The sequence below is a fragment of the Trichosurus vulpecula genome, chromosome 5 (genome assembly GCF_011100635.1).
Source record: "Trichosurus vulpecula isolate mTriVul1 chromosome 5, mTriVul1.pri, whole genome shotgun sequence".
NCBI lineage: Eukaryota > Metazoa > Chordata > Mammalia > Diprotodontia > Phalangeridae > Trichosurus > Trichosurus vulpecula.
The window spans coordinates 275,887,212-276,016,239 of NC_050577.1; the positions used below are offsets into that span (position 1 = coordinate 275,887,212).

The following is a 129,028-nucleotide window of genomic DNA, read 5'->3' on the forward strand; positions in this document are numbered from 1 at the left end:
TGGGGTGGGGGTGAGGAGGAACCTCTGACTTTACTGAGAGTCACAAAAAGGTGACTGGAAAAACATTAGCAACTCCCCACAAGTAATATATGCCTACTCCCCTACCACCACCACACACACACACACACACACACACACACACACACACACAAACACACGTGAAATCTTTAAGTGAGACTATACAAAAATTAAAGATATCCTCAATGAATGCATTAGTGCAGAACAAGCAGGCTTTCATGAATGCTTTTCAACAATCTTTACCGTTTTACATTTGACTGAAAGATAGAAATAATATAAGATCTCATTGTGTTTACTATTTGTTAATTATGGGTTTTTTTTTGTTTTGGGGGGGGCAGAGCAATTTGGGTTAAGTGACTTGCCCAAGGTCACATAGCTAGTACGTGTCAAGTGTCTGAGGCCAGATTTGAACTCAGGTTCTCCTGACTCCAGGGCCGATGCTCTACTCACTTCGCCACCTAGCTGCCCCTATTTGTTAGTTATGACTAAGCATTCGATTCACTAAAGTAAATGACCTCCTCAAATGCTCATTTCCGAAAGGGTGTCTCCTATCCATAACTAATAATTTAAGATTCTTTGAAAAACAGACACAGAAATAACCCTTGTCCAATGACTTGGTCATCCTCTGATCACTGACACCAAGAGAGGGATAAAACGGGGACATGTGTGTTCCTACAAGATACCCTCTCTTTAAGGTCCTTTTCATAAGGAACAATTAATGATGAAAAAGGCAGAAAACATATTTTTGTGTAAATGATGAAATTTATACTAATTGTCAGAGGGTGTGGGATATTGCCATGGTTGTGGGTGAACATTTTGATGTGTAAGTGGTAAAAGAACTCTGTTTTAATATACACTGTTAAAATAGGCATATGAAGAAACAGCTTTCAGAAGGGATTTGGACAGTTTGAGAGAGAAAATCATCTGAATTTGTAGTCAACAAGGTGCCTCCCTTGCGTTGGAAGAAAATTAATGTCATAATGAGGCGGCGAATGATATTTTGTTGAAAATCTGAGAAATGTGCATGTAAAGAAACAGTTTCAGGGTCATCAGAGAGATGGATCACGCTGAGAACTTCAGAGAACTGTAATGTATGAGGATATGTGGGCTAATTTGCATATAGATGTTTTACCACTAACGAGGATAAAACTAAAAAACATCCTATAAAAATTTGAAGGCTGGGGTATAATTTTAAAAGGACTATTGACTTGATAGGAGAAAACTGGGGAGTTGTGACTCTTTAAGTAAAAAAAACTGTCACTTAGAGTCACGAGGCTCTCATTTAAGCCACTAAGCAGAAGGCAAGAGATTGCAGTAAAGGAAATAGAGAAACTCAAGGAGAGGTGAAAACACAACAGAGGGTGCTAAAAATCTATGCCACGCACTGTGGCTGTTTGCGACAGTCACCAGAGGATGAGCAATTCCTGATTGGTCGGAGAGAGGAGATATGATTCCCTAACCAAGAATTCCTTCCATTTCAGGAGTTCCACTGTTGGCTGTTGCCCTTTAGCACCACCCAGAGGCAGAAAAAGGTAAAGCTTTTCAGAAGAGCTTCTTGTCTGTCACCGGGGTTTGGAATTTCTGTGGCATCCAGGTGAGCCGGATTCAAAGGGCAACCTGAATTGTGTTGCTGTGAGTTCTACTCTCGTTAGGCAGCAGGTGAATGAGTGATTGGCCTGATCTGTACACCTCCAGAGACAGCCAGTTGGATGAGCTTGGCAGTTGTCTGGTTTAAAGAGAACTGCTATTCACATTAAGAGCTAACATTTTGTTCTGGAAGAGAAAAGGATTTCTTTAACCGTAGAGAGTGGTGAGGATCAAATCAATAAGCATTTCTGCGTCAGGCCAATGGATCAACGACCAAGTGGTGAGCAGAGAAGCACTTTTAGTGTGGTGCAGATGGTCATGGATGGACTGATAATGTTGACACATGTAATCTAGAATCTTGAGTTATTCTAATCACATGCATCTACCTCACCATAGCTAGTGTGCCTTAGTAAAACAGCACAATCTCGGTTTATGTGCACTGTGACGTATTTTATTGTTTATGCATTTGCTTTAATCTATCTTTTGGTTAACTAGGTAAATGGTTATGTTTAAGATCTAGGTCATTATTGTAGATGGTTGGTTATATAAATATCACACATTGAATGTATTGCCTTGTGAGCTGATTATATAGATCAAAACCACTGGACAGGCACTCAAGAGCTAGGGGAATTAATAAGGGAAATACATTTTTTCTTCAACAGAGGGTTTGAATGTAACATGGTGGTGGTAGTGCTGGTGGATTTTTGAGAATGTAGACCTGCTAGTGTGAGAGCACATTAAAGGAATGAGTTAAACCCAAAGAATGACTGAAGGTCTCTCACAGCCTATGTATGAGGTATGAAACACCAGGGGTATGAGAACCCAGGTATGTCATCGTGGAGGGTTTATACTCCACTTTTTCTGTAGGCCCCACTGTAACCTATTTATCTTGTTCCATTTTGGAGCACCAGAGATCATTCTATATGTCGCTTGGTACCCACTAAAATTGTTTACTGTTAGGATGAAGATCTGGAACAAATTCCAAGATGAAAAGAGCTTCTCTGTGGTTGGTGAGTTCCTGTAACCACCCAGGAAAGAATGTTACATGCATCTGAATAAAACCTACTGAACTTGCCCATCGGTATGTATGTCCATAACTGTACAGATGGACCATGAGTTGTTCCTATAGTTGGACATAATTCCAGGTGAAGAAGGGCAGGCGGGATTGCCTTTGGAAAATTACAAAACTCTCTTAATAAAAGACTCCAAGCTTCCTTTGGAAACAAAGGCCTTTCACATACCAATATTCTACAGGTGTTCCTCATTGGCGGGAAGACAAGCTGTAGAGATACTAAAGAATGATAGTGAGTATGCGATGTTCGAGCTGCAATACAGAACTAATGAGGAAGAACGGTGGTAAAAGATGTCATCAGGAAAATGTATACTTAGAAGAGATATACCGGTCATGTAGTAAGAGCAAGAAATGACCAGTGGACTGCCGGAAAGCTTCACTGGTATGCTAGAAATGTCAGGAAATATTAGAGAAGGTCTCCTGGGTGGACCCTCTGTGATGAACTTAGGGAAGGACACGTGGCAAGAGTTGTGGGGTAAGAGTGCTGTAATTAGAATAGCTCTGACTTTAACACTTTCTTACGATCTGTGTGACCCTGGTCAGCTCACTTAACCACTATCGATCTCAGATTCCTCCTCTGTAAAACGGAGGTAATAATTACACATACCTAATAGGGTTGTTTTGAGGCTCTGATGATATATGTAAAGCGTTTCGAGAATCTTAAAGCACTATATAAATCTTTGCTATTATGATTGCACGGGATCCTCGGGTATGGATAAGTTCTTGTCATTAAGTCATTTCAGTGCATCTGTCACCCCACCTGGGTCACCTCTCCGCGTATTTGCAACCCCATTTTCTCACGGAGATAGTAGTTTGCTAGTTCCTTGTCTGGAAATTGAGCAACAGGAAACTGAGGCAAACAGGATTAAGTGACCTAAGTCATACAGCTAGTAAGTGTGTAAGGCCAGATTTGAACTCAGGAAGATGAGTCTTCCTCATTCCAAGCAGGATGCTGGAATTCCCAAACTGAGGAGATTATAAATCCATTAGAGTACTTTAAGTGACCACAACCTTCCAAATAACTATGGTTCCCACCCTATTTTTTCCTACCAGAGCTCCTATGAGACTGAGGAACAGTGACTATAAACAAGCATGGCTGGAGCCTTTGTGAAATAAGTCAGGAGAGGAACACACCAAAATCATTCATTCATTCATTCATGCATTCATTCATTCATTCTATTCCTGTTAATCATATGTGAGGGAATAGATTGTGGGCGTGCGGAAAAGGTCACTAGCATCTGAATTAAGGATAAAAGCGGACCAGGATGAAACCACTTTACTTCCATTATGTAAGCCCTCTGGCTTTAGCCGGAAGGAGCGCATGCACGAGAATCATACGCCTGCGCGCTGCGCCGCCCGGAACTAAAAGTGCCCCGGTCCAAAAGTTCCATGCTTTCCGGTTTCCCCGGGATCCAACCGCAACGGACTAAAGCCAATGGCGGCGCCCATCTTGCCGGTGGCGGAGGCTGCCACCGACGAGGAAACGGTGACGGCCGAAGCAGGGTTCTTGGAGCCCGGGGCCGCCCCGTACGGAAACTTCCCCAGTTACTCCCGCTTCCACCCGCCCGAACAGCGGCTTCGCCTCCTGCCCCCGGCGCTGCTGCGGCGGCTGTTTCCCCCGGGAGGCCCCGATCCTCGGCCGCTGCTGGGGCTTGATGTGGGCTGTAACTCCGGGGTGAGTAACTGGAGAGCTCTGCGCATGCTCGGGCCCCTCCCCTGGGCTGGGGGGGAGGAAAAGCTGCCCGAAGGCGTTGCCGGGGCCACGTGTCGTGCTCTTTTAAGGGGCCCGCGCGTTCCCAAGATATTTTTTTTCCCTACGGATCCCCTGGAGACTAGTCAATTTCTTTCTTTTTTTTAAAAGGGTTTTTTTTAAAATTTATTTATTTAACATATTTAGTTTTCAGCATTGATTTTCACAAGAGTTTGAATTACAAATTTTCTCCCCATTTCTATCCTCCCCCCCACTCCAAGATGACGTATATTCTGGTTGCCCTGTTCCCCAGTCAGCCCTCCCTTCTGTCACCCCACTCCCCTCCTATCACCTTTTCCCTTCCTTTCTTGTAGGGCAAGATAAATTTCTATGCCCCATTGCCTCTGTATCTTATTTTCTAGTTGCATGCAAAAACTTTTGTTTTTGTTGTTTTAGAACATCTGTTTTTAAAACTTTGAGTTCCAAATTCTCTCCCCTCTTCCCTTCCCACCCACCCTCCCTAAGAAGTCAAGCAATTCAACATAGGCCACATGCGTATCATTATGCAAAACCCTTCCACAGTACTCGTGTTGTGAAAGACTCACTATATTTTGCTCCTTCCCAACCCATCCCCCTTTATTGAATTTTCTCCCTTGACCCTGTCCCCTTTCCAAAGTGTTTGTTTTTGATTACCTCCTCCCCCATCTGCCCTCCCCTTCTATCATCCCCCCCTTTTTTTTATCTTCTTCCCTCTTCTTTCCTGTGGGGTAAGATACCCAATTGAGTATGTATGGTATTCCCTCCTCAGGCCAAATTTGATGAGAGCAAGATTCACTCATTTCCCCCTCACCTGCCCTCTCCCCTCCTCCCACAGAACTGCTTCCTCTTGCCACCTTTATGCGAGATAATCCACCCCATTCTATCTCTTCCTCTCTCAACATATTCCTCTCTCATGCCTTAATTTGATTTTATTTCTTTTAGATATCTTCCCTTCATCTTCCACTCACCCTGTGTCTGCTCTCTCTCACGCTCTCTCTCTCTCTCTCTCCCTATATATATATATATATATATATATACACACACACATACATATATACATACATGCACATTCACTTATATATATATACATAAACATACATATATATATATATATGTATATGCATGTTCCTTTCAGCTACTATGATATTGAGGTCTCATGAATCGTACACATCATCTTTCCATGTAGGAATGTAAACAAAACAGTTCAACTTTAGTAAGTCCCTTATGATTTCTCTTTCTTGTTTACCTTATCATGCTTCTCTTGATTCTTGTGTTTGAAAGTCAAATGTTCTATTCAGCTCTGGTCTTTTCACTGAGAAAGCTTGAAAGTCCTCTATTTTATTGAAAATCCATATTTTGCCTTGGAGCATGATACTCAGTTTTGCTGGATAGGTGATTCTTGGTTTTAATCCTAGCTCCACTGACTTCCAGAATATCGTATTCCAAGCCCTTTGATCTCTTAATGTAGAAGCTGCCAGATAACCCAAGTGTTATTCTGATTGTATTTCCACAATACTCAAATTGTTTCTTTCTGGCTGCTTGCAGTATTTTCTCCTTGATCTGAGAGCTCTGGAATTTGGCGACAATATTCCTAGGAGATTTCTTTTTGGGATCTATTTGAGGAGGCGATCAGTGGATTCTTTCAATTTCTATTTTGCCCTGTGGTTCTAGAATATCAGGGCAGTTCTCCTTGCTAATTTCTTGAAAGATGATCTCTAGGCCCTTTTTTTGATCATGGCTTTCAGGTAGTCCAATAATTTTTAAATTATCTCTCCTGGATCTATTTTCCAGGTCAGTGATTTTTCCAATGAGATATTTTACATTGTCTTCCATTTTTTCATTCCTTTGATTCTGTTTTACAATATCTTGATTTCTCATAAAGTCACTAGCTTCCACTTGCTCCAATCTCATTTTTAAGGTAGTATTTTCTTCAGTGGTCTTTTGGACCTCCTTTTCCATTTGGGTAATTCTGCCTTTCAAGGCATTCTTCTCCTCATTGGCTTTTTGGAGCTCTTTTGCCATTTGAGTTAGTCTATTTTTTAAGATGTTGTTTTCTTCAGTGTATTTTTCAGTATTTTTTTGCGTCTCCTTTAGCAAGTCATTGACTTGTTTTTCATGTTTTTCTCGCATCCTTCTCATTTCTCTTCCCAATTTTTCCTCTACTTCTCTCACTTGCTTTTCCAAATCTTTTTTGAGCTCTTCCATGGCCTGGGACCAGTTCATGTTTTTCTTGGAGGCTTTTGGAGTAGGCTCTTGCACTTTGTTGACTTCTTTAGGCTGTACGTTTTGGTCTTCTTTGTCACCAAAGAAAGAATCCAAAGTCTGAGACTGAATCTGGGTGTGTTTTCGCTGCCTGGCCATATTCCCAGCCAACTAACTTGACCCTTGAGTTTTTCAGCGGGGTATGACTGCTTGTAGACTAAAGAGTTCTATGTTCCATGTTTTGGGGGGATGCTCCAGCTCTGCCACACCAGCACTCCTCCTTCCCCAAGAACCCCCAACCCAGACTGGGCTTAGATCTTCAGCAGGCTGTGCACTCCTGCTCTGATCAGCCACTTAATTCCTCCCACCAGGTGGACCTGGGGCCATAAGCAACAGCAGCTGTAGCTGCCCCACCTCTGCTGCCCCGGGGGCAGTGGCTGAACTGTGAACTCCTTCCTCTCTCACAGCTTTTCCCAGTAATCTTCTCTGTTGTCTTTGGTGTTTGTGGGTTGAGAAGTCTGGTAACTGCCACAGCTCACTGATTCAGGGCGCTAGGGCCCGCTCTACCTGGCTTCTGGTCTGGTTGGTCCGAGCCGCTCACACTGGGCTCTGCTCTGCTCCACTCCCAGCTCCCAGCTCTGTGTGGGATAGACCTCACCCAGAGACCATCCAGGCTGTTCTGGGCTGGAGCCCTGCTTCCCTCTGGTGTTTTGTGGGTTCTGCAGTTCTAGAATCGGTTCATAGCCATTTTTTATAGGTTTTTGGAGGGACTCGGCAGGGAGCTCATACAAGTCCCTGCTTTCCAGCCGGCATCTTGGCTCCACCCCCCTAAAGGCTAGTCAATTTCTTAAGAACATGCTGTGTGCTAGGCACCTACAAAGAAGTGACCATAGCGCAGCAGCCCAGAGATTGTGAGCTCTTTGAGAGCAGGGACTGTCTATTGCCACTTTGTGTATACTGCAACGTTTAGCGCAGTGCCTGGCACCCAGTAGGCGCTCATTAAATGCTTATTGATCGAGTGGGAGGTAGATGCAGTTATTATCCGCATTTTACAGTGGAGGCAACTGAGGCAGGCAGGTTAGGTGACTTGCCCAGGGTGACACAGCTAGTATGCATCTGAGGCTGGATTGGAACTGCGGTCTTTCCAGTGCCATCATTTTCAGGAGGAGGAGATGATAAGGGAGAGAGTCCCAGACCTGGGGACCACTACTGAAAATTAGAAGTGAGGAGTGTCTCCTGTATGAGGAACAGTAAGAAAGGCTTTGTCACTGGAACGGAGGAGGGGAGTAAGGTGTAAGAAGACTGGGAAGGGAGGAAGGGCTTTAAAAGTCAGAGGATTTTATGTTTGATCGTTAAGCCAATCGGGAGCCACCAATCGGGAGGATGGACTAGAGAGAGGAGAAACGTTCACCCTCCCTGCCCATCAAGAGGCAACTTAAGAGGTTTTTAGTGCCAGGATGGAATCCTGAGCAAAATGGATTTCTGCACAGTTCATGCACTTCAGCATGGCCTTTGCTGAAAACTGGGAAGCACAAGGCCTAGCTGCGATTTGCTGGTATGGTATTTTATTAGAATAGTACCAACCTAAGGTGGGGAGGAGTGAATCTGTGAGAAGTAGTAGAGAGGAGTACAGGTTGAGGCTTATCCAAATTTCACTTGTAAATTCCTCAGCAGCCTGAGACCCTGCTTCATGCAATGGACATAGCTACTCCCTCCAGCAGAGCCAGGAGATAACCTGCCCTTGCCTTCTGTTCCTGTTGGATTCTTGTGCCTTCCATTCAGTCCTCTATAGAAGAAGTCCTTACTCTGTGGCATGCTATAGATATCAGTGTAGCATTTCATCCCGCCGTCCGTGGCCCTTGCACTGTGACCGGCCCACATGCTTTTCTGGTCATACTTTTTGGGTTGATATCTTTTATATAACTTCTTGCTTGATAATATGCTGCAGCTTGCTTATGCCCACCTCCTGTGTTTTCACAGCCCTTTGGGTCACTTAAGTTTTGATTCTAAAGAGGCTGTGGTATTCCATGATTTACAGTTATTAGAATAGATGTTAACAAGATAATTTTGCTGTTTTTGTTCCAGGGAGCAGCCTAGGATCATCGCCATTGCTACAAAATTTCCCAAAAGCAGTCCAGCCTATTTACCTCTTTTCTTCCTCCTATTCAGTTGTGGGCCCAGTTAGTTGTCTTTCTGCAGTGTCTGTCCAAAATATATGAATTGATGAACTATTTTAATTTAATTATGAATTACGAGCTATGTAATTTAAGGGACTGATTGCCCATCCAACTGTATCATCCACTTGGATAAAGACTATTATGTTGTTAGGCCAAGCTCTTGAGTGGTTGTGAATTTTGCTAGGGAAGCCTTGAAGTGGGGACTTGTTGAGTCATTTCAGACATGTCCAACTCTCTGTGACCCCATTTGGAGGTTTTCTTGGCAAAAATACTGGAGTGGTTTGCTGTTTCCTGCCCCAGCTCATTTTACAGGTGAGAAAATTGAGACAGACAAGGTTAAGTGACTTGCCCGGAGTCACACGGCTAGTAAGTGCGAGGCCTGATTTGAACTCAGATGCTCCTGACTCAAGACCAGGAGCACTAGCCACTATCCGCTATGCTACTTAGCTGCCCTGAAGTGGGTATAATTTTATTCTAATCATACCCCTAATACATTTGTGACCCTTTTAAAAACCTATAGGAAAAATTGTAGTGGAACCAGTGCTGCGATATCACAGGCATACATTCCCAAAAAGTCATTTTCTCCTCCCACCTCCTTATCTCAACACATACCCCAAAATGCTTGACCTTGAAGAGGAAAACGAACCCTTCATTTGCCTTTTGAAAACCAGAGAAATATAACTTGTATGGGGTGGGGGGAGTGAATCGTATGTAGGAAGAATGATGTGTGTGAAAGCACAAAGGCAGTAATGAGCAAATTCTGTGAAACAGGCTGAACCCGCGTACAGCGAGATGGGAAGGCGCTGTTGGGAAGGTCTCGGGACAAGGGCTGAAGGGTTTGTGTTCGAGAAGCTCAAGGTTCAGAACAGAGTGTAGTATAAAATTCAACATTGGTGTCAAACTCAGACAGAAACGGGAGGCCGCTAATGTGTACGCAAGGATCCCTAAAGGCCACAGACTGACTGAGTATTACCGTATAATGTTATCAGCATTTCACTGTATTTTTATTTATTTTGTGAAATATTTCCCGAATCACACGTCAGTCTGGTTCTCAAGGGGCCCGAGACACTTGACGCCTGGACCGGCAGAATAACTGGAAATGAAGAGATTTGAGGACATGTTGTCATTAGCTTGGTTTTTAGGATGTAAGTTTCTGGAGGAGAAGGGGCTGGTTGTGAGGGTATGGAGTGGGGCGGTTAGAGACCCCCGGTAACCCCATCCATGTCCTAATCATCCAGGATGATAATCTTGTGGGGCATTATGGTTACAAAGCGTTTTTATGGACATTCTCCGGTTTCATCTAATAACTTGTGGAGGTAGGTAGTGCCGGTAGTGCACCTGCCTTACGGATGAGGAAACTGAGTCCCCCGGACCGTGTTCCCAAGGCTGGAGAGACACTAAGATGTCTCAGACCCACCAGTTGTTGGGTGATTTCACTAGGAAAGAGGTGAAAGCTAACTGAGTGAAATGATGGAATAAAGGAGAACGTAAAGGTATCTAACGTAGGCGATCATGGTGAAACGGTGGAAAGAACGTTGTATTTGTCCTCATTAGAGGACCTGGGTTTGAATCCTGGCTTTGCTGTTTGCCGTGACCTTTGGCGTATCATTCACCTCTCTGGATGTTAGCGCTTTCATCGATGAAACGAGAGGGTTGGATGAGGTCAGGTCCTTCTGGTTGTAGCGTTGCACGAGGGGCCATCGAGAGGTAGTAGAAAAGTCCCAGACGGCTTGTGCTATCTCTGTAACCCTGAGGAGCCATTTAATTTTTCTGAGCCTATTTCCTCATCAGTTAAGCCCTGGAGTCAGAAGGACCTGAGTTCAAATCCAGCCTCAGACACTTGACACATTTACTAGCCGTGTGACCTTGAGCAAGTCACTTAACCCCAATTGCCCTGCCTTCCCCCCCCAAAAAATAAACAAAAAACAAAAAGATGAGAGTGACAATATTTGTGGCAGGTAGTGGCTCAGCGGATGGGATGCTGGGCTTAGAGTCAAGAGGAGCCGAGTTCAAATCTGGAGTTACTGGCTGTGTGACCTTTGGCAAGTTACTTAACCCTGTCTGCCTCAGTTTCTTCACCTGCAAAATAAGCTGGAGCAGGAATTGGCAAACCACTCCAGTGTCTTTACCAAGAAAACCCCAAACGGGTCACCAGGAGCCAGACGTGACTGCACAACAACAATGACGTTGCACTGCCCACCTCCTCAGGTTGTGACATAGACACGGATTGCTGTTTTTAGTGTCCTGCTAGGATATGTCTCTCTCCGCTCCTTGGGTGGAGCTTGGTGGGGCCTCTTTCCCTCAAGAACCCAAACAGAAAATACAGACGGTTCGTGACACCCTGTGTCCACTGGAGGGTGCCGAGAGCCTAAACGAAAGCTCGCTCCTCTGGGCGGGATGCCTGTTCTAGATGTGGCTTAGGGCAGTGCGAACAGTAGGCCAGTAAGTCACTTCTCAAGTACCCCGTGCTTGCTGAACAAAGCCAGCTTCTCATTTGTAGGTGTGGAAGGCACTTCAAGATCAGATAAATCAGGTTAATGCTAGAATCATTTCACAGAATCTCAGCCCTGCAAGGGCCATCTAATGCAACCACTACTTAAGGCATGGTCCTCCAGCCTTCCCTAGAAGACCTCTAGTGAAAGAGAATACCTGACTTGTCGAGGCAGTTCTCTGTGCTTTGGGATAACTCTGCTTGTTAGGAATTCTTCCCTTACAGTTAGCCAACTTCTGCCCATCTGCAGCTTTCCTCTATTGCTCCTAATTCTGCCCAAATGACATATAATGGTGACACGGCGGATGTGCCCTAGGAAAGGGGGAGCTGTTTTCTTCTCCTCCCACTCCCTAGGGAGAGGTTGAAAAATGACGGTGCTCTTTTGAATTTCCACAGGAGCTGAGTATTGCTCTATACAGACATTTCCTCTCCCTTGAAGAGGGAGAGATCTGTCCAGTTTCCACTAGAGACCTCCGCTTCCTTTGCTGTGACATTGACCCTGTCCTGGTGGATCGAGCTGAGAAAGACTGCCCCTTCCCTGCAACTATATCCTTTGTTACCTTGGACATCATGGATCCCCAGACCCGGGAGCCCCTTTTGAGTTCTTTCCTGAACCAGTTTGGCCGCTCAGCCTTTGATATAGTCTTCTGTATGTCCATCACCATGTGGATCCATCTGAACCACGGGGACAATGGCCTACTTGAATTCCTGGCCCGTCTTGCTTCTCTCTGCCGCTACCTCCTGGTTGAACCACAGCCTTGGAAATGTTACCGGGCAGCTGCCAGGCGCCTTCGAAAGCTAGGCCGCCATAACTTTGACCACTTTCGTTCTCTTGCCATTCGTGGTGACATGGCTGACCGTATCATTCAGATTCTTACCAATGACCATGGCATGGAGCTGGTGTGCTGCTTTGGCAGCACTAGCTGGGACCGAAGTCTCTTGCTCTTCAGGGCAAACCAGTCATCAGCGCCTACGCCATACCTGTAATCAAGATGATACATAATGAATAGAGTAGATTGATCTCCTCAAAGCAGCAAGGTGGGGGGGGGGGGGTGGAGAAGCAGATTAAGAGAAATTGAAAGAATACTGACATAGCTGAGGAGATTTCTGGGTTCATCCTCTCCTTAACTGTTAACAAGGTAGCATCAAAACCCAATAGAAGTTATTGGATGAATGATCAAGGTAAATGGTACTTGTTCTCCATTGCTTGGGGGATAGATCATGAATAGGAGAAGCCCGAATCAGCAAAGTCCTGGGATTTCTGGTGTAGAGTACAGGGATGTCCTTTGTAAGTTTGGACGTGGTGCAGAGGCTGTCTGGGGGGCGTTTCTTCAAAGGAGGATGAGCTGGAACCTGGCCTGCTCTGAAGTGATTTGATCATATTTGGGTTTGGTCTGGTTTCTTGGGGGGGGACTTTGGACTAGAAAAAGACAAGCTGTTTTCACCTATGATATTCCTAGGCATCATGCTGAAACCATATAATCTGGAATGAGGACTTACTGAACTGTCTAAAGTAAAGGTTTATGGAAAAGCCATCTTATCTCTGTCAAAAAGGCCGGGTCTAAAATATTCAGAGACTTAGGGCGGGCCACACAAATGCAATCAGTTGGATGTGTATGCCCCGACAGAACCAATAAATACAAATTACAAAATCAACATGTAATTCAATAAAAATAATGTATTTTGCTTTGTTTTATAATGTGGATTTTTTTTAAATGGGTAAGAGTGAAGAGACATCCTGAGATATCCAAGGGAATCCTCAACTTTCTCAGCTGCAGAATATCAACATCAGTCTGGAACAGAGTGTCTGTGAGTTACAGAGAAGGGTTAGCTATGATCAGTTGTACTCTCTCGCTGGGGCTCTCCCAGTCTAATGGTCGCTTCTAAAACAGGTAAGCATGAGAGTCTAAAGGAAATGTAAAGGGAAGTATGTATGTAAATGCAGATTTAACAGTTAGACAGAAATACAGATGTAAAATAGCAAGGATTAGGTTGACCAGAGTCAGGGATTTTCAGATGAGAAAGCCTTCTTGGAAGAGCTGGGTCTCGAGGAGTTTGGGTGGTGGAAAGGATGGATAACCATGGTATGATGGCCTTTGAATAATCTGCTTCTGTCACTTATTACCCAGATTCCGGACATCTAGTTTCCTTATCTATTAAATGAGGGGGTTGAAATTCTTGCATTTGACCCAGAGATTCCACTGTTGGATACATATCCCAAGGAGGTCAAAGACAAAAAGAAAGACCTCATATTTACAAAGTATTCACAGTAGCATTTTTTTTTTGTAGTTGCTGAAACCTGTGGAAAAAAAAAAGTGGGTGTCCATCAGGGAATGGTCAAACAAATGTTATATGAATATAGTACAGAATTACTGTGCACTAAGAAATGATGACTGTAAAACATGAGGAACATGAGAGGACTGGTATGGATGTAGAGACTCAAGTAAATAAAACCCAGAAAACTTCATATCCAGTAATATAAAAGAAAAGACCACTAACTTGAAGCCATACACTGTGTATTTAGAATGACCATTCAACCCCGGAGAAGAAAGGAGGAAGTACACTTCCTTCCTTTTCTTGGAGAAGCAGGGAGACTGCGGAATGATGCATACATAAACTATCAGACTGGGTCACTTTTTGAGTTGGTTTTATTTAACTGTTTTTCTTTATAACTTGGAAAGGCTTCCCAAGTGGGATAGGGTGTGTATCCGGAAATGACTGTGATGTAAAAAAAGACATCAATGAAACTTTTTGTAAATAAATGAAGGAGTCATGCTAGCCCTTTAAGATTCCTTCCAGCTCTAAGTCTTAATTTCAGTCAACAAGCATTTATTAAGTGCTTACTTAATGCTAGGCACTGTGATAAGTGCTGGGGATACAAAGAAAGACAAATGCAAGGTCCTTGATCTCAGAGAGCTCACATTCCAATGAGGAGACAGTGTACAAACAATTATGTGTATTCAAGATGGAGAACAGATGAAAGGTGGTCCCTCCTGCAGTGAATAGTGAGAAGAGTGGGGAGTCCTATTATCGGAACAAGAATCCCACTTGGAAAAATTGGCAGAAATTGAGAACATAGAGGCAGGAAGAGTGAGGCACATATTGAGGGAGAAGAAGGGAGACATTTGAAAGGAGAGATTGAACCAAGAGATTCATTTGTGGGGAAGGGAGAATATATGTTAAGGCCTTAATAGTAAGTTCTGGTAAGGAATTTGAAATTTATGCATGGAATATTAGAAAGCTATTGCAAATCTGTGAGTACCAGGGGAAAGTGACCAAAATAATGTTAGGAAATGATTCTTGCTGCTGTGTGTAGCATGGGTAGAGTAGGAAGAAACAGCAAAACCAGTAAGGAGATGCATGCAGAAGGTGGCCAAGACCTGGCCTTAAAATACTGAGAGGAAGAGTTATGTTAAATTTAAGCTATGATGTCAGAACTTAAAAGTCGATATATGTTATAAGAAGTGATGAATACAAAGAATTTAGAGAAACATGGAAAGACTGAGCTGATACTGAGGGAAAAAAAGCAGAATCAGGAAAACAATATGTGTAATGACCACAATATAAATGGAATAAACACTGTGTTCATTGACAGTTAGCCTCAGAGAAAGTTGAAAAAAATGCACCTCATCTTCATTAAAGAGATGGGGAACTATCAAAGTGGAAGCAAAGAACATTGGTCCTGGTGTTTGTTAATTTGCGGAACTGCTTTTTTCTCCTTTTAATTCTTTTTAAGAGGGTTGACTCATTGTGCAAGGGAGGGGGAGGAATACCTTTGGAAATGACTATGAACTAGAAACAGAAGGTACCCATAAAAATGAAGGAAATGCTCTGTAAAAGAGATGTCTCAGACAACAGGAAACACTTGACTGGAGGAAAAGTAGAAGGTCAGTATTAGATATGAAAATTACAAAGTCATTCACAGCTAGGTGGTAATTGAAATTTTAAGAGTGAAAGTAGATTAAGCAGAGTTTGACAGGACCAGGACAGAGAGATCCATAACATGGCAGCATTTTATTGAATGAGGATACGCTGTCTTCCAGCAGCAGGTGGAAGCCCCACTTAAGACTCCTGAAAAATGGTTGCCCCTAGGGGAACCTTGTGCAATCACTGGATTGATCCAGATGGAGGCTTCAAAGAGCCTAATTAGGGTAGTCCTTTTTATTCAGACCACTCCTAGGTATGCAGCCTAGAGAGTCACTGCATGTTGGATTGACAGATTCATGTTAGGACCCAGCGGAGCAGAAGGTATATGTAGTTCCAGTGATCAGAATTAGACAGTGGCCGCTACTATAGTTGGGACCAAAGAAAATCCTTTATATACCCTATCTGTATAAAGTCTTCCATAAATTCCCTGCCCCCCTCCAAGTAAATATGAATACAGAGAGGAACAGTAGCAGAATATATAATATATTTATATATAATATAATTAACATAAGTTATTTACATATATAATATGTTTCTATATTGTATCATAAAATTATATATTGTAATATATGATATAATTAATACATAATATATATTAGGGAGTATGAGAAGAGAGGTGTACTAATTGCACTATTGGTGGAGTTTTGATGATGGAAGCAAAGTTTCCTTATATACAAAAATATTTATAGCAGCACTTATCAGTCAATAGACAAGCTTTCATTGAGTGTTTAATCTGTGCCAGGCACTATGCTAAGCACTGGGGATATGAAGAAAAAGCAAACCTAGCCCCTGTTCCCAAGGAACTCACCTTCTAACAAGAGAGACAACCTGTATGTAAACAAGTATCTGTAAGATACAGACAAAGTAGCTAGAAGATACTCTTAAGAGGAGAAGCCTTGCTGCAGAAGGTGGCATTTGAACTGAATCCTGAAGGAATGCTTCAGAGAAATGGAAGAGGTGGAGATGAGCTGGTAGAGCATTGCAGGCATGGATAGCACAAGAATAGTACCAAAGCAAGGGTAGTGCGAGTTGTAATGTAGTGTAAGGAAGAATAGTGAATAGGCCATTTTAGCTGAATATAAAGTGTGTGTTTCAAGTCTAGAAAGGCAGGAGGCAAATTGCGAAGTGCTACAAATGCCTAACAGAGGGGTTTGTATCTTGTCCTAAAGGGAAGAGCTTTCTGAGCAGAGGAGTGGCATTACATATAGAGTGCTAGAGCACTTTGGCAGTTGTGTGGTGGATGCGCTGGAAATAAAAGGTTTGTGTGTGAGGAAAACCAAGGAGACCAGTATGGCTGCACCACAGAGTGCATAGAGGAGCTGTCTCTTTTGACAAAGCTTCCTGGTCACCTGATGACAAAAACAGCCAGAACTTGAGGGGTTGGGTCTCTTCCCTCAGTGTTTGGACTACAGACCAGAAACATGATCAGCAATGGCCCAGGAAAACTTCACCCAAGAAAATTACCCATATACTCATGGAACATCCCTTCCCTGACGTGAATGTCCTTCCCCTGCTATGGCCAAGTGAACCTTCTTTTAGATCAGAGGTTCCCAACCTATTTGATTGACCTTTGCAAAAAAAAAAAAATTTGCTCAGCACCCCCCTGGAAATCTGCTTTCTTTAACCCTTTATTGGGTTGTTGTTGTTTTTTTTAATTTGCATCATTTCAAAAAAAAATACAAAAAAAAGTTTTTTAATGACCCTTCTTAAATTTAGTAATTTATTGTAAATTTGTGGGGTTTTTTCCTGCATTGAAATTTGATGATGCAATATGTAACCATATAGTATCATATTGTAAATAAACACATATTCCTGCTGATTTCTCAACAATGCTCAACATACTCGCCTGCCAACACTTGCTTGTTAAGACCTAGCATATTTGACCACCAATGGGTTATAACTTGCATTTTGTGTGTTTATTCAGAAAATAATGTAATCGCTACAGCTTTAACTTCGTTACACAACAGATGAAACATGTATGAATGGTTTTTAAAATTTTTCTTCTCTTCTTTCCTTATGCTTCTACCACCCCCTTATTCTTATTCAACACCACCCCCAATTTCAGCCCAGGCTACTGCCACCCCCCGCCCCATCATTCCAGTGCCCTCCAGGGGATGGTATCCCACTGTCCCCAAGACTACGAGTATCTCATTCCATTCCAGTTACAAAACAGGTATGTCACCCTCCTGGTCAACCCTGGTCAGTGACACCAGTCCTTCCTTCTTTATTCCATCTCTTGTGGATAAAGTTGCCTACCCACTGACATTTTTGCCCACTCAGAAGGTTTTATACAAACCAAGAAAGAGGTTCAAGTTCCCTTTTAATTGGCAGGTTTCCTTTCCGTTGTGATGGTTCAGACAGTTCTTTCCTTAATAGGGTTTGGAATTATTGGGAGCTGCTTTGCTTTTTAATGCTATGAGGGATTTGAAATTGTCCTTGGGAATTCACTTGGAAGAAAGGCAATCCTTTGGATCAGTGGTGTCAAACTCAAATAGAAACATGAAAAAAAGGAGGATCCCTGTGGGCTTCTCATATTGAGTTAGAAAATTACATATTAATGTTACCTATATTCTAATATATTTTTATTTATTTTGTTAAATATATACCAATTACATTTAAATCTGGTTTGGGTAGCTTTCCCAGAGGTCTCTTTGTTTGGCACCTCTGCTTTAGCTGACTTAATGGTAATCCTGATTCCCTGGATGAAGGTAAGGGTGAGTTTTCATCCAATACCTTACCACCACCACCACCACCACCACCCCACCCCCCCCACACACACACAGGCGCACATGCAGAATAAGGGAATAATTCCTCATTAGAAGCCTCTAAAGGGACCACAATTTTATGTCATCCAGAGAAGCAGAAGTTTTGGCTACTGGGCCAGAGAACACTGAGTAGGTGACATTATGGGGCCCAGGACAGTTTTCAAGGAAAAGGTTTATGATCACTTAGCTACCTTGCTGAAGATGACCTGAACCCAAACCAGTGGTGGCATTGGAGGGATCAAGCATCTGTGCTATGGGCCTAATATTTCTGGTGGTCATCATTTTCATATCAGGAGACTTACTCTGAAGTGCCCCTAACATTACCCCCACTGTCTGAATGATTCTTTTTAGAAGATTGTTTGGTTTTTTATATTTTAATGGTGGTGTTAAGTTCCTCATCAAGTGCTATTTATTCTAGGCTTTTTCCTGAAGTCATAATTGTTTTAAGATTATTATAGTCGCAAAAAGTTCTCTAGAGGGGGGCAGAGCCCAAGATGGCAGCTGGAAAGCAGGGGCTTGTGTGAGCTCCCTGCCAGGTCCCTCCAAAAACCTATAAAAAATGGCTCTGAACAAATTCTAGAACTGCGGAACCCACAAAATAACAGAGGGAAGCAGGGATCCAGCCCAGGACAGCCTGGATGGTTGCTAGATGAGGTCTATCATGCATGGATCGGAGGGGAGTAGAGCCCAGCGTGGGTGGCAGCAGGACCAACCAGACCAGGAGCTGGGTGGAACAGGCCCTAGCTTCCTGAATCAGTGAGCTGTGGCAGTTACCAGACTTCTCAACCCACAAACACCAAAGACAACAGAGAAGGTTAGTGGGAAAAGCTGCGGGAGACAGAGTGAAAAGAGTTCGTGGTTTGGTCACTGCCCCAGGGACAGCGGGGGTGGTGCAGCTACAGAACTACAGCTGCAGTTGCTACCTGCTCCAGGCCCACCTGGTGGGAGGAATTAAGTGGCAGATCAGAGCAGGAGTGCACAGCCTGCTTAAGATTTGCATCAGGTCTGGGTTGGCGGTTCTTGGGGAAGGAGGAGTGCTGGTGTGGCAGAGTTGGCTGTATAGAAATAGCTCTGAAATCAATGGCGCATCCCCTCAAGCTTGGAACAAAGTACTCTTTACTCTACAAGCAGTCATACCCTGACAAAAAACTGAAGGGTCAAGTAAGTTGGCTGGGAACATGGCCAGGCAGCGAAAACACACTCAGATTCAGTCTCAGACTTTGGAATCTTTCTTTGGTGACAAAGAAGACCAAAACATATAACCAGAAGAACTCAACAAAGTCAAACAGCCTACATCAAAAGCTTCAAGAAAAACATGAACTGGTCTCAGTCCATGGAAGAACTCAAAAAGGATTTGGAAAAGCAAGTGAGAGAAGTAGAGGAAAAATTGGGAAGAGAAATGAGAAGGATGCAAGAAAGACATGAAAAACAAGTCAATGACTTGCTAAAGGAGACTCAAAAAAAATACTGAAAAAAATATTGAAGAAAACAACACCTTAAAAAATAGACTAACTCAAATGGCAAAAGAGCTCCAAAAAGCCAATGAGGAGAAGAATGCCTTGAAAGGCAGAATTACCCAAATGGAAAAGGAGGTCCAAAAGACCACTGAAGAAAATACTACCTTAAAAATGAGATTGGAGCAAGTAGAAGCTAGTGACTTTATGAGAAATCAAGATATTATAAAACAGAACCAAAGGAATGAAAAAGTGGAAGACAATGTGAAATATCTCATTGGAAAAACCACTGACCTGGAAAATAGATCCAGGAGAGATAATTTAAAAATTATTGGTCTACCTGAAAGCCATGATCAAAAAAAGAGTCTAGATATCATCTTTCAAGAAATTATCAAGAACTGCCCTTATATTCTAGAGCCCAAAGGTAAAATAGAAATTGAAAGAATCCACAGATTGCCTCCTCAAAAAGATCCCAAAAAGAAAACCCCTAGGAATATTCCAGAGCTCCCAGATCAAGGAGAAAATACTGCAAGCAGCCAGAAAGAAACAATTTGAGTATTGTAGAAAAATAATCAGGATGACACAGGATCTAGTAGCTTCCACATTAAGGGACCTAAGGGCTTGAAATGCGGTATTCCGGAGGTTAATGGAGTTAGGATTAAAACCTACCCAGAATTACCTACCTAGCAAAACTGAGTATCATGCTCCAAGGCAAAATATGGACTTTCAATAAAATAGAGGACTTTCAAGCTTTCTCAGTGAAAAGACTAGAGCTGAATAGAAAATTTGACTTTCAAACACAAGAATCAAGAGAAGCATGAAAAGGTAAACAAGAAAGAGAAATCATAAGGGACTTACTAAAGTAGAACTGTTTTGTTTACATTCCTACATGGAAAGATGATGTGTATGATTCATGAGACCTCAGTATCATAGTAGCTGAAAGGAATATGCATATATATATATATGTATATATGTGTGTGTGTATGTATATATATACATATGTGTGTGTCTGTATGTATATATGTAGGCTATATATGTATTGACAGAGGGCACAGGGTGAGTTGAAGATGAAGGGATGATATCTAAAAAAATAAAATCAAATTAAGGGATGAGAGGAATATATCAAGAGAGGGAGAAAGGGAGAGATAGAATGGGGTAAATTATCTTGCATAAAAGTGGCAAGAAAAAAAAGTTCTGTAGGAAGAGAAGAGAAGGCAGGTGAGGAGGAATGAGTAAATCTTGCTCTCATTGGATTTGACCTGAGGAGGGAATACCATACACACTCAATTGGGTATCTTATCCCACAGGAAAGAAGGAGGAAGAAGATAAAAAAGGGGGGACGATAGAAGGGAGGGCAGAGAGGGGGAGGAGGTAATCAAAAACAAACACTTTCGAAAAGGGACAGGGTCAAGGGAGAAAATTCAATAAAGGGGGATAGGTTAGGAAGGAGCAAAACATAGTTAATCTTTCACAACATGAGTGTTGTGGAAGGGTTTTACATAATGATACACATGTGGCCTATGTTGAATTGCTTGATTTCTTAGGGAGGGTGGGTGGGGAGGGAAGAGGGGAGAGAATTTGGAACTCAAAGTTTTAAAAACAGACGTTCAAAAACAAAAAAAAAGTTTTTGCATGCAACTAGGAAATAAGATACACAGGCAATGGGGCGTAGAAATTTATCTTGCCCTACAAGAGAAGAAGGGAAAGAGGATGGTAAGGGAATGGGGTGACAGAAGAGAGGGCTGACTGGGGAACGGGGCAACCAGAATATATGCCATCTTGGAGTGGGCGGGAGGGTAGAAATGGGGAGAAAATTTGTAATTCAAATTCTTGTGAAAATCAATGCTGAAAACTAAATATATTAAATAAATAAATAGAAGTTCTCTAGAAAATTATTGGGACTTTGTTACCAAGAGCTGCAGTATGGTAGGAGTGGCTTTTGTTTATTGGAAGCAGGACTGGTCTTCCTTTAGGGAACCTATTCTTGGGATTATCACTGGTTTAACTTCCTTGCCACCTATAAAGGCCCATCCTACAGGGAGTTGGTGGGAGTTAGTGCTAAGGTTTAGCAGAATTTTCACTGCCCTGCAAGGACACACTTTTCTGCCTGGATATTGCTGTGGTGAATGCAGATGCAGAGAAGTAACATTTCATCAGAATTGTATCCTTTTTAAACTTAAGTAATTTTGTTTCTGTCACACTTTATGGTCCACAGATATCTCATGGCATTCTAAGCCAGACCCTGAATCACTGTATGGCCTGGGCTAGGTCTGGCTCAGAGTATATATACCCTCGAGACAGGTTGAACAGCTTGGATTGAAGGATTACAAGTTCTTAAGTAGGTGATCGACATGAAAAAAGTAATGAACTAGAGTAGAAGAGAGGATGTAGACAGATGAATTAGAAGGCTAACACAGTCATCCGGGTGTGAAGGGATGAGCAATTGAGCTAAGGTGAAAACTGTGGGAAATCCAAAAGACATTAAGAAGGAAGAATCAGCAGAATCAGGTGACTCACTGACATAGTGAGCCGAGGAGACAGCAAAGGTAATAGGTAATAAATTGTGTCTGGAGATATAAATGTGGAAGTTAACCACAAAATCATAATAGCTAAAGTTCAGAAAGTAGGTGGACTCATAAAGGGCTGACTGTAGAGACAGAACAGCAGTAGACCAAGACCTGAAAATGAAGACCATCCATTAGGCAGGTACGCAGACAATAAGCATTTATTTAGTGTTTAGTGTGTGCTAGGCACTGTGCTAAGCCCTGGAGATACAAAGAAAAGCAAGAAGATAACCCCCACTTTCAAGGAACTTCCATTCTAATGGAGGAAGATAATACATAAAAGGAAGTTGACAAAGGAGATAGAAAAGGTACCTGTGAGAAACGTGGTTTTGGGGATCACTAGACTTCCTAGGCAGGGCCAAAGTCCTGAAGAAGAACCCTGTGATAATCCCTAGGGAAGGCTGTACAGACCACAGGACTCCCAGAGGAAGACCAAGTGGTAGCCATCCCTTAAATCTGTGGGGATCACAGGGCCTCCTAGGGGTCAGACCCTAAGGAAGACCCAAGTGATGGCCCCTTAGGATGGCAGTAAGATCACAAGGCTCCCGAGACAGGGCCGGAAGTCCCATGTGATGTCCCCTTAAGAAGGCCCTGCAGACCACAGGGCTCCCCAAGGGAATCCAGAGTGGTAGCCCTGTTAACACCGCAGTGGGGATCACAGGACACCCCAAGACAAGATCCAGGAGTAAGCCTGGTGAGCTTCCGCTGCCTGTTGCTTCCCTTCACTTGACCTTAGGAAAACCCATGTGATTTGCCCATTCGCACCCAAAGAACTCAGGACCAGAGTGGGCAGAGGAAGGCATTTTATTATGCTCCCCGGGAGAGCGGGTGCAGTGCTCGCGGGAACACTCACACAGATACAGCTGCAGGAGCAGGGGTAACCATTCCCTCCACTCCTGCTAGAGTCATGGTTAGTTTACAATCTTTGTTTTTTACATAGTTTTCCTAGGTTATATAGTTTATATAAATAGGGTAATAAGGATACAGAAGCAAAAGTGAAGTTAATTAGATTTTCCTTGTCTTAGTTTAGGATTAAACTATATTCTTTTACTTCCCCTACTTTCCCTCTTTAACATATGCAAATGATGCAAATCAGTAGGCCTGGATTCTTGACCAAGACCAGACCCTACATAAGCTTGAACTGGTTCAAGTGGGTTTGGCCTCTCTAATCCCCCAGACTGCCTTCTCAAAAAGTATGCACATGAGTACAAGCCTCTGACCTCTCACCTGACGGACCTTGAGGCCTGGTCTCTGCTAAAGCTGGGGTGGGAGAGGATAGGGAAGCACACCTTTAGTTCTGTGGAAACAAAACTCCTCCTCCCATTTCTTACAGTACCCATGTGGGGTGACAAAGTCCAGAGGATCAGAAACACAATTGGGAACAAAGCATGGCTGATCTGGGCCTGTCCCCAAAATGGAGGCCTTCAGAAGGAAATTCACCAATAGCAGAAGGGGGCTGGTGTGGCAGAGGAACATTCCAGAGTGAGAAAGCTCCTGAGTCAAGGTGGCAGAGTCCAAGAGCATCAGAAATACAATAGGGAGGGGAATTTTTAAAAGTTGAGAAATACTGGTCAGAGAGATGGGAATAGACTCATAAAATAATGTCATGGAAACCAGGGGAGAGAATTTCATGTAAAGTACCAAGCAAATGTAAGGTGGCGAGCTTGACTTGCAACTCTAGATTTCCTCTCCCCCTTTCTCCAGGATCAGATGTAGCAAAGCAAAGGTTTATGCAGAAAATATCTCAGCACTTCAGAGGAGTACCATGATATGCATCTTATTACTAAATCTGAAATCACTGCAGGCTGGTCCACAGGGTCAAATGTAGCAGGGAGAATGATAACTTCTTAAGAAAAGACCACTGTATGTAGGGAGAAAGAGGTCATTGGTCATCTTAGAGACTCCAATTTCAATTGGATGGGGGAGTAGAAGACATTGTAGGGACTTCAGGAAGGAGGGAATAATGAGGAAATAGAGGAAATATTTGAAGAATCTGGCTAAAAGGAAGGAAAAAATAAGATGAAACTCTAGAAGGAATGGGTCAAATGAAGGTTAGTTTTGTTTTTTAGACAGGAAAGGTATAGGACTACAAAAGGAATGTCAACAGTAGGAAAAAGGAGAAACAGGCTTATTGAAGACCAAGGATGTGTTGCCATTTCTGCTAGGGTTTGGAGAGGGAGCCCAGGTCCTATGCCAGGGTGGGCAACCTGCGGCTTTGAGGCCACATGTGGCCCTCTAGGTCCTCAAGTGCAGCCCTTTGACTGAATCTAAGCTTCACAGAACAAGTTTGGATTCAGTCAAAGGGCTGCACTTGAGGACCTAGAGGGCCACATGTGGCCTCAAGGCTGTAGGTTCCCCAACCCTGTGCTACGCCAATGGATCCCCACTCCCATTCATCACTGGGAACTCAGAGAGAGAGAGAGAGAGAGAGAGAGGAAAAAAGAGAGTCATATGCCACCTCTCCTGGAGTGAGAGTGGAAGCTGTCTGTCCTTTCCAACAAATGCAGTATAACCCTCAGCAAATCCACTGGGGTATGTTTGGTGCATCCATCCTTACCCCCAATTCCATTCAGCTCACTGAACGTGTGGAGGAGGCTTAAGCATTGTCCTTTTGAGTGTTTCCCACTGTGCTTTGCACTAAAGAGTCTCAACAAGGTCTATATGTCACAGTTCTTAATGGCCTCCTAAGTCCCACACAAAGAGCCCCTAAGCCATTCATTCAGCAGAGTTCTTAGATAATACCAAAATCAACATCCCCAGGGCTCCCCCTTTCTTTGGCATTGCCTTTTCCCCACTTTAGCCACAAGGTCATTTTAGTCCAGTCCTACCAACTATGTCATCTATATTGCACTGTGTTTTCCCCATGGGGCAGGTTGTGGTCTGTACAGCAAAATGCATTTCTTCCTCAAATATCTAGGGCATTCCACTTTGTGTCTCTAGGTACAGGACAAACAGCAACCTTTCATTTCAGAATTTGGCTTGGGATATTATGTCCCATCTAAAAACCTACCATAATTCTATAGTCACCATTGGATAAACAGTCTGTGAACTCCATAGCACTCCCAGGTCCTTAAATGACTCTGAAGCTTCCTGGAGATAGCCAGTATAACCTTTTTCCTAGCGTGATACATTACTGTTGTAAGTTTGTGAGTCTAATACTCATTGTCTTTCCACTTAGGCGATCGACTCTAATTCCAGGCAAAGCAACCAGAGAACATCTGGCATGCTAGACCTGCAGGGCTTGACATATGAAGTGACAGCAATACCATCACATATGACCTATGTCGTGGGCCTCTGAAGCAATGGCCATACCTCATTCAGTTACATGTACAACTGGAATAAATGATGTAGGATTACCTCAGAATTGCATTTCAAACTCCATGTATGTTTAGCACATACAGAAGAAGCTTAAACCTCAAAAAGGTTAATTTTAACGGTCTAAAGAAAAGAAAATATTGGTCAATAGCAGTGAATAGCATGTTTATTATCACTCTACCCTCCTTTTTACTGAAGGAGAAAGACATCAAGAATTCCCTCCTGTACTTAATTGGACTGAGATGAACCACTTCTATCATCATTTGGCAACAGACTCAGTTTACTCATTTACAAAATGGGATGATAATACTTACACTTCATACCTCATGCCCTCTCCTCACTTTTTTTTTTTGGAGAGGAAAGAGCTTTGTAAACTATTACAGGCTTTTTTTTTTTTTCAAATATGAGTTTTTGTTCAAGATCATATAGCGAGGTGGTGGTGACAGAGATAAGATTTAAGGCCAAGTCTCATGATTCTTAATCTCATGTTTTTCTGCTTCATAATGCTATCTCTCCACCTGAGATATTCCACAATCTCGTGAGCAATGCAAACAGTGTCAGATGGTGTCCATATTATCTGCATGGCCAAAATGTCAAGCTCCTAGACAGGAATCCTGATTCTTTTCTGTATTCTAGACCTTCTTTAATAGCCCCATGAAGCCTATGGACCCCTCACTCAGAATAATGTTGTTAAATGCGTAAAATAAAATAAAATAAAATACATATGATTACAAAGTTACTCATTCATATTGAAATACAGTTATGAAAAATATTTAGAAAACAAACAAAAACAACTTCACAGGCCCCAGGTTAAGAACTCTTGTCTAGACAATGAGGTTAGTTGCAAGTAGCTCTATCTGTACAATTTACAAAAGTTGAGTGGGTAGCTTCCTGCGATGCCATCTACCAAACAATCATCAACACAATGTCACCATTTAAATAATGCCACCAGACTTGTCTGTTATTAACATCTTTCAGCCCCTTATGAAGGTTCTCTGGATGGGAAAGGAAGGGAAACATTGGGAAATATAGGGATCCAAAACCAAAAACATATTTTAAGTTATTTAAAATTTTAAAAGAACTTCTATGGTAGAACCTAATGTCATAACTATTGAAATTTTTAAGGAAAAAGGGAGATATTGAATTTTAATAATAATAACTGATATTTATGTAGTTGCTTTAAATTTTGCAAAGGGCTTTGCCAGTTAGGTGGTGAAGTGGATAGAGTTCAGGCCTGGAGTCAGGAAGCTTCATTTTCCTGAGTTCAAATCTGGCCTCAGATACTTCCTTGCTGTGTGACTCTGGGCAAGTCACTTAATCCGGTTTGCCTCAGTTTCCCCATCTGTAAAATGAGCTGTTGAAGGAAATGGGAAAACACTCCAGTATCTTTGCCAAAAAAAACCCCAAAGAGTCCAGCATTACCTAAATGACTGAATAACAGCTTACATGTATTACCTGATTCAAATCTCACAATAGCCTTTTTTTATAGATGAGAAAAACTGAGTTTCAAAAAAATTAAGCAATTTGCCCATGACCATGAATCAGAATATCAGAGGCAGGATTTGAACTCGTCTTCCAGACTCTAATTCTAATATTCTATCAATTATAGTCCTTTGTGTATAAATAACAACAAACGCCTTTATACGAAGTAAAAATTCAGGTACAGAAATGTCAATGTGCTGTAAGCTTCCAGTTATTTGGAAACATTCAAATATTATGAAAAAATGCCTAACAAGTTTTCATTGTAGATGTACACAGCACCAAATAAAGGTCAAAGATTTCAAACCTGCCCCTGTTGTTCAGTCTTGAAGGAGAAATGTGAGAAAGTTGATGGAGATAGCATCTCATGGCCTCCAATTTATCCCTATACATAGCAGCTATAATAACAGCCCTTGAATGTTTTCATCGCTGTTTTCCTGCAGAGACTCCTTGTTACCCATCATTTAGACCCAAACTTCTCAGCCTTTCTTTTGTATTCTTAAACTTTACTACAAAAAAAAAAGAAATCATCCAAAAAACTATCAGATAATGGTTAAAAAAAATAGAAAAGTTGATCAGTGGAACAGACGAGGTTCACAAGAACCAGGGGCAGTTGAGTAGCATTGCGTTTGATAAACTCCCAAACTCCAAAACTAAGGTAAGGACTATTTAACAAAAACTGCTAGGAAAACTTGAATGCTGTCTGGAAGAAATTAGTTCAGGCCAACATTTTACATTATATACCCACAATAAACTCCCAGTGAATGCACAATTTAGATATAAAAGTAATATAAATTTGAAAAGCAGGGGAGGAAATAACCTTTCACAATTATGGGTAGAAGACAAGTTCTTGACCAAAGAGGAGCTAGAAAATAGCACATAATTAAATGAACAATTGTGATTATATGAAATTGAAAAGTCTGTGCAAACTAAATCAATGCAATTAAAATTAGGACTTAGCTGGGGAAAAAAAATCTGCAGAAAATTTATCTGATAAAAGTCTGGTATCTAAGACTTTGGGAGTTTATTCAAATATATCAGAAGCAAAGCTATTTCTCCATGGAGTATTGAATGAAATAGACGAGCTTGTATCTGAGCTCCTGACTATATTACATTAATGTTTATTTCAGACACTCTGAGTGGGCGTCTGAATATAGTGCTAAAGGTGGATGTGACTATGATTGTCCCTATCCTCCCCTTGTGAGTTTGAGTGAAACTGACTTTTGGCAAGAGGAGGTTTTTTTGTTTTTGTTTTCGTTTTTCAGAGAAGACGAACGTCAACAAGAGAATTGGCTCAAGCCTGGTCATTTTATCAGCGGTCCCAGAAGTGATTTAGACAATGCAGTACAAAGTGAAATGTAAAATTCCTAATTAGCAGTCTTGTAAACTGCAACAGATTGATGACAATTTGTCATTGTTCAGTCATGTTTGACTCTTCTCAGCAAAGGTACTGGAGTGGTTCGGCATTTACTTCTTCAGATGTCCCCATTTTACAAATGAAGAACTGAGGCAAATAGGGGTTAAGTGACTTGCCCAAGGTCACACAGCTAGTGTCAGAGACTGAATTTGAACTCAAATTTTCTAACTCCAAGCCAATGCTCTATCCACTGTGCTACCTAGCTGCCCTAAATAACAATAGTCTTGAACTAAGTTACTGAATACTGTTAAATTCTTATGTTTACCACTAATTGAACATGTAGGAATAAATTACCTATCCAATTCTGAGTGCCCCCCTTACTCTCTCCTTTTGATGAAACTCTAAGGTGTGAGCAATGGAGATGAATAAAATCATCTCTATTGCTTTGGGGCCAGAGTTTTAGTGAACTAAAGAGAGAAAACAGGAAACCTCGGCCCCTTTCAGTCATACTCCATAGGACTGAAACTGGTCAAAATCTCATGCCTGGTTACAGAACACAGGGTGGCTCAGTACCCTAGACCCTGTGGCCCAGTCAGCAGTTCCATAAAGTTTGATAAAGAAAAATTTTGAAAGATTTAAGAACTCTGACCTATGTTTATTTTTTTTATATAGAACAGAAGAAAGTTCAGAGGGAAACATGGACAAGCAGGACATTGAATTTAAATTAAAAAAAAAGTTCTTGATTCTCTTTACTTTTTTCCCCCGTTTTTTGGAATCACTGTCACTAGCCCCTTCTCTCCTCCCCAACTCTCCCACCACAAAAAAAAAAAAAAAAAAAAGAGAATCACAGAGCCTTTTGGGCAGGGGAGGGTGATGGGGTTGGGGATGGGTGGGTGTTGTGGAGCTAGGTGACTGAAGTAGATAGAGCTGGGCCTGGAGTCAAGACCTGCTTACAAAACAGGCCTCAGACACTTCCTAGCTATATGACCCTTAGGAAAATCATTTAACCCTGTTTGCCTCACTCTCCTCATGTGTAAAATGAGCTAGAGAAGAAAATGGCAAACCACTTCAGTATCTTGACCAAGAGTACTTCAAATGGGGTCACAGTCACAATATAATAAAGTTATGATAGAAATCCTCCTTTCTATTCTTAGTATATGGAAGTGTTGTTGTTATTTTAAGTTTAGAAACAAAAAATTAAAATTCTGGGGTGGGAAGTGGGGACAAATTAGGGCCAAAAGCAATTTTAGAGATCATTTAGTCCATTTCCTGTCTCCTTGACATATAAAATCCTCTTTTTTATATAAGTATATGGAAATGTTTGTAATGATCTATCGAGTACAGAATAACAAAAAATAAATAAATTAAAATCTTGGCAGAGGTGGGGTAGGGTAGTGAGAATCTTAATATGTTACAGCCAGAAAAATTTTTAGGAATCACCTAGCAATCCCTTTCCTGTTTCCTGGACCAATGTTTTATATAAGTATTTCCTTTAACCGTTCTTAGTATATGGAAATGTTTATTGATATTTGTCAGGTTCAAAATAACAGAAAAATTAAAATTAAAAAATTAAATTAAAAATAGTACGTTAGAACGAGAACCTCCAGACTCTCTGTTTCTTGAACCTCTAGGAGGGAAAAGAGGGTAAGGGCATACGAGGCCAAAGAGGCGCTCTCTTCCCCTGCATTTACATCACACCCATATTCCTACAAAGTCATGTTGCAGATACAAACACTTTCGCTGACAAAGACACGTGCACACAGGTATGCACACAGATGTGCACACCAGTCTCCTCGCGCGGAGCCTAGGTTGGGAGACTCCCCCCAGACCCCACCCGCCGCCCCGCCCCAAGGCTACCAAGCCCAGCACAGAAAAGGTGGATCAGGCCGGTAAGGATAGCGGGCAGTGTCTCAGTGACTGGGCGGAAGCGGCTCGCGCGGCTGGGGGTGGGGGGTGGGGGGAGAGCCGAACTCGGGCCGGGAACATCTGGCAGAGGCGAGGGGCGGGGCCCGAGTCCCAGGGGGGCGCGGATTGGCTGTGCGGGCGGACTGGGGCGGGGCCTGGAGGGGAGGGGGCGGGGCCAGAGGGCCCCTTTAAAGCTCTGACATCAGGCGGCGGCCCGAGCCCTGCCTTCCTCCGCCCCCCGTTCCCGGCCCGCTGCCGCAGCCGCAGCCGCAGCCGCAGCCGCAGCCGCCATGGACCCAGTGGATCCGGCCCGGCCCGGCCCCGGCCAGAGCCCTCGGTGAGTCTCGGCCGCGCACGGATCTTGCTGGGGAAGGCGGGCGGGAGCCCCGGCCCAGGAGGGTTAACGCTTTCGTGGCAGCCCGGCCTTCCGCCTTGACCCCCCCATCCCCACCCCACCCCAGCCTCCTCCTTCCTCCCTGGGGGCCATCCCGCCCGCGGCTGAGTCCATTCGCGGCCCCCCCCCCCCGGCCATCTCCGCGCACGCTCCGTGTCCCCGGAAGGAAAACTGGAGGGGCAGAGGGGTGTTCCGGGGCCAGCCCCCTCCCAGCTCCAGAGTCTCTGACCTTGTCCCGCTCGCCCAGCGCCCCCACCCTCAGCATCGCAGGCGTAGGGTCCTGCTCCCCACCCCATCCCCACTGTGAGGGGGCAGAACCCCACAGTGCTCAGAATCCCCGGCTGGTGGGGTGGAGTGAGGGGAGGATGGAGGATAAGAAAAGGCTGAATGGGGGTGGGCTGCGCAGGAAGTGGGGCCTAGGCAGCCCCTTCAGCGAAGTCGGCCCGGGCTCTTGGCTTCAGTGCCAGAAGAATGCGGGGAATGCGCCTGTGCCCGCCACTGCCCCCACCCTACTCGGAGTGCGGCTCTCCGGACAGACCCCCCCCCCCCACCTCCGGCCCCTTCCTTTACCTTCCAAGGTCCAGCTCCCCCCACTACCCTCCCCCTCACCCCCGTCCTTCCCGGAGACCCGCGCTGGCCCCATCTCTTGGTCACTCCCCGAGACCGGCGCTGGCTCCATCCCTGGGTCACTCCCCGAGACCCGCGCTGGCCCCATCTCTTGGTCACTCCCCGAGACCCGCCCTGGTTCCAACCCTGGGTCACTCCCCAAGACCCGCTCTGGCCCCATCCCTGGGTCCTCTACCTGCCCCCACGGCCCTGGGCTCACCCTGGGATCGAACCAAGGGTCAACTGAGTCAGTATTCTTCAGGCAGGGGCCAACTTAAGACATTTCTGTCCCTCTAGACTGAGACTGGGAGTTGAGGTTAATGGGTTTTGGAGGGAGACCTTATATGACAATTACTCTTCTCCCATTCTCCCCAAACAACAAAAAACACACGGCAGAAGCCTTCTGATTTGGGGAATGGCAATGGGGATGGTCTTCCTATAATCTGTAACCTTGAGGAAAATTAACTAGGGCCCACAGCCTGTGCTGCAGTCCCTCCTCTGCTCATGCTGTGCCAGCTGGTTGGAGATACCCCTAGCCCTTTGAGATATCTCAAGGAGGGAAGTAAAAAAATTCGCCTCTGATTAGGCTCCTCCTCACCCTGAGCTGATGGGTCTCCAGACCCAGAACTACATATCCTTGCCCCAGCAGATGTTTCTCTGCAGCTGGGCCTTGTCTTCAAAACAGATGGTCCAAGGGTGAGGTGACCTTGGTCCTTTAAGCATCTCTCATCTACTCCACGCACTTAAGGCAGCAGAGGGAGAGGACCAGGAAAAGCAACTGGACTTCAAGGGAAGACAGTTATTGTCCCTGAAAGGTAGCCAGCCCTAGAGTGTAGCAGGATGAAGCTGGTGGCAGTATGGAAAGGAAGAAATCCTGTGACTGAGACTTGAGAGGCATGGGGGACTTAAGCCAGTAGCTTGGTTTGGATGTCCAAATTTACTTGTGTGGCTTGGTTTTAAACAGCCTTAGGCTCAGAAACTAGACAGAGGAGGTCAAGATGAGGTGGCAACTGATATCTTCCTATTATCCTTCCTTTGCAACAGGACTGGTAAAGCTTGCAGGACCATGGCCCCTGCTGAGGTACCTTGGCTCCTCTAAAACTTGAGTTGGTCCTTTAAGTGGGGGTTAAAGAGGGAGGAGGAGGGCAGTGAGGCAGGCGGATTCCCAGGAGACAGTTTGTAGCTCAACTGTTTGGACTTGTTGTAGGATCTGGGCCAGGGAGAAAGCTCATCCATTCCCTCACAGGAAGAGGGTAAGGGGAGGGAGTGCCGTGCTGCCCTGCACTCATTTAGGAGCTCTGACAGAAGTTTCTTCCCCCCAATTCCCCCACCAGCTTCCTTTCTTCCCACCTAGCCTGCCTTACCATCCTGGCATCAGGATGAAGCAGCCCCTACCTCACTGTTCCTGAACTACCCCCCCCCCTTTTTTTCCCCTGGGTGCAGGGCTTTTTCTGGAGTCTGGCTCTCCAGGTTGGAACATGTTCTACCTTGGAGCTAGAGGCCCCTCTGTACCTCTTACTTCTTTTTATCCTTGGTTTCCCAGGTACTACAGGGAACATTGGAGGGAAGAATTCAGGTTCGAAGTACTAGGAACCATCAGGATTTGTGTGTACTGTCACTTTCTCTCTGTCCACTTTATTTGACACAGTGGAGACCTTGAGTTTCAGCACATCTGCCCACAGGGGTTAAATTTCTGGTAGGAGCTATTGTTGATGGTAGATATGAAGGAGAATGTCTTGATGGCAATGGGGATGTCTATCCTGAGCTTCTGGTGTGGATTGTGTCACTTCCCAAAATAAAAGCAGCTTGTCAGAAAGCATTTGCATTGATACACATGCTCTCCCCAAAGTTGAATTATCCACTGAAGGTTAGGCAGTAACAGCCTCTTCTCCAGGGTGGGTCCAGTTTCAGCATAAGCTTAGGGGTGACCTTGCCTGAGAGGTGGAAGAGGCATGAAATGATCTCCTAAACCAGGGGATCTTAACCTGGAGTCTTCAGACATGCCCCTCCCCTCACCAAGGGGGTCTATGAATAGATTTTAGTGGATCCAGGAACGTGGTTGGAAAAAAAATTACATCTTTACTTCCATGTAATTGGTTTCTTTTGTAGTCCTATACATTTTGTTTTGTTTTGTTTTATATGTTTAAAAACATCATTCCAAGGAAAGGACTCGTGGGGTCAGCCAAATTGCCAAAGAGGTCTATGATAAAAATAAAAAACCGCATCAAGAACCCTTGTTTTCAAGGAAGGAAGGCTACCTAATATCTTTGTGGTGGTCCTGTTGACCCCAGCTGTCCAGTGTTTCAGAATGTCCTCTTCCACAGCAGTTTACCTTCCCAACACCAAAATGAATTGACTGGATTAGATTTCTTACTTATTTAGGATTTGTTTTGAAGTAGTCACTTGCAGATTTACTCGAAAAACCCATACCACTGAATGCTAAATAACAGAATCATGGAATGTCAAAAACTAGAAGAGACCTCAAAGATCAGTCCACTTCTCCTTTTCACAAATGAGGAAACTGAGCCTCAGAGAAGCATCCTGGCATAGAGGAGTGCATTGGAGTGAAATCTGGTTCAAATCCCAATTCCTTCCTAGACCGTGACAATGCTGGGCAAATCATTTTACCTTATTGGGCCTCAGTTTCTTCGTCTGTAAAATGGGAGTATGAATGACTGCTACCTACCTCACAAAGTGCTTTGCAAACCTTAAAAACACTATATAAATGTGTATTTTTATTATTACTTGTTATTGCTTAAGATCACACAATTGGTTGGTAGTAGACCCAGTACTAGCTTTGAGTTTCCCGGTTCCCAGCCCAGTGTTTTTTCCACTATACCACACTGATTAGCTCACATGAAAGGGTCCAGCTAACTGGGAGATGGGATTGGGAGAGAGGTATGGGGAGGACATTACATAGCTGGTGATCTTGGATCTTGGGTTTCTGAAAGTTGGTGCTGGGGTCTCTGAGTGTTCCCTGAGAATGAGGAAGGACCGTCTTCTGGCGCCTCTAGTCAGATCTGTGATGTGTCTAGAAAAAGCACTCAAAAGCTTTAAAGTCGGGGGATCTTGAATCCAATCCTGTTCTTAGAGAACTGGTGAAAGCTGCTATTTGCAACTTATCCACGATCCTTTTGATTTCCTTGTTCCTGTCATTTCTGTGAGTCTTCATGGGCATTGCCTGTCTTTTCTATCTGTGGGGATGGATTGGATTGCCCTCATGTTTCCCTTGTCCACCACAGTAAGAAGAGGGACAAACACCAAGAAAATTCTGTTCTTTGGTGCCTTGATTTTTTCCTCCCTATCCTGGCATCTCTGGGATTGGCAGGGCAGTAGCAGGTCTTTGTCCATGTTGTATTCTGCAGCATTGAATGAACTGGTAGGCCCTGCCACTGTATATAACTCCTGTTTCAAAGATAGAAAATCAGAGGCCTGAGGCAGTGAGAAAAGAAGACTTCAAGATGAAGCTAGATCAATTAAGAGCCAGAACTTGGAAGAATCCTACCTTTTGATGAGCAAAAGGCATAAAGTAGCAAAATTTCTTAGTACATAGTAGTTGACATGGATAGAGTACTTCCCCTGAGTTATTTCAGGGATCTTACTCTCCAGTGGCTTTAGCTGATCAAAAGAGAAGTTCTTCTGAATTTTGAAGTCAAACCCTCATTTTACCATTTTACATAACACTGGCTCCTTAGCCAGGGCAGGGAAAAGGGCCTGATAGCTGCCATCCTCAAAAGTGAATGAGATAAGATGATGGTTTGTGCTTCCTTTATTTAACATCCCACCCCAGACTTCCAGCCTTATGCTTGAAGTCTCTGGAAGGGGGCTTCAGGGACCCCTATCCCTTCCTTATACTTAACGTTAGCCTGAAGCTTAGAGGGCAATTTGATCATTCTGCCTTCAGTCCTCAAGTGATGCGAGACTCAAAAGACGTTTTGGGGGTCCTGAGTTCAGTAAGGGAAGATGCTCTTTTCCTTGTGCCTCGGTTTCCCTGCATGTGCCGGTGAGTTAATAACATGCCATCACCAGGGTGTAACTCCATCCACTAATTACCATTTGCCCAGCCCTGGGAGCTGTACAGATGAAAGGATCTGCGGAGGCCAAGTTGTTATTAAAGGGAATTATCATTGATGTTATAACCATTTCTGAAAAACCATGCTGCAGCAATAGTGAAAAAAGCCATGCCAGGCCTGAATTCATACTCCCCCCCCCCCCACGCCGCCTGCACATTTAAAAGAAAGATCTTGTTGGTTGTCACTAGTCCTGCTCATGAGGTGTTTAATCAGTTACAGTTCTTACAGTTCTGCCTCTCATTCCAACTTCTCTCTCAGTTCCCACACCCCTTGATGCCCAATCTAGAATTGTTAAGTGGCTCACATTCTGGATCCTAGAATCAGGTGGAGGTGGGGAATGGGAAAAAGCACAATAGGACTTTTCTGGGGTTTGGTTGGGGGGCCCCCTCCAACCCTTAGGGTGTGGCTCTGGAGTTACTTAGTGGTGGAGGTTCCCAGGGCCTGATTCACCATAGCTCTAGGCTGGGCTTGATGTGGGGGATATAATTGGCCCTTTGGTATGGGGATCTGTTGAGACACCCTCCGGACCTGACTGCAGCAGCCCCAGGCACCTCTTGGAGCCGGTGCTCTTCCAACTCTTTTCCCCACCCCCACTCCCTAGTCAACACACCACCATTTTCAGCCTCTGTTGCCATATTTCCAGCTTTCTACCTCCATTCCAGAGTCTTTTCCCACGGACAAGACGTATCCAGCTCAAAGACAGAAGTTGTCTCGACCGCTTCCTAAACAGATTATTGGTTAGCCTAGCCTTCCAAAGATAATCTCATCTCTCTCCCTCTCTGTAGGATAACCTGCCCCCTTCACCCCCAACAGAGAGGGTCATCTCCAATTCTGAGGGAAGGAAATGCTTTAACCTCTACTGGGCTGACTCACCCGCATATCTTCTGCTACCTCTCCCTGCTGGATCTCATAGGCAACAGCTGCTCATATTCCCCTTTAAGTGCCCGCAATCCGGCTATTGAGCCACACACTGCCCACGTGGAATAGGAGAATCAGTGCAAGTCAGCCATGGACCTCCTGCCCAGCCACCTCCCTCAGACATCTGAACTGGGCTGGGTTCACCTGCGGATGTAGGGGCAGCCGTTTTCATCTGCAGAAATTGTAGTAGATCTGGACTGGCCTTAGGCACGTCTTTCCTGGGAGGACAGACAGGATTGGTTCGGAATCCCAGATCTAGTTTGAAAGGATGGGGTTATGTAGGAGGGAAAACTTAAAAGGACACGATTTTCTTTGGAAGCCTTTGTCACTTGATGGAAAGATTCTACAAGTACCTCTTGATTTGGAGAGTGATGTGTGTGCCAAGGACCAAAAGCTGGGACCTTGATGATGGGGAAGGAGAAGCTCAAGGAGGCCTGCTCTGTTGGGTGACCTTAACAGTAGGGTTCCCGGACCCCTCACATGGTTTAGGATACATCCCCACTTTTCCCATAACCTTGGAATAGAATACTGCACCAAGAGGAGTCTCGGGAGGCCATACACACTACTACCCATTGAACTGCCCTGGGCCCCAGGTGTGTTGATACTGTGCTAAACCCCTTGTTAACATTGCCTGAAGGATGTGGGAGCTGATGTCTATATTTGGGCAGAGGCAGCTTCTTCCTCCATTCAACCAATGAGTGTCTTCCGGGGCCCTTTATTCTGACTGCTAGTAACTGGGGAGCTTAACACTACCCTGGCCCCCAGTCTCTGGCCCTAGACCTATTTTCCCAAGCCTGAACTTTGCCTTCCATTGTGAACTGGATCTGTTCTTCATTTCCTTAGTAGAGGGCATCTCACTCCATGTCCCCTGGATAAGAAGTAATAAGGCTTTGCCTTGCTGGCTCTTACTCTCTTTTGTTCTTTGTTTGTTTTCTTGGGAAGGTTGTGGGACAAGTGGGGAAGGGGTGTGGAGAAGAGAGGATCTATCACATAATAGCTAACGTTTATTTATATGATGCCTTAAGGTTTGCGAAGTGCTCAATATTCATTCCCATTAGATCCTCATTAAGGATCACCCAGTGAGATTGGTGCGGTGATCATTCTGTTTTACTAATGAGGAGCCTGTCTGAGAAAGGTGATGTGTAATGTAGCATAATAGACAGAGTGCTGGACTTGGAGTCACGAAGACCTAGATTCAAATCCCACCTCATCCACTTAGTTACTAGATGTGTGACTGGGCAAATCACTTATGCTCTCTGAACTTAGTTTTCTCACCTGTGAAATGAGGGCATTGGCCTTGATGGTCTCTGAGACTCTAAATCTTTGATCCTTAGGCTTGATCAGGGCCATACAGCCAATAAGTGTCTGAGGTAGGACTTAAACTTGGGGCTTCCAGACTCCAACTCTCTGCTCTGCCATGCTGCCTCTAAGGCCCTGGACTACTTGACTGGATTGTCAATCTGTTCTTCAACCCCAGATACTTCCCAGTGGGGTGTCCTGTCTTTGTTGGAACTGCAAAGCCTTTCCAGATAATGATCTCTTCTCATCTTAATTGCATTGATTTTGTTTGTCCCTCACTTTTCAATGTTTATGTGATATAATCGAAACTGTCCATTTTGTGTTCTGTGATCTTCTCTATTCCATGCTTGGTCATGGACTCCTCTGTTTAGAGTTGGAGAAGGTCTTTCCTTCCTTGCTCCTACTCTGTTTATGATGTGACATTTTATATCTAAGTCTTGTCCATTTGGAGCTTAACTTGTTCGTTGTGATCCAGTTCAGTCATGTCCAATTCTCTGTGACCCCATGGACCATAGTACAGCAGGCCCCCATCCTCCCCTGTCTCTCAAAGTCTGTCTAGGTTCACGTTTGTTGTTTCCATGACACCATCTATCTGTCTCTTCCTCTGCCACCCCCTTTTCCTTTTGCTTTCAGTCTTACTCAACATCAGGATCTTTTCCAGTGAATCCCATTTTCTCATTCTGTGGGCAGAGTATTTAAGCTTCAGCTTTGGTATTTGACCTTCCAGTGAATTTTGTTGTTCAGCCATGTCAGACTCTTCATGACCCCTATGGACCAAACTGCCTGTGGTGTTTTCTTGGTAAAGATACTGAAGTAGTTTGCCATCTCCTTCACCAGTGAATTAAGGCAATCAGAGGTCGAGTGACTTGACCAGGATCACACAGCTAGGAAGTGTCCGAGGCTGGATTGGAGCTCGGATCTTCCTGACTCTTCTGAATTAATTTCATTAAGTATTAACTGATCTGATCTAAACCTAATTTCTGCCAAACTACTTTCTCGTTTTCCCAGTAGTTTTTGTTGAATAGTGAGTGAGTCCAGTAGTTGGGAATCTCTGAATTTATCAAATCCTTTACTTAACACTTTCATTTATTTTTGAATGTTATATGCCTTGTCTGTTCAGCCGATATCTTTTCTGTTTTTTTTTAACCAAGTAGTTTTCATGATTACTACTTTGTAATATGGTTTGAGATCTGATATGACCAGACTGCCTTCCTTTCTACTTGTTTCCATTATTTCCTTTGAGGTTTTTGACATTTTCTCCCAAATAAATTTTGTTATTTTTTTCCTAGTTCTATGAAGTAGTTTGATTGGTATAGCATTAAAAAAGCAAGTTAATTTAGGAATCATTATACTTTTTATTATATCAGCATGACCCAACCATGAAGATCTTTCCAGTTATTTAGGTTTCTATTTCATAGAGTTTTGTAGTTGTATTCATGTAATTCCTATGGGTGCCTTGGTAGGTGGACTCCCAACTATTTTGTAAATTATATATATATATATATATATATATATATATATATATATATATATATATATATATATATATATATATATATATATATGTATATAATTCTATATTCTGTTTTGAGTGGAATTCCTCAGACTCCTCCTGCTGGGTTTTGGTGGTCATATGCAGAAAGGCCGATGATTTGTATGGGTTTATCTTATATCCTGCTCCTTTGCTGCGGTTATTGTTTCAATCCAGACATGACCTCATTCATCTTCACCATAGCCTGATGGGGGAACTGTGACCCAGAGAGGTTAAGGTCTTGCCTAGGGTTATAGGCTTGATCCAGAAGAGGGATTTAAGGATCCTGGATCCAGGCTGGTGGGCAGAGCTGAGCCTGAAATGGGGCTTGAAGGAGTACCCTTCCCTTTCTCCCCTTCCTCTTCTGGGCAAAGCGGACCACATGGGCAGGTCCTCAGCATTCTCTTCCATGCCACACCCTGCCAGCTGGTCTCTGAGGAGTCAGCTAGGTCAGGGTTGGAGCTGCTCAGGCACAGATGGATGCCCTGCATGCCAGAGCCTGTTCCCTTGTTCCCTTGGCATCCATGGGTCACCCTGGGGCTCTGAATTTATGGAAGCTTGGGAGATGTATGGGAGTCAGGCAAGTAGGTGGCAGAGTACCTACCTGCCTATTGTGAGTCCCAGACTGACTACACCACATTTCTGGGGTTGATAGGAAGAAGCTGCTTTCCTTTTTTTGCTCTGTTTTTCTTGGTCCTTCAGATGCAGCCTGGTAACCCATAGTTTTTCTCTCCTGCATATCTTAGAGCAGTTAGAGACCAATCCACTCTACCACTGTCTTATATGCAGAGTTTGTTCCTGAAGGATATGTAGTGAATCTTGACTTATGCCCAGGAGGTCGAAAAGGTTTTGACTTCCTTGTTCTGCGGTTGGGGTAGCGTGGGGATAGGACAAAGGAAGGGGCTCAGGACAGGAAGATGGGTGGATGGGTAACTTTCATGGGCCAGGGAGGGGAGAGCATTCCAGGTAAATTTGGATTAGCTCCATTTATGAGAGGAGAACACGAAAGCCTGCAACAATTGAAAATCCCCTCAAGGCTGTGGCCACTGTCAGGGACAAGTCTGGAAAGAACTAATGGGATATGGCCTCTTCACCCTTCTGTACCCTAGTCAGTTTGAACATTAGAACTGGTAGAGTTGGGGGGAAGAGAGATTTAGTGGTAGGACTTCCAGCCTCTTCATCCTCACTGGCAGGACCTTTAAGAGACAGATGTTAACCCTCTATTCACCCAAGCCTATTTTATATTCTCACCCTTTCCCTCCAGTCCTTTTTTCAACAGCTGAAATTAAAAGAGGCTTCCAGCCCTTAAGGTAAAACTCAATTGTAGAAGTGAATGTACTGAGTCCCCTATTAGCCTGTGTTTACAGAGGACCTACTATGAACCTCTACAATGGGCATGGTGGTGGAATATACAAAAAAATACTGTTCCAGACCTATGAGGAGGAATCAAAACTAACCCCACCTGCCAACATAAAAGTTACATCTTATTATCCGTGCAGCAGGAACACAAAGAATAGAGAGGACCTTGAGGTTGGGTGCTGGATTGAGCAATGCAGAGGTGAAAGATGGCTTTCCATGGAGCAAGAATGGAAGTAACAGCAGGATGAGCATGGCCTAGGCAGGCCCCAGGGTGAAGTCCTGACCCATTCTTCCCCTTAGCCAGCCCCCTGAAGTCTGGATAAAAGGTGGCAAGAGCCCTGGACTGACAGGGATGGGGCCAAGCCTGCAGAACCCCTAGTGTGTGACCCTGTAAATAAACCCATTGTGTTGGTGTGCCATTCCCTCCCCCACTGCAGCTGCTATTCTTGTCGCTTGGGCTGTGCTGAAGCTGGGGAGCCCTGTATGTTTGGGGGAAGGAGGTACTCATCTGATATCCTGGAGCCTCAGAGAAGCATACACGATTGGTAGTGGGAAAAGTTCCTGCCCTTTATCATCTGTGTACACTGGATCCACCTCAGAGATCCAGGCGGGATCACCAGTGTACAAACTCCACAAGTTCCCAGGGAAGGTGGGATGTGTATGTGTGTGTGTGTGTGCACGCACATGTGCAGGCATGTGGAAAAGAGATCCAGAGGGGAGTGTAGCCAATCCTCCAGCCCTCCGGAGCAGATGTGTCTTCTCAGAGTCAGGAGAAAAGAGCTATTGTGTCTGGTGGTACCAGTTGTCAGGAAGGGGAAGGGGGAACTAAATTGTCTGGATCCCTCCTCCCCACTCCAGGGTTTGGATTTAGTGTGAAATTCCCAAGGTAACTGGCTCCAGACTAAGATACATCTTCAGGAATGAGGCCTTAGTAATACCTTTGGTCCCTAGAATCCTCAAGCTCCTCATTCCAAGCTTAGAAAGGAAGGCGGAGGAGCTCAGTGTGACTTCCCAAGCCATATTTACAGGTTCTAGCCCCTGGAGTGGGCAGAGAATGTGTGAGGAAAGCAGCTGTTTTTTTTCCCTTTGGTTCAGGGATATTTCTCTAATCGGAGGGATTGCCTTGCTCTTATCTAAAATCTTTTACCTTCTCCTGACTGCAGAGCTCCTAGCTTTATACCACCAGTAGCACTACCACTTCCTCTCACAGGTCTCCTGGTTCCTGGTCCCTAGTCTTGATCCCCAGGAGGCTCTAAGAGAAATAGCATGAAGTCCCAGGAGGCGCCTTCTCATTGGTTAATGTCTGGAACCAGTCACAGCCCTGGCTCCTTTCCGCTGGCTACATCCCCTGTGTACGTACTCCCAAGCTTTGGGTGCCAGCTGTTATGAGCTGGGGTAAGGGAAGGAGAAAAAGGGGGAGGAGGAAAGGCAATGTCCATTTATGTCCCTGGTCTGAAAGACCCGCTGGGCAAGGGGAGAATGGTGGTAGGGGTAGAGGGGTAGAGAAAAAATGGCACCTATTTCTACTCCATCGTGCGCAGTTTTAAAAGACACTAGATCACCCTGGATGGGGTGAGAGTTACATACCTAGGAATCTTGAATGTGTGAGGGAAGGGAAGGTGAGACTGGTTCCAGGTCACAGGAGGCAGGGTGCTAGAGTCTGAGAGACAGGACTCAGCTGCTTTCCTTTTGGAGTTGTTGCAGCATGACAGTAGAGAAAGTGGAATCAGGAAGTGTTGGGTTCATATCACATCTCAGAGACCAACTAGCTATATGGCCCTGTTCAGGTCCTTCAGCTCCAAGCCTCAGTTTCCTTATCTGTAACTGAGAGATAACAGCACCTCCCTCATACTGGGGTTGTTGTGAGGATCAGGTGACAATTTATATAAAGCACTCTGCAGACGTAAAGTGCTATAGAAATGTCAGCCGTCAGTATTATTTCCTCAGCTTTGCCACCTGATCTGTGGGTCTGTTAGGCTAACAGGCGTGGGGAACCTGCAGCCTCAAGGCCACATGTAGCCCTCTAGATCCTCAAGTGCAGCCCTTTAACCGAATCCAAACTTCACAGAATGAATCCTTTTATTAAGGAAGTTTGGATTCAGTCAGAGGGCCGCACTTGAGGACCTAAAGGGCCACATGTGGCCTCAGGATCCCAGGTTCCCCACCCCTGGGCTAGGACTAGTGGGATCCATGTGCCAGGAAAAAGGATATCCCCTGATTGTCCAGAGGGAAAATGTTTTCTCCTAAAAGAGAGGTGCATCCATTCATGCATTCATACAAACATCAAGCATCTCCTATGTGTTAGGCACTAGTACAAAGATGTAAAGGTCCTGGTCCTCAAGCTGTTTAAAAGGGAGTTGGGAGGTGTGACAGTGCGAGGTGCTGGTCCTTCTCCCTCTTTGCACACTAGGAGCTGTGTGGTCACCTGGACACATTGGGGCTGGGAATAGATTGGTTCTTGTAGGATCTTTGCCCATCAGGTTGGCTATATAGCAAGTTACCTGGAGTCAGATGAGGAGTGGTCTCATCCCTGCTTCCTTTTTAGTGTAGTTATTTCTGTGCCTTTTGGAGAGTAGGGCTTGGTTGTGTCTTACACATCTTTGTATGTCTTGCAAGACTTAAAGGAAAGTTGGTATGTAGTGAGCTTATGAATATTTATTGAGTGAGTGAATGAAAAGGCTTCAGACTCACTCTCCATGACTCCAAATTCAGTGTTGTTCACACCATACCATTACCATCTTGTAAACATGAAGACTTAGTAGTATAGAGAGAGGAGATGGGAAAATCTGGCAGGAAAACCCAGTTTACAAATCCAAAGATTCTATTGGTTTTTCCCCCCAACCAAATCAGGAGAAACAAACCCCCTTATTTTCCTAAAATTTTCGAAGATTCTATTTTGGGGGCCTTCACATTTCTAAATATATAATTTGATGATTTTATGAACAAACCAAGTTATACATAATACATTTTTTTGTTCCCAAAATAACAAACTGACTTTCTAAAGGGTGTTTTAAATTGTGTGCTTCCCTTTTACCCAAAATTTCCATTTTATTCCCCAAAAATGACCACTTGGGGAGATGTCCTAGGGGACCTTAGTGGTCATTTAGTCCAATTCCCTTAATTTGGAAATTAAAAATTGTCCCAGAGAGGTTAACTGACTTGCCTAAAGTCACATAAATAGTAAATGGCAAAGCTGCCTTTGAAGTGGATTCCTTGTTTTCAAGACAATATGGTCATATTTTCAAGATTTTTTACTATAATCCTATTTTTATTTTTTTTAATTTTTTTTTGCTTTTTGGCAGGGCAATTGGGGTTAAGTGACTTGCCCAAGGTCACACAGCTAGTACATGTGTCAAGTGTCTGAGGCCGGATTTGAACTCACGTCCTCCTGACTCCAGGGCCGGTGCTCTACTCACTGCGCCACCTAGCTGCCCCATATTTTTATTTTTTTAACAACTGCTCAGATATAAGTCATATTAGATGACCTTTAAGGTTCCCTACTACCCTGAGATTGTGTAATAAAACACTCGCCTGCTCCGTGGCTTCAGAAAACTTTTTTTTTTTTTAAATACTGTATTTTTGTAGGGGAAAGGGAAGCCATTAAGGCTCCAGAGATAAGCTGGAGATGGGTGAGTCAGGAGATAACTCTGGCCAGAAGTATAGCCTGTAGCATACTGGCTGGTCTGGGTTATTAGCAGTGTTGAGGTTGAGAGGTTAGTTGAGAAGAATGAAGGTAAAGTAAGGACCCTGGTAGAGAAATGAGGAAAAAGCAGGAATCTTGCTTTAGGGAATTTTGGAGGCTCTGGTGGAAAGTTGGCTCCTGGGATCCATTGACCATGTAGCTGACCTTTCTTAACTGATGAAGTGGAAACTCCTGGTGAAAAAACTAGTTAATCACCCCTGAGTAGATGGGGGGTGGGGGAGGTATAAGAATTAGAATCAGAATTGGAAGGAATAGCCACAGAATAATCAAAAGTGAATGTTCCAGAATTACAAAGAATCTTTCTCTCCCACCCCTTTGCAGAGGTGTGAGGTTTATAGGCATGGTGCCTTGCATATATTTTTAGACTTTTCCAGTGTTTCCATTGGTTTGCCTCGGAGAAGATGATATTTTATCTCTGTCTCCATGACTCTGTGCTTTCCCATTCCAGGCCTGGCTGACACAAGGTGACCATTGTAGCTGTTGTAGCTGTGATATCTCCAAATTGCTGAGCTGAGAGAGAGGTAAGGGCTTCAATCTCCCATGTGTATGGAGTTTGAGGGTAGGTTTGGAATGTTGGTTGGAGGGGGAAATTGTCCTGAAGAATTAAAAACATGGAAAGGGAAGGTAGTATAGTGAAGATGAAGTCCTTAATGTCTAAAACAGTATGATAATGAGAAGGTAATGCATAATCTTTATGCTTCCAGAGCCCCCATCCTTAGAGAGATGAGGTACCCAGTCTTTTTTCTACTCATCATGGAATGAATGGATGTTCCCACTTAGTAGGAAAAACTCCCTCCAAAACTACTATAGAAAAGATACAACTGACTGTTGCAGAGAATCTGATGTAGATGTAGAGACGAAAGAACAGTGAAATAAAGCCAGTTGTCCTTTGGGAGTGGAGTTCAGGTTCATAATTCAGATAAAAAGGAGGAAACACTTCCGTAACCCAGGACCATGAATTCGTAAAATGTCAGAACTGCAAAGGACCCAGGAGATCATCTCCTCCATCCTCATTGAATAAATAAAGGCCCAAGGATCATACACTTAGTAGCATAGCCAAGACTAAAACCCAAGTCAATCAAGAAGCATTGATGTGTCAGGTATTGCCATAAGCATTGAAGATTCAAAGAAAAGATAAAACAAGATCCCTGCCCTCAAGGAGCTCACACTCTGACTAGGAAGGACTTCATGCAAGCAACTGTGTAAATATAAGATATATACAGTGTAGAAGGAAGGTAATCTCAGAGGGAGGGGACTGGGAAAGGCCTCTTACTGAAGATGGGATTTGAGCTGGGTTGTTTTTTTAAATAATTATTTTTAGTTTTTAACATTCACTTTCATAAGCTTTTGAGTTTTCAGTTCCCCCCCACACTCTGTTCTTGTCCCTCCCCAAGATGGCATACGATCTGATAGAGGCTTTACCTTTACATTCATATTAAACATATTTTCACATTATGTATAGAAGAGTTAGAACTAATGAGAGGAACCACAAGAAAGAAGAAACAAAACCAAATAACAAAAGAAAAGGAGAGCAAATAATATGCTTCCATCTGCATTCAGACTCCAAAGCTCTTTCTCTAGATATGGATAGCATTTTCCATCGTTAATGTTTTGGAGTTGTCCTAGATCCTTTCATTGCTGAGAAGGGCAAAGTCTGTCAAGGTCAGTCATCGAACAATGTGGCTGTTACTGTCTGCAATGTTCTTCTGGTTCTGCTCATTTCACTCTGCATCGGTTCATATAAGTCTTTGCAGGTTTTTAAGTATGCCTGCTCATTTCTTATAGTGCGATAGTATTCTATTACATTCATATACCACAGCTTGTTCAGCCATTCCCCAATTGATGGACATCCCCTCAATTTCCAGTTCTTGGCCATCACAAAAAGAGCTACTATAAATATTTTTGTACATGTGGGTCCTTTTCCTGTTTTTATGATCTCTATGGGATACAGCCCTAGAAGCGGTATTGCTGAATCAAAGGGTATATCCAATTTTATAGCCCTTTGGCCATAGTTCTAAATTTGAGCTGACTTAAAGGAAGCCAGGAAAGACAGAAGTGAGGAGAAAAAGTTTTCCAGGCATGGGGGATAGCCAGTGAAAAGGCATGGAATCAGAGATTAAGTGTCTTGTATGAAGAACATAAAGTAGGCCAGTGTCACTGGATCATAGCATATATGAAGGGAGTAAGGTATAAGAACACTGGGAAGGTATGAAGGGACCAGGTTGTGAAGAGCTTTAAATGCCAAACAGGGAATTTTATATGTGATCCTAAAGGTAATAGGGAGCCACTGGAGTTTGAGTAGGGAGTGACATGGACAGATCTGCTGATGGATTGGAATAGGGAGAAACTTGAGGCAGGAAAAGCCGTCAAAGGCTATTATAATAACACAGGCCTGAAGTGGTAAAGCTTGCACCAAGGTGGTGGCTACAGGAGTGGAGAGAAAGGGATAGATCTGTCATGAAAGTTGGATGTGGGAGTGAGTTCAGGTGAGGAGTCAGAATTGACAACAAGGTTGTGAGCCTGGGTGACCAGGAGCATGGTGGTGCCCTTGACAATTACAGGGAAGTTAGAAAGAAGGAAGGGTTTGGGGAGTTGGGGATATGTCAAGTTTAAGTTTTGCCTATCCTGAGTTTGAGATGCCTATAGATATCCAGTTTGAGATGTCCAAGAGGCAAATGGTGATATGGGACTGGAGCCAAGGAGAGAGACTAAGGCTGTATATAGGTCTGGATCATCACACTAGTGGGAGCTGATGAGATTGCCAATTGAGATAATATAGAGGGAGAAAAGAAGGCTTAGGACAGATCCTGGGGGAGATACCCATGGTTAGTGATTGTGCCCTGGATGAAGATGCAGTGAAGGAGACTCAGAATGGTCAGACAGGTAGGAGGAGAACCAAGAGAGAACAGTTAAGAGAGAAGATGGTGATGGACAATATCAGCTGCTGCAGACAGGTCAAGAAGGAGTGAGGAAAGGCCATTAGGTTTGGCATTTGAGAGGTTACTGGTAACATTGGAGAAAGCAGTGTTAGCTAGGGAGAGGAGAGAGAAATGGAGGCACCCAGCATTAGATGGCTTTTTCGTGGACTTGAGGACCTGAATGATACCAGGATGATAGCGAGCAAGGCCCACGTGCGGGTTTTTTTGTTTTTAGGAGATGCAGACATATTTATAGGCAACAAGGAAGGAGCAAGTAGTTAGGGAGAAGTTAAATGTTAGAGAAAAATGAGGATAATAGAGGGAGCAGTCTGCTGAAAAACATTGGAGAGGTGGATATTGAGGAGTTTGCCTTGGGAAGGGTACCTCTGAGATGGGGAAAGGAGGAGATAGTGGGGGGTAATGTCTTGTGATATGAGATGGAGAAGGAGGTGAAGTAGGAGGAAAGTCCTTAGCTGAAAGAGTAGGGGAGGGGATGTTTTGGGGAGCTTGGAAAGAAATGAGCAAGTTTAGAACAATCGCTGTGGTTAGTGATGGAGAATAGTGAAGGTGATAGTGAAGGTGTAAGAGCATTTCCTTGCTGAGGAAATTATGTAACATACATTGTAGTGGACCAGTCAGCTTGATTTCATGACATCCTCAGGTTCCATTCATCTGCATGTGGATAGGTGTAAATGAGGTAGATGGTGGGAGTTTGGCAATGTGTGATTGGTGAGAGAACAAGGGAACAAAGGGTTTATGTATGGGAGCATAGAGCTGAATTGTTCACCAAACATCGAGATAGGGAAGGGAGGACAGCATAGCCATTGCAGTGTTAATAGCCTGGAAAGTAACTGAAGGGTTGAAGGATTAGTGGTGACAATGAGGATGAAAAACAGGGTGAGGGGTTGTTAAGCATAAGGAAAGATAAAAAGTTGAAAGATTATGAATCAGATAAAGGAATTTCCAAGCTCAGGAACATGGAAGTAGAACACTTGTGGGCAAGGGTAAGATCAAGGTTTTCGTCTCTGTGAAAATGAGATAGAGTGAAGGAAAAGATTGTAGGAAACAAGTAGATTGAAGAGTTGGGAGGGTAGTTTATTTGGAGCTACTTCAGTGTGGAAGACCCCAGCACAAGCTGTGGTGACCTAGAATTCAGTTTCCTGCCTCCCCGTCTGAGGTCCTCAATCAATGAGTCACTTTTTACTGGGTTTTGTTTTGCTTTGGGGAAATCCAGTGGTTAAACCAATTGTAAAAAATTTTGATTGTGGAAAAAAATAAAATGCTATTTAAAGCAAAAAACGTTTTAATTACATCATAGAGTGCTCCTCATCATCGGTATGTGCGAGGCCTGTGGAAAAGCATCATTACCTGCATTTGACAGGCCAAGAGCTGGAGCCTTTGCATGAGTTAGTAGCAATGTCAAGACTAGAGTCTAGGTCTGCTGACTGTTGGCCTGGTTTTGTAAGAAGATGTAACCTACAGTTAGAAAACTGAAAAATGGGGATTTATCCAGTGTTAGTATCGGTCCCCAAGGTGGGACTTCTCTTTCCCTGACACACAGCCCTAACCCTATCTCATCAGTGAGTTCATAAGCCCATTGGATTTAGAGTTGGAAAAGACGTTGGAGAGAGACCACTGGTCTAGATCTGGGGGAGGGCAAACTACCCCCGAGGACCAAATCTGTCAGCTCCCTTTGAGCTAATAATTTAGTAAAACTTCATTTTAGAATGTGAAAACCATTCTTAGCTCACATGCACAGGCAGGAGTTTGCCGACCCTAGTCTAGATGATCTCTAAAGTGGAGGCTGTGGCCTCACCCCAAGGGATGATTGATCAGTCAGTTGGAGAGTGGAAAGATAGGTTAAATACTACTCTAAGCAATAGCCAGTTTGGGAGAATGTTTCCAGGGCTATCTTTATCTCTCATTACTCCCCCACACTTCCCTCCACTGTACAAGCTCCCAGTCTCCCTTCTCAGCTGGGCATTTGCCTGTAAGGGCAGCTGTAACCAAACATTACCTGCATGCCCAACAACTGCGCAAGTTCCATTGGGAAAATTCCACATCCCCAGTCCTCCAAGCACATGTATCCCCAGACCACCTTGTGCCTGTTGCAGGTATCTCTCAGAGGTTGTCCACTGTATTCTGAGGCAGTGACTAGTGGAAAGTAAAAGATGAAGTAAAAACTTTATCTTCTCTCTTTCTGTTTACGATGGGACAGAGATCATTGCACAGGATAAATAGTCATGGATGGGTTCTGGTCCGCATAGCAGATGCATTACATTGTCTTTCCCCCCAAAATTACCCCTCTTTTGAACTTCTCCATTAACTATAATGTATGGTCCAGGGACCCCTGAGGGTCCCTCACATCCTTTCAGGTGGTCTGCTAGGTTAAAACTTTATAATAATAGCAAGATGTTTTGATTTCTAATGTGGTAAATATAACTCATATAAAAGAGCTCTTTGGGGTCCTGATTAATTTTTAAGAGTATAAAGGGGTCATAGGACAGCTAGGTGGTACAGTAGGTAGAACACCAGGCCTGGAGTCAGGAAGATCTGAGTTCAAATGTGGCCTCAGACACTTACTAGCTGTGTGACCTTGCACAAGTCGCTTAACCCCTGTTTATTTCAGTTCATCATCAGTAAAATAAAGACATACTGGAGACAGGAAATGACAAACCACTTCAGTGTCTTTGCCAAGAAAACACCTTGGACAAAGCACATGGGGTCACGTAGAGTCAGATGTGACTGAGGAACAACAGCAGCAGTGGGGTCAGGAGGCCAAAAAGTTAGAGACCGGCTACTCTACAGGGACACAACCATTCCTTTAGCCGTGAGGTCCCAGCCTTCGTGTCATCTCTGACCCCTTTATGTTGTCATTTCTGCCTCCATGATCTCTCCTTTCTGATCATGCTGCCACCCTCCTTTTTCAGCCCTCCTGCCCTCTTGCTTGAATCACTGCAGTCGACTCCTTGGGGATCTCTGCTTCAAGTCTCTCCCCTTCCCAGTCTGTCTTTCACATGGCTGCAGAAATTTTTTTTGTACATCATGGTTTTGACCACGTCACTCTCCTCCTCCTCATTAAGCTCTAATGGTTCTCTTCTAGAATCAAATACTATTTCATCTTTAAATTTCTATTTTTTGTGTAAGTTTGTAATGCACATAAGTGTAACAGTATAGCTATATAATTTATAAATAAATAATAGACATATTAGGGGCACATGCTCAAAAATGTTTTCTTCTAAAGGATATGATCAAAAAAGGTTAGAGACCATGTATCTACACCGGGATCAGCAAACTTGAGCCTAAGGCCTGCAAGCTAATAATGGCTTTTGCATTTTAAAATATAATAAAACTTTGTTTTTACATGTAAAAACCATTCTTAGCTCATTTGACCCATGGAAATAGTTTTCTGACCCCTCAACTGCACTTGACCACCTCGTTTTACAGATAAAGAAACTTGAGACTCCAAGAAGTGAACTGGTAGCCGAGCCCAGATTAGAACCTAGTCTTCTGACCACAGATCTGTGTTCCGTCATCTCCCATTCTGCCACTGTATTATCGTATACTTTGCATATAGGACTTGGTTATTATTATTATTACTATGTGAAGATTAAATTAATAAGAATAAGTAATATATAGACTATATGAGAAAAGTAATATAGAGAACTGTAATCTCTTCCCTTCCATAATTCCTGTTCAGGTTCTTCTGGTTTTTTGTTGTTGTTGTCCCCAGAGCTTGATGTCTCATGCGGTAGAGGAACCGGCTGGGGACCCTGGAGTCCCAAAGCCAGGAGGCAGCAGTAACATGGAGCTAGGGACCTGCCAAGAGCTTTTGCATCGACTTCGGGAACTGGAGGTAAGATGATGGGGGCGGGGGGGTGGGGTTCCTGGTCCATAGATTTTTAGGCAGCTGGCAGTGGGTAGGGCAAGAGAACTTTGGGGTTTCTCCTAAAGCTTAATCCCAAGAATCACATGTAGCATGTATCATGCTTTGTGAGTCAGTGAGCAGAGTGCTGGGCTTGGAATCAGGGAGACAACCTGAGTTCAAATCCAGCCTCAGATACTGACTGTGTGCCTTGGGCAGTCACTTCCGATTCCTCAGCTGTAAAATGTGAATGATAATAGCGCCTACCTTGCAAGGTTGTCATGGGGACCAGATGAGGTAATTGTTGTAAAAAGCTCCTAACACAGTGTCTGGCACATAGTAGGTGCTATATAAACGCTCCCTGGATAAATCAGGATGCCCAGGCTTTATATCTCTTGGGAGAGAGAACTAACTGGTACTAGGCTTGGAATTAGAGGATCTGAATTCAAATCCTTAATAACTATACCTGTGTGTGTATATCACTCTGCCTCAGCTTCTTCATCTGTAAAATGGGGGGGCTGGGCTAGATGGCCCCTAAGAACCTTTTATGTTTAAATCTATGACCCTGCAATCTTCTTTAACACTCTGTTTTAGACCCTTGGGTCCGAAGGGTGGGTCTCTCCCATCAGTCCTTCTGCTCACTCTCACTCTTAGTGATGTTGCAGCAAAGAAGTCATTTTGGTACTGTCCTTTCTTTTACTTTATTCCGTAGCCTGCATGGTTGGAATAAGGAGTGTCTGGGAGGAGCCCCTCCCTTCTCTCTGGGCTCTTTTTCTCCCATCACTCAAAGCCAGACCTAAGCTGAATGTCTCATTGTACCCCAGAAGCCCTACCCTCTCTCTTCTAAAGCTCCTTCCTGTCTTAATCTAAGGACTCCTTAAGAGAGTAATTTTTTTTTTCTTTTTCTGCATATCTCACCTTCCACCCTAAAGTCTTGAACACCTCCGGCTCCACCACTAAGCTTAGAATTTAGAAAGAAATAGATTTTCCTGGGGTCAGAGACAGAGTTCTATTACAGTAAACAAACTTTCCTAAAGTCACCTAGTTGTCTCAGAGACCTATGCTTGAACACTGGAGAGTGGAATAAGACACAGTTCCTTTCCTCATGGAATGGAGGATCATTATATGAAAAGAGCCTCTTTCCCTAAAGTCCCACCCCTAGGCCCTATAGCTTATTGGTGGTTTCCTATTAGGGGCCTATGTAAATCCATAAATTGTCCTTTCCTTTCTTCTGTTTAGGCAGAGAATTCAGCACTGGCCCAGGCCAATGAGAACCAGCGAGAAACCTATGAGCGCTGCCTGGATGAGGTCAGTGGCAGTAGGATTCACATCCACTGGGTGGGTGGGAAAATCAGGGAGCAGGTTTTAAAGAGTCAGTTCTGCCTCCTTGGTCTCAGCTTTGAAACAAGGTTAAGGGAACTATTTACCAAGACACAGGAACTATATGAATACAATTACAAAACACCTTTTATACAAATACAGGTCTAAATAATTGGAGAAATAGTCATTGTTAATGGGCAGGTTGAACCAATATAATAAAAGAGAAACACAGCCTAAATTAATTTGTGTATTCAGTGCCAATCAAAGGACTCCTTTATAAAGCTAGAAAAAAAGATTTATCTGGAGGAACCGAAGATCTAGGAACAAGTAAGCACAGTAACCTAATATTTAATAAACCCAATGATCCCAGCTATTGGGGCAAGAACTTACTGTTCAACAAAAACTCTTGGAGAAATTGGAAAATAGTCTGGCAGAAACTGGTATAGACCAACAGCTCATACCATATACTGAGATAAGCTGAAAATGTGGGTACATGATGTATACATAAAGGGTAATGTCAAGCAAATTAGAGGAGCAAGTAAATTCTTGACCAAACAGGAGGTAGAGGGGATAACAGGAGATGAAATGCATACTTTTGATTACATAAAATTATGACCTTTTTGTACAGATAAAACTAATGCAGTTAAAATGAGAAGAAAAGCAAGAATATGAGGAAAAAATCTTTGTAGCAAATTTCTCTCTGGCAAAGGTCTAATTTCTAAGCTATAAAGGGAACCGATTTAAATTAAGAATAAGATCTCTTCCTCAGTTGTTAAATGATTGAAGGATATGAATCGACCCTTTTGAGAGGAAAAAATCCAAGCTGTCCTTAAAATAGACATATGAAAAAATGCCCTACTAACTGGAGAAATGCAAATTAAAACAACCTTTTTTGTCTTTTGCACCCATCAGACTGGCAAAGTCCACAAGAAAAGAAAATGACAGTGCCAGGAAGGTGGTACATTAATTCACTGTTGGTTTCTATTCCAGAAAACAATTTGTAACTATATCCAAAAAGTTATCAAATCGTTCATACCTTTCAACCCAGTAGTGCCAATGTTAACTGGCCAATTGGGGGATGGCTAAACAAATTATGGTATATGAATATAATGGAATGCTCTTATACTGTAAAAAATGATGAAGGTGGAACAGTTTCAGAGAAACCAAGGAAGACTTGAATGAACTGATGGAAAGTAAAGTAAACAGAGTCAGGAGAACAGTTTACATAATAACAACAGTATGTTAAAGAGAACTTTGAAAGACTTTAAAATTCTGTGACCAGTGACTATGATAGTGACCAGCCACGATTCCAAAGGACTCTTATTGAAACAGGCTACTCACCTTCTGACAGAGAAGTGATAGACTTAGACTAAGGACTGAGACTCTTTTTTTCACATGGCCAGTGGTAGAATTTACTTTGTGTGACCATAAGTTTTTGTAACAGGCATTTTGTTTTCTTTCTTTTTCAGTTGGTGGGGAAAGGTAGAACAAGATAGGGAAAAGAAGGTGAACTTTTTTTAAAAAATTAAAATTTAATAGAAAGAAAGAAATAAGATCAAGGAACTTCTGTGTCCTAGGACCAACAGGATAGTAGATTAGATACTTTCTTCCCTTTTTTAAATGATATTTTTTCCCAATTATATGTAAAGATAGTTTTTAGCATCCCTTTTTTTTAAACATTTTGAATTCTACATTTTCTCCCTCCCTCACCTCCACCACCCCTAAGACAGTAAGCAATTTTATGTAGGTTATATATGTGCAGTCGCGTAAAACATATTTCCATGTTAGTCATGTTGTATCAGAAGAAACAGACCAAAAGAAATGGATACTTTCTCCAGACCGAGTTAATGCTCTGAAAAAAAAAAAACCAACTCAGAAGAGTAATTATGCACTTGATATGGAGCAATTACAGCTGAATCCGCAGCACATGAAAAAGAATCTCTACACAAGGTAAAATTCTTCTGAAATAACACTGGAAAACTTTCATCTCTAAAATGTTCACTTAGCACCCATTAATCTTCACACTCCTAACAGGGACACCCAAACTGACCTATGGGCTTGTGCCTAAGGCCCACATGTTTGGATCTCCCACTGATCTATTCATGCATTCTTCCCCCCCACCTCCACCTTCAACAGTTTATTCTGCACACTCAGGTGAGAAGGAGGAAGGTGGGGAACCTTCTTCCTGGCACTGCCCCACAGATAGTCATAGGATACAGACTCTGCCCAGAATACTTTCCCTTTACCCTACCAAGAGCAGCAGATTCTGATTTTGTCTCGCAAAGAAGGAAAAGTGGTGGAGAGACAAGAGAGGAGCTGGGGGCAGGGGCCCAGGATGTGTGGCTGCACTGGGTTTAAAGGAAATGGGACCAAAACCCATCTAGGGACAGTCCTGACCCCTTCGGAGGTTACTCGATAAGGGTCCAGGCCAGTGAAGCCTAAGTCCCCCAATGCAGGAGGAGGTTAAAGCAGCTTTGCAACCCAGGCTCGGAAATAGACACACACCAGTAAAGGGGGAGTAGTTGGGAAAAGAGGGAATATAAGGGGAAAAAGGTTGAAACACCAAAGATTTCAAGATGAAGAAAACTCAAAACCTAGAGTACAAAGCAAAGAAAAGCTTTTTAGAAAAAGGTGTAGAAAAAAAACTAACAAACATAAAAAGTTGAAGGGGAGATAGTGAGCTAACCACTTAGCTGAAAGAATAAGAAGAGGAACTGGGGGAAGAAATGAATAAAAGATATATTAAAAGATGTATAAAACAATAGATGAATAAAAGAAAGTAAATCTCTAAAATCTAGGGAAAGGAGTAAGAGTAAGAGATGTTGGGAGATAAGAAGAAGTGGAAATTAGAGCAGTTTAATCAAAACTGATAACTCTAAGGACAAAGTAAAAATAGAAACTAGACCTCTAATTTCATTGGTATAAGGAACTCCCAGATGAGGAAATGCCCTCTACCAATGTAGATCGTCACTTTCTCTGTAACTTCCACTCTTAGAGAGTTGTCTAGACCACAAGTCACTAAGTGACTTGTCCTGGGTCACATAACTGATATATGTCAAAAAGAGGACTTGAATGCCTTATAAAGCAAAAGGAGTTTTAAAAAATACTAAATAAATGAATGAAAACACAAACCTAACTCTTGTAACTTTAAACATGAATGGACTGAACAGTCCAACGGAAGTCAAGTCCTATATGGTCTCTTTACAAAAATAGACCATGTACACAGAGAAATTGCATCCAAGTATAAAAAATGCTAAGCATATCCTTTACAGACCATAATTTAATAGATCAACAAGACAGTGCAAGTAAAAGATGCAAATGTAAAGTAAATTTAAATTGCATCTTAAATGAGTGAATCAAAGAATAAAAATGGTAACTGTAAAAGACAGTATTAATGATGACGACAGCATACCAAAATTTGTGTAATGCAATTGTGCTAATGCAATTCTCAGAGAATTTTTCCCCCAAAATATGCATTAGCAAAATGGCAAAAGAGAATTAATTAGCTAAATATGCAATTTAAAGAATGAGAAAACCGGCAAATAAACAAAAGAGGAAATATTGCAAACTAGAAGAGAAATAGATGGGTTGAAAACAAAGACTGCAAAACTGATAAAACTAAAAGCTGAGTCTGAAAAAGCTAACAAATTTAATAGACCTGTATTAAAAGGAGAGACAATCAACCTTAACTGAAAAAAAAAATGAACTAAGTGAAGCACCAGAGAAGAAATAAAAAGAATTATCGGGATATACAATACACAGTTATATGCCAAAAGAATTTAGTTTGTTATCTTTAAAAACAATAGCCCCAAATAGAACGCTTAACCCAAGCTCAGAAAAGGAACTACAAAAGTAGGAGAAAACCCAGCCCTGTCCTAGATGGAATTACAGAAGAATTCTATCAAACTTTAAATAATTCAGACCTATAAAACACAAGCTATTCTCAGAAATTGAGAAAGTAGTCTACCATACTGATAAAACAAGTATAGCTTTCCCCTATAAACCAGGAAAGAATAAAGTAAAGAGGATTGTAAAGCAGTATCATTAATAAATATTGACTGACTGCAGCAATTTATTTAAAAAAACCCAACATCATTATGAACAAGTTGGTTTGATTCATACCACAGATGCAAGGATGAGGAAATCCACAAAAAATTAAAAACCTCCCAAGCCATTATGATTATTTCAATAGATACAGAAAAAGCCTTTGATTGAAGCACATCATTCTTTTATGCCACAAAACCCTGCTAACTATCAACATAGAAGGGTCCTTTTTTAATTTGATAAGAAGTATCCACCTAAAAGCAAAAGCAGTATATAATAGGACTTTCCCAATAAACAGAGTGAAGCAAGTATGCCCCCTTTTTACACTGTCCTTTGATAGTAATGTAAGACAAGAGAATTCAATCAAAGGCATAAAGAAAGAAAAACAAACTATCCCTTTTTACTGATGAAAATCCTAGAGATTCAGCAGAAAAACACATTGGAACAGTAACTTTAGCTGAGTGCAGGCTACAAAATAAACCCATACAAATCAATTGCATTTCTATATAATGATACACTCCTGGAGACAATAATAGGGAGGGAAGTCCCATCCAAAATAACTACAGAATGAATAAAATACTTGAGTCATTCTACCCAAGAACACTCAGTATCTGCATAGGTTCTGTTACAAAAGGATCCTGAAGGAAATCAACCAACTTAAGTAGCTGAAGAATATTCAATACTAATGGCTGGGCCATACTAATTTAATAAAAATTATGCTACTAAAACTAATTTATAGGTTTAATGCTGTACCACTTGAACTACCAAAGGGATGCTTTAGATAAAATAGTAACAGAATTCATTTGAAGGAACAGAAGGTTGACAGTATCCAGGAAAATTATTTAACAAGGTCGGAATAGAGGGGGACTAGCACTTGTAAGGAAAACAGTAGCCTTCCTGAACAGCAAGAGGAAGAAGCCTCCCCAGAGGCTTTTTCTAGCTTTTCTACCCTGTCAGAATAAGACCAATTATTCAGTGAATAGCCCAGCACCCCTTTTCCTACCTGCAGAGAGTTAATGTGAGTTAACCCTAGTCTTGACCCAAGCCCCAGGTGGGAGCTCCTCTGGTGCCTCTTCCCCTTCTTCCTGGTTCTAGTTAATTCAGAGAAGAACCATATAAAAACCCACCCCACTTCACCCACCTTGAGTACCTGACTCCATCCAGGAGCCCTACAGACTCCCTGTGTGTCAATTCTTCCTCACCCCCCCCCACCCCTGTACTATGTGAGAATCTCCCCTCCATAAAGCTTTCTTGCAAGGCTTTGCCCCCTTCTCACACTGCTTTGGTGGGGGTGGGGGTCGGGGTACTGCACTGCCAGCCATGCTGGTTCTTTTCTAAGAAGCATGAGCTGTCCCCCAAGGCAGTGACCATCATTTTGGTACCCATGCCTAATTTTCAAATATGATTTAGAGAATATACAGAGCAAGGGCTGAATTAGGAACAATATGCCTGCTTGGCAGGGCTCCCCTCTTCCTGGACATCAGTGCTGTGACTAAGGGCCCCTACCCATGGACCCATTGGATTTCCCCCGGCAACATAAGTGGCAGATTTTCCCTGTATGGGACTTCGTTATTCCAGACCTCCCTAAGTCAATGTTAAGACAGAGCTCAAGCTGTATTATAAAGCAGTAGTCTCAAAACCACTTGGTACTGGTTTAAAAAAATAGAAGAGTAGATCGATAGAACATACTAGACAAGAAAGAATCGGAAATGATTAAACTGAATAACCCTGTGTTTACAAACCTATAAACACAAATTACCTAGGAAAAAACTCCCAATTTGCTGGGAAAACTGTAAAGCAGTTTGGCAGAAGTAAGGCTTAGACCGACATAATAAACCACTTCATAAAAAAAAATTAGTAGGGAAGCAGACCATCTACCTTTCACAGCTATGAGTGAGGCAAGAATTAACCAAACAAGGGATTAAAGGCAGTTACAATAGATAAAAGAGATCATTCTGATTACATGAAATTAAAAAAGCTTTGTCATAAAAGTATACACTTAGGATAAGAAGGGAAGCAGTTAACTAGGGAAAAAGTTTTGTGTCACCTGTCACTTATGAGGGGTTTTTGTCCAAAATATACAGTCAGCTTACAAATAGATGAGTCCAAAATCCATTCCCCAACAGAGAAGTGGTCAGAGGGTATGGACAAAGTTCTCAAAAGAATTGTAAACAATTAACCGTGTGAAAGGATGCGCCAAATCACTAAAAATGAGACAAATGCAAATCAAAGCAACCCTGAGATTTCATCTCACACTCAACAGACTGGCAAAGATGACAAAAGATGGGAATAGTCATTGTTGGTGGCGCTATGAATTAGTATGCCTATTCTGGGAAACAGCTTGAAACTGTGCAGATAAATGACAAAAAATGTCCATACCTTTTGACTCAGATGTTCCACTGCTAGGCTTATACCCAAAAAGGTCCTTGACAAAGTAAAGGGCTCCACATGTACCAAAATATTTATAGCAGCACTTTTCATGTCAGCAAGAAACTGGAAACAAAATGGATGTTCATCGATTTGGCTGTACCACAAATTAGCTAAGCAAATTGTGGTGCACGAATGAAATGGAATATTATCGTGTTGTATGAAACAACGAACATGATAAATACGGAGAAGCCTGGAAAAACAAATGAACTGATGGAAAGTGAAGGAAACAGAACGAGGAAAACACAATAACTGCAGGAAGGTAAATGGAGAGGACCACCACAAAAACAATTGGAAATTGAGTGTTGCAAAAAATACAAAGAGGTAGCTAGATGGCCTGAGTTCAAATCTGTCGGCTGTGCGACCCTGGGCAAGTCATTTAACCTCTGTCTGCCTTAGTTTCCTCAACTGTAAAATGAGATGATAATGGCATCTAACTCCCAGGGTTGTTGTGAGGCTCAAATGAGATAATATTTGTAAAGCGCTTAGCACAGAGCCTGGCACATAGTGAGCACTTAATAAATGCTTCTCTTTCCTTTCTCTTCAAAGAACAAGTCTGGCCCCAAAGAAGAGACAAGAAAACACCTCCCCTGGTTCCCTTGCACATCTGGGATTCCATAGATGGGGAACATTGGATATAACATTAAACTTATTTTTTTTAATGTGTGGTTTTGATGGTTTTGTTTTCCTCTTCAAAAATGAGTTCTTTGGTGTAAGGAATGACTCTTTGGAAGGAGGTAAAGGGAGGGATGTAAGGAGAAATACAGGCAATATAAGAAGAACAGGGTAGCAATAAAAATATTTCTTAAGTTACAGAAAAATTTTTCTAAAACCAATAACTAGCTTTATATGCAATGAAGAAATACCAGAAGCTTTTCTAATAAGTACTCTATTATAATTCTAGAAATAATAAAATTAAGACGAGAAAAAAATTAAAAGTATAAAGTGAGACAGAGAGGAGACAAAATACACCTCTTGGCTCATGACATGATGGTTTATTTAAAAGTCCTAGGGAATCAGCAAATAGATAATAGTTTCAATAAAATTGATGGTTACAAAATAAGCCACACGCACCAATAGTATTTCTGTATACTAATAACAAAATCCAGAAGTTGATAATAGAAGAGCCCCATTCTAAATAACTAGCAGCTCGGCGGCACAGTGGATAGAGCACTGGGCCTTGAGTTAGGAAGACCTGAGTTCAAATCCTGCCTTAGACACTCATTAGCTCTGTGACCCCAGGCAAGTCGCTTCACCCTGCTTTGTGTCAGTTTCGTCATCTGTAAAATGAGCTGGAGAAAGAAATGGCAAATCACTCTAGTACCTTTGCCAAGGAAACCCCACATGGGGTCACAGAGAGTGGGACCAGCTGAATAACAAAAATAACTAAAATGTGCAAAGTATTTGAGAATCGGTCGATAAAAGCAGACTCAATATCTGTTTAGCTACAGTTACTAAAGGCTTCTTAAATAAAGACCAATGTAAATAATTGGAAGGCTATTCACTAATAAGTGAGTGCCAGTATAATAAAAATGACTACACTGTTGAAATTAATTTACAGATTGTTACACTATTCAGACTGCCAAAGGGATATTTTATGGGCAGGAGCGGGGGGTGGGGATAGAAAAGCATTTACTTGGTGACTACTATGTGCCAGGCACTGTGCTAAACACTTTACAAGTATTATATCTCGTTTAATCTAGACAACTAGACTAAATGTTAACAAAATTTATTTGGAGGAATGAAAGATCTAGGATATCAAGGCAAATAACAAAAAAACATTTTGGAATGAAGTAGTGGTGCTTCCAGACCTCAAACTGTTATTAAAAGCAGTAATCATATGGTACTGGTTGAAAAAGAGAAGAGTCAATCAGCCAGACCAGGAAAAATATGAAATAATTCAACTCAGTAACTCATGGTTTTGATGAATCAAAAAAAAAAAAAAACAAATTACCTCAGAGACAACTTCCTATTTAACAAGAATGGCTGGGAAGACTGGAAGGCAGTCTGACAGAAAATGAATTTAGACCAGCATTGGGCAGCATTGACCACAATAAATTCAAAAAGGATGGAGACCTGAATATTAAAGATTGCATCATAAGAAAAATGAAGAGAACTGTTCGATACCTTTCCTAGCTATGGTTAGGGGGTGAAGTCTGAACCAAACAAGGAACTAAAGAAGATAAAGCTCATCATTTCAGTTACATGGAATGGAAAATGTTTTGCATGAACAATATTAGTGCAACTAGAAAAAGAAGTGAAACAGTTGCCAAAGGGAAGATCCTTCTATCAAATCTTGCTGATCAGGGTCTGGTATCAGTCCAAAGTATCAGACAACCAAAATGTGTGAGACCCACTCTCTAATCTGTAGAGAACGGTCAAATAATGTGATTAAGTCTCAAAAGAATTGTAACCATTAATAATTACATGAAAGAATGAATGTTCCAAATAATTTTAAAACAGATTAAAACAACCCTCAGGACTTCTAGCTAAGATGGCAATAGGAAAGGTAGTACTAAAGGTTCCACCCAGAACCCCCCAAAATATCGGAACATGACCCCAGGAAATCTATGACACAGAAAAGAACCAGAAATCAACTCCATCCAGTCCAAAACTAGAAGAACCAGAAGAGTTCAACAGGAAAGCTAACTTTAATACAGATGAATATACTTGGAGCTTCTGGAGGCAGGGAAGGTACAGAGAAAGCACGGCAAACTCCGGTAAACTAAACAAAAGCTGGAAGAGGAGCCGAATCTGGGACACTGGTATCTTTAAGGACCAGTAAAGAGGCTGGCTAGGAATGGCCCAGGCCAGACACACCAGGGAGTCCCTGCAAATGGACCTGAAACCACATCTTTCATGTTTGTGTATGTGTCTTAGTTTCTAAATTGTCAAGGCTGTTGGGCCTTATTACAGAAATTTGCTAAAAAATTGTTTTTCTTAGTTCGTTATTTTCCTTCTGATTCTAACAGAATTGGTTTTGTTTGTGCAACAACTTTTCTATTTTGTGTGATCAAAATTGTCCATTTTATCTCTCATTTTGTCAAGAACTCTTCCCTCCTGTGTAGCTGTAGAAAAGTATCTATTTTCCTGTTCCTTTATTTTTGTCTAAAGTATGACCTTTCATGTCTAGGTCTTGTCTGCCTTTGGTATCTGTTGTGCAGTATGGTACAAGCTGTTAGTCTAAATCTATCCAGTCCATTTTCCAGATTTATCTGTTTTTATGAAATAGTTCTTACCCATTAGTCCTTGAATTTGCTGAACACTTTACTACTATGTTCATTTGTTTTGTCCGTTGTGTATGTAGTTATTCCGTTGAAACTTTTAATAATTAATACCAAATAGTTTTGATGGTTATTGTGTTATAATGTAGTTTGAGATCTGATATGGCTAGCCCCTCTTCCATTGCTTCCCCAATTATTTATCCTCCAGGTGAATTTTTTTCTAGTTCTGTAAAGTAATCCCTTAATGGTTTGACACCTGATATGTTGGCAAATCTGTAAATTAATTTAGGCAGTGTTGTCAGCCCAGACACAAAAAGTTAGCATTCTCTTCCTGCTGTGCTTTGGTGATAATATATAGAATATATGTTTTGAGTTTATTTTATGTCCTGCTACTTTACTAAATTATTAATCATTTCTATTCATTCTAAGTAAACCATCATCTGCAAAACTGACCTCTTCACTTAAGCTTATTCCCTCAATTTCTTTTCCTTATCTTATATACCAATATTTATTTAGAACTATATCAAAAGATAATGGTGACATTGTTCATCCAGGTCATGCCTACTAGAGGTGGATGTTCCCCAGGGCTGTGTCCTGAGCCCTCTTTTCTCTTCCTCCCATGCTGTTTCACTTAGTTATCTCATCAGCTTTCATTGATTCACTGATCATCTCTATGCTGATTTTCTGATCTACTTATCCAGCCCAAATCTCCCTCTTGACCTCCAGAGTCACATCTCCAACTGCCTGTTAGACACAATGATAGTAATCATGTAAATGGGAAGAAAACAACAATACGGACAAATCTGAACGTGGTTAAATTGTAAAGACCAAGCTTGGCCCAAAGTGATATTAGATGACACCCCATTTCTTAGCAGAGGTTCAGCACTGTGCGTGTGGAAACTTCAGATAGCATCATTTCAGTGTGTCGGGATTTGCTGAAGAGGGATGGGAATTGGGGAGAGATGTGTGGGAAATGTAGGTGATGTTAAAAAAATTTATCAATAAAAATGTATTTAAAAAAAAGGAGGTTATGATGTTTGACATTTCTTTCTTTCTGTCTTTTTGTTTTTTAGGTTGCCAACCATGTGGTACAGGCTCTTCTGAATCAGAAGGTAAGGGGTAGCCTTGGCCCTGGGCTTAGAGGCTGGTTCTTCCTCTTCCCCACATCACTTCCTTAGCCATGGAGCCCTATGAACAAAATCTGGAGAGAGGTGCTTGGAGAGGCTGGACGCCCTTAAACTAGCCTTGTCTACCCTCAGCCCTGAGCTCCTGTGGAACTTAGTGTCACAGAAGCTCCCTGACTCACTTGTATGATTTCACCCCACTAGACACTAGTCACTAGCTCCTTCCGCTACAAAGGGAGTAGGACCATAATAGCTTCTCAGGAACATGGAATAAATCGCCTTTCCACTGGCCCCTAAATAAGTCCATTCCCATTCTTAGATGTACGAACTCTAGCTTTGTGCTTTGTACCATAGCTTTTAGTGGAGCTATAGTAGATAATTTTTAGTACCTCGCAACACTAAGATTCTTCTGAATGGACCTTGGCTGTGTCCCTCTGCTTAATCCTACCTGATTTCTCCTTCCTTGCATTTAAACATGGGGTCCCAAGTGGCATTGATGAGACTCAGAGAACAAGCCTGATGGTTAATGTACAAGGTGATAAGTAGGAAAATACTAAAAAAGCTCGGTGATGACAGATGACTTATAGATTATAGCTTATAGGTGATTGAGATCCTTGGTTCTTTTTCTGTCCCGAATGGCTCTATCGCATAGAAGTGGAAAAGTCTTACAATTTTGCTGAGATTGAGCCCTTGGGTTACCAATCCAGGATCCAAAAACTTTAAAGAAGAATGGGAAGCTTTTGCAGGAGGAGGGGAAAGTTCCTGAAGTGAACTTGATTTCCTTCAACATATAGTAAACTTTGTGCAAATTAATACTCCCATGAGTTACTATTACTGAAAATAGACTTTAAAGGATGTTAGAGTAATTTTTGAATGATAGAAATCTGGGGATACCTTTAACCTGAGAGCAAAAGTGAGAGAGGGCAATCTGCCCCTCTTCTGCTAATCCTCTTTTCTCTTTCAGAGGCAATCTGGGGGCTGACCCAGCTAAGTGGGTTTATGCAGGAGTCCCTTCTGAGGTTCTAAAGAAGAAAAAAATGTGCTTCTGTGCTAATCATATCTCCTTTTCCCTCCCACTCTAACCTCTGCTCTTGGATACGGAAGGACTTACGGGAAGAATGCATCAAATTGAAGAGGAGGGTATTTGACTTGGAACGGCAGAACCAGACATTGAGCACTCTCTTTCAGCAGAAGTTACAGCTTTCAGCAGGTTCTCTTCCACAGGTAAGGTTGACTATCTTTCCTTTCCTTAAGAAAAAAAAAATCTGGCTTCCTGCCCACCCATACCCTCATAATGATCACCTTTTCCACGAACATCAGAGATGGGGACTGTCTCCGTCCATATTCCCAGGATCTTTGAGCCAACAAAGAATTTGCAAAGTTGGGGATTTGGAAGAACCCACCCAGCCCCAGTAGATTAGAGAATCTAAGACATGATGAAAGCTGCCTGGTCGATCCTCAGAACATTGGCCTTGTCTTCCCTCATCTAAAAAGGCTTGACTTATTATCAATAGGGAAAAAGTGCTCATTCCCTCCTGGAGCCCGGAAAAGCAGTTACCTCAGGCTTCTGGAAGAGGCCCTGCTGCTGCCAGTGATCTGGCCTCTTCACAGCATCTGAAAAGGAAGCATAATGCCTTCATGTGGCAGAGAGAATTGGAGAGAACTTTGGAACCCACCGCATGCCTCATTCAGTTGAACAAGCCTTTTATTAAGTATGTGCCATGTTCCAGGCCCTAGGGATGTGAAAAGACAGGCATTCTAGGATACTATGATGCTATGAATGAATTCAGCCCCTCTGCAAAGCAATTTGGATCTATGCTTAGTGAATGAAATATCTATACCCAGACATTCACTAGCTGTCCACCCCAAAGAGGTAAATGATAAAACAACACACCAACAGATTTAAAGCAGCAATTTTTGTAGTAATAAGGAACTAGAAACAAGTCAGATGCACATGGGTTTAGTCATGGCTAAGTGGTACATGATACAAAGAGTGTAATGGAAAATCATTGCTCTGTAAAAAACAACATAATGAATACAGAACAACTTTGGGAAGATTTGTAGGAAGCAATACAAAGTAAGTAGAACCAGAAAAACATAGACAATCATTACAACAGTGTTGATGGAAAGAACGACAAAACAATCAGAACTGAATGCCAGGCAGTTCAAAGAATAAGTCTAATATTACATAAATTGCTTGATTAAACAGTAAAACCAGGCTGGATTTTTAACAGGAATGCAGACTGGTTCAGCATTAGGAAAACTGTAAACATGGTAGATTATATCAGTTATAAAAACAATAAAAACCATGATCATATAAACAGGTGCAAAAAAGGCTTTTTACAAAGTACAGCACCTCTTTATGTTAAGAATGTTAAAGAGTAAAAAAAAAAAGGAAAAAAAAAAGAATGTTAAAGCGTATAAGAATAATATATTTTCTTAATATGGTAAGTGATGCATCTAAAATAATGAAGTACATTGTCTGTAATGCAGAAATATTACAGGCCTTTTCAGTAAGATTAGGGGTAAGGCAAGCATGTCCATTGTCAACACTTCCATTTGGCATCATGCTAGAAATACTATAGCATTCAGACTAGAAAAGGAAATTGAGGAAATGAGCATTTGCAAGTGGCATGTGTGTGTTGTTTTTGTCCTTCTTATTTCACTTTGTATCACTTCGTGGGAATACTCTAGACGTTTAGCAATGAAAGGGAGGAGAGTTTAGCTTGAGGACGAATCAGGATCAAAGAAAAGTTTTTCCTTTTTTTTTTTTTGGCTGTTCGGGGTTTTTTCTAGGATTAGTTAGAATTGGAAAGGACCTTAGATCTAATCTAGTCCATCCCCTATTATTTCATAGATGAAGAAATCGAGGCCTAGAGTGAGAGGAGACACCATGTCTCTTATTTAAAATGTGTATCTCTTTAGATGGAGCTAGATGACAGACCCAAGGATCAGATTTAGGCAGTGCTAAGCAATAAGGATTTATTAAGTGCTGACACTATACCAGGCACTATGTTAAGTATTGGGGATACAAGTACAAGTAAAAAGAAAGATGATTTCTGCCATCAAGGAACTTATATTCTATTGGGAAAAAACAACACACAGAAAGTAAAAATGGGAGGAGAGAGGGTAGTACCTGTGTGGGATCATGGTGTCAAAGTCCAAAAAGTCAGAAGCCAAGCCATGACCTTGGCCAGCCTAGGCCCCTCCCCAGGAGGAACTTGCTAACGGGAGAAAGGGTGCTGGCATGGCAGCAGGACGTTACAGGGTGAGAGCACCGCACGGGCTGATGAGATCTGAAGAAAATTCCAGAATGAGGCAGTAGCTGAGCCATAGTGGCAAGAAAGTCAGCAGGGGAGCCAGGAAGGGAATGTTCTCCCTTGTTAGCTCAACATGAAAAGGCTTATCACCATTTTGGTGCTGAATTCTTTGGCCATGGCAACCCATGAAACAAAGAAAAATATAAAATGGCCCTTGGTCCTTTGTGGGCTGCCTTTCCCTTCTGCAGTGATGGTGGTAGAGTGTCAAAACAAGTGGCAATCTTGATATCTTTGCTTTAAAAACAAAACCAGAAGAAAGAAGGGAACTGCAGCCAAATAGATGGAGGGATTGCAGGTGCTCCTGGAGAGGCAGAGAAAGGACTGGGAGGGATTGGTTTTATCCTATGTCTAAAGACTAACAAGAAATGTTATTTCGTGGGTTATTTGATCATCTGGTTTTGCTGTACTCATGAGTGTTTGCAAAAAGACCACCATGAAAATAACATGGAATATGAAAATTATACAAAAATAATTACAGTTTAAGCACCAACATTGTTTGCAGAGATGGAAAAGGTAGAGAAATTCTACAAAGAGCTATATAGAACCCTCTGATATCAAGTTAATTCATTAAATACTTTGATATTCCACAACTTCAAAAGTGGGAAAACTCAGGATGGCGAGAAATATCTTGGAAATGATGTGTCAGGAAAAAAGAATGAGACCCCACACTTAGAAACAACATAGGAGCCTCCTGCCCTTACATCCTGAGTGTTCTTTCAGAAAAGGTTTGATTAGCCTGGGCATTGCCAACACCAAATAACATCACCAAAAAGTGAAGGAGAGTCTTTTTAAACAGACTGGAAAATGCCAGTTATCAATGTAGAAGTTGTCTTTGAATCAGCTGTCTGCATACAGTCAGCTTATGTCTGACTTGTCATAGCAAAGACTAGAATTAGTAAATGATGAGAAGGAGAAATCAGAATGAGAAAAGGATGTGGCATATAATTGCAACAATTGAGTGCTGAACTATTTAAACTAGTAATTAAAAATGGAAAATGGACAACAGAAGCGACATCAACAAGTAGTTCAGTGGAGAGTGCTGGCCCTGGAGTTCAAGTCCTGCCCCAGACTCTTTGTGTCACTTTGTGACTCCGGGCACATAACTCTGGACCTGCCTCAGTTTCCTCAACTGTAAAATGGGGATGATAATTACAGCCAATAAAGCCACCCCTAGGACATTTAAGTACCAAAATGAAAGGAGCACAATAAATGGAGGAAAAATGGAAATCACTCAAAAGGGATTATAGGTAGAAACCCCCTTTCAACATCAAGGGCAAATGGAGTTTCCACTAACACCGTGTCCCAGCTTTGCCCTTGGGGAAGTAGAAATAGCACTAAAGAGAACAAAGACAGGAAAAGCAACTGGATCAGAGCCAAGGACATGTAAAAGAGATTGGAGATGGAGGAAATGCCATGGTGAGTGTGATGAGGAGTCTGTTTATGAAGTATCTGAAGGAAGGAAAGAAGCCAAAGGCAGGAAAAAACCCAATACCTTATAACTTAAAGTTTCTACTAATTAGAGGTATTCAAAAGTGGAATGGGCTATCCTAAGAGCTGACAGGTGGCCCTCCTTGAAGATCTTCAAACAGAGGTTGGACAACCACTTGTCAGGTTGGTATAATGGGAATTCCTTTCCTCTGTGGGTTACATTAATGGTTACTGAGGTCCCTCGGAGCTCTCAAATTCTGATTCTATAATGCCCAAAAAAGGCAGCTGAGAGAATGTCAACCACTACAACCTAAATACATACTTTCCCATCTTTACAAAATCTTTATGAGACTCATCTATACACAAATTGAAAGCAGCTTCTATAAGGTCAGAGAACAAGCTGGCTTTTGCAAGTGATATTCAGAAATGGGCCATATATTTATCATTTCACAGTTGAATGAAAGATGTAAAGAATACAAGGTCCAAAATGTCTATATTATTTTACTAGAAAAAAGCATTTGATTTGGGAAGTACCATAAAGTTTCTCTTCCAATAAGGTGGCTTTCATCCATACAATACATACATTGGCCGTTCAAGATGTCCAACTGTCATAAACATCAGTAGCAGTATAAACGGGGGAGATGTATCTTCATTGCTGTGATGGATTAGATCCAGCACAGAGTCCTAAGTTGAAGAGGGATCCCTAGTAGGAGGTAAGGTCCCTGCAGATGCTTTGGTTTGCACATGATACAGTGCTAGTTGTATCAAGCCCCAGAACTTTGGGAGCCTTTTGAAAGAAATCTGTAACCGCCCAAGTTTGGCCTGACCCTCTGCGCAGGAAGGACCACTTGGTAGATGGTAAATCTCTGTTGCCCAAAATATGACATACATTTGGACAGAAAACCTATAGATCTGGAATAGGCAGTATGAATGGACAGCAAGTTTAGGCCAGAGTTGAGGGAGAGATCGGGCTGATTTGCCTTCAGGAAATTACAAAGCTTTTAACAAGCCCAAGCTTCCTATGGAAAGGAGCTCATCTTTTTAATGCCACCATTCTACTCGTGTTTCTGTGTGGTGAGATGCCGACTAACACCATCTCTAAAGAATCAGAGCGAATATCATAAAACAGGTGATAGCAAGGCTCTTGGTAGCTCTGAGCTACCAAATAAAGAACATCAAAGAACAGGAGTAAAAGGTCATCAGGGAAACAAGTGCTAGGAAGAGAAAGTGGGCTGGTCACCTGGTGAAGACGTGATAGTAATCATCAGAGTAGTAACTAACATATGGCACCTACTGTGTGTCAGGCACTGTGCTAAGTCTTGTGCTAATATTATCTCATTGATCCTGAGAGTTAGGCGCTCATATCCCCATTTTACAGATACGGAAACTGAAACAAATAGATTAAGTGACTTGCCTAGGATCACACCGCTAGTAAGTGTCTGAACGGGGATTTGAACTCAGATTTGCCTAACTCCACATCCAGTACTCTGTCTACGATGCCACTTAGCTGTCTCTATGGTACCATCTCTGCCACCCTCTATGAGGAGCCAGGTAGACAGCCACAGATAAACTCCTGTCAAGAGAAAGTAAGGAGTGCCCCTAGTAAGTATGGACCCTCTATGGATAACTTTTGAGAGGACGTAGACAAGCGTTGCCCAGGATGGGTAGGCATAGATGGGCTGCAATCTGCATTCTCCTGGAGAGAATGTCAAAATTGATGAGATCACAGATCCATTTGGGGATTGAGTATCTCAATGGCACACAGCACCTGACACCTAGTGCAGTGTTCTGCACACAGTAAGTGTTTAATAAATGCAAATTAAATTGAGTTAGGTGACTTGCCTAGAGCACAGTATTCTAATCTCCACTATGTCTTCATTATTACAGTCAACTTTTCCTATTTGCTAATGAAAAGAGAACAGAATATTTTTTTAAAAATCATTTTTATTTGGGTTTAGAATGCAAATAGATACACAATATGTATATACATACAAACAGCAGGGGCTGTCATCTGTGACAAAAGGGCCATTCACCTTTTTGTTTTTAGCCAAAATTCCCTCCTGGCTTGTCCCCTAAACTGAGTGATAGTGAGGAAGCTACCATCTTATGGACAGGAAAGGATGAATTATCATAAAACAGTAGTGTTGTGATGAAAGTGATCTCACTAATGTGAATAACCCTCCTGGGATTACAGATCAAAACTTCTTCATGCACTCTTATGCTTTGCAGCTCTCAACCACTTTCTTCTTCTCTATGTACGGTGGGTAAGCCTCCCTTTAGATCTGTTGACATTACATGGTACTAGTAGAGCATATGAACTGTCCATCAGTTATCTCTCTCATTTTATTTTTTCCTCTTCTAGTCAGTGTTGGGTTTTTTTATATTTAAATTTATTTATTTAACATATTTGGTTTTCAGCATTGATTTTCACAACAGTTTGAATTACAAATTTTCTCCCCATTTCTACCCTCCCCCCCACTCGAAGATGGCATATATTCTGGTTGCCCTGTTCCCCAGTCAGCCCTCCCCTCTATCACCCACCTCCCCTCTCATCCTCTTTTCCCTTCCTTTCTTGTAGGGCAAGATAAATTTCTACGCCCCATTGCCTGTGTATCTTATTTTTTAGTTGCATGCAAAAACTTTTTTTTTTTGTTTTTGAACATCTGTTTTTAAAACTTTGAGTTCCAAATTCTCTCCCCTCTTCCCTTCCCACCCACCCTCCCTAAGAAGTCGAGCACTTCAACCTAGGCCGAGCATGTATCATTATGTATAACCCTTCCACAATACTCATGTTGTGAAAGGCTAACTACATTTTGCTCCTTCCCAACCCATCCCGCTTTATTGAATTTTCTCCCTTGACCCTGTCCGCTTTCCAAAGTGTTTGTTTTGATTACTTCCACCCCCATCTGCCCTCCCCTCCATCATCCCCCCCCTTTTATTTTTTTTTATCTTCCTCCCTCTTCTTTCCTGTGGGGTAAGATACCCAACTGAGTATGTGTGGTATTCCCCCTCAGGCCAAATCTGATGAGAGCAAGGTTCACTCATTCCCCCCTCACCTGCCCTCTCCCCTCCTCCCACAGAACTGCTTCCTCTTGCCACCTTTATGCGAGATAATCCACCCCATTCTATCTCTCCCTATCTCCCTCTCTCAGTATGTTGCTCTCTCATCCCTTAATTTCATTTTATTTCTTTTAGATATCTTCCCTTCATCTTCAACTCACCCTGTGTCTGCTCTCTCTCTTTTACATATATATATATATATATGTATATATATATATATAAACACACACATATATACATACATACACATGCATACATATACACATAGATACATACATACATACACATTCACTTATATATATACATAAACATATATATATGCATATTCCCTTCAACTACCCTAATACTGAGGTCTCATGAATCATACACATCATCTTTCCATGTAGGAATGTAAACAAAACAGTTCAACTTTAGTAAGTCCCTTGCAATTTCCGTTTCTTGATTACCTTTTCATGCTTCTCTTGATTCTTGTGTTTGAAAGTCAAATTTTCTATTCAGTTCTGGTCTTTTCACTGAGAAAGCTTGAAAGTCCTCTATTTTATTGAAACTCCATATTTTGCCTTGGAACATGATACTCAGTTTTGCTGGGTAGGTGATTCTAGGTTTTAATCCTAGCTCCATTGACCTCCGGAATATCGCATTCCAAGCCCTTCAATCTCTTAATGTAGAAGCTGCCAGATCTTGGGTTATTCTGATTGGGTTTCCACAATACTCAAATTGTTTCTTTCTGGCTGCTTGCAGTATTTTCTTCTTGATCTGGGAGCTCTGGAATTTGGCAACAATATTCCTAGGAGATTTCTTTTTGGGATCTATTTGAGGAGGTGATCGATGGATTCTTTCAATTTCTATTTTGCCCTGTGGCTCTAGAATATCAGGGCAGTTCTCCTTGATAATGTCTTGAAAGATGGTATCTAGGCTCTTTTTTTGATCATGGCTTTCAGGTAGTCCAATAATTTTTAAATTCTCTCTCCTGGATCTATTTTCCAGGTCAGTGGTTTTTCCAAGGAGATATTTCACATTGTCTTCCATTTTTTTCATTCCTTTGGTTCTGTTTTATAATATCCTGATTTCTCATAAAGTCACTAGCTTCCACTTGCTCCAATCTAATTTTTAAAGTAGTATTTTCTTCAGTGGTCTTTTGGACCTCCTTTTCCATTTGGCTAATTCTGCCTTTCAAGGCATTCTTCTCCTCATTGGCTTTTTCAAGCTCTTTTGCCATTTGAGTTAGTCTGTTTTTTAAGGTGTTGTTTTCTTCAGTGTATTTTTCAGTATTTTTTTGGGTCTCCTTTAGCAAGTCATTGACTTGTTTTTCATGGTTTTCTCGCATCCTTCTCATTTCTCTTCCCAATTTTTCCTCTACTTCTCTAACTTGCTTTTCCAAATCCTTTTTGAGCTCTTCCATGGCCTGGGACCAGTTCCTGTTTTTCTTGGAGGTTTCTGTTGTAGGCTCGTTGACTTTATTAATTTCTTCTGTCTGTATGTTTTGGTCTTCTTTGTCAACAAAGAAAGAATGCAAAGTCTGAGACTGAATCTCTGTGCGTTTTCGCTGCCTGGCCATATTCCCAGCCAACTAACTTGACCCTTGAGTTTTTCAGTGGGGTATGACTGCTTGTAGATTACAGAGTTCTATGTTCCACGTTTGGGGGGGAGGTGCCAGCTCTACCACACCAGCACTGCTCCTTCCCCAAGAACCCCCAGCCCGAACTGGGCTTAGATCTTCGGCAGGCTGTGCACCCCTGCTCTGATCAGCCACTTAATTCCTCCCACCAGGTGGGCCTGGAGCGGGAAGTAACAGCAGCTGTAGCTGCCCCCGGGGCTGGAAGCCGAACTGCGAACTCCTTCCACTCCTGCAGCTTTTCCCACTAACCTTCTCTGCAGTCTTTGGTGTTTGTGGGTTGAGAAGTCTGGTAACTGCCGCAGCTCACTGAATCAGGGCACTAGGGCCCCCTCCGCCTGGCTTCTGGTCTGGATGATCCATGCCGCTCAGGCTGGGCTCTGCTCCACTCCGTTCCTAGCTCCCAGCTTCGAGCCCCGTGTGGGATAGACCTCACCCGGAGACCATCCTGGCTGTCCTGGGCTGGAGTCCTGCTTCCCTCTGCTGTTTTGTGGGTTCTGCCGTTCTAGAATTGGTTCAGAGCCATTTTTTATAAGTTTTTGGAGGGTCTCGGTACAGAGCTCACACTATTCCCTGCTTACCAGCCGCCATCTTGGCTCCGCCCCAGTGTTGGGTTTTTTTAATAATATCTTTTACACCATTTCTCTTGTGTAATTTTTCATTTGCAACTTGCTGGCCCATGCCCATTGCTTTTTACATGAATTTAAATCTTTGGTGATTGGTATCACATGATTTACAGCCCTATAGCATCACTGGAAGAATATTGGCATTAAAACAAATGACCTCTGGCTCAAGAAGCAGCACTGAAATTTCCCAGGACAATCCAGCCTGCTCTCTGCCACTTCTTCAGTTATGGGACCAGTTCACTATTCCAAGGATACTGGGGGACCAGCTTTATGGGTTGTCTGCTAAAAAGCAGGCTGCAACCATCTGGAAAATGGTCATTCTTCGTGCATTTGTTTTATTTGTTTTTCCTACATTGGAGAGTTAAACCAACCTCTTGAGAGAGTAAAGTTCTCATTTAGGAGATGACATATTCTGCGGTGTTTCAGAGCTCAATGAAACAAACATAATGTCATTTACAAACAATTGCTTCTAGAGAACATTGCCGGCTATAAGAAGTTCCTCTTCCATTTGGACTCTGAACTGGACTTCTCTGACAGTGGCAAACACCTTTGCTAAGCTTTTATCTCCACCTTTTTTGCCCTGTATGATATTTATTTGTTATTGGTGCATTGTCAGAGGGTAGGCCAAGTTCTGTATGACTTTAACATACTCATGGGAGATACCTTGCTGGAGGAGAGCCTTTTTCACTCTGCCAAATGATTTTTTAATAATCAGTAAACAGTAAGCAAATTGTGTAACTGTAATCATGTGACCTTATGTATAACAACATTTTTCATAAGCTTACCTATTCCTTTCTCATGCCCTCAATATGTTTGTAGGCTGTTCTTCTAAAGATTTTGTGGTGATAAAGTAGGCCTAGTGGTCAACAATTGAAGTTTTCTTGATTCCTTTTTTTGGGGTAGTAATAACAATTGTGATTTTTTTCCCCAAACATTTGTTACCATCCCTCTTTTAAATAACCTTACCTTTGTGAATGGATCCCTTAATACTCTTAGATTTGACCAAGGTCACGCTGAATGGAGAGCTCTTCTGTGTATCCCCGGGCTAGCCACCTGCTCTTCCTATCTTTGTTTCTTTGGTACTGTTTCTACTTCCTTATATCACATCCTGGACTGTGATGTTAGAGTCCAAATATGGTGGCTTCATTGTCATTGACAGAGAGACTAGTTTGTTATGGTAATCTTGATGGATCTTTTAAAATATTTTCACTTGTGTATTACCTTTCTCATAGTTCCTTCTTTACCAGATCATGGGGTGATTTCACTTAATTGGCTCCAGTGCCAAGCTTTCTGTAAACTTGTCTTTCTTCCTGTTGCTTCACACTAGCATCAGTAGTTTGATTAGAAAGATTATAAATTTGGATCTAGAAGGACCTTACCGGCCATGCAGTCTAACCCACTCATGTTTTGGATGAGAAAATTGTGGCTCAGGAAGATGAAGACACTTCTCCATGTTTACGAAGCTAACAACCAAACTACAGACCTATGGCTTTTAAGAGAGCCAGGTCAAAGTTGTTTTAGCAGCAAGTCGCGCCTTCCCATTTATATTCTTTCATCTACTTTGATATTAGTTTTGACCTTTGCTCTTAATAAACCCTTGTTCTGCCTGCACCCATACCACTGACTCATAAATGAGTCCCATCACTATTTTTTATCTGTTAGAATATAGTTATTTTTACTTTGGGGGATGTTTTTCAGTGTATTTAGGTATCCAATAGCCCCCATCTCTTTTCTTTAAGAAGGTTTCTATGTTACATAGGTGTGAGGTCTCTACAGTTTATAAACTTTTGACTTCTTTCATTTCTTAGGCCTGAGCTATGTTTTTCAGGGTCTTCACCTGTGCCCATCTTTACACTAAAGTCACCAAATATTAGTGTTTAAAATGTTTATTTCATTTAGAAAGCCTTATCCTGCAAAATTTTTCTACCTCCCTTCCCCTTTGCTGCAGACATCGCTGCGTAAGTTGTACAGTTCTCTTCATGGCCGTCAGTTTACAAATGTATATATCTCAGACATTGTGCAGGGAAAAAATAATCTGTCATAAACAAATTTATTCTGCTATTTTATATTTACAAGCATTGTTGCTCACGGTGAAATGTCAAAATAACAGTTACCTTCCTATTAATTCAAAACCTCCCCTTCCCCCAAGGTCTTCCTGCATTATATAGTATTCGGAAACAAAGACAAAATTCCAGTCAGGATTAAATAAGGGTTCAGAGTTTAGTTAACAGGTTTTAACCGATTAAACAGAACAATAGTAACTTAAAATGTGCATCCTGGAGAGTCATGTTCTTGAAGTGTTCGGTCCAGTTGAGGGTGAAGATAGATAAACTATTCTGCTGTAAGTCTCCTTCCCATCGAACTCATTTTCTGGGAGCTTAGAGTGCCTTCTTAAACTTTGACCTGGTTTCCTCTCAGTGATTAAAGGGAGGAAAGGATTTTAGTATAGGGGCGCTATTTCTCCAGAAGTTTGACTAAGTGCTCTGGAAAGGTCTTCACTGGAGAAATAGTTATTTTTTATTATTTTTAATGTTTGTTAAGAGGAAAAAAGGGGAAGCCTTTCCTATAAACACTGTTGTCTCATACCCCATTAAAATGTGAACTTTGGGGGAGCAGGAACTATCTTATTTTTCTGTTTGTACCCACCAGTGCTTTGCACATAGTAAGCACTAAATAAACGTTATTCATTCCTGCAGTTCCCCATTTGTGAAAAGAAGTAACAAAGGATCTGGTGGAATATTTGTTTGTTGCCTTTTTTGCCTCCTGAGTACTTCATAAAACCAACTCCTTCTTTACTTGTACCTTTAGGGAGGACCTGTGAGTCATCCTTCAATTTAGCTGCAACTTCCTTTTGTCTTTGGTTTCATTTATAACAAGAATATAATATTGATATAATTGATATAATCCAGCAGTGTGTCTATTTATCTTTAATGGGATGAAGATCTCACCTATATAGCTCTCCATTAGATTGTATGCTGCTTGAGGGCAGAAACTGTCTTTTGCCTCTTTTTGTTAGCAGCAGCGCCTGGCACAGAGTAGGTACGCAATAAATGTTGAATGATTGGTTCCAGTGGAGTACCGACAGTTCAGTGAATTTTTAAGGAAAATCAAAAAACTAAGTCTTAGAGTCATGTGCCTCTTTTTCCACCGATCAGCCACTGCTGACTTGCAAGGACTGCTGACTCATAGGACTGAAGACCATTTTGAATTTCTTTTTTATGGGTTGCCATGGCCAAAGAATTCATCATCTGTTGACCAGCCTGGTAGTGAGGATCCTCTCCGTATTTAAGGGAAGGGAAGGAAATAAGTATTTATATGGCACCTACTTACTGTGTGCCAGGAACTGTGTTAAGCACCTTTCACAATTATCTCATTTCATCCTTACAACTCTGGGAGATATGTGCTATTATGATCCCTGTTTTGCAGTTGAAGAAACTGAGGCATACAGAAGTTAAGTGACTTAATCAGGATCATACAACTAGTGCCTGAAGCTGGATTTAAAACTCAGGTCTTCCTGACTCCACTGTGCCACCTAGTTCCTCAAAAGCCTAGGACTAATTTGGCATGGCTTATCAGATCTTGAGAATTGATTTAGCAACCCTTGATCCTCTTCCAGCCAGCTGCTAAAGTTCTTTCACAAATGCCTTCTTATTTTTGCTTTAAGTATTCCTGTGATGTCTATAATCTGAATTCTGAACAACAGACTCATAGCATTAGAAAGTACCTAAGATCATCTAGTCTAATGCTTTGATTTTATAAATGAAGAAATGGAGATCCAGGAGGTAAGAATATTTGTCCAAGAGGCAGGGCTGGGATTGGAACCCCGGTCTTCTGACTCATAATCCAGCGCTAAAGCACCATTTCTTTCCTTGGAATTGGTTGATCAATGACGTTTAATAGTTTTGGTCAGTGGGTTGATGTTAGCATGGAAAGAGGACTCTAATAGACCACTTTCAGATTCTTCTTGCTCCTGTTCTAACATCAGTGCTTTAGAGGAAGGCATGCACATCATACTAAGAACATCTGCAGATTACAACAAGCCAGGAAAAGTAGCCAGTAGACTGGACTATGGAATCAAGCTCTAAAATGATCTCAATAGGCTGAAGAAAACAAGGCTGAATTTTGTGCAGCATAGGGAGGCCCTGTTGGGGTGCAGGAGAACACTGAGCTTGGAATTAGGAAAAGGGGGTTCAGATCCCCGCTCTGATATTCATTAGCTGGTCAACCTTGGGCCAGTAAAAGCAAGAAGTTGCACTCCTTGACCAGGTCCCTTCTAACTCTAAATCTGTATTTTCCTATGGGAAATGGCTAAGAAGTAATTCATGTGAGGTAGATCTGATGATTTTAGGACTGAAAATTCATTGTGTCTAAAAGAACTCACGTGATATGTATCTAAAATAGAGTCTGCCCTTGTCAGGCTGTATCTGAAGTACTGGGTTGAGTTCTGGTGCCACATTTTAGAAGGGAGAAGCTAGATGGAGCATGTGGTCTCTGGAAACTGTGCTACTTAGGGACCAATTGAAAGGAACTAGCCTGGAGAAGAGAAGATACGTGATATAGAAGGAGTTGTTAAACTTCTGATTCTTAAAATGGGATTAAAATGAATGGCCTTCACATAGAAGGATGATTAGATATGTTCTATTTGACTCCAGAGAGCAGAACTAGGACTGATAGGAGGGAGATTTTGGCTTAACATAAGGAAAATTTCCTAACAATTAGAGCTATTACAAAATGGAATCGGTTGCTTTGGAGAGCACTGGGCCGCTGTATCCTTAAGTGTTTGGCACAGACTGAATGTTTATTTGTCAGTGATGTTGTAGTCAAGATTTATGATTTGGGCAGTTATTGGACCAAATGATTTTGAGTTCTTTTTACAACTCTTGAAATTCGGTCATTCTATGTCTTGTTTTTAGGTAGGGAAACTGAGGCCCAGACTGGTTAAGCAGTTTGTCCAAGATGAATTAGGCTTCAACTAGGGAGGGATGAGGACCTGGGCTTACTGGCACCAACAGCCAGTACTGCCACCTGGAGGTGCACCCTGCCCTGGGCCCTTCCTCCTGTACCAGGGCTCCCCATTGAATGGCATGCCCAATTTACCACTGGCCCCTGGGGACTTTAGAAGTCAAGGTTAATTATATTAGGGATAGAATAGGCTTCCTACTGCTTGGCGCCACTTGGAGGAGCCACTAGCTTCAGAACAAGTCCCTCAGAGGTACTTTGACCTTAAGGTTACATGGGAACAGGCCTTGGTGATGAGAGCCAAGCTTTCCTACCCAATACCTGAAGGCTGTATCAGACTTTGGGAATAGAAGAGGCCTTCTTGTTGTTTCTTGTTGAGGGCTGGGGAAGGTGAACATTTCCATGTATTTGGTGCACAGTACTTCCTGTAGGGGTTGCTACTCACCCTCCCTCTTCTTTTTCAGCTCCCATTACATCCACTTCAGTCAATGTCAGAGCCGCTAGCCACCACACTCCTGAGTGCTGAAGAGGGACCAGCAGTCTTACTGCCAGTGGGGCCCTGTACTGGACAAAAAGAGGTAATACAGGGAGAAGGATCAAGTAGGGAAAGAGGGCTGAGAAACCCAGGATGCAGAGGATGGGCCTAGAGACCTCTGACTCAGATTCTCTCCACTTGCTTATGACCAATGGCCCGGCTGCCTACCCACAGGTCCCCAACACAATAGCCTGGCCTCCTCAGAGGAGGCTGGGGAGCCAGGCAAGACACTAACACCAGCTGCCCTGCTGTGATAAGCCGCTGGGTTTTCCCTGCTATGTATGTGCTTTCAAAGCCCATGGTGCAGGATAATACCATGTGTGGAAGTGCTTCTCCATTGAGTGCATTCCTAACTTCAGCCCTTGGTTTTGCAAATGCCTTCCATTGGTTACAAAAAGTAGATAGGGTGGCTCAGCACTTGCTTTAGTAACAGCTGAAGTAAATACATGCTTTGCTGCTGACAGTGAATCAGAATTGTGATAAGAAAAACAGCATGTTTTTCAACAGCATCTGTGGCCTTACGGAAAGTACCTTCCCTCTCTTTGGGTCCTTACACTTTCATCACAAGGAAGGGGAGGGCTGACTTAGGTTTGCTAAAAGCTAAGCTGGGACTTGGCCACAGAGTCCCTGTTCTCTACCGCTTATGATTTCTGACATGCTGGAGAATGAGTGCCCACTTAGGAAAAGAGAGTGCAGAGTCAAATGCAACATGGGAAGGCCCCAGAGGCTGAAGTCATTGGGAAAGGGAAGTTGAGTCTGTTCCTAGCCTTACAAGTCTTTCTGTCCCATCTTGGTCCACCTGCCAGAGTAAGGAGAAAGGAGGCGGCCAGGGGCTTGTCATGGGATTTCTTAAGACTGCCCTAATAAGCAATATCCATTCACTTGGATCCATTTGTATTGCAGGGGTTCTGGTTCTAGTAATGACACTAAGAATAGGCACGGCTCCCATCCCCAAGCCTAAAATCTCTATTCCCTTTAGGTAGGCTGTGAGCAGCAGCAGCAGCAGCAGGCCTTGGGTAGCCTGGGCCCCCCATTGGATGCCCTTTCCCCGTTTCTGAAGAAAAAGGCTCAGATACTGGAGGTGTTGAGGAGCCTGGAAGAAACTGACCCCCTGTTACTGCACCCCACCACAGCCTCATGGAGGGCAGCCGGGCAGTGTCCCCAAGGGGAACCCAGCATCCACCCTGATTGTTCCTTGAAGGGCAAGGCAGGTGAAAAATGGAGCCCAGGTGAGAGGCTGGGCTCCCCTGAACCAGTCAATGGTGAAGTGTCTCCCCCACCCCTGCCAGAGCCTGCACCGTGGGCATCCTGCCTGCTCCTGGGCCCCAGTGGACTGGGGGGACTGCTCCGGTGGGAGCCCATCCTGGGGAGCCCGAGGGGTGAGGAGAAGCTGGGGAGGCTTTGGGGCATGGGCCGGGAGCCCCAGAGGTCCCCAGCACCACAGCCTGGCCTCCACAGTGGGCCAGGCAGCAGCAGCAGCTCCTCTTCAGATGAGGCTGGGGAACCAGGGGAGGCATTGACACCAGCTGCCCTACTCAATGCCTTGGCCCGGAAGCAACTGAATCTAGGCCAGCTGCTGGAGGACACAGAGTCTTACCTCCAGGCCTTCCTATCAGGGGCTGGAGGGCCCAACAGTGGAGACACCCCCCCCACCTATGGTCCTGGCTCAGGACAACCACCCTTGCCCAATGAAGGGCTTCCCCAGTCTCTAAGACCCAAAGGCCTCCCTAAAACAGCATGGGGTGGGGGAGGATCTGAATCCCTCAAGCCAGGCTTAAGCACTACCTCAGAGGGCAGTGGGGCCCTCCCCTTCCTCAGTGTGTTTGTGGATGGGGGAGACACCTCTCCAGTCCCCTGGCCCAGCTATCCCCATTCCTCATCTCAGGTGAAAAGCGAGCTCCAAATTAGCCCTTCTTCCCCCATTGAGAACCAGGAACTCACCTTCTCCTCCCCACCCAAGAGTCTCAATTTCTTGAAGTTATCTCTGGCCCCAGATAAGACCTCTAGCCCTAGTACCCCCCATCTTAGTCCCCAGTTGCCCCGAAGCTCCCGAATCCCTTGCTGGAATGGAGGTCCAGATGGGAGTCCTTCCCCCATGCTTACCCACCGAGGCCTTGGGGGTGAACTGTCCCCTGAGATAGTTGTCCAGCGCCAATCCACCAGCTCCCCACCTACCATCATTGTGGACTCCATCCAGCTTAGACCCACACACCCAACCCCATCCTCTGGTCTTTCACCTGAGCCCCAAGCTTGTTCAACCCCACACCGGTATGAAGATGTCCTGGACCTTTCAACCGGCTCCTTTGGGGGGCCATCTCCAGACCCACCCCTTACCTCCCTCCAGTCACCCAATTACCCACAACTGGTCCCAGAGACGCTGGAGCAGGCTCCTAGGGGCCCACCCAGCCCCTGCCCACCTCAGCTCTGCCCTTATGGTGGTACCCAGGGGAAGGGTAGTGAGAAGGCAGGACCAGAGTCTCCACAGGCTGGCTGGAAGGGAACAGGCGGCTCCTCTAAAAAGCCAAGCAATGGGGCAGGGAGACGGCCTGGGGAGCCAGGCTTCACACCTCTCCGAGACAGACTGACAGCGCTGGGCAAACTGAAGACAGGCTCCGAGGGAGCCCCGAGCACTGACAAGAATGGCAGCCCTGGAAAGCCAGGATTAGAGAGGGCCCGGCTGCCGGGGAGGCTAAGGGAAGGCACTGCGGACACAGCCCCCAGCTCCTTCAGGCCCCCTGAGCCCACTGAGGCAAAAGTGCCCCCGAGAGGGCCGGTGCCCTTGGGGACTAGCAGCCTGAAGCAACAGGACCACGGGTCTCCTGGGGAACCAGGTGCCCGCTGCTATTCTTCCCACTCCATGGGTGCACGTCTTGACCTGGACCCTATTTCACCTCGTGGCTGCCTCACCAAAGTGGAGCTGGCAAAAAGCCGGCTGGCAGGAGCGCTGTGCCCCCAGACCCCGCGGACCCCAGTCAAGCTGCCTACCACAGTGCCCAGCCCAGGCAAGCCCAACAAAAGCCCCCATGGCAGCCCCACCAAGCTGCCCTCAAAGTCGCCCACCAAGGTGGTGCCCCGGGGTGGATCTCCCCAAGTACCCAAGGACCTGGTAAAGCCTGAGAAGGGCAAGGGTCCCCCGTGGGCCGATTGTGGTGCTCCCTCCCAGCCAGTGCCCAAGGTAGTAGGCCCAGGGGGCCAAGGCCATGGTTCTGACGGGCCCGAGCTCCATTCAGCTATAGAAGAGAAGGTCATGAAGGGCATCGAGGAAAATGTGCTTCGGCTACAGGGCCAGGATCGGACACCTAGCGCAGAAGCCAAGCACCGAAACTCGAGCAGCATCGTTAGCTGGTTTGGACTAAAGAAAAGCAAGCTGCCGGCCCTGAGCCGCCGGGCTGACCCTGGAAAGAACAAGGAAAGTCTAGGGGGCAGCCCCCTTGGCAAAGGGGGCAAGCAGGAGGCCCGGAAGCTAGAGACGGAGAGTCTCAACATCTCCAAGCTCATGGCCAAGGCAGAGGACCTGCGGAAGGCCCTGGAAGAAGAAAAGGCCTACCTTAGCAGGCAGGGCCGAGGGCGATCGGGAGGCCCAGCACGGAGCACCAGTAGCAGCGAGGTCGTGCTGGGTCAGGCACAGAGCCAGCTCACCATCATGTACCAGGGTGCTGACACCTTCATGCAGCAGCTGCTCAACCGGTAAGTGGAGCCAGAAAGGGAGTGGGAGACCCTTCTCAGATAAGGAGCCCAGCGCCAACATCCCCAGCTGTCTGTCATAGGAGAGTTCTCCCTGACTTCCATACCCTTTCCCAGGTCAGGTTCCCTAGCACTGTTCCCAGAGAAGAAAACATACAGTATCTGGCAGTGGGTGGAGAGCACCAGGGCACCGCCCCTCTTGGGGGCCTCTTTGCCTCAGTGAGCTCTGGGAGCCTGGAGGAGCTGGGGGCTGTGTCCGCAGTTACTTCCCTTAGCCTCCTCGACGCCCGGGCCCTTTCTAATCCTGGCTTTCCAAGGCTTTCTTTCTTGGCAGTGCTTGGGCTCCTTTGGGGCCTGTCTTCAGTGTGCCCAGCTGCTTATGAACCCTTCTTCCCCCAACCAGATTTAGCACTCTCATACCTCCCCCTTCCCCCTCCTGCCCACAACGTTTCCTGAGCCACTTTTCCTAGGCTTCTCATCTGTGATAGCTCTCCTTGGGCTTTTCCCAAGAGCACCAGCCCCCCCTCACCTATAGAACAGATAAATCTCTAGGGAGGTGCAGATGGGTTGTTTCCCCTAGAATCCAGGAGAAGGGCAAGAGGAAGACACACACACACACACACACACACACACACACACACACACACCTCACAGACACATATTAACTTTTGTGATGTTCCTTCTTCACCCCCACCTAGGGTAGATGGGAAGGAACTGCCCCCTGACAGCTGGCAGGAGCCCAAGCCAGAGTTTGGAGATTTCCAGTCATCTATTCCCGAAACCAAGGGCCCTCAGCCACTCCGGAGCCCCCGAAATGGCCTAGTTGGCCAAAGTGCCAACAAGTCATCTGGAAAGGTGAGCTGGGGGAAACGGGAAGGGGTAGCTGGGACCCTACGTCAGGAGTTCCGGGGTCCTGGACCTTGCCTTTTGGAGAACTTGGTTCCTCCACTAATCATCCCTCCAAGTTAAACCATTCAAGCTTCCTAAGTCCAGTAGAAATAACCTGCCAATCTACCAGCTGCTCTACTGTCTCCGAACCTTGCCGAAGCATTATGGGGTGCTCTGCGGGGATAGCCACCCAGTCTGAGGGCTCTCATGAAGGAGGGGCTGGGGAGGAGAGGGAGCCCCACAGGCCCTGAGCGCGTCCTCTAAATGCACAGAAGAGCAGTGAACTGGCACAGAGGGAAGCGGCCCCCACGGAGGACGGCCTCGCTGAGCCCATCCCCACCCCGAATTTCACAGGTCAGTAGGGTGATGTGATGTAGGGGGGTTAGGTCTCTCAACTTCTCCTCTCCTCTCTACACCCCCCCCCCATTCCCAGGTCCCTGAGCCTCAGTCCCAGCTTAACTCGCCATTGTCTTCCCTCTATCACTCTGCCCAGCTCCTTTTCCTCCTAATCCTGACCCTTCCCTGCCTTCCTAAGTTCTCAACCAGAGGAGACCGCTTCAATGTCTTTGTGTCTCCGGCACAGTGCCTAACATGTAGTAACCACTGAATAAATGACTATGTGCCAGGCATAATTCTAGGTGTTGGGGTTACAAATAGAAAAATCTAGATAGTCTTTGCACTTAAGGAACGTACATTCCACCCCAGGGAAGAACAGCATGTTCTCAGATAAGTGACCGTAGGAGATGACCTCTCTGGGTCTTGGTTTCTTCTATGAACTTGATAATAACAGCCAGCATTTATATAATGCTTTAAGGTTTGCAAAGCACTGTGCATATATATGTTCTCCTATTTGATCCTGAAGATTGGATGACTTGAAGATCTCTGAATTCTAAGTCTATGATCTTAAGAAATTAAAAAAAAATGATGGGGGGTGGCACCAACAATGGAGAGTCTCAGGAAAGGTCTCTTACAAAGTGATTAGGAGGAGATCCCTCAGCCCCAAATCTCTGATTCATTTCCCTGCTTTTTCCTTGATCCTCAGCCTGTGGCTCCCTGACTCGAACTCTGGACAGTGGCATCGGCACCTTTCCCCCGCCAGACCACAGCAGCACTGGAGCCCCCAGCAAAAACCCACCCAAGCCAAAGCCTTCCCGACTGGACCCATCCCCCGCAGAGCATTTGGCCCGCCCTAACCCCCTCACCAAGGTTCCCCGACGTGCCAGAACGCTGGATCGAGAGGTGCCTGCTGTGGAAGAGCTCCTGGTGGGCGGGCGGCACCCAAGTGTCCCTGCCTTCCATGCCCTGCTTTCTCCTACTCCTAGGCACCATGGGCACAAGGCCTGCACAGATGGTAGGTACCCCATAAGAGGGGGATGGGGGGAGGAATAGCCTGCCTGTAACTGTAGGCACCTCCTGTTATTCATCCAAATCTCCTCTGCTTGAAAATGTGTGTGTGTGTGTGTGAGAGAGAGAGAGAGAGAGAGAGAGAGTGTGTGTGTGTGTGTGTGTGTGTGTGTGTGTGTGTGTGTGTCAGTCAGAGAGTCCTGATTGTATCAAGGAGAAGTGAGGAGTTCATGTCATTTCCAGATTCATGATGGGGGACAAATGGGGTTATCCAGGCCCCTGGGGTCACAGGAAGCTTTTCTGGGCTTAGGAGGTCTTGGAATTTTATGCCCCCTGATAAGAACCCGTCTCATCTGTTCCTGAGATAGATTCCAGTGGACACCCTGGGCGGCCACCCCCAATCCAGCTCTCCAAAAACTGGACTTTCCCTAACACACGAGCAGGTGGCAACTCTTCTGATCCCTTCCTTTGTCCACCCCATCAACTGGAAGGGCTTCCCAGGACCCCTCTGGTAAGAATCCCCAGGCTGAAAAGAACTAGGGGCTAGAATGGCTGGGGGTAGGGAAGGGAGTGGAGTGGAGTAGTAGGGGTCCTGAAATTGAAAAATACCCCCTCTTCCCACCTTGACCTACGATTTCCATCCACTAGATCCCCCCAGTTGAGAGGAAGCAGTGTTTAGAGGGAGGACCCCCACCTCCAACGACCTCCGGCCCAGCTTTTAGTGGCAGTCGTACACCCAGCACTTCAGACATGGGAGAGGATGGACGTGCCTCTGGTGGGGGCCCTCCTGGACTGGAAACGTCAGAATCCCTCAGTGATTCCCTGTATGACTCCTTATCTTCTTGTGGGAGCCAAGGCTGAGGTGGGGCACCAAATGCTGGAAGTACTTTTTGCTCACCACCCCAAACCAGAGATGGAGACAACAAATTGGACTCAACCTCCCTGTTTTCTGTGGACCAGGAGAAAGGCTTGCTCTGCCGTGGGACCTAGTTTGAAGCACATCACCAGGAGAGAAATAAGTGGAGAAGAAGAAATTACAGTTCACCCCCACTCCTACCCTTAATCACCCATTGGAAGGATGAGATAACTGGTCTCAGCTTAGAGACCCCACCTTATCCTTTCTCTTGCTCAGAACAAGACCCTGACTTCATGCCCCATCTTGAAACCCAGGGGTGCCATAATGTGGTGCTGGGCCTCCCCCCACTCTCCCACTGGCTGTACTATCTCTTGCTACTAGGCCTCCAGTCTGATCTGGCTACTCGCTGTCTCCTAACACCCACCCTGGTTGGGGCCAGAAAACTCTTGTGGAGTTGGAAGGAAGCCAGAGGAGGTGGCGGAGTCTGCCCTCTCTCCCCCATCTCCACTGCCCCTCTGTGGGCCTCCTTGCTCTTTGGATGGTGCTGTCCTGACCCCTACCCCTTGTCTCTGGGGTTCTGTTTGGGAGGAGAGTTGTTCTGTTTTGTTTTGTTTATATTAAAACCATTTCCCCTCCTGTTTTGCCCCTTGGCTTGGGTTAATTTATCTGTCTTTGTGAGTGTGGCTGCACTTCTGATCTCCACTGCTGTCAGATCCCTAATAAAACATGAAGTAGTCTTCCCTAGCTGCCACCGCCCACCCCCATGACCCAGCCTGGGGTCAGGGAGCTCAGTGAGGGCTAGTTGGGAGGGGAGAGGAAGGGGCTTATAGACCAAGGTAAGTAGAAGGAATGGGAGCTAAGGACGAGAGGTAAAGGAGCAGGGAGTAATATGTCCTGGGGGACCCTTAGGCACCCCACTTCTGAGCTCGACCTTCTAGGACTCTCTGCCCACTAGGGAGACAACATGGTGGGAACATCTCCCAGAGCAAAGCTGGCCTCGTCCTAGAGGTTGACTAGGAATGAGCTAGAAGTGATAGGAAAGGGAAGCTGGTTCCCATCTACACCCTAACCTGAGCAGGCACAAGGGTGGGCAGTGCATCCCCTGGCTCTTCTACCCTGAGGAAGCTTTTCTGGGAGGAATTGACTGCCACCATCACCTATTCCTAAGGCCCTTTGTCCCAAAATCAGTTAACTAGCCTTGGTTAAGTTCCCCTATGTCAGACTGTGCTAAGACCTTGGGATACAAAGAAAGGCAAAACCAGCCTCTGCTCTCACAATGCACCAACCTTGCCGATGACAGGAAACCTTCCCCAGGCCGGATCAGGGCAAGACTCCCAGTCCTGACAAAGGATGCTTGCTCTCCGCACTCTCACTGCCCTCCCCCGCTCCCTGCCCCATGGTTTAGACATCAGGTTGGCAGAGAGGAAAGGAAGCCTTAGGGCTGGTGCTTTCTCCAGATCCCTCCTGGAGCTTGAGAGAAATAAGCCATTAGCAGTTGTTATGAAGGAAATACTTAAGACATAAAGCCCTCCTCCCTTCAACCACTTTCCTCTGTTGTGCAGGGTGGGTGTGGGTTTGGAGCCATCCCCAACCTAGCATATCACTTTTCACTATTTGCCATAAGCTGGAAAATCTTTCTGTAAAGTATTCCCAACAAAGGTTTTCTTCTAGGACCCGGAAGGGGAGGGTTGCTGGGCTCCCAGAACAGTAAACTAGGGGTCTGACCATGGCTGAGAAGGTAGCTGGTTGTTTCTGTACCAGTCTTCAATGATGACTGATGGGGAAAGATGCTTGTAGGGCACCAACCCTAGAGGATCTTTCTATAGGGAGCTAACCTAGGGGAAGGAGGTAATAACCAAAACAGTTCTCTACGTGAGGTGCATGGATAGATTTCAAGGGGCCTGTGAACTTGAATGCAAAAAAAAAAATCTTTATTTTCACTAACCTCTAATTGAAATTCAACCTTTCCTTTGTTAATTTAAATTTTAAAATAATCCTGAAAATGGGTCCTTGGGCTTCACCAGACTGCCAGTGGGGTCCAGAACACAAAAACTTAAGATCTCCTGGGCTAGAGGTTGGGGTATGCTGCCAGCTGGGCTACTTTCCAATAAGATGGGTCCATTTTGGCATAAAACATCTTTGTCTTACTCAAGTTACGAAGATACCAGAGGCCCTACATGTAACTCAGTGAAATAGATTATTTACTCTTTTTCCCTTCTACACCACCTGTCATTTACACTTTTGGGGATCCCCTCCATATACTGGTGATATCTCATGGAGGCTCTATGCCTATTCAGCAGGGTTTGAACAGCACTAATAACATAGGCAGCCTGTGCACCAACACCCCTGAATACTGAACAAACCACGAGACCTGCTGCTGAGCCGGATGCAGAAGCCGATGTGCCAATGCCTTCCTTTTCATATTTGGTAACATTCAATCTGAACTATCGTCTCTTCTCCACCCCTGGCCTATGTAATTGAAGGGATTGGACCTGGGAGGGGGTGCAGGTGGGGGGTGGCGGGGGACACGTGATGGGAGTAGAGTGAGGTTGAAAAGATGGAGGCCTGAACTCTAATCCCAGCTCTGCCCCTTTCTGGGCAAGCTCACCTCATCTTCCTGGGCCGCCTCTAAAAATAAAGGGAGTGAGGGGTAAGACTATTTCTCACATTCCCTGCTAGCCTGGTAAATCTATGTTCCCTCCTACCTACATCCTGTTAATTATTTCCTAGTTTCTTCTATAATAGATTCATAATGCCTCAGAATGGGGAGATACAATCATCAAAAACCAAGAGCTGGATCTGTGGTCTCATCAATTCAGGGCTTCCATCCAGTGATGCAGATTGCAGCCCATCCATACCTGTTCATTGTGTGCAGTTCTCACCCAGGTCCCTCCCAAGAATTCATCTCAGAGGGTCCACTCAAAGTGCCAGAAGGCCTCCTGTTGGATAAGCTCTATAAGGTATCTATTTAGATCCATGTTGAAATCTGGGCAACAGACATTTTCACCCGTTTTCTTACAAATCTCTTTAACCCCAGTCATCACCTAGCCCAAAACCTGCCTAAAAACATGAATCCTTTTTGTAGCATTCCTGATGAGTGGCTGTCTAGTTTCTCCTTGAATATGTACAGTGACGGAGCTCACTGCTTCACCAGGCAGCCTATTCTATTAGAGCAGCTCAAATTATTAGTGAAATGAAGGTTGGAATGTCATCTGTTTGAATAACTGGGCAAAATAAATGATGTCCGTTCCTCTGCAACTGGGGGTGGGGTGTAGGAAGGAAAGAAGGACCTACAAGCAAAGAGGGGCGGCCGCTGGGAAGGAGAGAATTCAGCAAAATTTGAAGGCACAGAAAGATAAGCCTTGTCCTCACCTTGTCTGAGAAATGGGTAAACTAACTGGTACTGCTGTGGAGCTTGGAGAGTATGAGAAGCAATGGGAAGTTGCAGAGAAAGAGAATAAACACTATCCTGGCCCTCAGGTCTTCTCAACTCCAGGCCCAGTGCTCTATCCACCAAGCCACAGAGTTGCAAACTGGACTTAAAGGGCTGACTCCTATAGGAGGCATTCTCTTGGGCTCATTACCCCCACCTGGACTTCAGAAAAAATCTGGTAGAGACAACTCATATCCAGGTTGCCCAGAGGTTATGTACAGGGTCCTCAGCTCCCCTATAGACATACCGAGGTATGGGTTACCTGGTATGGGACAGCTTTTATTTCACACACACACACCCCAAAAAAAGACTCAGGGAGCCCACAAGCAGTTACAGGAAGCATTCAGCTCATCAGTTCCTCCCAGAAGAGATGGAGAATTGGGGTTGCTATTGTCAACATCCCTTTGCCATTCTTGTGAGGCTTTCAATAGATTTCCCTCCAATTTACCCCATTGCTGTTGTCTGTCCTTCGTTTTCCAGATTTTGTTGTTAATTCATTGTTTGCACAGTATCTCCCCTCTTAGATTTTGAGTTCCTCAAGGGACTGTCTTTTGCCTGTCTTTGTATCCCCAGTGCCCAGCACACAGTAAGCACTTGACAAATGTTTACTATCATAACAGTATTTCTTAATATTTTATGACACAGCTGAGACCTCAGTGACACATGCTTCTACAACTGCCTTATCTCACCCTCAGTAGCTTGTTAAGTCATCTATCAGAAGAATCAGGGTCAAAAGTCATCTTGATCTACAAACCATCCTACTCTGCCCTCAGAATCTCCACTTAGCAACGGGCTACAGTCTCCATCTTCTCTTATGGCTGGGTTTCAGAAAATCTCTCTGGTTGTTCAAGTATGCTGGTAGCTGTGTCCTCCAACCCCACCAATGTCTCAAAGCAAGGAAGATCTTTACCTACCTGTCAGGATACCCTTGTCCATTGGTATTTCAATCTTTCTTGTGTGGTGCTTCTAGGCAGGCCAGTCTGTGTTTTTAAAAACCTCACTCAGTGCCATAATTGGACCATCTGAGCATAGGTAATCACCTAATGCCAGACAAGGCTTGGGGTATTGGGCACAGTCATAGTAGCCCCCACCCCTCTCTGCTCATAGACCTCCTTCATAACTGTCTGGGTTCAAAAGGCAGCATGGATATGCTCTAGAAGTTACCCAAATCACCCTAATCAGCTCATTTCCAGTCCCAGATAAAACTGGAGAAAACTCCCTTCTCTCAATCTTGAGCCATTAACATATAGGCTTAGACAAAAATCACTAATTAATAGCTATATAATTTATTAGCAATGTAAGTAGCATAGAAAACAGAGAGAAGCATTATGCTTTCATTCAGAGGCTACAGTGGCTGCAACCAAGGTTTAGCCTTCTTTATTTCCTACCTCCTCTTACAATCCCCTACCTCCTTTACAATCCTCCTCTCCACCAGACAGTAAAAGGATGGGAAGTCATCAGATAGATAAAGAAAATTGGAGTTTCCTTGGGCGTCACTCCAGCGAAGAAAGAGGCTACGGACAGGATACTACTGGTCTTAACAACCACACACCTGTTCTCAGCTCTCTGTACCTGGCTCCCATGTCTAGTTCACCTCACTCTTGTCTAGTCGTCATCTCAACTCTGTTCTCTGTGCTTGTATCTTCAAGTCAGCAATGCCCACCCGACATTACTTTGCTCGCCCCTTGTGTGTCCTGTTGACCCAAGAGCCCAGTCCAGCATGAAGTACTTGAGTTAGTGACACAAAAGACCATCCAGGATATCAATAGCAAGTAAACCCATTTTTCTGAGCAAAACAGCAGACATAAATTGGAGAAGTTTTACAGATTAAAATAGTTGAGTAACTTAAACCTCCTCCAAGTTTTACTAGACAATTTCCTCAGAACTCAATTTACCTTTAAAGTAGATACTGACTCTCCCACTGAATTTTGGGGGATTGAGAATTATCTTCCCCTCATTAGATGCTCCTCAACGAGCATTTATTAAACACCTACTATGTGCCAAGCACTATGCTAAGTTCTGGAGATAAAAAAGTGAAAGACAGCCCCCCTGCTCTCAAAGAGTCTGAATTTTAATGGGAGAGACAACATGTAGACAATCGTACAAACAACATATATACAATACAGGATGAATTGAAGATAATCAACAGGGAGAAGATTAGCATTAAAGGGGGTCAGGAAAAACTCCCTGTAGAAGGTAAGATTTTAACTGAGTTGAAGAAATCCAGGACATGAAGATGATGAGGGAGAGAATTCCAGACATGAGGGATAGTCAATGAAAATGCAACGATAATTGAATCCATGAGAATCAATGAGATCACTAAGCAAAATAGGATAGAAGGCAAAGGGAAGAGGGCCCAGGACAGAGCCTTAAGGGACACTCATGGTTTATGGGCATGATCTGTATGAAGATGGAGAAAAAGGAACTGAGAAGTGATCAGATGGATAAAAGACAAACCAACAGGATCACAAAAACCTAGAGAGAAGACAGTATTGAGAAGGGAGTGACCAACAGAGAGGTCAAGAAGTATGAAGATTAAGAAAAGGCTGTTTAATTTGTCAATTAAAAGATCACCAGTAAGTCTCAAGGGAGCAGTTTCAGGAGAATGCTGAAGTCAGAAGTCAACTGTAGAGAATTAAGAAGAGAGTAAGAGGAAAGGAAGTAGAGGCACCTATGTAAAAAACGCTTCTCAAAAAGAAGGACTCATAACTCTGTCTGCAGGGTGCTACCATTGGGGCCTGTGTCTCATCTGCTTCCCACTGACCACTCCTGCTGAGGCTCGCATCTCTGCTCACTGCTAACCCCACGTGCCAGTACCTGAGCACCATCCAGAGCGCTGCCGTTGTCAAATACCCAATGCTATTGCCACTGTCCCGCTAGGGAAGGACAGCTGCCACTACTGCGGCCGGAGCTCTTGTTGCCCCATGTTGGTGTAACAACAATGCTGCTTGCAGCTGCTGTTGAGGTATATGGCCAATCACAAGAGCATGCAGGAGGACTGCTAGCATGGGTTCTTTGATCTGCTTTTCTAAGAAAAGCAACTTTAAGGAGTTTACAATCTCACTTTAATTAAACACACATATATCATTTACTAAGTTCAGGGGGAAAAGTCAGCACCCTGAACTTCAGAGAAAACACCAACAGAAATTACAAGCAGAAATTATATAAACAGAGCAAATAACACAAATCAGCAGACAGGGCTTCTGTCCGTCCATAGCAATACATACATAGTTACCAGAGAGGGAAACACCAACATCTTGGTTTTCAAAGCCAGGGGAGCTCCTTAACCACCCACAGTCTCCACACACACTCTTCCAATGAGTGAGCCTCCAAAGCAAAATGCTAACCTTAGAGTATATATACACTTCTTCAAGGTCAGTCCACAGAGGGCATCACAACCATGTGACTCAAATTCATGTGACCTAGGTTTTCCTGTGACTCAAGCAGGTCATCAAAGCCGCCTGATTCAAACAAAGGCAAGGCTCAATCAAAGGCACTTGATTGCTTCAGTGCTAAGAAACACTCCAAAGGAAAAAACAGCAAAAACTCCCACTTTGCTTGACATTACAGTTGGGTAGAGTATTGTCCACCTACACTGGGACGGCATATTGCCGTATACCTGAACACTTTTATACCAGTGCTGCTGGGGTTTGATTCCACCCCCACCAGGCCAGGTCTGATTATGTCCTTTAGTGTTAGGCAGAGAATTGCTCCCTTACACCTAGGCCTGACTCTACCACCCTCACCCTCCATGCAAAATATCAGAATGATTAACTTGGGAGAAGAGATGAGATGATGACTAGGCAACAGGAGCACTGAGGATACTGCTTATGGGCTTGACTCTGCTGAGGCTGGGTGCTTCAGGCCAGAAGTCACTGCCTGCCAGGTCCACCATAGTTAATAGATAATCAAGAACTGTCACATGAGATGGCTTGAATAACCCCAAGAATTCTGGCCAATCATGCCAGCACTTGTGTCCCCCTGCTAGTCACTAGTATTTCTCTCTAATTCAGGAAATTCCCCCACTGAGGGACCCAGAAACACCTGATATCTCAAACTCACAACACTGCTAGCAAGACTAGGGATATCTAGCTCAGGACAGTTACTTAACGGTGCTCAGAGAAAGATACAAAGCAAGGCCAGTATGTTATTTCTAAGCTGTTAAATTTTTGGTTTTATTTGGTTGGGGTTTGATGGGGGGCAGGGAGATTGTTGCTATGTTCCTATTATCATTTTTACTTTCTTACTTTGGGGTTACCAATTATCGAGTTTATTGAATCTCAGAGGTCAGGGTTGACCTGTAACTATCCTAAAATAATTTAAGTGGGGCACATAGTAAGTGTTTATTAAATACTTGTTGACTAAAGTGGTGGAAGATCCTCTACAAGACCTTAAAGACCTTACCTTACCACCAAGGGGTGAAATGCGGTGGGAGCAATAACCTCTGTCCCCATGCAAGTAAGGCTAGTTTTTCCCTGAAATGTATTGAAATCATTCTCAAGATTTGATTGGCTCGGGACTAAAGATTCAAACTATTGACATCACTTCCTGGTTTCCTGGGCATAAAGCAATTAAAAAGAGATCCAGCAATTCTCTGGTACCTGGCTGGTGGACCATAATGGACAGCTCAAGAAAGGGCTAACTCAGATAAATGAACTCAGGATATCCTCAATGAATACCCTACTTTAAAATCTTTCTCTTGTTATGGCTAAGTGAACCTCCTTTTGCTAACTATTGAAAGACCTACAAGTGTCTGATTTTAATTCCAATATCAAACATAAACTACCAGGGAACTGGCCTACCAAACCCCAATACAAGTGTGAATTTAGTCTGTAAATTTATCTCCGGAATCTGGTCCACCCCTCTCCAAGGAAGATTGTGATTTCTGAGTTGAGGGGAACAGGAAAAAACTGTGGCTGGGCACTTGATCTCTCCCCCACCTTTCTCCAAGAGTGGCATCTTGATAGAATGTATTTATCTACCCCCCTCAAACATGTCTGGCCTAGAGGTACAGAGTTTAGGGGCTCAGAAATTTGTCTCCCTTATCACTCTTAAGGGCAAAGAAAACTCTTAACTTACATTCACCAACTACGTTATTCGTTTCTTCCAAATGTTGATTACACAAGTTATCATCAGAAATAGTAAAGAGTTGGATATCCAAGGAACATAGCAAACAAATATTGAAGTTCTCCAGATTGGCACATGAAAGAAAATACGTAAGAGTGACTGAGCTCGTCTGCTGGGAGCAAGATAAGCTCTCAGCTCAAACCAAGAGAGAAGCCTTGATCTCATCTAAGGGGAAACTCTCCAGTCTCCAGGGAGCCAAGCCGGAAATGAGGACTATAGAGAAGATCTGATCTCCCCTACCAGTCTGCAGCTTCTCTCTCCACTTGTGTCTCTGCCAAAAGGTCTCTGAAACCACACAAGAAATAGCGACACCGACTCTATCCCTCACACAGGTATGCAGTGATGTCTCAGCATTCTCTCCACCAATCCAGAGTCACATCGCCTTGTGCGTATAAAGCAGCATGCAAAAGACTCCAGGCTTAGTTGGAAGCAGTTACATTTATTAGATTATGTACTGCGTTAGGCGCATACCAAAGCTGCATTTGTTTGTTAGTTGTAAATTGTTTTGCTATTCCTTACTTCCGCATATCTTAATATTGAAGCATGTTGTTATTTTATAGGCTATTGATATATTGCTAGAATGTGGTTTTGTTGTGTTTGCTTGCGTTCTATAGTTTTGAATGTACTGCTGTGATATATGCATGTAACATGTCTTGCATGTAGTTTAGACATGTAGTCACTGAAGCACCCCGGGCAAGTGATCCTTTGCGCTGTGCTATATCTATCACATATACTATTGAGGCATATTTTCTGCAGAGGGCACCCTGAGATAATTACCTGGGATTCTGGAATAATTGTAGTTGTTATTTTAAGCATTAATGCTTTGCTCCTTATTCTATATATTTGCAAATGACAAGTATATTAGAGGTAATTTTTCAAGAGACTGCAAAATTTTCTTGGTCACCAAAAAATATGTTCTTGCTGGCTCTAGGGAGAAAGATAGCAGGATTTTTGGCCACATGCAGAGGGGACGGTGATACAAGGTACTTGGGAGGAGGTACTTACTGATGCTGATATGGTAGGTTGACCTTGACTCTCAAGTTGGACCTCCCTCATCTTTGGAAAGAAGGGTTTATGGGTAGAAGATGGAGAAAGATGAATTGAGAGAGAGGTCAGTATACAGAAAGAAGGTGTGGAAGCCAGAAAGTGTAGAGGCCATCACAAATGGGAGGCACAGTTTGGAGCCAGGGATGGGACAATCTCTATAAAGGGAGGCACAGTAAATTGACAGGGAAATAGAAAGGGAGAGGGAGAGAGTTGTACCAGTCTTCTCAATAAGTTTGATTGACCAGAAGCTTAGCTGCCAACCTCCCTGGTTTCACCCAGTACTTACTTTTTTTTTGTTTTCATGCGTTTTCAATTTTTAGTTCAGTTCTACCTCTTCCATGAAGCTTTCTCAGATCTTTCCTCAACTGAAAGTGTGCTCTTCCTCCTTATCTTTTCCTAGAAACTTGTCTGGATCTCTCCTTTATTCTTATCACATTTTATCTGTATTACCCTTGAATTCATGCCACATCTGCCCTTCCCTCCATACCTTGCAAAGAAGGACTATGTTGTTCTTTCATCATCAAATTCTTAGTACCTAGCTTATTTTCTTGCACACAGCATATGTATTTCAAATGGATTTTAATGCTTCCTTTCGTTTTTTCATTGCCTATATTTCCCCCTGCTACAAATATTCTGGTATATGTGGAATGTTTGTTTTTGCTATTGACCTTCTTTTGGTACATGTATAGCAGTGGAATCTCTGGGTCAAAGGGTATGGCCATTTATTTGCATAATACCAAACTGCTTTACATAATGGTTGTACCAATTCACAACTCTACCAACAATGCATTAGCATGCCTGCCTTTCCACAACCCCTCAGACATGGTCTGTTTTCATCTTTTTCAAAATCTCTATTTGCTGGTTGTGAAATGAAAGCTCAGGGTTGTTTTGGTTTGCCTTTCTCATTATTAGTGATCTGGGACACTCTATCATACATTTATTAACAATTTGCAATCCTTTTTAAAAACTTCGCATCATTTGATGACTTATCTGTCATGGAAACACAGTATCTTAACAATGTTAATTAAATTGCATTTATATTGGTTTAAAGAAACCAAATGAAGCCAAAACTAAAACTGGTTCAGAGATACCGTAGCAACTACTCATATCCACTTTGAGGGATAATGGGTAAAACTTCTACATCTGAACAATTATTCCATTTTACAGCAACGATAAAGGGAATATGCAAGTAGAGTTGTCTTATAGAGCTTGTATAACTCTAGTCTGAGCTCGGGTGAGAGGCATAGGTTACAGCTGGAAATGTAGATTTGAGTGTCACTCAGGGAGAAATAAATGTTTTGGTGCTTGTATTGCCTGATTTTAAAGACTTAGCTGTATCGGTGCTTTTGTTATGAATTTTTTTTTTTGCCCATCTCATTTAGTATTTATTTCTGAGGTGTTCTGCTTAATCTTGAAAAGCTGGCATTCCCCAAGGACTGAAGTGGACAGGGAAGCCCACATATAACTGAAGAACAAACTATGTGCAGAAGGCTTTAGTCTAGCACTGCCCCTTAGTGGTGTTAGCTTTGCCACATCAAAAAGGAAGAGTGGACAAACACAGAGCCAGAACTGCCAAATGCAGTTGAAAGAAGATAGTCCAACCCAAGGAAAAGTCATCTTTGGAAAGAACTCGGCCTATCCACCAAAGTTCAACCCTTACAGCCCATCCTGGGATAGGAAATGATACTGAATCAGGACCTTGGGGATTACGATACATTGAGGGGTTGGTGGAAGGCCATGATGTATGAAGTGGCCAAAAGGATGAAGCTCTGTAGTTCCTACTATATCTTCCCTCTGGGGCAAAGCCTCCTTCACCAATAAATTTCTAATCATAAGTCAGTATACATTGTTGTGTTTGTCCTTCATTCTCCAAGAGGACCATGACATCAGGGAAATGAAGACATGACTTGCAGTTGACTTTGATTGAGTGAGGGAAGGCCGTGCAAGGTCACCAACCTCACTTTCCCCTCCAGGGCCATCTGGGTCCAACGGCCTGCTGTTCACCAGGAGGACTGGAGATGGCCCAGGATGCATAAGGAGATCCGGGCTCTTTCAGGCTAAGGTCTTTTCAGATTCTCACTCAGAGTGAGGTAACACCCATTCAGTAAACAGTTAATCAAGCACATAAATCAGTATACATGGTATGACAAAGGATATCCATTTGAAAAAAAGTCTAATTAAAGGTTTTTAGCAGATTGAACCAGGATGAAAGAGACCCAGTGTATATGCATTAATAGATACGGAAGGCCTCACCCTAAATCTCCACTGAAAATGTGATCACCACCTTTGTGGAGAGCGGAGAGCCCTCTCCAAATATATTTATGATCTCTGAATTGTCAAACTGATGCCCCTTTCTCAATCTTCATTCTCCTTGACCTCACTGCAGCCTTTCACATTACTGCTTACCCTCTTATCCTATCTACCTATCCTGCCCTGACCTCTCTACTGACTTCCAGGTTTGCATCTCTAATTTTCTATTGTACTTCTCAAACTGGATACCTGGTAGACATCTTAAACTAAACATATCCAACAATGAACTCGGCTTTCCCACCAACCTCTCCCCTCTTCCTAACATTTCTGTTACTGTAAACATATCCAACACTGAACTCATCTTTCCCACCGACCTCTCCCCTCTTCCTAACATTCCTGTTACTGTCAGGGGCACCACCATCCTTTCAGTAGCCCAGGCTTGCGCCCTCAGTGGCATCCTTGACTCATCATCTCCCGATCCAATCTGTTGCCAAGGTCTGTCGATTTTACCTTCACAACATCTCTTTTTTGTGTTCCTTTCTCCTCTGACACTACCACCACCCCAGTGCAGAAGCCTTCATCATCTCATACCTGGACCCCTGTAATAGCCTGCTGGTTGTTCTTGCCCAAACTTCTCCCCACCCCAGTCTGTTCTCTCCTCAGCTGTCGAAGTGATTCTCCTAAAGCATAGGTCTGAACCATCTCTCTCTCTCTCTCCACACACACACACACACACACACACACACACACTCAAACTCCAGTGGTTCTCTATCATCTCCAAGATCAAATATAAAATTGTTTGGTCTTCAGTCTTCCATAACCTGCCTTCCCTCCCCCGCTTTTTACACCCTACAGCTCCCCTATTCTGCAATCCAGTGACCCTGATTTTCTTTCTATTCTTCAAACACCATACTCCATCCACTCCAGGCATTTTCACTGGCTGGACCCCCATGCCTGAAATTCTCTCCCTCTTCATCTGTCTCCTGGCTTCCCTGAAGTCTAAGCTTAAATCCCCACCTTCTCCAGGAATCCTTGAGAGCGAGGATTGTCTTTTGCCTTTCTTTGAATCCTGAGAGCTAAGCACAGTACCTAGCACATAGTAGGTACTTAATAAATACTGACTGACTGGCAGGAGTTTGGATTACTCTGTTCCATTATCTTTAAGAGGGGTGTTGGGCTAGAATTAAATCTATTATATATCAGATATTTCCATTCTGGAAGTATTATGTACTTTGGGGATTCAGGATAAAAGTCACTCTCTCTGGTCATTCCAGGTAGGAAAGAAGCAGTTTTTCCCCACACCAGGAGGGTAACAATTTCTTCAATGTCTGCCACTTGAGCCCCTCTGTCACCAGATAGTTATTACATAAACAATAATCACAGAGAACAAACATATCTATCAGAGCAAGCGGTAAAACAGAAATTGGGAAGCCATACACATTAGTTTAGGCAATACAATCCACAAGAATGAAAAGGGTTCAGATGAAGGGGCTTCAGGGGCAGAGGGGTCTTCCAGGGTGAGAAGGCTTCGGGGGAGGAGGGACCTTTCAGGGTAAGAAGGCTGCCAAGAAGGCTGGAGAAAGAAAGTCTGGAGAAACCAGAACAGAGATTAGAAAGGAGTGAAGGAGCTCCAACTCCTTCTAATTGTCATTCAAAATCCATATCTTCTCTTCTTTCCTCTAGTCAGTATTATCACTGTCAGAAATCTCTCAATCAGGCTTCAATTTTCCTTTACAGTATACAGTGTCACTGAGCTGTCCTTTAGGGGAACACTCAAGATCTCCTAAGCAGGGTGCTATAGGTAGGTATAGTTTTTCTTTAAAAATATGTACACTCCTGGAAAATCTGGGTAATTGAGTCAAAGGATAGGGCATTCAGAGGTCAAAAGGCTACGGAAAGGTTGTAGTCTGATGAAATCTTGTTTCCTTCTGCCCTGAGTCTGACGGCTTCCTCCCATCCCTAAACCCTAAGCCTGGCACAGTGGCAAGTCTTTCCCATTATAAAGACTCAGTGAGCATTCCCAACTTGTGGAGATTATGCAAACATTAGAGATGGCTGCAGATCTCTGTTTATGTATCATTCCTCCACCCAACTAAGTCACTCAATTCCTCCGGGATTTGAGGAAAGGAAGCACATTCCCTCACTCCTGGATGGAAAGATCCTCTAACCTGTGTCCAAGCTGTCCTCCAAGGGTGTTCCCACATTATCTAGCTCTGATGTTAGAGGGAGCAGGCATAGAGACAGATACTTCATCAGTTATACAGTAACACAGAACTCTTTCTTGTTTAATCTAAGAGGTTAGTGGGGCAACTACCCAAGGCACAAAAACAGGGGTGAGGAAGCCTTATTCGAATTAAATTCAAATTAAAGTATATTAATGCTGTATCTTTTATATTTAAGGGATGGGAACCTAAAGATAAAAAAATCTTTGCTCTAAAGAAGTTTATCATTTTATAGGGGATGAGAAGGGCAGCTAGGTGGCGCAGTGCCACCTAGACAGAGCACCAGCCTAGTCAGGAAGACTCATATTCATGAGTTCAAATGGTGCCTCAGACGAACTAGCTGTGTGACCCTGGGCAAGTCACTTAACTCTGTTTGCCTCCTTTTCCTCATCTGTAAAATGAGCTGAAGAAGGAAATAGCAGACTATTCCAGTATCTTTGCCAAGAAAACCCCAAATGGTGTCACAAAGGTTTGGACATGACTGAAAAACCACAACAGGGCATGAGAAAATTAAAGATAAAGCCCCTATTTCTTCAGATACTTTTAAGTACTCTTTCCTGGAGATGGAGAAATACTAAAATGTAATTACAATTTGACACCTACTGGCTGTGTGTCACCTTATGTACACACACTATGAGACCCTTGGGGTACAAGTAGCAGTCCAGCTTTAAGTGATGAAGTAGCTTGCCTATGGTCACATAGCTAATGTTAGGAAACATATGTGGTGTTGTTGAATGAGGTAAGCTCATTCAGGTAATAGGCCTCTTGAAGAAGTTAATCAAGAGATGACCCCTTTAATCAAAACTCAAAAAAAAAAAACTGGGAGGGGAAGAACCTCAGGGTTCCAGCCCAAAAGAGACAGTTACTGTTTGGTATTTACATTCACTCTGTGCTAGGCGGGCAGGGACCTACTGTCCAATCTATGAGCTCCAGAGTGAGCTGGGTTTAAGGCTTGGTTTTTGAGAAAGAAATCTAGCCAGTAAACCCAAAGTTAAAGAGGCAGCTTTCTGCCATCGAGAATGTACCTTCCTTTGTGCAGAGTAAGACAGGGGAGGGGAGAGGAAAGGCTACTCACAGGTTGTGTTTGTCCTGTTCTTGAAGAGGACCATGACATCAGGGAAATGACATGACTTTGATCTGAGTGAGGGAGGGCTGTGCAAGGTCACCAGGTCTAGTGTAAATACTAAATAGTAACTCTTTCTGTGGTGGCCAGGAACCCTGAGGGTCCTCCCCTTCCAGTTTTTGTTTTTTTGTTTTGATTAAAGGGACTATCCCTGGATCAACTTCTTTAAGAGGCCTATTCGCTGAATGGGTGTTACCTCACTCAAAGTGAGAACCTGAAAAGACTTTAGCCTAAAAAGGCCAGGGTCTCCCAATGCACCGAGCCATCTCCAGTCCTCCTGGTGAATAACAGGCCGCTGGGCCCAGAAGAGGTATTTAGTTTCAGGGAGAAGCCTGAGGTAGCAAAATGCTAAATGATTTCTGAAATATAATCTAGCCTCTTCTTTTCCTCGTATTCGTTTCTGGCACTAGTTCAGTGTCCATGTACTGACAAAGCAGTTCTATAAGCCAACTGCATAAGTATAGACCAATGGTCTCCAACCTTTTGATTACACAATCAGATCACTAAAACATTTTTGAGCATATACCCCCAATATTAGCTTATTTATAAATTATATACTACTGTGCTAATAATTACGTACATTATAAGAGACAAAAGTAGACATTTTGAATGGATGAGAGGATGAATACTTGATCCTGTAGTCAAGAGGAAGCCACTAGATTTTACTGAGTAGGAAAAGAGCAGTGCTAGGAGCTCCACTTTAGGGAAAGCACTTTGGCAGGGAGACTAGTTTGGAGGTTACTGCAATAACCCAGGAGAAATGACAGGAACTTGAATTAGGCTAGTGAAAATGTGAATGGAGAGAAGACAAAACACATTTTGGAAATAGGAACAGGATCTGGCAAATGATTGGGTATGTGAGGTAAAGGGAAGTAAGTAGTGGAAGATGGCCACGGAGTGACTGGAAGGATGGTGGTGTTTTTTAATAGAAAAAGGAGTTTCGAAGAGGTGGTTTGGGGATGAAAGGTGTAATGAGTTCTGTAACGCTAATGACAACACGTGTTCATGCCTGCTGCCAGACTCATTCTGTCCTACGCAAAGAGGAGAGGATGGGTGTGGGGCTCTTATTCCTCACTACACTGGAGCTTGGTCTCTTAGGTGTCCTATTGAAACCATGGGTAGAGGCTGCATGGGCACACTTAGGCTCAATGTCAGGAAAAACTTCCTAACAATTAGAGCTGTCCAAAAGTGAAATGGGATACCCTGAGACACTATGGGTTTTTCCCCCTCGGAGGCCTTCAGGCTGCGACCAGACCACTTGTCAGTAATGTTATAATGGGAATTCCTCTTGTGCATGGATTGGACATGCACTCAATAGACAAAGATGTCTGTGATCTCTTTCAACTCTCAAATTCCTAACTCCAGTCACCGAAGCTTATAACTTGAGTGTCTTCAACTACTTTACCTAATCCCACATATCCAATCAGTTACCACGTTGCCATGTCTACCTCCACCCCTACCCTACCTTTCCCTACCCTCTCTCCTGTGCATTCACCACAAAGACTCAAAATTATTTTCCTAAAGTGTAGGACATTCAATCACTCCCCTTCTCAAAATTCAGTGGCTCCCTTTCAACACTAAAATGTAATGATTTCATCTTTATCTTATCTTTCTTAAATTTCTATTTTTGTTATGTCTTATAATGTACATAATTATCAGTATAGTAGTATACATGGAATATATGGTTGCATGCTAAAGAAAAGCATTTTTTTAATATATTTAGTTTTCTTATGTGGTCAAGCCAAACTCTTGAGTAATTCTGAATCTTGTAAAAAAGGCTTTGCGATATTCTAAGGCTTGATGAGATCAGCAAATGTCATTCACAACAGAGCAGCTGGAGGGCAGCAAAAATCCATCTCCTTGGTTTTTTGCCTGCTTGACTTTATTGGAGAGACATTTTAACCAGTTCTCTCTAGTTGCATTAATCAAGCGGTCTTGTGTGATGTTAACATCCATGGGAGACACCTTCTGGAACTAGCTGTGTGATAGGCTACAGTGAGAGAAAAGGAAAATGTAGGAAAGCAGGGATGGAGGAAAAAACAGGGAAAGCTCACACAGTTGCACCCTTTTTATTCTTGGGTGGTGGCTCCTTAAGCACATACCTCATAGGACTGTTGTAAGGCTCAAATGAAGTTAATATGCATGCTAGGAATCACTGGACACATACCAGTTGTGTAACCCTGGGCTAGTCCTCAGTGCCTCAGCTATGGCTCTCCAAGTTGCAGAGCAGATGCATTATGCAGTGGCAGTTTCCTACACCAATGACTTATTAGAGTTCTAGTACAAAAATTAAAATGTCAGTTAATAACAATGAAGAATTCATCTGAAATCCATCAAGAGAGAATGAGAGGGGCGGCTAGGTGGCACAGTGAGTAGAGCACCAGCCCTGGAGTCAGGAGGACCTGAGTTCAAATTTGACCTCCGACACTTGACATTACTAGCTGTGTGACCTTGGGCAAGTCACTTAACCCCAATTGCCCTGCCTTCCCCCCTCAAAAAAAAAAGAGAGAATGAGAAACCTGTCCATGAAAGCTGTGAGTCTTCTGAGGGAACTGTTCCTTTGCTCTTGTGTGCTGGGGTGAACCTGGTTTCATGACAAAGCAAAGTGACCAATTTCTCCCAGAGGGAAAAATTCCTTCTTGATTGCACACACCTGCAGGCTACCAGGCCAACATGACACAAGAGCCTAGCACCTTGCTAGAAAAGACAGGGAGTCTGTTTAAGCGGTACCTATATATACACAAAGCACCAAGAAAGACTGAGGATTTTTTCTTTATTTTTTACAAATTAAGACTTTGTAGATTTTATATATTTCTGAATCAAAAACACCTTTGTCTTCACAGTATGAGTTATAGAATGCAGCCTGAGCTGAAAACCAAGAAACTAGAAAAGAAAGTGATAGTTACAGTGATTACTGTATTAAAAACCTGTTAGGCATTCTCTTTAAAAGTAGAATTTTTTTCTTGTCATTCTTGGCACCGTTTCTAAAGAAAAACTTTTATCCCAAGCAAAAAGCACAAAAGGTGGAATTTGGCTTCAGGAGACATTAACACAGTCAATTTCTTAGCAAGGGCAGAGCAACATCAAATACATGGACAAAAGGCTGCTGGGGGATACGACAAGGAGAAATAGTCCTACCTATGTCTGGTACCCTGGGATCAGAGGCAACCACTCAATCAAGGGTCAACTATCTACAAGACACAGAGCTATCCTGAATGCCACAGGGTCTAGGAGCAAATGCTTCCCTCAAAACGAAGCACTAGTGTGCTGCAGGAGACCAAGTTCACAACACCGGCAGCAGTGCTGTTAAATAGTACTGTCAAGGGGAAGGGAGAGCCAAAAACAGAAGGCTACTGGCAACAAGCTTTAAAGTAATTCCATCCCTTCTGCAGTACAGCCTCCCAACTATTCTTAGAGCCATGGTCATTTGGGACGCCACCTTCATTTGTATGCCATCTGACTCTGGCTGAAAATGTGGACACTGGCATGGTGGCCTCTATTAGTATCCTCCACATACTTGCAACCAGGGTAAGGTGGCACAGGGATAAGGGCCATTTGTATGTTTGGTCAGGTGAGCAATGGCCCATGTAAAAAAGCTGCCATCCCAAAGCTGAATTTCTGTAAAACAGGCAGCAGAACAAGAGCTAGGAATCATCTGCCAGGAATTTACTTGCTGACTCAAGACACTGCCCTAGCACTGCTTACAGATATTCAGCTGCGGAATGGACCAGATGACATGGAACTAAGAACTCTGCCTCTCAAGCCACCACAGCAGCTCTTACCCTGGTGAGTCAGACAAAGAGCCTTTGAATGGAAGGGTGGTTCTACCATCCTCTAGCCCACAGAGCTGTTCAGAGGGTGCTGCCAGGTTGTTAGAAACAATTCCATAAAGCTCTCCATGGATGTCAGCCCTTCCTGGGGTCCGACTCCCAGATTCTTCGAGCATTCTAATGACAGTCAACTCAGAGGGCTACTTGGCAACTAAGACTGAGTTACACTTCTGAGAGGAAAAATCTAGGGCAAGTTTAGAGAATTCAACACTATCCCATTTAACATGCACAAGGTTTCTTTTAGGAGTTGCAGTTGTCCCATGAAACTAATATTTATATACATGCTGAAAACTCTCCTACTCTAATAGATCTGAGTGGACAGGTTCCTTGAATTAGGACCAGGCAAGGAGTTAGGGGAACATTTCATCAACCAGGATTTCGTAAGAATAAAAGGTAAGATGTTGTGTCTGCCAGACTGGCAGTGACTCAACAAGGCTCAGAGGTGGTACAAATGCCTTCCATAAAGCTTCTTCTGAAGTAGAAAGACCAGTTCACTTTGTTTGCAAATCTCTTAAGGAATTGGCAGAAGCTCAAGTCCAAACAGAACTGAACACGGGAGCTATGGGTTTCAGAAATCTCTATTCTCCAGAAGTTTCTATTCAACTTGCTACAATACACAGGAATCTTTATCTCCCACCCACAGGAATGGTTATTAAACCCAAATAAAGAAGAAGAGGCTTTGCAAGGAAATAATTCAAATCCGCCAATAAAGTACTGCCTTCAAGAAGACTGCTGGAACTTGCTCCTTCTACTTGGTTGCAGTTACTCTTCACATACCAGGGACTGACTGCCGAAGGACAAAGGAGAGTATGGAATCCCAGGGAACACGAAGCCAAACTCCAAATTAGAATCTGCTAATCAGTTTTCTGATTAAAAAAACTCAAAACAGAGAAAACCACAAAGTACAAAAGCTTTTCTGATGCTTTTCATTATCACAGAACACGCCACCTGTAATGTGTGCAAAGAGGAAATGAGAGGATGAGGGAAGGGAGCCAAAGAGGGAAAGGCTGAACAGTTGTCTCACTTCTTCTCTTTCTTCTTGTCCTAAAAGGAGAGAATCACATAGTCAACCCAAAGTACACCCCCCAGACTTTACACAGAACTACTCTAGGCTACCCCCACCCACCCCTGCTTCTAACTCACAGATGTTCCTGAAAGTAAGCTCATGGAGGTTAAAGATAACCACCAAATGGAGAGGTAACAAGTGCTCCAAGTGTCTGCTCAGTGTTTCGCTCAGAAAAAACCCTTAATAACCATAACTCTAGTTTAACTTTATTAAAAAAAAAAGATCAATATGTAAAAAAATAAATTATTTTAGGGGAGATGTAGGTCTAGAATTATCGCCTGTGTCATTTCTTAAGCAGCTGTGCTTTTTTTTTTTTTTGCAGGAGGGAAGGCAGGGCAATTGGGGTTAAGTGACTTGCCCAAGGTCATACAGCTAGTAAGTATGTCAAGTGTCTGAGGTCGGATTTGAAGGGCCGGTGCTCTACTCACTGCGCCACCCAGCTGCCCCTGCAGCTATGCTCTTAATGCTTAGAAGAAGGCTAGCACTGTCTCACAAAAGTTGGCGGGCCTCCAAAAATTAGTAATGAAATTACTTCTGTTGAGTAAACTTTTTATGTCATCTTATAATAAAAGCTGAAAAAATCCTTTTGTTTCTATTTATAAAAAGATGCCTTTGTTTTCTACATGTACCCTTGATAAGGGACTTTGCTACAGTAGATGTGTTTAAAAAATGGAAAAAAAAAAAAGGGCAGCTAGGTGGCACGGTGAGTAGAGCACCGGCCCTGGAGTCAGGAGGCCCTGAGTTCAAATCCAACCTCACACACTTGACTTACTAGCTGTGTGACCTTGGACAAGTCACTTAATCCCAACTGCCCTGCCTTCTCCCCTCCAAAAAAAAATGGGAAAAAAAAAGTTCAGTTGTTGAAATGGACCTTTGTTTTCACATTAAATGTTTATTTGAAATAAACAAATTTTGTTTAAAAAATCAGAATATTAAAGAGTCCAAGAGTTCACACATAACACAGGTGTGGGCAGTGTTTTAGTTCAGTGAAAATGACTCAATCCACAACAAAGGACATGAACTCCTCCAGGGAGGACAGGTGACATGGCAGCTGTGCCCTGCTGAGCATGATGGCATCAAAGCACCACTGATTACTGATAAAATTCTGAGCTTCTTGGTCATGCTCCTTCTGTACATAACTCTGGAAAAGCTCAGCTGTATGTAGAACAAGGCTTTCAACCTTCCAAGGCTACCTCAGTCTTGTTCAACTGCATCTCAATAACCAGAATCCTGGACAGAACAGGCAATTAAGAAGTCACCTCACTCCTTCATTTGCCTAATCTATTCCATTGCCGTATTTTTCATAAAATATTCAGTATAAAGACTGTTGACTGATAGCAAGTTTGTATGGGCTGGTCCAATATTCATTCCCACTCACTAGCTAACTAGCTAATATCCTGCTAACCCATTTTCTGAGGAATAACTATTTTCACAAACATTACACTTTTTCATGTCTGAACTTTCACTTCCTGCTACTGAAATGTGCACTTTCTGTTCAGACTTCAGGTCATCATTATTAAAAAACTGCCTCCTTTATATCATCTGGTTCACCTCCCCACACTAGCATAATATAGTACCTCCCCACCATTACCTATTAGCCCATAATGAATGCTTTCAAATAAAAGATTTTCAAGATGTAAGTAGGGTGATGCCTTATTAGAAAAGCATTCTGTCTTCAGTCTTGGACAACAGAATTGATTTACCTTTTCATTCATTGCTAGAATCATCATGAGTTTCCGGAAGAGGGTGACAAAATCCAGGAAAAGGTCAACACAGTGCCTGGGAGAGAGAAACCAGGCCAAGAAGTCAATACACTATTCTGCTTAGCCCCAAAGACCACACAACAAAACAATCTAGAACCCTTTTTCCTTATAGGCCTCAGTTTCTAAGATGTTCTATCAGTATCTAAGATGTTCTAACTAATATTCTGGCATGTCCAAGGGATAACTGAAAGCTGTGGTAATATGCTGTGAATACACATGGCTTGCTCCATGCTAATCATGCCTTGTCCTGCACTTCCAGATCTAAGTCAGCACTGAAAAGCTAGTGCTAGTTTGAGAGTCTGACCTATTCTAATCAAGAAGAAAACCAGGTTAGATTTAAGGCCACCCAAACGGTCCAGGATGCTCTTACTGGAAGGGAAGGGAAGGGATACAAGAATTGAATGTCAATCATACCCTTCCCCCTCTTTCATACTAACTAAAATGACAATTCAACCTAATGTCCTCACACTTACCAGATGTAATCCTTATCTCCATTCTCAGCCTTTTCAATTATGAGTTGAGTATCAAAAAGGACAAAGCCACACATGACCACCAGTCCCACATACAGATTTGCCTAAAGAAAAAGAATGGTAACATGGTTACCATGCAATCAATATGTGCTGAATGGAAGACACTTCAAAAAGAGGGAAAAACAAGAGCATTCAGAGACTTTTTACCTGACATAGTATGTCCTGTTGAAGCTTTCCCTAGAGCACAGTGGACTTATTTATTGATGGCTTTAGACCTTTTGAAGGTCTCAACAGTTAACTAATAAATGCTAATATTTCTAACTAACATTAGGGGGCACTGAAAACTGCAAACTAGATTATGATCTTTTTGGGACATATTTCTGTAAATCTTAATTGGATCACTGAAATAAAATAACAGCTTACCTATATCTAAGGTCCTTACAGCGCTAGCATTCAATGAATCTTTGAATCTCCAGAGATATTTAACTTAGAGGGAATTACACTGGTGGTGTACGTAGGGTCACCTCATAAAGATTCTTAGTTCAACTAAAATTAAACACTTAAATGCCTATAGGAATGTCCCAGGCACTATGCTAGGTACTATAGAAGAATACAAAAATAAAAAACAGTACCCCTGCTCCGAAAGAGTTTACAATTTAGTAGGGATTATACTTGAAAAGACTATTAGTCTGGTTTACTGGAGAATAAGAAAATAAACACTATAATAGTCCTAAAGCCTTTCAGTTCAAAGCCAAAATGATAATATTCATTTATTTCATACCTGGAAAAGCCAAAAAGATCCAAAGAACAGGTTCCCAAGGGAGGAAAACAGCATCAGGCTCATGGCTGACATCAAGATACCTACAACAGGTGGTAAAAAGCTACTTTTGAGAAAATCCTGAACACCCTATTAGACCCTATTATCCCTTCCTTTCCCAAGAACACAAGACAGCCTCTGAATCAAACCCAATTAAAGATCCTCAACAAGTGAAAAGTGGTGGTGGTGGGGGGGATGGCAAGAGGAGAAGTCTTAGTGAGGCCTTAATACAGAGCAAAGGAAAACCCCCCAACTTTCCAGGGCTTCCTTACCTCCTAGGAATAGGTAGCTGCGACGCCTAGCATAGAGTGCACTCAAGGTGAAGCAGCTGAAAATCATTGCTGTGCCAAGGAAAGAGGTGGGAATAATGCTACAAAAGAAAAGGATGAGATTAAAGATGGCCAGATTGACAGCAGGCATATAAAGGCTAAAGATTAAAAACTCTAAAGGTCACTTACCTGGGGTTGATGGCAATGCATAAGTCCAGGGCAGGGCCCAATCCAACTCCTAAAAAAATAAAAAATATCCCATAATCCAATATTAACTTTCAGTTACCAAAAAGGCTCCTCTAACCCACAGGGCCAATTCCCAGCAGGATATATGCAAATATATATATGGTTCCTTAAAAAAAAAAAAAAACAGACACCTTGACCTAAATAAATATAATTACGTCTACCTCTTTTTCCTCCCACTCCCTTGGTTAGGTTTTTATGTTAATAATGTATCTGGGGGTTGATCTGACTAGACATAAGATTTGCCTCCAAACAACTAGGAACTACAATGCACAACAATGGGAGAGAGGCAACAGAAAATATTAACAGGTAGGATGATTATAAAAATCTAATTATAAGCCTTTAGAAGTCTGAATAAGGATCATAACAAGGAGGACTAAGGGTCAGGCATGATAACTCTCATTCATATACATTTTACAGTTAAAAAATGCTTTCTCTTATCTCATTTGGGCTTTGGAAAAATCCTATGATGCATGTGTGTGATTTATGTATATAAATCTGGCCCCATTTTGGGAACTCAGAAAGGTTAAATAATTTGCCTACAATCACATACTATTAAGTGGTAGAAGCAAGGAGTAGAACTCAGCACTAATTCAAATCTGGTGCTCTTTCAACTAACTCCATGTTTCTCTTCAGGTAAAGGAAATAGCAACAGTATAAATACAGCTCAGAGCACTTTTGCATTTTAAAGGGGTATCTTTAAACACCTACCTGTAAGGAAAGCAAATCCAGTGAGAAGGCCCAGTCTCTTCTGCTCAGTTTCATGACTGTGTGGTATTGCCATCAGCCATATCATCAATCCCAAAGAACCCAAGGCTGAAAGCAAGCCAGCCTGTCAGAATCAAACAAACAATTAAGTACTTGAAGGACAAGAAGAGTTTCTTTACAAGAGACTCTATTGAGTCCAAATGCTCACAAAGTTAAGATACACATGATTTTCTTGTAATAAAATGCCCAAGCAGGAAGTCTATAGCAGCTGCCCTTCCCTCTGTCCCCAGCCTCCACCAGCTCTTCCCATGGTGAGGCTAATCAAGAACATTACCCTGAAAACTTGTCCTATTCCTGGAACACAAAAATCATTTATGGGACACTTTTCACAAAACTGACAACCTGGAAATTCCTACTCACTTGTAGCAAGATATCTTATTATTTGATTTTTCCTAACAAAGACAGAGCTAAGCTACAGTAGGTTCATTAATTATAATTCACATACAGAAATCTTATGACATTTCAATAACCTTCATAACTGTTAAGTTAGATAGAAAGTTATCCCTGTTTTAGAGATGAGGAAACTGTGGCTCAGGTAAGGGTCTGGATTCTAAGGAAGGTCTCCTAATTCTAAATCCTGTATTCTTTCTACTGCCCCACCTGACTTTTACCCTAGGAACACTATTTTCAGTGTTTCATTATCCTACAACTTTCCTCTAGTATGGAAAAATGAATTTCCTGAAATTCCCTACTCAGATCTGCTGAATGTCATCACTCTGAGAACCAAAGTATACTTAAGCCATGAAATCATCCGAATCACCCTGTGTCTACAACTCGAATGTTTTATTACTTCACCACATGATGTCTTGGGCAGAGAAAGTACAGGTGGGAGAAAGAAGGAACAGAACAAAAATGCCACATGTTAAGGAGAATCATGGCATGTAATATTATGTCTCTATACCAGGAAGTAGCTATCTTAAGACATCAGTAGCAGATCATTCTCTGCTAAAGAGTCAAGGCATTCTGGTTTTGGTATATGCACAGAATAGTTGCCATACTATCCCTTAACTGCCCTGTATTTGCCAGCTGGTGAGGTTCATAACCCCAGCTACTGATAAGGATGAAGGCTGGACATTAGCTTGAGACACTGCATTGAGCAAGTTCCTTAAATTCTGCAGCAATCAAGGAAGTCAATTGTTCTTACCTGAATGAAATGGGTGACCACATGGACATAGGCCCCTGCGGCTGCCACAAACATGCAGAGGGCAAAACTGGCATAGACCTTCTTCAGGTGCTGCTGTGTAGAAGGTGTGCTAAACGATAATGAAAATAAGAGTTGTCACTCTAGCAACTAAGGCCATTCTTGAATTAATAAAATCAAAAAGGAGGGAAAGCCTTGAAAAATCAGTCCATTTCCCCTACACGTAAAACTTCCCCATGTTCCTAAAGTTATAACACAAGTATTTTGAGCTGTTATGAGGAAAACACAATGTATTCTGTAAGACATTTCAAGATAATTTTCTTAAAAATGGATAATAGTAAAGGCAAAAGAGTTGGGAAAGGCCAAAACACCCGAAAATCAGGTATCCATGATATACAACAGATGGGGGCACTCAAAGCTAAAATAGTTAAAAGACTTTCTAATGATTATGCAACAATACTAGGAGTCTGGGTTCTTTGATTCCTGAAAAGATTTATGAGTTTGTCTGTTAGCTATGCATATGGCAGTTAATGAACTAGGTCAAAGAAAAAGCAGAAAGGTCAAAACACTTACATGTGGGAAAATTTTAAGAGCGCATCAAAGTTGATCTTCCGATCAAACATGTTCATGGTGCCGGAGTCTGTGGGACACAGCCTTCACTCTGTAGGTCCTAGAGAGGTGTAGCAAAAGACAAAAGGTTAAGTTTAAAGAATATGAAGACACATAAGACATGGATGAATCACTTAATGTTTTCTCAAAGAAAGAGAATAGTCCATTGCCTTTTCAAAAGACCAATAAATTGTTCCAGGAAATTCTGTTAGTGATCTAGTTAAAGCGGTCCAGAATTAATTCCTGGAACATAAAGTGTTTCTGCCATTTTATTTCCAAGTGCTGGAGAATTTGAGTTTCAATAAAGATGAAGAATATAGTGAACTCAAGAATACAGTGGACTCAAAAGAATGACAATGACAGAGCTGGGCAATGAATTAGTACTTAGTATCTACTTACGAATTTTCAGCATTTTAGCTTGTTACATATATATTTTTAGCATTTGTATATAAAAGATTTCAAATAAATTCAGTCACCTCAAAGGTGCAACTATTTCCCAACTCTATTATGAAAAATTAAAAAACGTCACAGGAAGTAAGAAATCCACAAGTCCCTCCTCCAAAACGAAACTAAGGCACTTAAGGAAGAAAACATAATTGCTAACTGGAATATTTCCAGGATATCACCTTGCCACATAGTAAAAAAACACACCCTGGGATCTTTAATTCCATGAAGGCTTTTTGGCTTTAAAGATATTTTCCCTACACAATCTGTGCATATTCAACCCTCAAAAGAGTAGAATATACATTACCGAATCTATACCATAGTAATGAATAGCTCTCCTCATATTGAATCTCAGCCTTCCCAAATTTGCCTCAGCCTCATGATGTGTGCAATCTAAGGCAGTGGAAGAAATACTGGTTTGGAGTTCTTTGGGTTGTATTCAAACCCCAACTCTAACAAATCCCTTTCTACTACCTATGTGACCTTGAATAAGCCTTTTGACCTCTCTAGGCCCCAACTTCCTCTTCAGTAAGATAAAGGTATTAATCTAGATGACCTCTAAGGCTCCTTTCAGTCTTAAAGTCAATGTTTCTATTAAGTAAAAAACATTCTCAGACATGTTGTTTCTAAGGCAACTAGAATATAATATATACTTCATACATATTCTGATCAACACCTAGGACAACCACAAAGCCACTAACTCAAGGTCTGGGTCAATGTTTCCTTTAATAAAATGCTTTTGAAGCAAGAAGAAAACATGACACTCAAACATCCACCACATCTATTCTTCCTAGGACTCCATGTCACAAGTCAAAATTGTTTTGTGCATGGCATACAGTACGCATTTTACTTCCCATTCTCCCCCACTTTTTTCTGCTAATTTTATTTCTACCCACCTTAATGCTTTTGTTTGTTTGATCAAAATCCTCAAGAGCTGGCTATACTGCCAGCTGCTGGGTCTACTAACGCTGTTGCTCTCAACTCTAAGTAATGGGACTCTGGGTTTTCTTGATCTAGATGGTGCAATTATTGCAGGCTGTTGCAAGTTAACCATAACCTTCCATAGCCATGATGAGCAAGTCCCCTGAGGAGCTCTCTTACAGGATGGCATAATCCAGCATCTGGAAAGTGTCATTAACACTCCTAATGATATCCCTAGACAGAACTTAGAAGGATTCTGAAGCAGCTTTCAAAGTCACATATTACAGTTTCAATGCAAATTCCTAATTTATGGAAAATTATTTTTCCTTCTAGTTTCAACATATACTTCCTTTCTAAAAAGAAAAAAAAAACAAAATTCTAATAAACCAATATAACTGGATCCCATCATCCAAGGAAGGCAGGACTAATGGAAACAACTTTCTTCCCAGTTCATTCTTTGAAGCTTTCCAGGAGTATTTGACAATCTCTTTTCTGTGGGGTATCCCTTAGACTTGTAACACAGAGTGTCATGGGAAAGAAGAGCCAAGGTCAGCAGGAATTTCTTCTTGAGCCAGAAATTTCTGGTGTAAGATTTACAACGATGTTCAACTCAGTCTGACCTTCTTATAAATAACCATGAAAACACCTAGACTCCCTCTAAAATTTCAGTGGAATATGTTACCTAATCTGGTCCAATAGGGACTGGACCTGTAATTTAATTGGTATGGGGAATTCTCAGGTGAGGGAGATCGTGGTACCAACGCAGGTACCTAGTCTGTGGCTTTTAAGTCTCACAAAGTTGCCTAGAGCACTAGTGACTTGCCCAGGCTCAGAAAACCAGTATGTGTCTGAGGTAGGCCTTGAATAATCAGATCTTCCTAGCTTCCAGGCCAGCTCTCTCTCCACTATACCTCTTAAGATCAATTCTTCTTTAAAGTTCTGTCAGATGGAACGAACATACTGGACTCGGTGTTTAGTGATTGCTGATGTGTAAACTCAGTTGAACAATACTAAATTATTTCACACCTCAAAAGGGGCCTGAAAAGGGGGACTGAAGAGAGGGAAGCTCCCAAATAAGAAGGACTAATTCTAGCCTTGCGACTGAAGACCCCAATTATTAAAAAATAAGTAATCACGTAACATTTAAGATGAGGAAACAAGAAATTCGGTATGGGGTGATTTTAAATAAATAAAAACTTTTACCAATTTCATTACCAGTCAGTCATAATCCATCAAGGTAATAGTTCTTCAAACCCAACCCTTTCATGCTTCTTCACACTTACTGCTACCAGTTCTTGCCTCAGGTACAAATGAACTCTCACAGAGAGGCTATCTCTAAAGAGTAATCTACCATTAACCTCAAAAACCCTGCAACTCCAGAATTTTTTTGTAAAAGAAAAATCTGTAGTGAAAGGAGCATGAGGCAAAGAATACTGTAAAAGGCCCAACAACCATAACATCTATACCGTCTTTCCAGGGGTGAAAACAATAATTAGATTTGGTTTTAGGATTTCACCAATCAGGCAATCTACATACCTTGTATTTAACAAAGCATAGTTTCAGACTCAAGTGAAATACTCTTCCAAACTCCTCTAATGTTTATAACTTCATTTTATGCCTTCATCCTTGAGATACAGGAACCCTGAGATTTGTTAGGGACTACTTCAAATACATACACTCTCCTAAAGTTCTACTGGAGCCTTCTGTGAACTATGTGGCTTGCTTCTGCTGGCAAAATCCAGATGAAAAAGGAAGAGATTAAGGGAAAGGAACTCATGATTTTAAGTGAAGTAAGTGGTTTGTTTTTTGCTTTGGGAGAAAAACATTTTCCTCAGTACAGTCTGTGACTTGTTAAAACCTTTACGTTGTTCTGTGTGCCTTCCCCACTCATGTCTTGCAATGTAAAACCCTAATAATAACTACTCCCATGCATATTGGTTACTTTAAAGTTTATAAAGTACTTCTCTCATAACAAAACTATTGAGATTAGGTGTACCATATTGTTTTATGAATAGGATTCTCTTTTAAAAATGAATTTATGTTTATAGTCTTATCCCAGATGCCTAATACAATGATAGGAAGAACCCAAGAGATGCTAGGTGCCATAAAAACCAAATCATCCATTTACAGTAAATGCTCAAATAATATTCAATGGTGAAGAGTATATTGACAGTACTACCTATATAGATCAAATTGTGTTTCTTTTTTAAAAAACATTTCCTTTGGTGATACAGTGTAAAAGAGAGAAAGAAGGAGCCACCCTAGTATATGCACATTTAGTGATATCCAAAACCAACAAAATGAGTAAATACATTTATTAAATATAAATTTGGGAAGTATTGATAAGGTGACGGTCCAGCCACCTTAAACCCTGTTACAACCAATCATTAATAGAATAAATTGGCAACTATAAGAGCTATGCCCTCAAATTTACAAAGAATAGAATTCATGGTAGAAAAAAATGTTTTGGAGTTTTATTTCACAATCTTATTAATGAATTAATATTAATTAAATCTTATTCATATCAATTTTTTATGAAGCCACTTGTATATTTATTGAAAAAGTTTCCAATAATGATCCTTATAAAGGCCTGGTTTTAGAAGGCGCATTCTAGACTTCATTTGCATATTCAACATTACATTCTGATAAAAGAGATTAACAATAGTTTCCTCAACTGTAAAATGAGGTTGTAGGACTAGATGATTCTGAGGTCCCTTTTATACCTATTTCTTCTTCAGGCTATTTATTCCAACAACTGTTTGATGAATAATATTTTTTCTGTACCAAAGTGTGAATGAGGTTGACTATGAATCTGAGAGTTGAGAACCTAATGCTACCTAGCCATCTCTTAAGAGTTCAGCTTATTTCTAGGACAACCCTAGTGAAGTTCTGCTTCAGACTAAGGAATCCATTACAGTCTAGGCCTTGGTCATCACAGGTTAGCTTATCTGGATAAACTCTCAAGTCTCTGAATCGGCCAAAAACAAATGTGTTCTTTGCTGGTGTTCTCAGACCAAGGATAAGTTGGAACTGCTCCAGGTTCCCTCAGGCTCATATATGGTCAAGTGCACAAGGTTGACCCAAAAGCAACAGCCTCTGAGGAAGGAACCTAAGTTGAACAGGCATCTTTCTCAATAAATTCTTTCAAGTAATCCCAGTCACTAACCCAATTCCCATTAACAATGACTACAACAATAAATTCAGTTTCATATGCCATACAATTTTCTTTTTCTGTTCTTCCTTACATGGGAGAAATGTTAATGTTTGTAATATAACGTAAACATCAAAAGATGTTTGTCAAAGTACATAATAATAAAAAAGGAATTTTCCAAATAACAAGCACAATAATCATTGCACCACCAAAGAAGAGCAAACTAAATTCAAAATTTCTTTAAGCACAGGGCCAGAGTAGTACTCTGAGGATTCTAAGACTAGTAATGTAACTGGTCCAGGTACTACACCCACTCATTCGCACCCACACCTTCACTCCCACTCATGGAAGCCAATTTAGGATAGTCAAGGCTCTGGTTTACACTAGAATGGCTCTAAAGATTTAATTTAGTCAAAGACTAGGGGTGGGGGAGGAGAAGTTCACCCTCCATCTACATTTTTTTTTAAAGAGGCCATTCTTTGCTTTATTTTATTAAGCCTTAATTAATGACAGTCAAACTCAGAGCTGTTAAATTCCTTAGCTTAAAAAGGCCAAGGTCCCCCTCTGCATCCTGGGCCATCTCCAGTTGTCCTGATGCATATCTAGCCAGTGCACCCAAATGGCTCTGGAGGAGAAAGTAAGGCTGGTGATTTCGCACAGCCCTCCCTCACTTAAATCCAATTCACTTGCATGTCCGTGACATCACCTCCCTGAGGTCATGATCCTCTTGGAGAACGAAGGACAAACAGCTGCAAGTCTCAAATCAAGTCATACATCCTGTATTTATGGCCTTTAGGAGTACCTGGGCTGTTTTTATTGAAGCTGACCACTCAGGCTGTCTACCTTCAGAGGCTGTGCTACGATAATCAATCAAACAATCCCTCTCTCACCCCATCTTCATCTAGACATAAATTTATAAACAAAATATTGCACATAAAAACTGAAAAGCTGGGGGGAGGAGGGAAGTCCATGAAAGTAGGCTAAAATATTATCACAAAATTGACTTTTACCCACTTCCACCATATTCAGAGAAAGAACAATTATTTCTGTTGAAAATAGAATTTTAAAATACACATCATAAACAATAAGACTGGCATATAGGAGGTTCTTAATAAACGTTTATTGACTGACAGACTCATGATTTCATCAGGATAGGGAGGTACCAAAGCAGATCAACACCTCTGCAATTTGTCATCTCAGAGTTGCCTGGAGCATATAAGGGTTAAGTGATTTACCCAGAATCATGAGCTAGTATGTATTACAGGTGGCACTTGAACACAGGTTTTCCTGACCAGCTCTCTATCCACCACACTAAGCTGCCCCTGCCCTCCCATTCCACTCCCCCTCCCCCCACCAATAATCCTGTCTCATTTTTCCTACACCTTACATTTTCCCAGAGGTAGGATAATCCCCTAGAGTGGTTTACGAAATAAAATGAAACTCTTCAGGTTCCTTCCACTGAACAGTAGGGATATAGGCTGTCATATCAATCATAACTCTTAGATGAAAAACAATGCTGTTTGTTTGAAAATAAACTGTTTGACATTTTAAGTGTATCCATCAACAAACGAGAATCTAAATGAAACTACATAAAAAACCTGTTGGCAATTTCAGGAAAATCTAAGAGCTAACAAGAACTGCGACATTTCAATTCATTTCACTTTAATTAATAGTTAACATTTAGCTTTCTTCCAGCTCTGGCATTTTCAAGTTTGCTAAGCACTTTCCATACATTATCTTATTTATTACAATAAGTACTGTCCCAATTCTACAGATGAACAAATTAAGATTAAGCAACTTAAGTGATTTGTTCATGGTCACACACCAAGGAAGTGTCAGAGGTGAGATTTGAACCCTGGTCTCTTCTGATTCCAAGTCACATGTTTTATATCACTCTCATTTCCAAATGACCCCATCAACGCTAAAAAAAATCTTCCCTTGCAAGAAAAATACAGGCAAGCAAAACCAATGAATAATACAGTGACTGTGTCTAAAACATAAGCCTCATTTTGCCCTTTATGTCCACTACCTTTGCTGAGACAAGCATATTCACCATCAGACTTCTAAATTCATACACTGATCAGAGCTCTAATGTCTTTCAAATACTGTTTTAATTTACTTTACTGTGTCATTTTATAAATTGATTTCCTGGTTCTGCTTACTTGGCTCTGCATCAATTCATACAACTTTTCCCAACTTTCTCTGAATTCTTTAATCACCATTTCTTATGGTACAATATTACATTACATTCAGAGACAATTTGTTCAGCCACTCTCCAGTTGTGAATTACCTACTGTGCTTTAAAAGCCATGTCACCGTAAAATGTGCTGTTATTTATATTTTTGTATAAATGAGGAACATGACTTGTGATTCTTGCTGGATCAAATGGGTGGTTTAGTTAATTTTTAAATATATTTCCAAAACTATCTATTGGATTTGACCAATTACTAGCTCTAGTGTGTCTGGTGCTCTTTCTGTCATACCAAGCTGACTCCCCTTTTCTAGTCTTCTTTTAAGGGAAGAAGGCTGCAAAAATAGCCACAAGAAAGGGGACAGAGAAAACAGGTACTCTGATATGTCTCCACCACAGGATGAAAAATGGTTGACTGGAATTACAAACTGCATTTCAAGTGCTGAACTGGATATTTATTTGTCTGGAGGATCCTCTCAAACTCAATTTTCTCTTCTGTAGAATGAAGATAATTCTTGTGCTACCTACTTCAGAGCTATGAGGAAAGGACTCATTATGTAATCAAATGAAGATTTAAGGAACCTTGTAAGCTGTAAATGTGAGCTTCTGTAAAGTACACAACAAAAGAAAATGGCAAAAACAATTTCAAAATATTTATCAAATAATATTAGCTAGGATTTATATAGTACTTAACTATGTGCCAGGCACTATGCTAAGCACTTTATAATTATCATCTCATTTGATCCTCATAACAACCCTGGGAAACAGGTGCTGTTATGATCCCCATTTTACAGACAAGGAAACTAAGGCAAATAGAAGTTAAGTGACTTGCACAAGGGTCACACACACAGCTAAGAAGTGTCTGAGACCAACTCTGAACTCAAGCCTGACTCGAGACCCAATACTCTAAAAAGAGACTAAAAAGTTCAAATAGCTTACACTGATATGGTTCTTTGTAGCTTATGACGTGATTTCCTCAACATAATTCTGAAGTAAGCACTGTTATTATTATTACAAATCGTAAATAGTATTCCGGTCTTCTGACCTCAAGACTAAGCTTTCCACTGTGACCCCAAACAGGTCTGTTCCTGGCTGCTCAGGCCACCTTTCTTCTTATGGGATAGTTAACAGGTAACTACAAAATGAGTGCTAAATTTAAAAAAAAAAATCAACAAATAACCAGAAACACCGATTTTCTATCTCAAAATCAAGCTTGATTGTGACTCAAACAGTCACCTCTTCTGCTTGATTACACGTCCCAATTACACCATTTCAAGAACAAGATGTCAAATAGAGAGCTCTGAAGTGGAGGCGGGGTAGAAGGGGGGAATGGGTCAATGTGGGTTGGTAGAAAAAACACAACAAACCCTCTATAAACAGGCCACACCTCCAGCACAGTCATTAAACCTTCGCACTAAACCTTCTAGAAATGATGACCTCATGATTTCAGAGAAGCAAAACCAAGGGAAGGCCGGGGCCTCTCACCTGTCCAAAGGTGGCCAATTCTGCCAGGTCGGGGCTGCCCTTTGGGCCCCGGGACGCTGGGCCAAGGGCCCGGTCTTGTATTTATTACCCACCTCCTGCCTCTACAGTTGGGCTTCCAAGTTCCCAAGGGAGCCTGGGTGTCACAGAGGAGGACGTGACATCACTCGCCCCTCCACCATGACAGGGCAGCTCCAGACCGTCCGAGACTAGGCTTAGTAGGCCCGGGCCCAGAGCGCCGGGGAGCCGCCCACGCCCACCCCTCCATAGCCATCCCCGTCTCTGCCCCCACAACCTCACAACACGCCCCCCTCCGAAGGTTCACGGCCACCGAAGGGACAGTTGGGGACCCCTGACTTCGCTTTTAGTTATGACGAACCGAGAGGGCCGCACCCCGTCTCAAAGGGGGTTAAAGCAGGGAGGACCCTGGAGGGATTACTCCCCCTCCCCCGAATCGGGCCCAAGGCTGGATGAGGCGGGGTGGGAAGAAAAGACCTCGAGTCCGCGAGCTTGGCCGAGGCGACGGGCGGTGGGGGGCGCGTCCTTCCCTCCCCACTTCCCCCATTTCTACCACACGCAACGGCGCACGCGCAACCCCGTCTTCTCCCTCCCCGAAACCTCATGGCTGGGTAGGCCTCCCAGTCGAAGAGGTGAGCTATGTCAGCGAACCGAGGACAACACGCCGATTTAAAAGAAAAACCACAACGACTGCGCTGTGGACGCCTTCGCCTCTGCCCAAGGGTCTCTAGACCATATCCAGGCCATAGCCAGGACACATTTCCTCACCTGCCACTCACTCCACCTACTCCTCTCAACGCCGGATGTGTCACTAATTCTCCTCAGCTCAGCTCCTGCCCCTTTATCCAGCTCCTCGCCCCATTCGCTGGAAGCACCGCCCCACTCTCCAGGTCCCAGTCCTGATTGGCCCTCAGTCGCTTTCCCGCCTATCCAATGGCTGATCCTTCGTAAACACGGCGAAACTACTTGAGGTCCATTGGCTGGTGCGTCTATAGATCAAACTTTGGTTTTTGGCCAATCATCATCGTCAAAAGCGGTTGCCGCCCTCCGACGCCTTCCGGCCCCCACCTTTCCTTTCAGTAGACGTGATCTGCTGCAACTGACGCCACCTGTAAAGAAGCGAGTGTATAGTGGCGTGTTCGGGCTGTCACGTTAACTTAGTGGCACCTAATCTCGGGGGACGGTGCCTGGGACTCCTCTGTAATCAGATACCCGAGAGCAAAAGGAATTTGGATGCAATAGAAAAAAAAAAAGATATAAACTAAATTTGTCCTGAAAGACTTAAACAGGTGCCTCCATTTTTCGGGAGAGCGAACAAAGACTGAAGTATAATATATTACAAGTGGCATTTTGCTTTCCACCCCACGTTTCCAGCTTGCATCGTGCCTTCTCTACCTATTCATCATGCACCTGCTAGATGAGAGCTGGTCCTCTTTAAAAAAAAAAATATAGATGACTAGCATCTCGCTCCCTTAAAATTACCTACCCCTTTCCATCTGAAATATAACTTAAAGCCTTCATGATGTAGGGTGAAGCCTTTGTTCAGGGATAGTAAACAGATTGGCCGTGTAGACAGATCTCATTAGCTACGCCAATTCAATTCGAGCATTTCTATTCAGTGTCTTACTATGTGCAGTCACTGGATTACGTCCTGAGGATATAAATGTGATGGGGGTGGACTAAGACTGAGCCTAAGCATACAACCAAGGGCTCGGAGGCTATTTGCATAAGAGTCTTCTCAATGGAAGATTGAACAAATGAGCTAATATGTACGGCCCCTTGTAACTCATAAAGTCCCATATAAATGTCAGTTATTATTATTCTGTGTATTCTGTGTGAGGGGTGGAGATGAAAATAGCTTGGGAGTGGAGAACGTGATCGATCTTTGGTCTTTTGGCTTTCCGCTTCAAGAGGGAAAAAGGCTCACCTTTCGGGATTCTCTTCAGGTAACGGTCCCTGAGGAGACAAAGAGTTGCTGGGAAAAAGCCCACATGCAAAGAAGGCAGCACCTCCAGCATATCCCAGATCTCTGGACATTCATAGCTGAGGGGTTTGTAACAATAAGGTGATGAAAAGTCTAGTTGGCTGCTGAAGCCTGAAGAACTGATAACTGAAGCGTTCCTAGGTGCTTTGTTTCCCATTGTCCCAGCCTCTGATGACTTGGCTGATAGGGATGTGGTTAGAGGGTGAGGAGAAGAACAAAAAAATCCCTTTCTGCCCTCTGGTCCATGTCTTGACCGGCCTCCACAAAGCATTCTAGAGCCCTCCACCACTCAATGAATTGTTTCTTTGAGAGGATTAGAACTCCTCCCAACCAAGTACAAGATTTTTCCTATGTGGAACCGCTCACCTTCATTCAATGGCCAAAACCGTATTATCCTTTCAAATTGATTAAGGAGTTAATCACATCTGTTGTGAGGTTGTAAGATATGCCTTACTAACGCCTTTATACATTGTGATTACATATAAGACCTTCTATAATTAATCTGAGATGAGAAAGAAACTACCTCCAAAAAGTAATTTCCAGGGTAGTAGGCTCAAGTAACTGCAGGAAAGGAGTGGTGATCAGGCTGGATTGGTCATAAGAAATGGTACTTGAACCGATCTTTAAAGGAAGCTATGGATTGGATGAGAAAGAGGTGGGGAGAGAATGCATTCTTGGTATAGGGAACTGATCACCTATACAAAGACACAGAGAAAGAAGTTGGAGTACTGGCTATAGGAACAGCAGGTACTCTGGTTTGATTGGCGCATAAGAGATCATGAGAGAGAGGAATGTGCAACATAAATCCAAAAGGGTAGATTGGAACCAGATTGTTACAATAATAAAAAGCTATACACAAGAGTTTTTATTTAAAAGCAAGAGATAGCCAGTGGAGTTTCTTGAGCAGGGGAGTAACCAGTTCAGACCTGTATCTATCCAGCAGCTATATGAAGGATAGATTAGAGAGAAGAGAGACTTGGGGTAAAGAGAAATTAATGTATGCTATTCTAATAGGACAAGCAAGAGATAATGAGGACCTTAACTAGGACAGTGGCTACGTGAGTAGAGAGAAAGAAACCCATCTGAAATGTATTGTGGAGGTAAGAATTGACAAGATTTGGCAACTGATTTGATAGGAGGGATAAGGGAAAGAGAATAGAGGTTGACTGCAAGATTGGGAACCTGGGTGACAGAAAGGATGATTGGGTATTTAGAAAGAGAGGGGGTGCAGTAAAAAGATAATGAGGTCTGTTTGAAAATATTGATTTTGAAATATGTCCAAGACATTTACTTGGAGATGTCTAAAAGACTGTAAGTGATGTAGATGGGAGTGCCAATGAAATAGGACTGATACATAGATTTGGGAGTTATTTGAACAGAGCTGCTAGTTGAGCCCATGGGAGCTGATGAAATTACTGAGAAAATGTTAAAGTAAGAAGGGAAAAGAGCCCAGGACAGAGCCCTGAGTTGCACTCATGAATGAATAAGGGGTGAGATGAGAATGACAATCCTATAAGGGAGACTGAGAAGGAAAACAAAGGAAGAAGAGAGTCTAGAAGGAGGAAACGGTCAACAGTGTCAAATGCTACAGAGAGATAAAGAAGGATATCACTAATAAACTTGGAAATTTCAGTTGAGTGATGAGGTTATAAGGCAGAATGTAAGGGGTTAAGAAGTGATTATTAGGTCAGAAAATAGAGGAAGCTTCTTGTAGGAATTTGGCTGTGAGATGGAGTAGAGAAATAAGACAATAGCTTGAAAGAGTGGTAGGATAAATTCGATTTTTCCGAAGAGCAGAGGATTATCTGTCATGTTTACAAGCATGTGTTCCACAAAGCTGTGAGGCTTTAGATTGGCTGTATCTGCATATGACAGACCAGGAATTCAATTATGCAAATAAAAGAGATAAAGTGACCTCATCTCTTGGACCTTGCTTTTCTATGTGCTTTTTCCTTTAAGAAATTTTTTTCAACTAACAAGTATTATTTTCTCTCCTACTTCCACTCAGCCAACTAAACCCCAAAAAAGTAAAAAAAAGCAAGAAAAAGAAAACCTTAATAATAAATATGCACAGTTAAGTGAAACAAATTCCTCCATTGGCCATATCCAAAAATATCTATCTTTAGCCTGCATTTTGAGTCCTATCACCTCTTCCTCAAGAGGTGGATAGTATGCTTTATCATTTGTCATTGCAATGATCAAAGAGGTAAAGTCTTTCAAAGTTGTTTTTCTTTATAATGTTGTCATTGTATAAGTTGTACTCCTGGCTCTGCTTACTTTAGTCTGCATCAGTTTATCCAGGTCTCTGAAACTATGCATTTCATAATTTCCTATGAGTCAGTAATACATTAATCTACCATAATTAGTTTATCTACTTCCCAATCAGAAAGCACCCCATAAGCTTCAGGTTTTTTTTTTTAAACTTTAAACAATTTTATTACATAAATAGCTTCAGGTTTTTTTGTAACTAGGAATAGAGCTGCTCTAAATATCTTTATACATATGAGTCCTTTTCCTCTTTGATCTCTTTGAAATATATCCTTAGTGGAAGTATTGTTGGGTCAGAAGGTATGAACAATTTAGTGACTTTTGGGGCATAGTTTTCCAATCTGGACCAATTCTTAATTCTACCAGAAATGTATTAACACAGCTGTTTTCCTCTCTGGCATTTGTCATTTTCTTCTTTTGTCATCTTTGCCAATCTGATGGACATGAAGTGATACCTCAAAGATATTTGTGTTTCTCTAATTATTAGTGATTTGGAATATTTTTAATTAGCTGTTGATGCTTTGATTCCTTCCTTTGAAATCTGCCTTTTTGTATCCTTTGGCTATTTACCTATTGGGGAATGACTCTTATTCTTATAAATTCAAATCAGTTCATTATATACCTTGGATATGAGACCTTCATCAGAGAAATTGATTACAAAGATTTTTTTCCCCAGTTACTTGGCTCCCTTAAAAGGAGTTTAAAAAGTTAAAACTTTATTGGTTGTGTTTGTGCAAGAGCATTTTATTTTTATGTAATCAAAACTAACCATTTCATCTTCTTTGGGCATGTCTGTGTGCTTTTTCTCTACCCACTTATGTACATGGGAGACTGGAAGAGGCTTAGGGTTCAAAAGATAGGGATCTTTGAACCTCAGAGTTATCTGGCAAGTATCCTTTTATCCCTCATAGTCTAACCTTTAGAGATTAAAATTGGGAGGTACATGGAATGTTCACCATAGATTAGGGTGGGGTCTCTAACTGACTGATCCAAAGTCCAGGAATGGGACAGGAATCTAAAAAGACTAAGTCTTAGTGCATTAGCTGCTGGGAGCACCTTCATCTGGGACTAAAGATTTTCTGATGAGATGAGAGACTTCTAAACAAAATTCTGAAGGCAACAAGAGAGGGTAACTTGAATGAAGGCTTTTTGTTTCTCCCAGGCAAGGGTTTCTCACATTTCTAAAAACAAGACGTTTGCATTTTTTGGTAATTTCTAAGTATATCCCAGAACATACCCTCTAAACGGCCTTTAAAGCCAGAGAAAGTTAACAAGGAAATGACCTAAGGAGTGGTGGTATAATCACAGATGTACCTTTTGAGCTCTTACAATGCTGCTTCTAGCCTAATACCAGATAATATACCCTGCATCAACCCAGTTTCATTAGTATTTTTCTTATTATGCCATTTCATTAAACACCTTTGCTTTGAACCAAGGGATTCCTCTGATTAACTATTAACTAAATTATCAGGTGGGGACTCATGAACTTGTGTTTGTTTGTGTGTGTGTGTGTGTATGTGGAGATAGATAGATAGATAGATAGATAGACATACAGACATATCTAGCTATAATTTTTTTTTCAGCTCATGAGTTCTCTCTCTCTTTTTTTAAAGAGATTCAGTCTCACAAAGTACATTGAACCTATGATTGTTCTTTCAGGAATATAGTACTCCTAATCCCTCCCCCATACAAGTTAGGCTAATATTTCCTTAAAAGGTATTTAGACATTCTTTGAGACTTGGTTGGCTTAGGGGACTAAGGGTGACTCAGAGTGTTGACTCCCTTTCTCATTACTTGAGTACAATATGCTCATATGCTTGGTTGGTGGACCATGATAGGAGCTTCACTCAGGTTCTCAAGACCTATTCTTGCTGAATATCTTTCTCCTGCTGAGAATAAGTAAATCTCCCTTTGCTAACTATTGGATGACCCATTTCATTCCAATTTTGAACCTAAATTACCAGAGACTCGCCTGAGTCAGGCCCAACACAAAACAATCCACATAGTCTTGTAGGATTGGAACTGAATGAGTTCCTTATAGTGGAGGATTGAAGGTCAGAGGAAAGTGAGCCCAGATTGGCCTCAAAGCTTCTGGTGGTGCTTTTGGCGATGCTTCTCGAAATGGTGATTGCTCACTGTGAGACACCCCTTACTCCCAGGAAATTAGAAAGTAAAACTGTCTAAGTCTATTCCACAAGAAGAGAGCCATGTGAGCATGTTCTGTGTCCTTTAGAAGTCTAACTCGAAGATAATTGCAGCAAACTATATTTTTAGGGCCTCCAGCTTTGCTGTGCCTTTCAACCTGAGCATTTAAGGCTCTTCAAAGTTCTATTTGGAGATCTCTTCAGAACTCAGTTTACCTTCAGAGCAGTTGGAGGGATTGAATTTTTTTTGGAATGGAGAGAGACATTTTTTTCCCCTCCTTAGAAAAGGACAAATTAAGAAGGGCTAGTTGTGCTCTGTCCTTGGGGGTTCTGATGTCCTCCTATTGCTAATCATCCAATTGCCTCAGGAAAGGCCTCCTGAAAAATGGCTTCTCACCACTTTAAGAGAACTATATTTGTGCAAAACTAGTTTTGAATTACTTTCTGGAACTGAGAATGGGAAGGGAATAAGTATTTGATAAGTGCCAGGCACTGTGCTAAACACTTTGTAAATATTATCTAATTTGCTCCTCATAACAACTCTGGAAGGCAGATGTAATTATCTCTATTTTACAGTTGAGTAAACTGAAATCCTGATGTCATGGTCTTCTTCTAGAACGAAGGACAAACACAATCTGTAAGTAGCCTCCACCTCTGTCTCTGCCCCTGCCCCTGCCTCCTTTCCTCCCTCCGTTTCAATGGCTGAAGGCTGTCTCCTTAACTCCGGTTTACGGGCTACATTTCTTTCTCAAAAACCAAGCCTTAAACCCAATTCACTCTGGAGCTCATAGATTGGACAATAGGTCCCTGCCCTCATAGCACAGAGTGAAAGTAAATACCAAATAGTAACGGTTTCTTTTTTGGCCAGGAACCCTGAGGGTTTTCCCCTCCCAGTTAGATTTTTTTCTTTTTTGGAGTTTTGATTAAAGGGGCCATCCCTTGATTAACTTCTTAAAGAGGCCTGTTCACTTAATGGGTGTTACCTCACTCTAAGTGAGTACATGAAAAGGTCTTAGCCAGAAAGGGCCAGAGTCTCCCAATGCATCCTGGGCCATCTCCAGTCATCCTGGTGAATATCAGGCCACTGGGCCCAGATGGCTCTGGAGGAGAAAGCGAGGCTGGTGACCTTGCACAGCCCTCCCTCACTCAAATCAAAGTCAACTGCAAGTCATGTCATCATTTCCCCGATGTCATGGTCCTCTTCAAAAACAAAGGAAACACACAGCAACAACAACACAACACACAGATTGAAACAAATAGAGGTTAAGTGACTTGCCCAGGGTCACACACCTATTAAGTACCTAAGGCTGGATCTGAACTTACCTCTTCCTTACTCCAGGTCCAGTGCTCTGTCCACTATACCACCTGGCTGAACTTCTTGATTTTAGTCCTGTAATTGTATATGAAAGTAGCCAAGCACCATGAAGGAGAGACCACAATGCTGAAAAAATGCAAACTGAGGCTTATCCCTGGAATTTTAGGATTGTCCAGAAACTATACTGAAAAAACTCTTGAGGTATTTTTTGTTGTTTTTATTGTTTTAATTTGGAATTTGAGAGATAAACCAAAATTTTGCCATGCGGATTTTATGATTCTTTGGTACAAACCATTGCAGGAGGCATTTGAAAGGACCATGCCAAATTCTCCCCAGCAGTCTGGAAGGATTTCTGGAATTAGAGATACGGACAATTATGCCAATTGCTTCCATTTAATTAGCTGAGATTGCTTTTCCCTTCTGTGGTAAAGCCCATTTTTCTATTCCCCTCAACCCAGTCCCTCCCATCCATTGACTATTTTATTTTCTCACAATCTCTACTTCTGTTGAAATTAGTATCCCTTTTTTGTTTTCCTATGGACTAGGTTGGGGTATGTTATTAGTTCCTCTCTGTCTCTCTTCTTCCCTTTCCCTGTTTGAGCATCTTCCTCTGATGATATTCCTTCCACAAAAGATTGATTGCCTTATCAAGGTTCATGGGATTTAATAGCACATGAAATATTAATTTAAGCTATTCCTCCTTCCTTCCTCCTGATTTAATTCCACAATAAATTTTTAGTACCTTAGGTAATTTTTATCCTTTGAGGGTACCTCTTTATTTCTGCCTTTACTCCTCAGTTCACTTTTTTTTTTAAAGCCTATAAACATGAGAGAATCGATTTTGTTACAGTCCCCGTCCCCCCCCCCCCCCCCCCCCCCCCGTGGAATAACCAGGGCAGGAATTCTAAACCAAAAAAGGTCTGAAATTCAGCCACTCTGAACTAGCAGAGCATTCCAGGAAGCTAATAAGTAAATGATTACTGTAGCAGTCTACTGGAACTCCAAATGGGGCAAGCCCACAAACCTGTTGCTCAGGTCCAAACCCAGGTCAAGACCTTGCAGAGCTCAGATTGGGTGGGGGGTGGGGAGAGGGCTGAAATCAGACTTTGCCCTGCTTCAGACTACTTTGGGAACATGGAAAATGTGCAGATCCAAAGCCTGAGCTACCCCTGGGATCCTGGAATAACACAGAACTCAATACCTCAAAACAGCAGCAACAGGACCAGCCTAGACATTCCCTCCAAAAGTTCACAGAGCCTAACCTTAACATAAAGCCTGAAGTCAGGCTTGAATAATGAATGAGCAAACAAATAAATAAACAAGAACCCCATCATAAAAAGCTATTACAGTAATAGGAAAACTCAAGATTCAAATCCATAAGAAATTCAAATCTATAAGCAAAGAAAAACACAGTTTTGGCATAAATTCAACTAGAATTCCTGGAAGAAATGAAGCAAGAGTTCTTAAAAAGAGCTTAAAATTTTTTATAAATGAAATGGGAGTTCTAGAGAAAAAATGGAAAAGAAATGAGAGCTATGTAAGAAAAAATTAGAAAGGTAATTAATAGTTTGGCATAAGATGTATAAAACCTTGCCCAAGCAATGAGTTCCCTGAAAATTAGAATGGACCAAGTAGAAGTTAATGACACCATGAGACAAAACATATATATATATATACATATATATATATGTGTGTGTGTGTGTGTGTGTGTGTGTATATGTATATGTATATATATATATATATACATATATATATATAAATGAAATCAAA

General features: G+C 42.7%; 3 protein-coding genes across 5 annotated transcripts; 2 read left to right on the forward strand and 1 right to left on the reverse strand.

Annotated features, from left to right (window-relative positions):
- The first annotated feature begins 4,088 nt into the window (after window positions 1-4,088).
- Window positions 4,089-12,963, forward strand: BCDIN3D (BCDIN3 domain containing RNA methyltransferase). The gene is made up of 2 exons (XM_036761062.1): window positions 4,089-4,352; window positions 11,673-12,963. The coding sequence occupies exons 1-2, from the start codon at window positions 4,113-4,115 to the stop codon at window positions 12,261-12,263; spliced, it is 831 nt and encodes a 276-aa protein (XP_036616957.1). The 5' UTR covers window positions 4,089-4,112; the 3' UTR covers window positions 12,264-12,963.
- Window positions 12,964-30,240: 17,277 nt separating this feature from the next.
- NCKAP5L (NCK associated protein 5 like) lies at window positions 30,241-85,800 on the forward strand. Of its 3 annotated transcripts, none has more exons than XM_036761650.1 (13): window positions 30,241-30,379; window positions 44,374-44,446; window positions 50,577-50,699; window positions 51,948-52,016; window positions 62,797-62,835; window positions 63,952-64,071; window positions 78,320-78,433; window positions 79,370-82,077; window positions 82,773-82,929; window positions 83,235-83,316; window positions 84,005-84,313; window positions 84,675-84,817; window positions 84,955-85,800. In XM_036761650.1, the coding sequence occupies exons 3-13, from the start codon at window positions 50,583-50,585 to the stop codon at window positions 85,165-85,167; spliced, it is 4,071 nt and encodes a 1,356-aa protein (XP_036617545.1). In that variant the 5' UTR covers window positions 30,241-30,379; window positions 44,374-44,446; window positions 50,577-50,582; the 3' UTR covers window positions 85,168-85,800. The 3 variants fall into 3 exon arrangements, with proteins under 3 accessions (XP_036617545.1, XP_036617547.1, XP_036617546.1); XM_036761652.1 differs by having other exon boundaries at window positions 30,339-30,379; window positions 83,238-83,316; XM_036761651.1 differs by lacking the exons at window positions 30,241-30,379; window positions 44,374-44,446 and having other exon boundaries at window positions 50,565-50,699.
- A 17,320-nt stretch (window positions 85,801-103,120) lies between these two features.
- On the reverse strand, window positions 103,121-120,394 carry TMBIM6 (transmembrane BAX inhibitor motif containing 6). The gene is made up of 10 exons (XM_036759512.1): window positions 120,316-120,394; window positions 111,305-111,401; window positions 110,735-110,843; window positions 109,534-109,654; window positions 108,769-108,817; window positions 108,583-108,680; window positions 108,275-108,354; window positions 107,497-107,597; window positions 106,964-107,039; window positions 103,121-105,238 (listed from the first exon to the last, which is right to left on the reverse strand). The coding sequence occupies exons 2-10, from the start codon at window positions 111,358-111,360 to the stop codon at window positions 105,215-105,217; spliced, it is 714 nt and encodes a 237-aa protein (XP_036615407.1). The 5' UTR covers window positions 111,361-111,401; window positions 120,316-120,394; the 3' UTR covers window positions 103,121-105,214.
- Between the last annotated feature and the right edge of the window lie 8,634 nt (window positions 120,395-129,028).

Bases quoted from the DNA above. Each gene is read 5' to 3' on its own strand.
- NCKAP5L (XM_036761650.1), top strand. From the start codon at position 50,583: ATGTCTCATGCGGTAGAGGAACCGGCTGGGGACCCTGGAGTCCCAAAG. The intron at 78,434-79,369 runs GTAATACAGGGA...TATTCCCTTTAG, and splicing joins CCTGTACTGGACAAAAAGAG to GTAGGCTGTGAGCAGCAGCA. The intron at 82,930-83,234 runs GTGAGCTGGGGG...CTAAATGCACAG, and splicing joins CCAACAAGTCATCTGGAAAG to AAGAGCAGTGAACTGGCACA.
- BCDIN3D (XM_036761062.1), top strand. From the start codon at position 4,113: ATGGCGGCGCCCATCTTGCCGGTGGCGGAGGCTGCCACCGACGAGGAA. The intron at 4,353-11,672 runs GTGAGTAACTGG...GAATTTCCACAG, and splicing joins ATGTGGGCTGTAACTCCGGG to GAGCTGAGTATTGCTCTATA.
- TMBIM6 (XM_036759512.1), bottom strand. From the start codon at position 111,360: ATGAACATGTTTGATCGGAAGATCAACTTTGATGCGCTCTTAAAATTT. The intron at 108,355-108,582 runs GTAAGGAAGCCC...CACCTGTTGTAG, and splicing joins CAGCTACCTATTCCTAGGAG to GTATCTTGATGTCAGCCATG. The intron at 107,598-108,274 runs GTATGAAATAAA...CTTTTTCTTTAG, and splicing joins GATCTTTTTGGCTTTTCCAG to GCAAATCTGTATGTGGGACT.